The sequence below is a fragment of the Capra hircus genome, chromosome 9 (genome assembly GCF_001704415.2).
Source record: "Capra hircus breed San Clemente chromosome 9, ASM170441v1, whole genome shotgun sequence".
Lineage (NCBI taxonomy): Eukaryota > Metazoa > Chordata > Mammalia > Artiodactyla > Bovidae > Capra > Capra hircus.
In genome coordinates, this window is record NC_030816.1 from 73,691,441 (window position 1) to 73,813,124 (window position 121,684).

Here is a 121,684-nt window from a genome sequence, read left to right on the forward strand (position 1 = left end):
GAAGTCGCTCAGTCGTGTCCGACCCTCAGCGACACCATGAACTGCAGCCTTCCAGGCTCCTCCGTCCATGGGATTTTCCAGGCAAGAGTACTGGAGTGGGGTGCCATTGCCTTCTCCGTCCAGGCAGTATAGTTGCCTGGATATTCTGAACTGTAACACCTCCATTCCCCTCTTGCTACTCTCTGTAAAACATCCATATGCCAGATAAATCAAGATAAGTTATGGCAATCGCACTTTAAGTGAACTGATGAGACTGTAAGACAGTTGGGGGAATTTCCTCAAGACCAAAAATATATGAACAAAATGATAAGTTAACCACCAGCCATGAAAATAGAGCTCTGGGGACTAAGGGCCTCAGGCCACATGATTTTCACATGAAGGGCTCTCCATCAGAGAAGGACTAGGCCGGGGTGGCGGAGGGGGTGGGGGAATCTGCAAGCATCTTCCCAGCTCTGCAAGGATGGAAATGGAGATAGATCATAATAACAGATTTATTTCCCTTGATATTTTGTATACTCTATGTTTTATGGTTCAAAATTACGCTATGTATGCACATGGAAATTGTAAGCCAAGAAATTAAAGTGGCCCTAGGTGACAGCATCACCTGAAGACTAAAAAACAAATGTAAATCTCTAGAGAAAAGCATCCTCAGTTTAGATACCTTCAGTTCAGTTCAGTCACTCAGTCATGTCCGACTCTTTGTGACCCCATGAATCGCAGCACGCCAGGCCTCCCTGTCCATCACCAACTCCTGGAGTTCACTCAGACTCACATCCATCGAGTCAGTGATGCCATCCAGCCATTTCATCCTCTGTTGTCCCCTTCTCCTCCTGCCCCTAATCCTTCCCAGCATCAGAGTCTTTTCCAATGAGTCAACTCTTCACATGAGGTGGCCAAAGTACTGGAGTTTCAGCTTTAGCATCATGCCTTCCAAAGAAATCCCAGGGCTGATCTCCTGCAGAATGGACTGATTGAATCTCCTTGCAGTCAGAGTCCCAAATTACATTAAAAAAAAAAAAATCAGAAACACATAAAAAAGAAGCCACTACATATGTTAGTAGAAAAAAACTAAAGATTCAAATTCTCAAAAAATTTAAATGGGAAGCTATGTAGCAGCAGTTAATTTGTTTTTATGGCCAGTTTTCCAGGTGGCACTGGTGGTTAAGAACCCGCCTGCCAATGCAAGAGATATGAGAGGCAAGTTTTGATCTCTGGGTCAGGAAGTTCCCCTGGAGAAGGAAATGGCAACCCACTCCAGTATTCTTGCCTGGGAAATCCCATGGAAAAAGGAGCTTGGTGGGCTACAGTCCATAGCGCTGCTAAGAATCAAACATGACTGAGGCGACTTAGTATGCACATGCAAGGAAATATCAAAGTTGTGCTTCAGAAAAATGGAAAATGATATTATGTGGAAGATCTGAGATGCAAGAAGAATGGAGGGTAAAAGAAATGATTAACATATGGGTAAATCTAACAGTTACCTGTATAAAAACGGTAATAACAATACAGACTAAATCACAAGCTGAGACCAAAACACGGGAGGATTATAGCACAAAATTAGAAAAGCAGTGATTTTAACTTTAAAGATGTCTAATATCTTCAAAATATCACCTTACATTTTAAGTATGGATGGGAAATTCAAAGGCAATTCCCCAGGACAAAGAAGATGAGGAGGAAGAGGGCAGAATATTTTTTAATGTTTAGAATTAATCCAAAAGAAAATGAAGGGAAAACAAAAACCCAAAAAAGCACGAGATAAGGTGGTAGGAATAAATCCAAATACATTAGCAAATAATCAGGATTAAACTCATCAGTTATAATCAGATTAAACATAATCCATTTTGCTATGTGATTTTTCTGAGACACTAAAACATTAGGATCAAGTAAGACAAAATTAAAAGGGCAGTAAAAAAAATCAGCTAGGTGTACTGCAAGTATCTTCACATAAACTGAAAACATCAATGAAAACAAAACATTTACAGAAAGACAAAGTAACAAAAATGAATAAACTCTGAGAGTAACAGAAAAGCTAAGAATTCTATAATCACTGAAATCTAATCATGTTAAATTTTCTCACTAAAGAAATGCTAAGGTCAATTTTGTAGGCACCCTCTATCCAACATTCAAGGAAGAGCTATTTCAATCTTTCTCTTCTATTTAATAGAAAAAAAGGGAATAGTCACAAACTTACTCTATAATGTGGACATCAAATCCAGTTAAGAATAAAAGAGAAAAGGAAGATTATAGGAAAGTTTTATCACAGTACTAGAAATTTTAGCCAGCAAGCACTATACGAATGTCACTGTCACTTATTGTCCATATAAAAGACCCAAGAAAACCATACAAATTTTAAATACAAGACTTGTAGTAAAATGGCTGGATATTTCAGGGACATTTAATCAAAAATATAACTTCTTTGCTCAAGAAACAAAAAAAATCATTTGTAAGATATCATTTATATTAGAACATAAATGATTAACTAGCAGTAAATCTAACAAAAGATGTTCAAAAGCTTTCTAAAGAAAATTCTAAGAATTAAATGGAGGGGTTTGCTATGTTTGGGCCTCTCAGGTGGTGCAGTGGTAAAGAATCTGCCTGCCAATGCAGGAGATGCCAGAGACTCAGGTTTGATCCCTGGGTTGGGAAGATCCCTGGAAAAGGAAATAGCAACTCACTCCAGTATTCTTGCCTGGGAAGTGGACAGAGGAGCCTGGTGGGATCACAAAGAGCTGGACACAACTGAGCACATGCTTGCATACACACACACACACACACACACACACACATACACACGCAGCCTGTCTGACTAGGAAGATATATGAAGATATTGTTGCCACAAAGTGATTTACTGTTTGAATATAAATACAGTTGAAGTAGCAACAGAATCCTTTGGGAAACCTAACAAGTTGGTTCCAAATATACAGAAAAATTGCCACAGCATTGCTAATGAAACAGATGGCTGGGGGGTGGGCAGCGGGTGTGGGCGGGGAGCGAGGGGGTGTTGCTTAAATATCAAGATTTCTTTAAAGCCATAGAAGTGTAGATATTTGGTTTTCGTGTTGGAATAAACAATAGACCAATGGAACAGAGAGCCCATGAAACAAAACTCACACACAAATCTATAGAAACTTATGACAGATCAATGGGAAATAGATGAACTATTCCTAACAGGTTTTTAAGAAGCATTATTTCTCTCGTGGCTCACTCAGCTGGTAAAGAATGTACCTGCAATGGGGGAGACCCCAGGTTCAATTCCTAGGTTGGGAAGATCCCCTGGAAAAGGGAACAGCTACCCACTCCAGTATTCTGGCCTGGAGAATTCCATGGACTGTATAGTCCATGGGGTCGCAAACAGTCAGACACAACTGAGCGACTTTCACTTCATAATAGATTTTGGACAACTGATTAGAGCCATATGTTGGAGTGAAAAGTGAATTTAAATCCCTATTATCACACCATACACATACACACAAACAATTCAATATGGACTGAAAGTAAAAAACAAAACTTTATACTTTTGGAATATAGCAGAATATCTTTATTAAGGATTTCTTCAACAAAATACAAAAGGCACAAAACATATAGGGAAAGGTTAATAAATTTGACATTAAACTTAAAAATTTGTCTAAAATGCATAACCTAATTTTAATCAAATATCTAGACTTAACTCACAGCTTATAAAAAGTAGAAAGGATGGAGGACACCATGAAGATATCATCAAATAATTTCAGAATGTGGAATATTCTACAAAGCAACTGGCCTGAACTCTTCAATGTCATTAAAAAAAAAAGTGGCTGGAGTGGAAGGATGGCAGGAAAACTCTTAGATCAAGAGAATAAAATGACAACAACAAGCACTACATGAAGCATGGTTGAGCCTGGGTTTAAAAACAAATCAACATCAAAAAATGACATCCCTGGGACAATGGGAGAAATCTGAGTATGTGGTATGTAATATGAGATTGTTGTTTTCAGTGTGACGATACTACCGTGGTTATAGAGGACACTTTGTAGAAAATGCATGGTGAAATACTGAAAGATGAAATATCATGTTTTCAATTTACTTCAAAATTATTCAACCACAAAATGTTACTGTTTAATCTGGATGGAATATATATGGAGGTTTGTTATGTTTATATGTTTCTACACATGAATGAAACCTTTCATATTAAAAAGTTCGGGGGAGAAAGGTGGGGGGAGGCGGAATTTACAACTTGTGCTCTTCCAAAGGCATCAATAGGTAAAAATGTAACCATGAACGGGGAGAATATTTACAACATTTAGCAGTAAAAAAGGACTAGTATCCACAATCTAACTCCTTAAGGAAACATAAAATAAAAAGGCAATAACATAATATAAAATGCACGAAAGACATGAAATAAGCTTTTCACTGAGAGCATTCAGGAAATGAATATACATGAAAAGAAGCTCGCTCAACCTTTCAGCATTTAGGAAATGCACATTCAAACAATGAGACTTCCGCTCTGGCCAAATGGAGTAACAGGGGCAGGATTTCCCTTTTCCATATTAACCAATGCAGCACCTGTACAAAATATATACAACAGACTTTTTCAGACACTGGACAACTGTGCAGGACAGTGACTCCTGAGAGAACAAACAGGGAAAGTCCTACCATTGCCTGAGCTAACTGCAGGGAGAGCCCGGGCGTTCCCCTAGTGGAGCATTCAGGACACCAAGGTAAAATCTGCAGGGCAGAGTACTGGAAATGGCAACCCACTCCAGTATTCTTGCCTGGGAAATCCCATGGACAGAGAAGCCTGGCAGGCCCCAGTCCATGGGGTCACAGAGCTGGACACGACTGAGCGACTCATACATACACTGAGTACTGGAGAGAGGAGGGAGCTACAGAGGGAGAATTCCAGATCTGCAGAGAGTTCCCCTGAGGCTTCAGCTAAACAGTGTACACACTTAAGAAAACTACCCAAAGGTGGGGAAGAACCACCAGAAAGGAGTAAGTGGTAAAATTCAAGTCCATACAGGGCTCAGAATAGTTCTCATTCTCCACAGCCAGAGTGGAGAAAACTCATTACAAACCAGGCAGAAGGAGGATTATTCAGAAGGGTTATTACCTCAGTAATGAGCCAAACTAGCTCTAGATTAACGGTTGTTCTGGTCCTAGATCATCAAGTGTAAAAGCAAGCCATGAAAGGATCAAACTGCTTCTGAGTAACTATCTCCCAGAACAAAGCTCAACATATTTAAAGGAATAAGCTCCAGCACCCAACAATGTAAAATCCAAAAATTATCAGGCATGCAAAGAAGGAAATTACAACCTAATAATGACAGGGAAAAAAATCAGTAGAAACTTTCAAGAAATGGTAGATGATAGAATGGTCAAACCAGTAATTACAAATACATGTCAGATGTCCAAAACAGAAAACAAACAAACAAAAATAGAGGAAAGCAGGAGTCTGGAAGGAGAGACACGGAAGATATAAGAAAGACCCAAATGGAACTTCTGAAGATTAAAAATATAATGTATGAGGTGAAAAATACACTGGATGGGATTAATAAGAAATTAGATACTTCAGGAGAAAAGGCTAATGAACTTGAGGACACAGCGACTGAAACCAATCTGGAAGACAGAGGAAAAAAAAGACAAAAAACAAAACAGAGCACAAGAGTGCTTGCTGCGAGACAGTTGCAAGTGGCCTAACACACAATTCACAGTCCCAGAGGGAAAGAAATGAAGGACAGAGACAAAAAAAATTAATGAAAAAGCCCCCCCAAATTCCAAATTTGGTGAAAACCATAAACCTACAGATAAACAGTCCCAGCAGAAGAAACATGAAGGGGAAAACCAAGAAACAAAAACTGTATCAAGCACATCATAATCAAAGTGCTTAACAGCAGTGATCAAGAGAAACCTTTAAAGCAACCAGAGAAAAAGAATTTAAAAAACGTTTTATATAGAAGAACAAATCTAAGACTAATAGTAGTGTTCTTGCTGGAAACTACAATAATATACCACGTAACAGCCACTGGATTGGCAAAAGTAAAAAGTCTGAAATTAGCAAGTACTAGATGTGATATGATATGAAATATTATCATGTGAAACAAAGGTAATTCAAATAGTGCCTCGGGGTATGAACTGGTACAGCCACTGCAGAATATAATTTGGCATTATCTTATAAATATGAAAACATCCATATCACATGACCAAGCAAATTACTCCTAGATAAAGAATGTTTATAGCAGCACTGTGTACAACAGCGGAAAAAAAAAAAAAAAAAAACCCACCAAAACTCCAAACGTCCATCAACAGAAGAATGGATAAATTACAGACTTGTCATATAATACTGTATAGCAATAAAAATGAATGACTTTTAGAAGACACTAAGTTGAAAAAAGCCAGTCACAGAAGTAAACACACATTATATGATTTATATAAAATTCAAAAAAAATACAAAATTTAGTACTTCATTTAGGGATACTTACGTATGTTGTAAAACTGTAATAAGCAAGAGAACGACAAACACAACATTCAAAATAATAATTTGAGGAGAGGGCACTTTTAAAATGCCAGCAATATTTATTTCCTAAGTTGGCTGATTGGTACATGGACATTTATTATTTTTTATACCTTATATATACATGATTGCGTATTTTTACAGGTATGAAATACTTCATTAAAGATAAAGACTGAAAATATGAAAGACTTTAAAAATGAGAACTACTAATTTATGTATAACAATAAAATTAGTGTAAAAAAGTATACGAAGAAAATGCTCTTTATTGCCTTTCAGCGCCCTACACAATCAATATTAATCTAAAAGGGCCATAATCCTACTATGAAAAAAAATAACCAGCAGAGTCTTTAACTGCTCTGACACAAAATCTGAACATCTGGTACTCCAAGTTATACAAGAGCAAATACGTTAGCACTCATGTCTGATTCTTCGACTTTCATCTGTACTTGGATTTTTCTTTATCTTTGGATTTCCTGGGACTCCTGCTTCGGTCTCTCTTTTTACTCCTTTCTCTTTCATAGGGATCTGCCTGGTATTTGGATTTGTGACTATTACTATAGTGGCCATCCCTTTCTCGAGATCGGCTACGACTTCGGTTCTGAGGTCGGTCCCTTTTTTCACTCTTTTGCTTCTCCCAACAACTTTCTTCTTCTTCATAGTGACCAAAGCCCATTTCCCTGTAGATATCCTATCAAAGAAATAGAGAGAGAGGTATAAGTGAAACGGTAAAATAATCATTTTGTAGGTACTATCAATTCACAAAACTTAAGACATGTCCCCCATTAGCAAGCAGTTTTAACAGGTCAAATTTGAACACTACCACTCTTGCCAAGAATCTTGTAAATTAAAAAAGCAAAAATAACTCAGAAAAAGACTTAACCATTTTCTCATTGATCTCACTGCTTTGTATCTACTATTTCAGCTGAACTGAAAGATCACATCTAAAAACAAGGAACTGAAACAACCCAGTTGAAATAAGTCTTCGGGCAAAATTGCAATACCAAGAATTCTGGTTATACACAGCCATCGTTCCACTCCCCCCTTCCCCACTCCCCCAAAATGTGGTTCCATCACTCATCTACAATGAAACTACTAAAATCCCCATTAAGAATGCTATAAAGAAGACATCATTTAAATCACATATCCAAAAGAGATTTCAGACAGGTCAATCAGTCTAAAGAGGAAACAAAATAGATTCTGAATACTTGGGACTGAGCAATTGTTTTTAAAGAATTTTTTTTTTATAACAGCTCCTCTCTAAATCTTTAAATAAAGTTTCCTGTTTAGACTAAATGTTTATTAAAATCATTATTAACATAGATGATAAATATTTTATTAAAATCATTATTGACACAGTTCTTTAAAAAAGAATTCATTGCCCCAAATATGACAAAGTGGGTACATTTACTTCTATTCTCAATAACTAAATAGCAGTAGTCCACGGAATTCTCCAGGCAAGAATGCTGGAGTGGGTGGCCATCCCCTTCTCCAGCAGATCTTCCTGACCCAGCGTCTGAACCCAAGTCTCCAGGATTGCAGGCGCATTCTTTACTGTCTTTACCACCTGAGCCACCAGAGAAGCCCCTCAAGTAGCTTTTCCATACAGAAAAGGGCTAGTTACAGAACAACAACTCTGTCTCTGCTCATGTCTTATCCTTGATCAAAACGAGTATCTCAGTAAGTGGCTGAAATCTAAAGATATCAGAGCCAATGCTCTTCCAAGAATAATTGATAAAATTCAACTTTCTTAAAAGATTTCCCAAAAGGAAGGGGAAGTTCTGAGGACTGCACTCCCAGGTGCCCAACTCTCTTACCTTAGACATTATTACAGTAGATGCGAATGTCAAGGTTTAAAATCCAAGTGATGAATGCCCATGCTTACGGACTGGATTTTAAGGATATGATTCACAATTCTTCCATATAATGTCTAGATACTATACATCATGCTTATTACAGGGACTGCAGTATGGGAAAACAGACCTAACAAGACTGTTACATGCCAAAGCATTTGTGGAAGACCTCCTATAAACTGGTACATGATTTCCCACAATGCTAATAGTTCCTATCATTCTGTGTGAGTCCCAGAGGTAGAAAGTGAGTAGGTGTTTCAGCTTAAACTTTTACCAATTATTTTTGAGCAAAACGTGACATCCCTAGGAAAAAGACTTTTTTTTGTTCTTCCTGTAACATACACAAAATGTAAATATGTGTGTACTATTCTGACTGTACAGCAAGTGCTGGTTGAGGCAATAAACTTCTTAAATGGAGAGACTGTTTTAACTGATGGATAATCCTATAAAGTCTTCAGCACATTATTATAACAAGAGGCACTTAAATGGTTGGAGTGTTTAAAATAAGAAAGATTAATCAGTATTTAATTCTTTGAAAAAAATTGAGGAAGCTGAAAATCTGAAATGGACTGAAATCTTAAAGCCTCTCCTACTTGGCTTAATTTTCAAAGCTACACAAGCTTTGAAGTCAGGCAGTTCTAGATTCAACTGGTCTTTGCCATTTAGGAAAGGTGTCAAACAAATCCTCCTGAGGTTAGATTTATCAGTGAAGGTTCACAGAGAAGCTAAAAAGGACTTGAGATGAACCTCAAAGGATGAGTGAGTTAGGGCTTGGATTGGCTGCAAGAAGGCTAATGCAAGAAGTGTATGTGAAAACTGAAAGCAAGGAAGACTGAGCGCTGTATGCATGAAGGAAAAAGTTTAGGTGAAGCTTGGTGCTCATGGAGTACAATGTTATCCTCATTCTAAATATAAGGAAACTGAGACTCTAGAGATGCACATACGTTGGGGAAAGTTATTTAACTGATCAGTAACTTTACATATAAAACTGAAAAGGGGGCAGTAATAAAAAAAAAATACCATATCTGACTGAATTTTTAAAAAATGTTAAAGTTTCAGTCCTCCTACTAAACTAAGTCCATGGACTTGTGGGGTCAGGATCTTCGTATCTAAGGTAAGGGAAACAACTGAGATGAGCTCTAAGTTATTTGCAGTATGGATTTTTAGAAATTCTACTCATTTTATAGATTTACGAAATAAGACATGATTAAACAAGCATGCAGCTAAAAAAGAAGAAAGAATACCATAAAATGGCCAGTTTAACGCAATTAACTGAGCCAATGACTTCATATAGAGTAGTCAAAAAATTAAAAAATCAACCTTTGCTGAGGTCTCTGGCAGTAAACTGGAGATTTAGTCAGATCTAAATCACTAAAATAATATTAAATGATTAAAATGACAAAAACAGAGTTCCCGATTGTAAGAATACTGAACACCTATGAAAGCCACAGAGGAGGACAGGCAAGCAATCTGATGTTTCTCAGCCAGGCAACCACGGCTGAGTACTCATTTCCTGTAACCCCAGTAAAACTCAAACATCAAGAACACAATAACCATCTCTGCATTTAAGACACGAGGTGGAAAAATTATAAACAGATTTCAAACTGAACAGTAAGGCTGTCAGTCAATAAAAAACAAAGCACTTGAAGAAATAAAGCATTCTTAGGAAACTAAGCTCACCAAGCAAAAAGACCAAGAAATAGGAAAATTTGAGCTGTACCTGAAAATTACCTAGCACTGAAAATTTCCTTTAATGATTATGTAATACTTTTGAGATTAAACTTGAAAGGATAAAAAGCAGAGTAACAGAAAAAAATTGGGCCCACTGAAATCTTAAATATAGATGCTATTTTATTAGAAGGAAAAGAAAATCAGTGCAGCTATATTATTAAATCAAAGTATAAAACCAAAAACAACTGCTTTAATACACTTTGAGGGGAGAGATAAAGTTGGAATATTACTGCCAAAAGGGAAGGACATTTGCTGCTGTTACTGTAAAGTCTTAAGTAATCAAACACCAAGATAAAGAAAGATTCACAGAAAGGCAGGGGTGCAAACGTGGGAACCACAGACTTGAAATGCAGCCCATCTTCGGATTTTTTTAAGACTGCTGATTATCTCAAACACATCAATGTGTATTTCAGGCCTAAATTCATCACGGATTCCATGTACAAGTGTAAGATGAGGAGCTGTGGCATGATTATAGAGTTTTAGTGGAAAACATGCTAAATATTCATAGAAACGTGATACAGCTACCATTAAAAAAGATGCTGAGGTGATCGGTGGCTAAATTAATGAGTATAAAAATTAATAGGGAGATGTTCCTATTGGATGACAATGGAATATTTTACAACGGGACAAGCTACATTAGAATTCACAATTGGCTTTAGGAAAGAAAACTGCTGGCAGGACCTGTTTGAGGGAAGGAGATTTAGGAAAGAATTTTGACAGGAATACATTCCAGGTAAAAGCAGCAGCAGTAGGGGTCCAGGTCCAGATTTACACTGTGGTTCCACCACTCACTAGCTGCATTAAGACCACTGGCAAGTAGCTTAACCTTTTTATCTTTTACTTTCTTGTGAATAGAGACAATAGCATCCACCCCGCATTACAAGGACGCGAGACACATTACTATCACTGATTCATGTGAGGATTACTGGAGGGACTGACAAGGGTGCAACTTAAAAACAGAGAGCAAGGCATGAATGATGGGAATCTTTAAATAGCAAAAGGGCAACTGAAAGAAGAGAGATCAGATCCTTGCTGGATGACAGCAAGGAGTAGGAGGATATGCTGTCTAGAGAACAGGGTGCTAACACATATAAAACACACATTTGCTGTCATTTTTTAAAACAAAGCAAAAAGCATAAAACACATAAAATGGTTACCTTTGGGGGAAAAAAAAAGGGGGAGAGGACAGGGATAGTAGCTAGGTACCATATGTGTGCCACTTTGTAGACTTCACTTTGGAACAACACAATTTTTCAAACTACAACAGAAAATATTTTAAGCGATTTGTAAACATCAAAAGGAAACAGCTGAAATGTGAATCCAGTTAATGGCCGTACCACAGAGAGAAATGATTCCAAGTGATTTAAAAAATATTGACTGTAAAAATAATAGTTACAGCCAATGTAGAAAATGTTTGCGCACACACTTTTTGTTTCCACTTAACAACGTGCCTGGGAGACAAATATTATCTCAGTCTCACAGAGGAGGAAACCATGGCTCAAGAAAGTTAAATCACGTGATGAGGTCACATTAATGATCAGCAATGTAGGAATCCGGGCTTCCCTTGTGGCTCAGCTGGTAAAGAACCCAAACCTGGCTCTTCTGACAGACAAATCCTTTACTCTGCCAGTCACACTGCATCTTTCCATCTCTGTGTCTCTGCTTGACAAGCCCACTGCCGTGAGACACCCCCAACCTCCCCGCCAACTGAATGCCTCTGCATCTACCAGGCCCAGTTTAAAGGTCCTTGTGTGGTAAAAACCAGAGCAAGGGGTTGTAATGTAATCTGCTTTTCAGAGCCAAACTGCAGGTTGGAAATGATTTCTTTTCTTTATAATTTACTTTCTTTGGGGAATTTTTATTATCATTGTCTTGGAAAATTTACTGTTTAGGAAAGCTTTGGGGATGATCAAGCTAACTATTTATTTAATGTGGCTTTTATTTCATATATACCATATGAAAGTGAAAGTGAAGTCGCTCAGTCGTGTCCGACTCTTTGCGACCCCATGGGCCGTAGCCTACCAAGTTCCTCCGTCCATGGGATTTTCCAGGCAAGAATACTGGAGTGGGTTGCGATTTCCTTCTGGGAGGGCATAAATGTTTTTTTCAGGTTCTAAAACCTCAAGAGCTATAAGTGCTGTACATAACACCTGGTAATAAATTAACATGATAAATTAGAAGGATTTTTTTCTTTTACAATAACCACACTTGTTTTTGATGGGAATGAGTAAGTGTTCATAGGGATGAAAATCACTCCTGCCTCACAATGTGGAACTATATGACATGTTAAGTTATTCTGAAAATAATCTTTTATAATCTGTTATATATATTCTTGAAAATTAAAGTTTCATTACCCGAGTAAAACCGTTCTACATCTTAAGAACGCATCCATCTCTGTTCAGAAGCATACCTTTATTCCTAAATTACATCATTAAGATGTAATTGACAGATGGATGAAACGTCTTTCTCTACAGCTGAGTCTGAATAACAGTACGTACCTGATTGGTATTTTTGATTGGCATGTAGTCCTCATCTTCTTTTTCTTCAGAGCAGTGGCGGGTCTTCTTCTTGTGTTTTTTACTTGTGTGTGAGTGACTTGCCTTTGAGTCTTCTGCCTGCTCATCTAGTACAAGTTCGTATTTGGCACTGGAGCAGCTAGTTAAGGACAAATGTGAGATCTGACACAGATAATACATCAAAACATGAGAATCTGGTCAACAAAGGAGGCCATGAGGCTAAAGACAACTTTTTAAAGCAAAAAGCATCTCAGAGCATAGAATATATTTCTAAAACAAAACTAATTAATATTTTACTTCATTATACAGGCAGGAAAAATGGAAAGAACTCTTGTTTCAAAAAACAGTTTATAATGGGTAAGTGGGCAAAAAATACAGGGGAAAAATTGATTTCATAAATAAAAAATATAAGTAGCATTAAAAAAACAAGGAAACCTATTTGTCAATAATGAAAACATTTAAACTTAGAAAATGAGGCACATATTTAACTTGAAAATATTAAGATATTATAAACCCCAATGCCAGAGAAGCTATGTAAGATGAAAATACACTCATGTGATTCTTCTTTTAAGTGTAATTTCAGTTCTCTAGGAGAAAATTTAGCAAGGCATATCAACAGTTATCATGTTGAAATTCAAATAAGAATTCATGAAAAACTGAAGTGACACTAAGTTAAGTGAATAACGGCACAGCTGTCCCTCACTATCCACAGGGGTTGGTTCCAGGACCTCCTAAGGAGACCAAACGCCACAGATATTCACGTCCCTTATATAAAACAGCATAGTGTCTGCCTATAACCTACACACATACTCCCTTACACTTCAAATCATCTCTAGATTACTTATAAAACCTACCGCAATGTAAATCTGATGTAAATAGATGTAAATACAATGTAAATGATACATAAATACCTAGCTGCCTCCATAGCAAATGGAAGTTTTGCTTTTGGGGACTTTCTGGTATATTTTTGCTGAATATTTTCCATCTGCAGTTGGAGACCCACGGATGCAGAACCTGCAGATGCAGAGGGCCGACTGCATACATAATAGGATTTATCTTAAATAACAGAAACTGAGAATAAGAAGCCTAGTAATAAAGATATACATCACAGTACTGCAACATGGAATTATAAAGGAAGTTATTAACAATGACAAATGAATGCTGTTAAATAACCTGGCATGGTGTCTATGAAAAATATAAGTTAAAATACCTTGAAGCAAAACTTGTATATAATTTTATAAAACTTCATAAAAGATCAAGTTCATAAAAGTTCCTTGAAAGGAACAAGGAAAAATAAAATGTATCATTTGCCTAAATGGTAGAACTATGAGTGAATCTTTTTTAATTTCACATAAATATATTATAAAAATTATAATAATGTATACTTTAATTTAGAAATAAGTGTTTAATAAACTATAATATCTGAGAATGAGAAAAAATGTTCAACTATTAGGACCTCTCTAACAATAATCTTAAACCCTACAACCGGCAAGACTAGAATAGTGGTTTTCAAAAAAAAGATTAGGGGGAAGCCCAAAACACAGAACTATTTTAGTGGCGTGTGGGACTAGAGTAACAGCAAACACACTTCCCTCAGGCCTGGAGTTTCGCGTCTCTCTTCACCAGGCCACGGCTCTATGCCCCCTCAGGGACGTCCTGTGCAGTAGGAAACACTGCACCCTCTGGCTTCTCACAAGGCGGCTGGCGGCAGCTAACCAGCCTGTACCATCCTATCATTACCCCCTCTATCTCCAACTTCTTTCTCCCTTTAGTCCATATAACAGTGTTTCCACGGTACCTTCCAGATAGTCTCCTTTTCCAGATACAAATCCAATAGCCCTTGCCTATGATTTCACCTCAGTGTTTGCTCTACACATGCTGCTCTGTTCAAAGTGCGTCAGAGCTCCTGAGTATTTCTAATTGCTACTCAACAGGGTATAAAATCCATTTAGTGGGTCACTGAAAGCCAGCATTTTAAAATAACATATACCAGAAAACAAACTACATGGAATCTAATAAAAATAGTATTTTATAAGCTTGTCTTTCAATTCTGCGTGTATGTGTATGATTATACTTGGACTGTCCTGGGCTAAGATATAAACTGTATTCCTTAAATAATGGACCAGAGTTAAAGAAAACAGTATCCCTCCTCAGCCCTCATCTACCTCTATTCATTGTAGCTTTAATGTCACTATTTACAGTATCATTTGAGGATCCTCTGACCCCTCACCTCTATTATAAGTCCCATATCTCATGAGAAACGCCAGGCTAGAAGAAGCACAAGCTGGAATCAAGATTGCTGGGAGAAATATCAATAGCCTCAGATATGCAAATGACACCACCCATATGGCAGAACGTGAACAAGAACTAAAGAGCCTCTTGATGAAAGAGGAGCGTGAAAAAGTTGGCTTAAAGCTCAACATTTAGAAAACTAAGATCATGGCATCCGGTCCCATCACTTCATGACAAATAGATGAGGAAACAGTAGCTGACTTTATTTTTCAGTTCAGTTCAGTTCAGCCACTCCGTCATGTCCAACTCTTTGCGACCCCATGAACCGCAGTATGCCAGGCCTCCTTGTCCATCACCAACTCCCAGAGTCCACCCAAACCCATGTCCATTGAGTTGGTGATGCTATCCAACCATCTCATCCTCTGTCGTTCCCTTCTTCTCCTGCCCTCAATCTTTCCCAGCATCAGGGTCTTTTCCAATGAGTCAGCTCTTTGCATCAAGTGGCCAAAGTACTGGAGTTTCAGCTTCAACATCAGTCCTTCCAGTGAACACCCAAGACTGATCTCCTTTAGGATGGACTGGTTGACTTTATTTTGGGGGGCTCCAAAATCACTGCAGATGGTGATTGCAGCCATGAAATTAAAAGACGCTTACTCCTTGGAAGGAAAGCTATGACCAACGTAGACAGAATATTAAAAAGCAGAGACATTACTTTGTCAATAAAGGTCCGTCTAGTCAAGGCTATGGTTTTTCCAGTAGTCATGTATGGATGTGAGAGTTGGACTATAAAGAAAGCTGAGCACCAAAGAATTGATGCTTTTGAACTGTGGTGCTGGAGAAGACTCTTGAGAGTCCCTTGGACTGCAAGGAGATCCAACCAGTCCATCCTAAAGGAGATCAGTCCTGGGTGTTCATTGGAAGGACTGATGTTGAAGCTGAAACTTCAATACTTTGGCCACCTGATGTGAAGAGCTGACTCACTGGAAAAGACCCTGATGCTGGGAAAGATTGAGGCCAGGAGGAGAAGGGGATGACAGAGGATGAGATGGTTGGACGGCATCACTGACTCAATGGACAGGAGTTTGGGTGGACTCCAGGAGATGGTGATGGATAGGGCGGCCTGGCGTGCTGCGGTTCATGGGGTCGCAAAGAGTCAGACACGACTGAGCAACTGAACTGAACTAACTGAACTATCCCCCAGATGCACTTCTTTGCAACATTCTAGACATATTTAATTAATGGTGATTATTTAATATCTGTTCTTCCCCCCAACTCCAAAATACAACACAAGGTCCCCATGGGCAGGGGGCATGTTTCATAGCTAAACTTCTCTGGGCATGTAACGACCAAATAAGTATTGGCTAATTACTTGTAATACTAAGACACTCATTATATCTCTTCTTTCCTAGCTCATCCACTATCTTCTACTCATTACTACCATCAAGACTTTTAGAAGATGTCAAATCTCTCCAAAATCCTATTTTGTGATCCCCCTGACCTCTTTTCTCCAACTACTTCCCAAGGTCTAGTCTAGCAAAGTTAAACTTCCCTCTTCTACCTCTATTTTTGAATCTTATTAATAGTTTTATAGCAATTTCTCTCTCATGATCTATAAAGTACATCCCATGTCTTTCTGACTATCAGTATTTAGATATCAGAATCCCCCTTGTTCACCATAATAATAAAGTAATATATGTGAAAATATATATGAAAACATATGTTCTGTCCCTCTATTACTGTACCTGAGACAGTAAATGTCTTGCTAAAATGAAACCTATCAATTACCAAGAACATAAAGATCATTCCACTAGGTCAAATTCACGAATTCCTTTTTCTTGTTCAATATTCTTTCTCTGAACACGTGGTTTGCACCAGGACATGCCTGTCTTCTGTATCAACATCAAAGGGTTAAAGCAACACTGCTTGATACTAGCTATGGGCAGTGGCTTAGATTTAGATGAATGAGAATCAAACAAGCTATAAAATCCTGTTCCTCATTCCACTTCAGACGCTTGCTAGCCACATGTGGTTAGCAGTCGCACTGGAGAGGGGAGATACAGCATGTCTCCATCACCGCAGGAAGTCTCGTTAGACAGCACTGGGCTGGGTACTGATTCTTTCTTGACTCTTAGCAATCTATCACCTTGAATGTAAAACACTCTTAGACTAGGTGGCCTTCCTTTTCAGCCTGAACACCCATGGGCAGAAGATGCCCCTTCTACTTTACACTCCACGGTGACCTTCTTTTCATTTGTCCTACACACACCCCTCTTTCAACTGCAGTTTCTAGTGATTTGCCTCAATTTAATTTCGAAGATTTGGTGAATAAACCTCAAGTGTATCTATCCATACCTTTTATGAGTCTAAGATTTCAATCACACGCCCTCAAATGTTCATCTTTTCAGACCATTCTTAGTTTACTGTCTGGTTGGTCTACACGTGAAAGCTTCCCTTGTGCTGATTATGTCCGTACACTCCAGACATTCTCCAGCTCTAACACCTTACAACGCTTTGTGTACTGCTGCTGCTGCTGCTGAGTCGCTTCAGTCGTGTCTGACTCTGGCCGGCACTGCAGACAGCCAATACGATAAAAAATAAATACACAGCAGGTCAGTCTGATATTCATCTTTCCTTGATGAATTCCTGGAGAAAAAAATGTTTACACAGTATGGGGAAAGAGTATCCCTAAAACACCAATAGAAACTAGGAAACAATGAAACCATTCACCAGAAAGAACTGCAAAAGAAATAACCACGGTGTGGAGTGATAGGTTTATAAGGGGAGTATCAATGAACAAATTAAAATGACATCATATGAAAAGTATGTTTCATCGCTTCTTACTTTTCTCAACCTAAAACTTGGACAAATCTATAAAGGGTCAAGTCTTTGGATTTCTTTTAATTCTCTAGAAGTCAACTGTTGCACACAGCAGGAGTGCAATAAATATGTGCTGCTAGACCGAGAGTGTATCCTGCAGAAAGGGGGACAGGGCAGCCTGGCACACTGGAGTCCACGGGGTCACAGAGAGGCGGACATGACTCAGTGACTAAACACCACCACCACAAAGGTTTAGCTTAGCTATCATAAAGAAATTTCTGACTGTGAGAAATTTAAAACATTAAGATTATATATATAAAATACAACTCTTACCTGCAGATCTGAAAATAAGTATTAACCTTAACCTAAGTATAGGGAGGTAAAAGAATTAGGCTTAAAATTTCTCAACCCTAACTTTCTCCCCACCACAAAGAATATATTGAAAAAACAAAGTATACATATATAAAATGGTGAAAAGAGATAAACTGATTTCATCACAGAGCATCTGGATTCAGGTACCTTGTTTTCTATACTCTTTTCATAAAATATCACATTGTACTCTCCAGAGCAGAAGGTCAACACATATGGACCAACTAGTTCTTGTGAAGGATACTCCTGTTTGGGCTTTACTTTGTCTTTCAGAACCAAATTAGATGGTTTATCCTGTTCTTTTTCATACTCCTTGAAATCACTCTTGGTGTATTTCCCACCTATTTAAAAAAGAAAAAAGAGCTTAGAAAAATCACCTGATTAATCAAGAGTAACAACTGTAAGAGGTATAATACATAAGAACTAATTTATAAGTGGCATATATATCGAGGTGGGGGCAGCGGGGGAGCGGTGGGGGGCGGGGGGGAGGCCTTCCCTGGTAGTCAGACGGTAAAGTATCCGCCTGCAATGCAGGAGACCCAGGGTTCGACCCCTGGGTTGGGAATATCCTCTGGAGAAAGGAATGGCTTCCCACTCTAGTATTCTTGCCTAGAGAATCCCATGGACAGAGGCGCCTGGTGGGCTACAGTCCATGGGGTCACAGAGAGTCGGACACAAATGAGCAACGAAGCACATATATCAGAGTATATAAAAGGCTGAGAAGAAAACAAAAGAATCATGGTAATTCATTCTTCACCATTATTTTAACTGAAATCAGAAATCCATTTAGTTAGGTAGTGATATGCTGCCCCCTAATGATATATATGAATATTACAACACCAAATTTTCAAATCCCAAATTATACAAAGAATACAACCACTGGAAAATAATGCAGGGTTTAAGTAGAGCCATTAAGTCTGAGAATATTAGGCCCACAGGAAATTGAGGGCTTAGGACTTGTACTTGAGATCCAAGAGGCTTATATGTTTAGAAGTGAGAGTTTAAAGATCTCTGATTTGTCAAGAGACACTGCTCAAAATCTCAACAGAGCACCAAGCAAATAGAGGATAGCAGGAAATGTAGATTTTCACTAAAGAGACGTGAGAGGGAAGGGTTGAAGAGAGCACCAAAGATAAACTGTCTCTGCCTTGAAATTCTTAACAGCGCCGTTACTGTTTTCAAGGACCAAAAATGAAATCAACAGTTCCTTCAGAAAAAGAAGACTGTAGCACGGCATGAAAGGAGGGAGCATTCCATGAAGCCTCTCTACTCTCAAACCTAGTCTCTATCAGATGAGGATCCAGCTCCTGTCTATGTCCTAGACCTGCTGACTAACCTGCCTGACCCATCCCCTCAACCACTGTGAGGAAATGTTTCCAGAGGCGAAGGCCTGCTACAGAAGGGTCCAAGATTGCGTGTGCAAATAAAGCCAACTTGAGGTATGCAGGTGTTTTGATTGAGAAACCTATATACACCTTGACTGTCATGAGGTATTTAAACAAAAGAGAAAAACAGTAAAAAGAGGGGTAAGCATCAAAGACAAGATTAATCTATTTGGCAATTTCAGAGGCTCTGGAAACAGAAATAGCCAGCAGACAATGTTTCAGTTAAATGTGTAACAAACAACCATAAAGAGTTAAAACACTGGTAATTGTAACAAATAGGCATGGTTTCATCCTGAAAAGGTGTCTGCCATGTGCTTGCCATTAGAAGTCTCACTATGGATGAAGTATAGAAGGAGCAACAGATTAAAGTTAGAAGTTCTGGATTCAAATTCTGACTAGTGAGAAGTCGTAAGAAACTTCAATTCTCTGAAACGCTCTTCATTTAGGTACTGAAAATAATATCAACATTTCACAGAGCTGTTGGAATCACCACACAAGGAAAAGTATTTAGCACCGTGAATGGTACAGAGGATGTGTGCTCAGTTGCTCAGTCATATCCAACTCTTTGTGACCCCATGGACTGTACCCTGCCAGGCTCCTCTGTCCATGGGATTCTCCAGACAAGAATACTGGAGTGGGTTGCCATTTCCTCCTCCAGGGGATCTTCCCGACACAGGGATCAAACCCAAGCCTCCTGCAGCTCCTGCAATGGTAGGCATATTCTTTACCACTAAGCCACCTGGGAAGCCCAGGGCATAGGATACCACTCATTTTTTTAATTGTGAAAACATAATACATAAAATTATCTCAACATGAACTGAGATTAACAACAAATTACATGTTTATGATAGCACACAAGAAACTGAAGCAAGTCTCCTATGACACTTTACTGTAAATAAACTACACTGAAACTACTAAGGAAGGCAGTATTATTTCTAAAGTGGGTAGATGGGTTAGGAAGAAAAGAAAATTGAGAGAGAGGAAAAAAAAAACTATTTAGATTCAGGGCTGGTTTAAATCTGGGTAAACCTGACCATGGGTAAATCACTTCACAAGATTCTGTTTCAAGTTCCCTTTCTGTAATGAATAATTATATTTGTTTCATATGTATCCCAAATGACAAAATTAAATTAGCTTTCTAGGAAAAGAGCTCCACAGAAGAGGTACTTGGCAGTACTAAGGGACCAGAACCATAATGCATTAAGTCAGTGTTTGTCTGTATTTCCTGAATGTACTTATTTGATTCTTTTGACCACAAAGCTGCAATTATCACATGTGTGTGTGGGGAGAAAACATTCATAAGAACCATGAGAAATGGAGTGTTATATAGAAAAAGAAAATAATCCTAGAATTCCTAGTAAAATTTAGCATTACATAGTGAATAACTGACAAAGTGTAATCTTTTAAAAACACTGCATCAGTGATCAAAAACCCATATTATTTCAGTATACACAGATTCTACCTAAGTTTTGTATGCTACTACTAGGAGGAATTTGTTTGACATATATATGCATTTGTGGGGAATGTCAATATGTATAGGAAGAGCACACAGTACACAGAAGAATAAGATTAGAAACTTGACTGTGCTTTAACAGGACTGGTTCAATAAATTATGATACATAATTCAATCAAACACTACACAGCCACTGAAAAGAATAAACTGTTACTTTATATACTGATACAAACTATATCTTAGATATATTGTTAAATGAAAAATGCAAGGTACAGAAACACTATGTATAGCCTGCAGCCATTTGCTTTCCTTTTCTAAAGGAGAAAACATAAATATGTGTGTTTTTTAAAGGAGAAAATTATATATACATATACACACATATACACACATATATAATATATGTTATATATATGGGAAAACATGAAATGAAATCCTAAACATCAAATAAGTGGCTCAGATGGTAAAGAATCTGCCTGCAATGCAGGAGACCCAGATTCAGTCCCTGGGTCGGGAAGATCCCCTGCAGAAGGGAATGGCTGCTGCTGCTGCTAAGTCGCATCAGTCGTGTCCGACTGTGCGACCCCATAGACGGCAGCCCACAGGCTCCTCTGTCCCTAGGATTCTCCAGGCAAGAATGGCTACCCATCCAGTATTCCCACCTGGAGAATTCCATGGACAGAGGAGCCTGGCAGGCTATGGTTCACAGGGTAGCAAAGAGTCAGACACAACTGAGTGACTAACAGTTGTGCTTTCTTTTTTTTTACATGTATATATATATATATATATGTATAATTAGATATATTAAAAGAATATATGTGGAAACAGGTAGCTGTGGTTACCTCTGGTAAGGGAAATTGGGTGGATGAAGGCAGGAGTGGAAGAGACTTTGTTCTATCTCCTTTTCACTGATCTTTTCAATTTTGTACCGTGTGTGAGTGTTAATCACTTAGTTGTGTCCAACTCTCTGTGACACCATGGACGGTAGTCCACGAGACTCCTCTGTCCATGGGATTCTATAGGCACGAATACTGGAATGGATTGCCATTTCCTTCTCCAGGGGATCTTCCTGACCCAGGGACCAAACCCAGGTCTCCTGCATTGCAGGCAGATTTTTTTTTTAATATAAATTTATTTAATTGGAGGCTAATTACTTTACAATATTGTATCGGTTTTACCATACATCAACATGAACCTGCCACAGGTGTACATGTGTTCCCCATCCTGAACCCCCCTCCCACCTCCCTCCCCATCTCATCCCTCTGGGTCATCCCAGTGCACCAGCCCCAAGCATCCTGTCTCATGCATCGAACCTGGACTGGCGATTCGTTTCACATATGATATTGTACATGTTTCAATGCCATTCTCCCAAATCATTCCACCCTCTCCCTCTCTCACAGAGTCCAAAAGACTGTTCTATACATCTGTGTCTCTTTTGCTCTCTCACATACAGGATTATTGTTACCATCTTTCTAAATTACATATATATGTTAGTATACTGTATTGGTGTTTTTCTTTCTGGCTTACTTCACTCTGTATAATAGGCTCCAGTTTCATCCACCTCGTTAGAACTGATTCAAATGTGTTCTTTTTAATGGCTGAGTAATACTCCATTGTGTATATGTACCACAGCTTTCTTATCCATTCGTCTGCTGATGGACATCTAGGTTGCTTCCATGTCCTGGCTATTATAAACAGTGCTGTGATGAACATTGGGGTACACGTGTCTCTTTCAATTCTGGTTTGCTCGGTGTGTATGCCCAGCAGTGGGATTGCTGGGTCTATGGCAGTTCTATTTCCAGTTTTTTAAGGAATCTCCATACTGTTCTCCATAGTGGCTGTACTAGTTTTCATTCCCACCAACAGTGTAAGAGGGTTCCCTTTTCTCCACACCCTCTCCAGCATTTATTGCTTGTAGACTTTTGGATCGCAGCCATTCTGACTGGCGTGAAATGGTACCTCATTGTGGTTTTGATTTGCATTTCTCTGATAATGAGTGATGTTGAGCATCTTTTCATGTTTGTTAGCCATCTGTATGTCTTCTTTGGAGAAATGTCTGTTTAGTTTTTTGGCCCATTTTTGGATTGGGTTGTTTATTTTTCTGGAATTGAGCTGCAGGAGTTGCTTGTATATTTTTGAGATTAGTTGTTTGTCAGTTGCTTCATTTGCTATTATTTTCTCCCATTCTGAAGGCTGTCTTTTCACCTTGCTTATAGTTTCCTTTGTTGTGCAGAAGCTTTTAATTTTAGTTAGGTCCCATTTGTTTATTTTTGCTTTTATTTCCAATATTCTGGGAGGTGGGTCATAGAGGATCCTGCCGTGATTTATGTCAGAGAGTGTTTTGCCTATGTTCTCCTCTAAGAGTTTTATAGTTTCTGGTCTTATGTTTAGATCTTTAATCCATTTTGAGTTTATTTTTGTGTATGGTGTTAGAAAGTGTTCTAGTTTCATTCTTTTACAAGTAATTGACCAGTTTTCCCAGCACCACTTGTTAAAGAGATTGTCTTTTCTCCATTGTACATTCTTGCCTCCTTTGTCAAAGATAAGGTGTCCATATGTGTGTGGATTTATCTCTGGGCTTTCTATTTTGTTCCATTGATCTTTATTTCTGTCTTTGTGCCAGTAGCATACTTTCTTGATGACCGTGGCTTAGTACAGCCTGAAGTCAGGCAGGTTGATTCCTCCATTTCCATTCTTCTTTCTCAAGATTGCTTTGGCTATTCAAGGATTTTTGTATTTCCATACAAATTGTGAAATTATTTGTTCTAGCTCTGTGAAAAATACTGTTGGTAGTTTGATAGGGACTGCATTGAATCTATAGATTGCTTTGGGTAGTATACTCATTTTCACTACATTGATTCTTCCGATCCATGAACATGGTATATTTCTCCATCTATTTGTGTCCTCTTTGATTTCTTTTACCAGTGTTTTATAGTTTTCTATATATAGGTCTTTAGTTTCTTTAGGTAGATACATTCCTAAGTATTTTATTCTTTTCATTGCAATGGTGAATGGAATTGTTTCCTTAATTTCTCTTTCTATTTTCTCATTATTAGTGTATAGGAATGCAAGGGATTTCTGTATGTTGATTTTATATCCTGCAGGCAGATTCTTTACCATCTGAGCTATACACATATAACAACTAAAACAAACAAACTTTAGAAGGAAGAATTAAGCCTTTGCATCATGGACTTCCCTGGCAGTACAGTGACTAAGACTCTGCTTCCACTGCAGACGGCACAGGATTAATCCCTGGTCAGGGAACTAAGATCCTGCACACTGCATGGTGTGGCCAAAAGAAAGTTTTGCATCTAGAAGAACCAAGCCACTGATGTCATAATAATTACTTTGGAAACATGTCATGTCTGCAATGGGTAATTATAAGTAATTTATAATACAGTGTAGAAAATATATTCCTCATTAGTTTAAAATAAAAACACCCACACACATCCCCACACCCACCCTAGCCACCCTAGACACTAGAAAGCAGGTACATAAAATCAAACAGGAGGAGTTACATCTCTGACCATTTCTAATTAACAGCACTGTCAAAGGAGATACACACACACACACAAGAATGCAAAGTAGAACAGAAACAAATGAAGATGAACAACAAACCTTTTCCTTTCCATTTAACCTTAGCAACAGACTGGCTAAAGTCCACATGTATTCTTCTGTCATCTATAAGCACATTGTCCATTTTGAAGAATGCTTTCTCACAATCTTCTTCCTGAGAGTAATTATAAAAACTTAAGCATAAATCTTTATGGAAAAGATTTTTGCGGCTAGAATAAACACTGAAAATACAAAAAGTTCCTTGTTACTAAAACTAAAATTTGAATACTTATGCACCAAATGCTTTGCATCTATTACCTCAATTAACTCTGATAACAACCCTATGAGAAAAAAACATTCATAGCAAACTAGCAAACTAAAGGTAGAGAGATCTCCTTTCTGCTGACAGCAATGTACCTTGTAAATATTATTTCTGGTACACTTGACACAGTGTCTAGGTATAATTTGTTACGTGTCTATGTTCCTCAACCCTCCAGTATACATTTTGAACCCCTAGGGCCTATTGCAGTATCTATTGCCTGAAATACAGAAGGCACGTGACAAATACTTTGGAACAATTATAATTCAGGATGAGCTACTATTGGACATACATCAGTCCAAAGTTACAAAAAGAAATAACATAGCCAAGCATAATGGCCCAAAGTAGTAGGAACAGCATCAGACATATCTAAGTTCAAAGAGTAAGTAACAGAGTAAGAGTAAGTAACAGCTTTGGCATTTATTTATCAGATGAAGAAAAGTACAGAGAAGAACTAGAATACAAATATTTCTAGCCACTGTATAAGTCACATTTAAATTTGATGATTTTTTAACAATTACACTAAACGTATGAGTACAATGCTTTCAATCTGAACAATTTTACAAATATGGGTAGTTAATACTTGTAACAAAGAGTGTTAACTGAGTTATTAACTATTTCTTTGAAAATAAAACAGCAGTACAGAAGGCTATGACATTAACTAGGTGCACGATTTTTAAAAAGTCATGCTACCACTGTGTGTCCCAGTTTACTTATTTAGAAAAGGAGGATAGTACCTATCTCAGAGTTATGAGACCTAAATGTGAGCATAAAACTTGCTTAAAGAAAATTACTTGAGTAATAAAAGCTATCGTTCCTATTATAGATCTAGAAAGTACTATCTAATCCAAACCTCAAATTTTATTTATAAGGAAAATAATGCCTAGAAAAAAGAATTCTAAATAAACTGCCAAATATCAAAGAATAGTTGGTCAGTGACAGAGTTCAAATTAGTATCTAGATCATAGTAACACTCAAACTAGTTTTCTTTCTACTACTCAATTATTATACCTACCTAAACAGCACTGAAAGCTTATTTATAGAATGTGAAGGACTTTACCTAAAACTTTAAAAAAGTTTTAGATACATTCACACAGGTTGATCTTGAACCCAAAGTAAGTAAAAGTACATATACTAACATTAACAGATATTAAACTTATTCTCTATTCAAATATAATTAAAGTTATTTTTCTTAGGTGCTAAAGAAAAGGCAAACTAATTTGCTAATCTTACAGACTAGAAAAAGTTCTCTACATTTTTGTACTTTTTAACATCATAGAACAAAAACAACAAAAAATACAAATTTAAGATAGCTATACTATGACTTACTTTTTCAAATTCAATAAAAGCATAACAAAGGGATTCTCCAGTCTTCCAATCTCGGATAACTTCACAACTTGAAATTAAGTGTGGAAAAAGAAAGAAAGAGAGAGCATTCACTCTTACTTCTCAAAAGTAAAAACCAAAATAAGCCAATTATTAAAAGGCAAAGTTAAATTCACAGAATTATATTCTTTCAAATATCTTAAATAATAATTATTTTCTAAAATAATTGACCTGTCTAGTAACCAAGTTTTCCAGATTCTACTATGAATGCCCTATACAGGCCTATAATCCTAAATTCCTAAAACACTGGAGAACAAGATAAAAATATTTAATTTTTCTTTAGCAAAGGGAAATTACTGCTAAAAATTCTTTTAAATCATAATTTACTTTTAGTCAAATACAAATGAATTATAGACTATCTAATGCCACTACAGAATAATGCACACACATTCATATATATATGCATGCTCATTAGTAAACTTATGATTTGGGTTTTTTTAAATTTTAATATAAACAAGGCTCAAATTTAATCCCATAAGTACAGCTAGTACACAGAACCAATCTATCTTAATAACCAAGTGAAACAGCCAGTAAGGTGGAATTTAACGCAATTGGTTTAACCCTTTTTGCTCATATATCTTAAGCCTCGTTTTAAAAACATGATAGGAAACAGGGATATAAAACATTGTGAGAGGAAAAAAAAATTGTGAAAGGAAAAGCAATCACATTACAGCACATGGTTCAGCTGTTGCAATATATAAGTACATATTAAAATGTAAATATTGAACAAAGACTTAACCAAAGTTATGACATAACCAAAGTAGCAGGCAGGGAGAATGAACAGGGTAGGATAGAAACAGAGGTTAATTCTCATCTTCCTTAGCAGGAAATCAGTACATAATGTCAAATTTAAAAATAAGATGTAACAGCATAAGAACTTTCTATAAAGATGATAATCAATGAGTAGAAGAATAAAGTAGTCTTTTAGAAAAAAATTTTTCTTTCAATAGGAATAATAAAGAATGGCTTCACAGAAGAAAAAACATGAAATAAAAGGAAATTCTAAACATAATACTTTTAATCAATTATAAAATACTTCCCTTTCTCAAAGAAATACTAGCTTCAAAACTTTTACATTAATAACACAGGCAAAATTAACCAAAAGGAAAATTTTAGAAAATTTAGATTAAAATTAATTTTGGAATAAGTTGCTGGAAATTCTAGGGAGAATTTAAATGAGATAAACATTTAAAATATTAAAGAAGGTTTTTGAAAATACTATAGAACTACACTTAAACTGTTTCATTCACTTTGTTTTAGAGTTGAAATGTATGTGTTGTAAGAAAATCAATCAATTTATGACACATTCACACACACATATCTACACATACGCATACATATGTGTTTTTCTTCCCTACTATCCAACATACTCTTAGTATAAATTTCCTCTATAGTTCACAGACTCCTCAAAAATGTCATTAGAAAACCACCAATACCTAGTTTCTCTAAATCTTTCACTAATTCTAGAGATTACCTTCTTATTGGCCCAAATCTTGAGAATATTATCTCCAGATCTTCATCTGTGGTCACTGGATTCAATTTACAAACAAACAGCACATTTTCTGGAGGTTTAATGTCTGCATCAGGTAGGTCTCCCACCTAAATGATAAATAAACAAGAATATAAATCAACTCCTTTATTTAATTTCCATCATAAATACCATGAAGTTAGCCCACATTGCTGATTCCCTAAAATATCTAAATTTACATTATTAACTGTGGGCTCTGGGAAAGAAATCTAAACAGATTTCAAAATTCAAAACTCCATTCTTCCTGGCAGTAACAGTAACAAGCATAGTATTCACACAAAGTGAACATTTACCAAGTCTACTGGCTTTAGAGTCCCAGTTTTATCTCTATTTTTTCTTTTTTCAAGTACTTGATCTATTTTTTAAAGAATTTACAAAAAGTATATCTAAATTAAGTAGCATGAAAATAAAAAGACCCCATGGTGCCAACCAGCCTAAGAACTACCAGTAAAATGTTCCCTGATTCCATTATCGTTCTTCTTCTCTCACCACAAACGAGCCTTCGGTTTTCCTTCTTGGCCATTCCCTTACAGATTTAGTTTTACCACATGGGTATATATCCCTAACAGAGTGTTTAATTTTGCTTGTTTTTAAATTTTTGAAATACTATTACATTGAATCTAGCCTTTTACGTAAGTAATACTAAATTCTTTTCCATATTATTGTGCAGTATGGAACACCAATTCCTGGATACAGTTTTGAGCTTTTTGACCTCATATATCATCTTCTACTTCAGGCAAACCAAAGTCAACTTCATAGTCAACTACCACAATGAACCAAGCAAACCACCTTCTACTGAAGAACTCAAGAGGGTGACAGTGAGATAAAACCATGATTTAAAGATGTTGTTATTTTCATTGTGAGAAAAGTATATTTACCATGAGCCTTTAGATGGGGAAACAATATTCCTTCATACATATATTAAAAAATTCTCAGAGATGATTTCAGGCAAGATTATGATGTGAAGTGTCTCCTCTTGGATAAACACATTTTTAAAAAGGTGGGGGGGGGGGCTTCCCTCGTGGTCCAGTAGCTAAGACTCTGTGCTCCCAACACAGTGGGTAAACACTTGACCCTGGTCAAAGAAAACACTTGCCATGTTCAGCTCAGTTCAGTCACTCAGTCGTGCCTGACTCTTAATGACCCCATGGACTACAGCATGAGAGGCTTCCCTGTCCTTCACCAACTCCTGGAGCTTGCTCAAACTCAAGTCCATTGAGCTGGTGATGCCAGCCAACCAACTCATCCTCTGTCATCCCCTTCTCATCTTGCCTTCAATCTTTCCCAGCATTAGGGTCTTTTCCAATGAGTCAGTTCTTCAGTTTGGGTGGCCAAACTATTGTAGCTTCAGCATTAGTCCTTCCAATTCAGGACTGATTTCCTTTAGGATTGACTGGTTTGATCTCCTTGCAACCCAAGGGACTCTCAAGAGTCTTCTCCAACACCACAGTTCAAAAGCATCAATTCTTCAGCACTCAGCTTTCTTTATGGTCCAGCTCTCACATCCATACATGACTACTGGAAAAACCATAGCTTTGACTAGATGGACCTCTGTTGGCAAAGTAATGTCTGCTTTTTTAATACGCTATCTAGGTTTGTCATAGATTTTCTTCCAAGGAGCAAGCATCTTTTAATTTCATGGCTACAGTCACCAACTACAGTGATTTTGGAGCCCAAGAAAATAAAGTCTCTCACTGTTTTCATTGTTTCTCCATCTATTTGCCATGAAGTGATGGGACTAGATGCCATAATCTTAGTTTTTTGAATGTTGAGTTTTAAGCCAGCCTTTTCACTTTCCTCTTTCACTCCCATAAGGGTGGTGTCATCTGCGTATCTGAGGTTATTGATATTTCTCCCAGCAATCTTGATTGCAGCTTGTGCTTCATCCAGTCTGGCATTTCACATGACATACTCTAAATGTAAATAAGCAAGGTGACAATAGACATCCTTGACGAACTCCTTTATCCATTTGGAACCAGTCCATTGTTCCATGTCCAGTACTAACTGTTGCTTCTTGACCTACATACAGATTTCTCAGGAGGCAGGTCAGGTGGTCTCGTATTTCTATCTCTTGAAGAATTTTCCACAGTTTATTGTGATCCACATAGTCAAAGGCTTTAGCATAATCAATGAAGCAGATGTTTTTCTGGAACTCTCTTGCTTCTCGATGATCCAACAGATGTTGGCAATTTGATCTCTGGTTACTCTGCCTTTTCTAATTCAGCGTGAACATCTAGAAGTTCTCAGTTCACATGCTGTTGAAGCCTAGCTTGAAGAATTTTGAGCATTACTCTGCTAGCGTGTGAGATGAGTGCAATTGTGTGGTAGTTTGAACATTCTTGGCATTGGTTTTCTTTGGGACTGGAATGAAAACAGATCTTTTCCAGTCCAGGGGCCACTGCTGAGTTTTCCAAATTTGCTGGCATATTGAGTGTAACACTTTCACAACATCATCTTTCAGGATTTGAAATAGCTCAACTGGAATTCCATCATCTCCACTAGCTTTGTTCATAGTGATGCTTCCAAAGGCCCACTTGACTTTGCATTCCAGGATGTCTGGCTCTAGGTGAATGATCACACAATCGTGATTATCTGGGTCATAAACATCTTTTCTGTATAGTTCTTCTGTATATTCTTGCTACCTCTTAATATCTTCTGCTTCTGTCAGGTCCATGCTATTTCTGTCTTATATCGAGCTCATCTTTGCATGAAATGTTTTCTTGGTATCTCTATTTTCTTGAAGAGATCTCTAGTCTTTCCCATTCTACTGTTTTCTTCTATCTCTTTGCATGGATCACTGAGGAAAGCTTTCTTATTTCTCCTTGGTATTCTTTGGAACTCTGCCTTCAATTAGATATATCTTTCCTTTTCACTTTGCCTTTCACTTCTCTTTTCTCAGTTATTTGTAAGGCCTCCCCAGACAATTTAAGTCTGAATTTGGCAATAAGGAGTTTATGATCTGAGCCACAGTCAGTTCCCAGTCTTGTTTTTGCTGACTGTATAGAGTTTCTCCATCTTTGGCTGCAAAGAAACAATCAAACTGATTTCAGTATTGACCATCTAGTGATGTCCATGTGCAGAGTTGTCTCCTGTGTTGTTGGAAGAGGGTGTTTGCTATGACCAGTGCGTTCTCTTGGCAAAACTCTGTTGGCCTTTGATCTGCTTCATGTTTTACTCCAAGGTCAAACTTGCCTGTTTTCCAGGTATCTCTTGACTTTCTACTTTTGCATTCCAGTCCCCTATGATGACAAGGACATCTTTTTTTGATGTTAGTTGTAGAAAGTCTTGTAGGTCTTCATAGAACTGTTCAACTTCAGCTTCTTCAGCATTAGTGGTTGGGGCACAGACTTGGATTACTGTGAAAATGGTTTGCCTTGGAAACAAACAAGAGATCATTCTGTCATTTTTGAGACTGCACCCAAGTACTGCATTTTGCACTTTTTTGTTGAATATGACAGCTACTCTATTTCTTCTAAGGGATTCTTGCTCACAGTAGTAGATACAATAGTCACCTGAATTGAATTCACCCATTCCTGTCCATTTTAGTTCACTAATCTCTAAAATATCAATGTTCATTCTTGCCATCCTGTTTGACCACTTTCAATTTACCTTGATTCATAGACCTAACATTCCAAATTCCTAAGCAATATTGTTCTTTACAGCATTTGACTTGACTTCCTATCATCAGTCACATCCACAGCTTGGCACTGTTTTTGCTTTGGCTCAGGCTCTTCATTCTGGAGCTATTTTTATGCTCTTCTCCAGAAGCATACTGGGTACCTACTGACCTGAGGAGTTCATCTTTCAGTGTTATATCTTTTTTCCTTTTCATACTGTTCATGGGGTTCTCAAGGTAAGAATACTTGAGTGGTTTGCCATTCCCTTCTCCACTGGATCATGTTTTGTCAGAACTCTCCACCATGACCTGTCCATTTTGGCGGGCCCTACATGGCATGGCTCATAGTTTCACTTGCTGTGTGGTGTGGCCAAAAAAAAAGAAAAAAAGGATGAACCTGGGTAAAAGGTACATAGAAGTTCTCTGCATTTTTTTTTTCCTGTAAATTTGAAATTCTCTGAAAATAAACAGTTTACGGAATATGTTAAACCCTTTTATTCTGGCATAAACTTTCCATTTTTTGTTGTTGAAAACTCTAATGATAATCTAATGTTCTTTCCCTTGTAAGTCACTTACTCTTGCTGCCAGGTGTTCAAAAGATTTTTCTTTTAAGTCCATAATTTTCTTAGAGTTTGTCTTGGTGTTGACTGTTCTGGGTCAGAATTCTTAGGTAACACAGATCATTAACAGTTCATTAAACTGTATTTTTAACTTTTTAATTTAGTAAAGTTTTATTGAATTATAGTCTTTAATATTTGTTCCTTCAGACTAGTGATGCTAACACAGATTTTAAAACAGATAATGAAACTGAAAAGCTCTACTACATAAAATGATGTTAGTGATAAAAACTTAATTATTAGCTATCCATTCCATTCTGAAGGAGATCAGCCCTGGGATTTCTTTGGAAGGAAGGATGCTAAAGCTGAAACTCCAGTACTTTGGCCACCTCATGCGAAGAGTTGACTCACTGGAAAAGACTTTGATGCTGGGAGGGATTGGGGTCAGGAGGAGAAGGGGACGACAGAGAATGAGACGGCTGGATGGCATCACTGACTCGATGGACTGAGTCTGAGTGAACTCCGGGAGTTGGTGATGGACAGGGAGGCCTGGCGTGCTGCGATTCATGGGGTCGCAAAGAGTTGGACACGACTGAGTGACTGAACTGAACTGAACTGATCCATTCCAAAACTGATGATCTACTACATGAAAGGTATACCTATTCCACAAAAATAAGAAATGGGAATAAAAGCCTAGTAGGTGAAATAATCATGTACTGAATAACTGTTTCCCAAATGATTTCATATTGCTAGTAAAAGAGAAAAGGAGTACATTTTAGAGTGTTCAATTTCTGCCCAGGTTTATTTTATCCTATAATTACTATTCTATTATTTAATCTCAATACTAGAGATATACAAAGCATTATTCTCTATTATACTTAAAATTCAGGCCAAGAAACTCTTTAAAACTGAGATAAGTATAAGCAACTGAAATCCAATTAATATTTATAAACTAGATACCCATTTCCCATTTGTTTAAAATGCATTTGACACTACACTGACAGTAGAACCAAAGTGTTTACTTTCATATGTTATGATGTCATATAAAATTTCACCCAGAAAAGAACTCGGAGCTAAATTTTTAATATTTTAATACTATCAAAAAGTCAGGAATAAACTCACAATGAGTATGTATTGAACACACTGCTGAACAACTATTTGAACAAAGAAATCACTTTACCATTTCTAGTAGAATAGCTTGAGTTTTGGCCTCTTTTTCAGCCTTTATTTCTTCTACTTCTTCAGCTGATCTCCCTTTGAAATCATCAATTTCTTCATCTGCTCCAATTCGACCACTCTGTAAGGCAGAAGTTACTCATATATATATATATACAAATAAAAAAATCTAAGAAATATAAGACATTATGTTTTATTCTTAGTTCCATCAACTTTGTTAAAACATTTGTTTCACAAATGTGAAACAAACTTATAAACCTCTGAAAACTGATTTAAGCTAATTCGTTAATATGGGCTAAACTAGGCTTCTAATTTATTTTTAAATTAAAATAGACATTTATATAAGAACTATCTGGTATCCAAGTAAGTGCTGAACACAGAAGATAAATGATCTTAGAAATTAAGGATTAAATCCTAACTATAGAGATAAATTCAGCTTTGAGAAAGTCTCATTAAGCAGAAATTTACACCTTAAAAGATCTGAGGGGAAGTCTCCACTATGCCACAGAAATTTCTGCATTCCAGCCTGGCTCAAAAGTGTCCCCAGTTGAAAAGTTCCCTCACAAGCTGACAATGTAATTTAGTCTTAAAGCTATACTCCTATCTAGAGTTAAGAGGTAAGAGAAACATTTTCCCAAGGTATTTGTATCCAGAGCCAAGACTGTTCTGGTGGAACAGAAACTAAAGAAAGAACATTAGGGAAAAGATAGGTAGAAAAATGAGTGTCTACATGGAAGAGAAAAAGAACTGCAAACTTTGCTTAGTATTACTGATCAAGCAAGACAATCATTCTGGAGAAATAAGTTTTAAAAAGGTAAAAACCAAAATCTGTGTAAAACATTAATACGCATGTACATGCAATCATAAGAAGACTTGACTCACATCTAGTTGTTCCCTTGTAGGTTCTGGTGATCGATCAGGAATTAATAAATCAGGAGGATCATCAAATGGATCATCTAAAATCACTGTATGATTTATCCTTACAAAATAAATCCAAGTCAAATGTTACATTCATATTATTTCAGAATCCATGCTTCACTTTTTATAAAAATTATAACAAATATCTTAAGTATCCCTAATGCCAAAAAAAACACAAAAATCGATAAGCTCTTAAATTTTATTGCACAAGGGTATTGCTAGGATATACTTTGACAGTTAGTGTTATTGCTTTTGATTGCTTGATATTATATATTAATTCTCTGCATTATGCTAACATGTAATATGAATAGCTATATCTTAGTAATCTTGTCACCTCTCTCAATAAATCTGAATTTTTTTTAAAAACCTAAAGAATTAGTACTTCCTCCTAACATAAGCAATTATAATTAGTACAGTAATGGTCTTCTCTATTATAAAGATTATTATTGTCTCCAATTAATTCACATTTTAGAATTATCCAAAATCCAGGCCTATGTATGCCATCCCCATTATCTGGCACACATCACATATTAAAACACTGTAGTACATTCTAATAATAAATAGTAACCATACCTGATATCTTGATATGGTACAAAGTCCTTATCAACAAAAGTCTCATTAATTTTCTTAATTATGTCCATGCCTTCTGTCACCTCACCAAACACTGTATGAACGCCATCAAGGTAATCCAGATTCTCTCCTGTTGTAATAAGAAACTATATAAAAAGACATTTAATAAATGCAAATATATATATAAAATTCAAACTGCTGTTAGTTACAAGAGATTCTACATTAACTGCATTCAGTACTTGTTACAGGTGTTTCTCACCCACCTGTTACTAGTACTAAGTGAAAGGCACCAAGTTTAAACACGAAATATCAATAAATACACAGATGCTTAATTGTTTAAAATACTTGAACAAACCAAATCTCAATTTTTTTCACATGTAAACTCTGAGGAAAAAAACCATCTACTCCAATGGGAATGTTGTGACAGTGAATGGTATGTGCTCAACATGACCTGTTTTGAAAGAAGTAATAAATACTGCAAGGACAGGCCTTTCTGTCTCTGAACAGTGATGATCTATGAACTGTGAGATTATAGGTAATGTTATTTTCTTCTTTGTACTTTCCCGTATTTTCTAAATTCCTCCCAAAGGATATGCCTTACATTCAAAAGAACAAAATAATAAGGATTTTTTTAACATAGGAGAATTTTTTAATTTTTAGAATTGAGAATTTTTTAATTCTAACAAATATCTTTGGTTGAAATTCTCTCCTTACTAGACAGTTCAAAAAGATAATCTCATGGGTGCCCTCCAGCAAAACTCATCTCCTCACGCATTTCCTAACCTGAGATCCATGCTGATCACTGCCATTGTTCACCATGGACACAGTGCCTTTCTTCTTGTGCTTAATTCTTGGCACTTTTTCAGCCTCGAAAAAGCTTGCTTGATCACCATACAGTTGACTAAAAATACATATAATAAGGTTATAAAATATAAGTACACTCAACATGAAATACAGACATACCAGGATTATATATATAGGGCACTAGAGTTAGCATATAAGGTTACCATTTCTTTATAGAAATGGCACCATTATTAAAAATATTTCTTTTTTTGCTATAGACATTTATGGAACTTGGGAAAAATCTATATTTGAACCATATTTTTAAATGCAGATTAAAATAAACTACTTAACATTTTAAAGAAGAATTTCTATTTTTTATCCATTTGAAAGTAAAGAAACTTACCCAAAAACTGATTCTCCTCCACGTCCAGTCCCTGTAGGATCACCAGTCTGTATGATAAAATCCCTCTGTAATATATAGGAGACTTTGTTAATTCAGAGTTTGTTAGATGGTTCCAATAACAAAGAACATGACTAATATCTACCAACTCACCTGGACATTGTGAATAAGGCAATAATTATAATATTTTATTTTGCACAACTTCAGGAAATTCAAGCAAGCTGAAAAAAAGTAAATACTAAATTTACCACAGCAATTCACAGATACATTTTCAATCATGTAAAGGCACAGTTAGTGTAATTTAATTTCTAAGCTACCATATAAAAATCTGCCCAAACAGTCAAATGTCCAAAGCCATTTTAAAAGTATAAGTAAGCTTCCCTCATAGCTTAGTCAGTAAAGAATCTGCCTGCAATGCAGGAGACTGGGGTTTGACTCCTGGGTCAGGAAGATTCCCTTGGAAAGGAAATGGCAACCCATTCCCATATTCTTGCCTGGAGTATCCCATGGACAGAGGAGGCTGGCAGACTACAGTCCATGAGGTCGCAAGAGTCAGACATGACTTAGCAACTAAACCACCACCAAGCCTAGAAAAATGCAATATATTTTAAGTTATCTTTTATTCTCTTTTTCTTTGGATTTTTTGGGCATCTGAGCTACACAGGAAACTAAAACTTATCTGCAATCATCTATTTTTTTTTCTATTTTGTAATTTATTAAAAAAAATTGCTTTACAATGTTATGTTGGTTTCTGCCATTTATCAGCATGAATCAGCCATAGGTGTACATATATATCCCCTCCCTCTTGAAACTCCCTCTTACCTCCCATCCCAACCCACCCCTCTAGGTTGTCACAGAGCACCAGTTTGAGCTCCCTGAGTCAGCAATCATCTATTGATGAACTGATTTTGTTAAGAGAAAAAAGAAAAACTAAAGAGGACATTGTAATGGGAAAGGATCTAGCAGAGCATCTGAAAATGGGTGCAGCTTATTTACATTAGAGAAAACAAAGTATCCGGGATCAGTTGTTTTTACAATGATTAAACAGCCCTTCAGGAAAATCCATACACTCACCATGTACCTCTGGAGAAGGGAATTGTTACCCTACACCAGGGGATCTTCGCAACCCTGGATTGAATCCAGGTCTCCCGTACTGCAGGCATATTCTTTACCATCGGAGCCACCAGGGAAGCCCCAAGAATACTGGAGGGGATAACGATTCCCTTCACAAATATCCATGCACTAAACATGTACCACCTTTTTAAAATAAATTCACTCATTTATCCAATAAACACTGAGTATCCTCTAGGCACTTGGCACTGCTAGGTCAAATGCCAGTAAATCTCTGCTGTTAACAAGTTCATAGTCTAGGTGTAGAGAAACATTCTAGCAAGTTCTCAAGGCACTAAGCTAGAAAACAGACAGAAAGATACATGAGGGATCCCTATCCCTCAAGGAGCTTACACTAAATGAGGGTCCTTACACCTGAACTCAGTTATAATACTGAGCATACCTGATAATACCATTGGTGCACTTAAATAGTATGGTTTTGTTAATAAATATGCCACAAGAGTTGAAAAGAGAGATTGTTTCTGGCTGAGGAAAAGAGAAGACCTCTTGGAGGCTGAAAATGAACATTAAAAGAACTGGACTGGCAGAGAGTAGAGAGGGGCCATTTCAAGGTGGGAAGACATTGTGAAACAGCCTACCCTCCTCCAGAGGACCTTCCAGACCCAGAAACTGAACCTGTGTCTCTTGAGTCCCATGCATTGCAGGCAGATTCTTTACCACTATGCCACCTGGGAAGCCCCATTTAAGAGCTGAATCAACCAATACAATACATGGTCTTTGTTTGGATCCCATTTCAAATGATGAAATATTCTTTTAAATGTTTATGAGACAACAGATAAACATGAATGTTACTACGGAATTATTGGGGCTCCCCTGGTGGCTCAGTGGTAAAGAATCTGCCTGCAAATGTAGGAGACACAGGTTCAGTCTCTGGATTGGGAGGATCCCCTGGAGAAGGAAATGGCAACCCACTCCATGCCTGGTAAATCCCATGGACAGAGGAGCTTGGCAGGCTTACAGTGCATTGGGTCACAAAAGAGTCAGACAGGACTGAGCAACTAAATAACAAAGAGGAATTATTGCTTATTTCTCTAGATGTGACCATGGCTTGTGGTTATGTTATCTCTTTAAAAAAATATCTTTTGTTGTTCAGTCATCGTGTTCGACTTTGTGACCCCATGGACTGCAGCAGGCCAGGCTTCCCTGTCCTTCACCATCTCCCAGAACTTGCTCAAACTCATGTCTTGCTCAAACTCATGTCTACTGAGTCAGTGATGCCATCCAACCATCTCATCCTCTGTCGTTCCCTTCTCCTCCCGCCTTCAATGTTTCCCAGCATCAGGGTCGGCTCTTCGCATCAGGTGGCCAAAGTATTGGAGCTTCAGCTTCAGCATCAGTCCTTCCAATGAGTATACAAAGTTGATTTCCTTTAGGGATGGACTGGTTGGATCTCCTTGTAGTCCAAGAGACTCTCAAGAGTCTTCTCCAACACTATAGTTCAAAAGGATCAATTCTTCATGGTTCAGCCTTCTTTATGGTCCAACTCTCACAGCAATACGTGACTACTGGAAAAACCATAGTTTTGACTATACAGACCTTTGTCAGCAAAGTATTGTCTCTGCTTTTCAATATGCTGCCTAGATTTGTCATAGCTTTTCTTCCAAGGAGCAAGCATCTTTTAATTAATTACAGATTAAATAAATGTCATGTGTTAGTCACTCAGTCATGTCCGACTCTTTGCCACCCTGTGGACTGTAGCCTGCCAGGTTCCTCTGTCCATAGAATTTCTCCAGGCAAGAATACTGGAGTGGGTTGCCATTTCCTTTTTCAAGGGCTCTTCCTAACCCAGGGATCGAACCCAGGTCTCCAGCATTGAAGGTGGATTCTTTACCATCTGAGCCACCAGCGAAGCCCTTTAATGTCATGTAAAGGAATTCCCTGTCAGTGGTCAGGACTCAGCACTTTCACTGCCACGGCCTCGGGTTCAATCCTCGGTCAGAGAACTAAGATCCCACAGGCTGCACAGCACAGCCAAAAACAAACAAAAAATTCAGCAGATGTGGCAATATAAATGAAACATATATTAACAACTGTTAAATGAAGCTGATCATGAGAGTTCATTTACATGATTCTACTTTTGTATATGGTTAAAGTTTTCTATAATAAAGTTTTTATAAAAAGGAAAAGGGAGAAAGGGAGTGAGGAAAAAAGAAAAATAAGTCTGGATATATTTATTATAGACTGATAAGTAGTTACATATATAAGTAGATATCCAATCACAACTACTTACACATTACAAATATATACAAAGAATGTGGATTTATGTTTTAAGTGTTCCAAGCTATCATTGCAGAAACACTACAAAATCACACAAAAAAACATTCTGTGTTAATTAGGTGGGATAATCCTACCTCCCTTTCAGCTTCTCATAATTCTAGGGAAAAAGGCCCATTCCTTGCCAAATGCTGCTCCACATGGAACATGTCAAACTCAAACAAAACTGAAAGATGAAAAATACAATTCCCTATAAGACTCTGTGAACCCCTGGATCCTGTCATCCTTAAAGCTTACCCCAGTGAAAGTGAAAGTGAAAGTCACTCAGTCCTGTCCAACTCTAGGACCCCCATGGACTATACATGTCCATGGAATTCTCCAGCCCAGAATACTGGAGTGGGTTGCCTTTCCTTTCTCCAGGGGATCTTCCCAACCCAGGGATCGAACCCAGGTCTCCTGCATTGCGGGCAGATTCTTTACCAGCTGAGCCACAAGAGAAGCCCAAGAATACTGGAGTGGGTAGCCTATCCCTTCTCCAGTGAATCTTCCCGACCCAGGAATTGAACCAGGGTCTCCTGCACTGCAGGTGGATTCTTTACCAACTGAACTACCAGGGAAGCCCAAAGCTTACACCAGTAACATAAGGCAATCCATTATTTTCTTTAAGGCAGTTTCAGTTGAGTTTCTATCACTTGAACAAAGAGTCTGAATACAACACATATCATCCATTACTTCGGTGTGCACCTTCAAAGTGTCAGGAACTGCACTAGGTGCTCAAGATACAGAGATAATCAAGGAATAGTCCCTGCTCTCTTAAAGATTACATCTTGAGAGGAGACCAAGACTTGAAAATAATTCCAGGCCAACAGGAAAATGTATAATACGTACTATGTGATTTAAAGAAGACCTGAGACAGAGCAAAAGAAACCAATCTAACTCTGCTCAGGGACACAGGGAGCTTCACAGAAGAGACCATGCTTGACCTGAGAACTGATTAATAAACAGGAAGTCTGCCAAAAGGACAACAAAGGGGAGAAATGTGGGGCACAGGCATCAGTATAAGAAAGGAACAGATGTATGCTGAGAGTTGCTGGGGAGGGGGTGATAACTCAGTGTGGGATAAAGCGCAGCACCTCAGCAGGCACTCATGGTACCATATCGTATAGCTTGTTTCATCTTCTTTGACAAACTGCATTCCTTGGGTGCAGGACCCTGATTGTAACTAAACTCTCCTGTTTAGTTACAGTTTCTCCAGTTTCTCCCCACTCTGAAACATTCTCCATATTGCTGCTTATTATCGTCCTAAAACAAGTTTGTTAACGCCTCTCTCAATCCTGCTTTCAAACCCTTCAGAGATTGTGGTTTTCAGTAGGGCACACAAGGCTATTCATACCCAACCTAACCTAAAAAACGTATATGACCAGACTCACGGTCTGCCATTTCACTGTCAAGCCACGCCGATCTACTCGCCGTTTCCAGAAAATTCCAACCAAACAAGAACACTCTCACTCCCACTCATTTTTAAAAGAGCGAGTTCAAGTGCTCTGCATTCTTCCTTAGCTCGGCTTCTCCCCACCCCCAGCCAGGAAGAATTACTCCCTCCTCTGGTTTCCATGGCAACTTACACATTCTTCCACTACATCGCTTAAGAAATTAAATGGGTTGCGGCGCCTATTTCCCCCAGTGGAAAATTAAACCTTCGAGGGCAAGACGCCCATCCCACGGCTTGGCACAAAGTCTCGCGTAGTGGGCGATCAACGAATGTTTGCTAAGACTGGGTGCACACCTCCGGACAGCCCTCCCTCTACCCAGAAGGGATGCCCACACTCACTGCTCCAAGCCCTTCGTCCCTGCTTTCATCAAGATTTACTGATTACACACCAAGGAATACTCGGTATGTTCTTGACTAGTAAAAACCAGTAAAGCCACAAGAGCTATGGGCACTGAATATGCAGCCTGCACTACACACACACAGGGATTTAACAACCACAAGCACCTGCCACCCGACTGGCCAGCACCAGAGGCGGAGAAAGGTTGCTCCTCAGAAACAAACTTTTCAACCAGGGCCCGCTGATAAACTGCGCGGTCGCGGCACCATCAGCCCAGAAGCTCCAGCCAGTCCACGCCGGGGACTGGGCAGAAAAGGCAAAGCGCCGGGGGGGGAAAGAGCGCGGCCCGCCGAGAGGTGAGCAGGGCCGGGGCCTCACCGCGCGGCCGCTCTTCTGTGTACAGGTCGATGACGACGTCGCCTAAAGTGGTCTCCAGCAGAACCGCCATGGCGCCCGCTCCTCCTCGCAACAAGCCCCGGGGGTGACAGGCGCAGCCCTGCGTCATCTACGCCACGCGTCACCCTCACCGCGACGCCTTTTTACGTCATCCCTCCGGCGACACCACCCCCTCTGGGAGGTGCTTTGGGCGGGTCTGGTCCGTGGCAAGCCAAACCTGTGGGTTCCCGGCCCTTTTGAAAAAATCTTCCAAAGGCCCTGGGGACTGGCGCGGAAGGTTGACACTCAGAGTGGCTTCTGTGAAGGGTTTATGCTCCATTTTGTGTCCATCTCAAAAATGACGCGGACCTTTCTTTAATGCTCCGTAGGCCCTCTGTTTCGTCGCTTGAAGGCGAGTGTGGGGCGCCACCTTCCCCGGCCCTGTTGGGACAACTACGCCAAGTTTCCTAGTCGGTCACTTCTTATCGCCCCGAATCAGAAATTTTAGCCTTTAAAGGTAGGATTTGCTACTCAGAAAGATGGTTAACAAAAAAAAAAGAAAGAAAGAAAGAAAGAAAGATGGTTAACAGGGAGTTCTTTCCTGGCTAATTGTGTCAAGTAAAGCGAAGTAAGTCACTCAGGCGTGTTCGACTTTTTGCGACCCCATGGACTACACAGTTCATGGAATTCTCCAGGCCAGAGTACTGGAGTGGGTAGCCTTTCCCTTCTCCAGGGCATCTTCCCAACCCAAGGATCGAACCTAGCGGGCGGATGCCTTACCAGCTGAGCCACAAGGGAAGGCCAGTTGTGTCAAGGGCTGTACCTTTTACAGCAGCTGATGGTGGGTGCGTCCTTAGTGCAAGTAGCTAAATATCGTAGGTTTCAGCTCGTATCTCTACTGGTTTTATCAATACTTAAGAGGACAATTTAAGCTTAAAAAGTTTTCTCTGCTCTTCGGCCTCCTCCCTTCCCTCTAGTGTGCATTGTGCATTACCCAGACCTCCTCCCCAGTGGCAGAAATACCTGCTCAAATCCTAAAGATCAGTTTTTCTCTTTCTGGTGACAGCCATGTAACTCCTTAGAAGATAACATTGCTTTCTCAGTCCTGTAAGAGGTCCCCTTAAGGTGTGCAAACATCTTTGGTGAACTTTTATGAACAATGCAAGTGTATCATTTCCATCAGAGTTAATTTTTGGTACAGAACAGACTGGTAAGATGACCTGGGGAGATACTGGGTTGCATCCAAAGGAAGCTCTTAGCTTAAGTGCTTACCTCAGACCAGATTTCCCTCGGGGCTCAGACGGTAAAGCTTCTGTCTACAATGCCGGAGACCCTGTTTCGATCCCTGGGTCAGGAAGATCCCCTGGGGAAGGAAATGGCAGCCCACTCCAGTACTATTGCCTGGAAAATCCCATGGACAGAGGAGCCTGGTAGGCTACAGTCCATGGGGTCACAAAGAGTCGGACATGACTGAGCGACTCCACTTTCCACTTTAAGACTATATTAATGTGACTAGCTGTATTACTTGTATTCTGCTTATTTTATAAGATTATTGCGCCATCAATAAAAATGATGATGACTAGTCAACTTGAAGTGATTGACCAAATATATAGTGCTATAAGATCAATGATTATAATGGAGTAACTCTAGCTATGAGAAGCAGCAACAAGAGGGAACCATTTCCTGAACCATAACAGACTAGTAAGACTAGGCAGTCTAGAGATTTGAGCTACTAGACCAAAAGTCACACTAGACTTTTGCTGTTCTTTAAACACTACTTGTGGAGGAAGGGTTCTGCCCCAGGGCCATCCTATGTTGTCGGAACACTTCTTTTCCAGTTATCACATGATTCTCTTTCATCTCCTTTAGGTCTCTTCCTCATAGTCACCTCTCAGTGAGACCTTCCCTGACCACTACAGTTAAAGTTAACCCCACATGCATACACTTCTATTTTCCTTCGTAGTACTTCTTACAATCTAACATGCGATTTAGGAAATTTGTATGTTGTTTCCAGAATGTCAGTTCCAGAGGGAAAGCCAGTTTTGTCTGTTCTGTTTACTGCTGTATCCCTAGTGCCCGACAGCCTGCCGCATAATAAGTGAATACTTATTTGTTGAATGAATGAATATTGGCAATTAATTAAAGAAATGCAAATTAAAATGACAATGAAATTGTTAATGGGAAAGTAAAATAATACAGTCACTTTGGAAGATAGATTGGCAGTTTCTTACTTGTACAAAGCTAAATATAATCTTACCTTGATATCAAGATATCACACAGTTAGATATTTACCTAAAGAAGCTGAGACCGATCCAGATAAAAACCAGCATACAAGGGACTTCTCTGGTGGTCCGGTGGCTAAGACAGCATTCCCAATGCAGAGGGCCTGGGTTTGATCCCTGGTCAGGAAACTAAGGATCCCTGTGCAACTAAGACCTGGCACATCCAACAAATAAATAAATCTTTTAAAACAAAAACCTGTGCACAAATGTTTATAGCAGCTTAATTCATATTTGCCAAAATTGAGAAGCAACTGTCACCCTGCTTATTTAACTTATATGCAGAGTACATCATGAGAAACGCTGGACTGGAAGAAACAAAGGCTGGAATCAAGATTGCCGGGAGAAATGCCAATAACCTCAGATATGCAGATGACACCACCCTTATGGCAGAAAGCGAAGAACTGAAGAGCCTCTTGATGAAAGTGAAAGAGGAGAGTGAAAAAGCTGGCTTAAAGCTCAACATTCAGAAAACGAAGATCATGGCATCCAGTCCCATCACTTCATGGGAAATAGATGGGGAAACAGTGGAAACAGTGTCAGACTTCATTTTGGGGGGCTCCAAAATCACTGCAGATGGTGATTGCAGCCATGAAATTCAAAGACGCTTACTCCTTGGAAGAAAAGTTATGACCAACCTAGGCAGCATATTAAAAAGCAGAGACGTTACTTTGCCGACTAAGGCCCATCTAGTCAAGGCTATGGTTTTTCCAGTAGTCATGTATGGATGTGAGAGTTGGACTAAGAAGAAAGCTGAGCGCCGAAGAATTGATGCTTTTGAACTGTGGTGTTGGAGAAGACTCTTGAGAGTCCCTTGGACTGCAAGGAGATCCAACCAGTCCATTCTGAAGGAGATCAGCCCTGGGATTTCTTTGGAGGGAATGATGCTAAAGCTGAAACTCCAGTACTTTGGCCACCTCATGCAAAGAATTGACTCACTGGAAAAGACTTTGATGCTGGGAGGGATTGGGGGCAGGAGGAGAAGGGGACGACAGAGGATGAGATGGCTGGATGGCATCACTGACTCGATGGACGTGAGTCTGAGTGAACTCTGGGAGTTGGTGATGGACAGGGAGGCCTGGCGTGCTGCGATTCATGGGGTCACAAAGAGTCGGACATGACTGAGCGACTGAACTGAACTGAACTGAACTGAGGTGTTTTAAGTAGGTGAATGAATATATAAACTGGTTTAACAAACTGGGATAAACATCCATATAATGAAATATTATTTAAAGATCAAGAGAAATGAGCTAGCCAGCCATGAAAAGATATGACAGACCTTAAACACATATAGGTAAGTGAAAGGAGCCAGACTGAAAAGGCTACACATACTGTGTAATTTCAACCATATAACTTTTTGATAAAGGGAAATTATGTAGATAGTAGGAAGATCGGTAGTTGCCAATTTTCTGGCACATTGAGGGAGAAGTGAATAGTTGAAACACAGGGATTTTTAGGGCAGAGAAACTACGTTGTATGAGTGAGAGTGAAAGTAGCTCAGTCGTGTCTGACTCTTTGTGACCGCATAGACTATACAGTCCACAGAATTCTCCAGCCTGAATACTGGAGTGAGTAGCCATTTCCTTCTCCAGCGGTTCTTCCCAATCCAGGAATCAAACCAGGGTCTCCTGCATTGCAGGCAAATTCTTTCCTAATTGAACTATCAGGGAAGCCCCTATGGTTATGTTTACTACCACGTATGGGGCTTCTGTTCTCACTGTGTCTGCTCTAAACAACTACCATCCACAATACAAGTACCAGTAGGGGCATGGCTGACATTTGAACCTGTGAGAGCTGACCATGGAGCTCATACAATTACCCGCTGCATTACAGCTGGTGGGGCAAGCGAAAATAAAAGTCACTCAGTCATGTCCAACTCTTTGCGGCCCCATGGACTATACAGTCAATGGAATTCTCCAGGCCAGAATACTGAAGTGGGTACCCTTTCCCTTCTCCGGGGATCTTCACAACCCAGGGATCAAACCCAGGTCTCCCACATTGCAGACAGATTCTTTACCAGGTGAGCCACAAGCGAAGCCTCCTAAAATTGCCCTGTGTCACATCTTGTGAAAGTAAATTTGTTAGTCGCTCAGCCATATCCGATTCTTTGTTAACCCATGGACTGTAGCCCACCAGGTTCCTCTGTCCATGGAATTCTCCAGGCAAGGATACTGGAGTGGGTTGCATTCCCTTCTCCAGGGGATCTTCCTGACCCAGGGATTGAACCTGGGTCTCCTGCATTGCAGGCAGATTCTTTACCATCTGAGCCACCAGGGAAGCCCCAGAGAACACTGGGAGTGGATTGCCATGCCCCTATCCAGGTCCTGACCCAGGAATCAAACCCATGTCTCTTATGCCTCATCATAGTATGATGCTATCTGTATTGGTGGGTTCCCAGGTGGCAGTAGTGGTAAAGAACCCGCCTGCCAATGCAAGAGACTTAAGAGGTGCAGGTTTGATTCCTGAATCAGGAAGATCCCCTGAAGGAAGACTTGGCAACCCACTCCAGTATTCTTGCCTGGAGGAGCCTGGTGGGCTGTGGTCCCTAGGGTCCCAAAGACTCGGAACGACTGAATCAACTTAACAGCAGCATATTAGTGGATACATGACATTATGTATCAATATTTGCAGAACTCTGAAAAACTAGGACACAAAAAGTGAACCCTAACATAAACTGAACTTTAGTTAATAGTAGTGTACCAATATTGGTTCATCACTTGTAATAAATGCACCAGACTAATTCAACATGTTAATAATAGGGGAAACTGGGAGAGGCTGGAGAGATCCCAACCTCTGGGATCTCATGTCTGGTGCTCTGAGGTGCAGCTGATATAGTAATAATAGAAATAAAATGCACAGAAAAGGTAATGCGTTTGAATCACCCCGAAACCATCCCACACCCCTTGGGTCCATGGAAAAATTTTCTTCCACAAAACCTGTCCCTAGTGCCAAAAAGGTTGGGGACCCCTGGTATATAGTAACTCCTTGTACTTTCCATTCAACTTAACTTTAAACCTTAAACTACTCTAAAAAAGTGTGTATACAGAAACAAGATTTACAGTTTTTCATCTTTTACCTTAAGTGATTCAGAAGATAAACAGTCCTAAATATGAAACCTTACATATATAGCACTTAACATAGTCAATGGCTTTATGGTTATATTTTCCATAATTACCTCTAAATATGGAGTCCCCTGAGTTAGTAACCTTCCACTCCTCTCCAACCTCACTCACATAAAAATCTTAACCTTAGTGTAGCAGAATCTTTAAAATAAAAGAGGTTTCATTTATTTTTTTCTTTCCAAAAATCTAGTGCTTTGCTACATTATACCAAATGATGTTTTGCCAAAAATATCTGTGATGGTTAATTTTATGTCCACTTGACTGGGCTAAAGGATACCCAGATAGTTAGTAAGGCATTGTTTTTGATATGTCTGTGAAGCTATTTTTGGAAGAGACTTGGCATTTTAACCAACATACTGAGTAAAGAAGATTACAATCACCATTTTATTGGGGCATCATCGAATTCCTTAAGGACTAGAATAGAACAGGCAGAAAAGGGGCACATTTGATCTCTCTGCTTGACCTAGGATATTCATCTTCTGCCCATGGACCATCAGCACAGCTGTTTCTTTGGCTTTCAGACTCAGACCAAGACTTAAGACATCATTGGCCTTCTGGTTCTCAGGGCTTCAGATTTGGATTAAATTACTCCAGAGGCTTTCTTGGTTCCCACAGACAGAAGATCACAAGACTTCTTAGCTTCTATAACGACACGAGACAACTCCTATAATATCTATACTTATGCATGCATGCTAAGTCACTTCAGTCATGTCCAGCTCTTGCAACGCTATGGACTGTAGCCCACCAGGCTCCTCTGTCCATGGGACTCTCCAGGCAAGAATACTGGAGTGGGGGTTGCCATGCCCTCCTCCAAGGGATCTTCCCAACCCAGGGATTGAACCTGTATCTCTTACATCTCCTGCATTGACAGGCAGGTTCTTTACCACTAGCACTACCTGGGAAGCTCATCTGTACCTAGTCAGTTCAGTTCAGTCGCTCAGTTGTGTCCGACTCTTTGCAACCCCATGAATCGCAGCACGCCAGGCCTCCCTGTCCATCACCAACTCCCGGAGTTCACTCAGACTCACATCCATCGAGTCAGTGATGCCATCCAGCCATCTCATCCTCTGTTGTCCCCTTTTCCTCCTGTCCCCAATCCCTCCCAGCATCAGAGTCTTTTCCAATGAGTCAACTCTTCTCATGAGGTGGCCAAAGTACTGGAGTTTCAGCTTTAGCATCATTCCTTCCAAAGAAATCTCAGGGCTGATCTCCTTCAGAATGGACTGGTTGGATCTCCAATACCACAGTTCAAAAGCATCAATTCTTCAGCACTCAGCTTTCTTTATAGTCCAACTCTCACATCTATACATGACTACTGGACAAACCATAACCTTGACTAGATGGACCTTTATTGACAAAGTAATGTCTCTACTTTTTAATATGCTGTCTAGTTTGGTCACTACCAGGCTTTTAGGGCTTCCCTGATGGCTCAGTGGTAACAAATCCACCTGCAATGCAAGGGACATGGGTTTGATCACTGGATCGGGAAGATCCTCTGGAAGAGGAAATGGCAACCCACTCCAGTATTCTTGCCCGGGGAAGTCCCATAGACAGAGAAGCCTGGCAGGCTACAGTCCATGGTGTTACAAAATAGTTGGACATGACTTAGTGACTAAACAACAATATCAGGCTTTTACTAAACTCCAACAGGCAGTATTTCTCTGCCCTAATCATCCTAGGGCAGGCACCAGACAACTAGAGATAGCCTCTGTACTGCAGAGCCCACTGAAATTATTCAAAGCAGCCAATGCTAGACCTACTTGTGTCTCACCCATCTCCATAGAAACCACAGTAAAGACTTCTGCCCGAGGACTTCCTTAGGGGTCCAGTGATTAAGAATCCATCTTGCAATGAAGGGGACTTGGGTTCAATTCTTGGTGGGGGGACTAAGATCCTGCATGCTGCAGAGCCACTAACATAAGACTGTTCCACATTTAGCGTCTCTGCACAGCAAAGAAAGATCCCATATGACCCTGTGTGCCACAATTAAGATGGGATGCAACCAAATAATAGATATGATGCTTTTGAACCGTGGTGTTGAATAAGACTCTTGAGAGTCCCTTGGACTGCAAGGAGATCCAACCAGTCCATCCTAAGGAAGATCAGTCCTGGGTGTTCATTGGAAGGACTGATGTTGAAGCTGAAACTCCAATACTTTGGCCACCTGATGTGAAGAGCTGACTCATTTGAAAAGACCCTGATGCTGGGAAAGATTAAGGGCAGGAGGAGAAGGGAATGACAGAGGATGAGATGGCTGGATGGCATCACCAACTTAACGGACATGAGTTTGAGTAAACTCCTGGAGTTGGTGATGGACAGGGAGGCTTGGCGTGCTGCAGTTCATGGGGTTGCAGAGTCAGGCATGACTGAGTGACTGAACTGAACTGAACTGAAGAGGTGATTTGTACAGACTCTGGATTGGTTGGTTTACACATGAAAGGCAGGCTCACAGAGGAGAAGTTTACTAACTCTAGAAATTAGCTCAAAGCTTCCCTGGTGGCTCAATGGTAAAGAGTCAGACGGGAACTAAATAATAACAGCAACACAAATTAGCTCAGCCCTGGGAGTCTCTCTAGGGTCAGCCAGGCCCCAGACAACAGAACATATAGAAAATGAGAAAATACAGTTAATACATAGAGATTATGAAGTTGCCCATCATTTTGGCATCAAATGAGGTAGAGGATGAGAAAGTGAGGCTGTGTTCTAGTGAATCAAATAAAGTAAAGCTTGACTGAAAAGAAGAAAACCCACTCCCAAATACTGGAAGCCCAATGAAGGCAGAGCAAAGAAATTCTACAATCTGGCTTCTGCTTCCGCATGGAGGCCCCTTCGTTTCCTAAAAAATAGTTTTAAACGGTCAATAAGACAAATAAAAATGGGGCCTTACAGTAAAACAGTACCCACTTATCTGTGTTACAAAATGTGAAATCATCCCTAAATATACTCAAAAAGATTTCTACCTCCACCGTTGAATTTTTCTTGCAATATTTGTCACAGATGTCCTAGTTTCAAAATTGGATAGTATTTTTAAATGTTTTGGATGTCTTTTTAATCTTTTATTTCCAAACTTTTTGTCAGAGTACCAATCAAACACTCATTTACATTTCATTTAACATCGTTGGACACAGATGTCTCTGCATGTGTTCAGGTTGCTGGAATCAGTTAGCTTGGGGAGCAGACAGCAAAGCCAGTCTCTTGATTCTGGGGCCCCTCTGACTATAGTTGTGGTGGAGAAGGAGGCAAAGATCTCCCACACTTTCCTGTTTTTTCATTTCTCTTAACCGAGCTCATGTTCTTAGAAAGTCGGTTGAACAGAACATTTTGTAATCATCTCTATAAACATACAAAAACAAGTTAAAGTATGACTTTGTTTAAAATATTTTATGACCCAATAGAATGTATTCTACTCTGTTTCCCCTGGAGAAGGAAATGGCAACTCATTTCAATATTCTGGCCTGGAGAATTCCATGGACTGTATAGTCCATGGGGTAGCAGAGTCGGACATGACTGAGCTACTTTCACTTCATTTCACTTCAGAATGTATTAATTCAGTACATCAAGGTTAAAAACCACAGCTCCACCACTTACTATCCTGTGCATTCATGCTAAGTCACTTCAGTCTGACTCTTTGCAACCCTATGGACTGTGTAGCCTACCAGGCTCCTCTGTCCATGGGATTATTCAGGCAAGAATACTGGAGTGGGTTGCCATGCCCTACATCAAAGGATCTTCCCGATCCAGGGATCAAACCTAGGTTGCCTGCATTTTCTGCATTGGCAGGCAGATTCTTTACCACTATGCCATCTGGGAAGCCCTTATTATCCTGTAACTCATGGCAAAAAGCTTCACCTCTATACACAGAAAAGGATGATACTGTAAAAGCAGTTTTAAAACATCTTAGGGGAAAAATAAGGTAAAATATGTAAATGGTTTTGGAGATGTAAAAGGAATATCTTTCTTTCTTTCTTTTTTATCATCTCCTGGGGGTCTACAGGAAGTTCCAAAATATGTAGTTGTGTAACTCTGGAAAATAATGGAGTGGAACTGTGTTGCAGCAGAAATGTAGTGACTCACTCTCTCCCAGAAATTGGAAACACACATAGATTATGTTCCAGACTTCCCTTTGCTTTTGGATTACAGAAAAAGTGGAATTCAAGTTCTGGTTGGGAGAAAAATAAAAATAATGGGATCAGTCATTGGAAAAGAAAACTTATTAAAGTTTGGAGTCAAAGAGTACTATCTTGCATGAGAATAAAGATGTATTTTTTCATACCTCATATATACTTTGTTTTCTATGTATTAAATTTTTTATTTACTTGGCTGCTTGGGTCTTAGTTGTGACATGCGGGATCTTTAGGTGCAACATGTGAAGTCTTAGTTGAGTTGAGACACGGAAACTCTTATTTGCCATATGCGAACTCTTGTTAGTTGCAACATGTGGGGTCTAGTTCCCTGGCCAGAGATTGAACCCTCTCCCCCTATATTGGGAGGGCAGAGTCGTAGCCACTGGGTCACCAGGGAGGTCCCTGTATTAAATTTTTTCAAGACTATCTTCTGCTGTATAAAAGATTGTCTTCAAGGAACATAAAGTGTCTAACGTGCACAGAAATACAATGGTTTTCTATAGGAAAATTTAACTCTTTTGGAGACAAACAAGTGAAAGAATAATGTCTGGTTAGGAAATGGGGTGGGCTCTATTGGGAAATACAGACTATGTTGCTCACCTTCCCCAACTACTTTTTCTTTCAAGTGTATTTTGGAAACTCATATGACTAATTCAAATTACACAAATCTACATATATCCTGACCTTCAACGAGGAACAGCGGCGGTAAGGAGATACCCCTCATCCAAGGTAAGGAGCAGTGGCTGTGCTTTGCTGGAGCAGTCGTGAAGAGATACCCCATGTCCAAGGTAAGAGAAACCCAAGTAAGATGGTAGGTGTTGCAAGAGGGCATCAGAGGGCAGACACACTGAAACCATACTCACAGAAAACTAGTCATTATAATCACACTAGGACCACAGCCTTGTCTAACTCAATGAAACCAAGCCATACCTGCGGGGCAACCCAAGATGGGCGGGTCATGGTGGAGAGGTCTGACAGAGCGTGGTCCACTGGAGAAGGGAATGGCAAGCCACTTCAGTATCCTTGCCTTGAGAACCCCATGAACAGTATGAAAAGGCAAAATGATAGGATACCAAAAGAGAAACTCCCCAGGTCGGTAGATGCCCAATATCTTACTGGAGATGAGTGGAGAAATAACTCCAGAAAGAATGAAGGGATGGAGCCAAAGCAAAAACAATACCCAGTTGTGGATGTGACTGGTGATAGAACAAGATCCCATGCTGTAAAGAGCAATATTGCATAGGAACCTGGAATGTCAGGTCCGTGAATCAAGGCAAATTGGAAGTGGTCAAACGAGATGGCAAGGGTGAACGTCGACATTCTAGGAATCAGCGAACTAAAATGGACTTGAATGGGTGAATTTAACTCAGATGACCATTATATCTACAACTGCGGGCAGGAATCCCTCAGAAGAAATGGAATAGCCATCATGGTCAACAAAAGAGTCTGAAACGCAGTACTTGGATGCAATCTCAAAAATGACAGAATGATCTCTGTTCGTTTCCAAGGCAAACCATTCAATATCACAGTTATCCAAGTCTATGCCCCAACCAGCAACGCTGAAGAAGCTGAAGTTGAACGGTTTTATGAAGACCTACAAGAATTTTTAGAACGAACACCCAAAAAAGATGTCCTTTTCATTATAGGGGACTGGAATGCAAAAGTAGGAAGTCAAGAAACACCTGGAGTAACAGGAAAATTTGGCCTTGGAATGCAGAATGAAGCAGGGCAAAGACTAATAGAGTTTTGCCAAGAAAATGCACTGGTCATAGCAAACACCTTCTTCCAACAACACAAGAGAAGACTCTACACATGGACATCACCAGATGGTCAACAACGAAATCAGATTGATTATATTCTTTGCAGCCAAAGATGGAGAAGCTCTATACAGTCAGCAAAAACAAGACTGGGAGCTGACTGTGGCTCAGATCATGAACTCCTTATTGCTAAATTCAGACTTAAGTTGAAGAAAGTAGGGAAAACCACTAGATTCAGGTATGACCTAAATCAAATCCCTTATGATTATACAGTGGAAGTGACAAATAGATTCAAGGAATTAGATCTGATAGACAGAGTGCCTGAAGAACTATGGATGGAGATTCGTGACACTGTACAGGAGGCTGGGATCAAGAACATCCCCAAGAAAAAGAAATGCAAAAAGGCAAAATGGTTGTCTGAGAAGGGCTTACAAATAGCTGTGAAAAGAAGAGAGGCGAAAGGCAAAGGAGAAAAGGAAAGATATATCTATTTGAATGCAGAGTTCCAAAGAATAGCAAAGAGATAAGAAAAGCCTTCCTCAGTGATCAGTGCAAAGAAACAGAGGAGAACAATAGAATGGGAAAGACTAGAGATCTCAAGAAAATCAGAGAAACCAAGGGAACATTTCATGCAAAGGTGAGCACAATAAAGAACAGAAATGGTCCTAACAGAAGCACAAGATATTAAGAAGAGGTGGCAAGAATACACAGAAGAACTATACAAGAAAGATCTTCATGACCCAGATAACCACGATTGTGTGATCACTCACCTAGAGCCAGACATACTGGAATGTGAGGTCAAGTGGGCCTTAGAAAGCATTCACTACAAACAAAGCTTAGAGGAGGTGATAGAATTCCAGTTGAGTTATTTCAAATCCTAAAAGATGATGTTGTGAAAGTGCTGCACTCAATATGCCAGCAAATCTGGAAAACTCAGCAGGGGCCACAGGACTGGAAAAGGTCAGTTTTCATGCCAATCCCAAAGAAAGGCAATGCCAAAGAATGCTCAAACTACCGCACAATTGCACTCATCTTACACCCCAGTAAAGTAATGCTCAAAATTCTCCTAGCCAGGCTTCAGCAGTATGTGAACTGTGAACTTCCAGATGTTTTTACGCTGGATTTAGAAAATGCTTTAGAGGAACCAGAGATCAAATTGTCAACATCTGTTGGATCATCAAAAGAGCAAGAGAGTTCCAGAAAAACATCTACTTTTGCTTTATTGACTACGCCAAAGCCTTTGACTGTGTGGATCACAACAAACTGTGGAAAATCCTTCAAGAGATGGGAATACCAGACCACCTGACCTCCCTTCTGAGAAATCTGTATGTGGGTCAAGAAGCAACAGTTAGAACTGGACATGGAACAATAGACTGGTTCCAAATCAGGAAAGGAGTACATCAAAGCTGTATATTGTCACCCTGCTTATTTAACTTATATGCAGAGTACATCATGAGAAATGCTGGGCTCAGTGAAGCACAGGCTGGAATCAAGATTGCCAGGAGAAATATCAATAACCTCAGCTATGCACATGACACCACCCTTATGGCAGAAAGCAAAGAACTGAAGAGACTCTTGATGAAAGTTAAAGAGGAGAGTGAAAAAGTTGGCTTAAAACTCAACATTCAGAAAACAAAGATCATGGCATCTGGTCCCATCACTTCATGGCTAATAGATGGGGAAACAATAGAAACAGTGACAGACTATTGTTTGGGGCTCCAAAGGTCACTGCAGATGGTGACTGCAGCCATGAAATTAAAAGACACTTACTCCTTGGAAGAAAAGCTATGACAAACCTAGATAGCATATTTAAAGCAGAGATATTACTTTGCTGGCAAAAGTCTGTCTAGTCAAAACTATGATTTTCCAGCAGTCATGTATGAATGTGAGAGTAGGACCATAAAGAAAGCTGAGTGCTGAAGAATTGATGGTTTTAAACTGTGGTGTTGGAGAAGACCTAAGAGCCCCTTGGACAGCAAGGAGATCAAACTGGTCAATCCTAAAGGAAATCAGTCTGGAATATTCACTGGAAGGACTGATGCTGAAGCTGCAATAGTTTGGCCACCTGATGTGGAGAAAAGATATTAAGAAGAGATATTCTGTTCCTTGGAAAAGACCTTGATGCTGGGAAAGATTGAAGGGGGGAGGAGAGGGGGATGACAGAGGATGAGATGGTTGGATGGCATGACTGATTTGATGGACATGAGTTTGAGTAAGCTCTAGGAGTTGATGATGGACAGGGAAGCCTGGTGTGCTGCAGTCCAGGGGGTCACAAAGAGTTGGACACCACTGAGCGACTGAAATGAACTGAACTGAACTGAACTGAAACTAGGTTAAGCTGGAGACCAAAGGAGAAGGACATACTTTTATAGAAAAAAGGGGATTATTGGGAGTGTCGGTTTTGAGTCGAAATCCATTGGAAGAGAAGTGTGAAAGTGTTCGTCACTGAGTCCTGTCCGACTCTTTGCAACTCCATGGACTGTAGCCTATCAGGCTCCACTGTCCATGAAATTCTCCAGGCAAGAATACAGCAGTGGGTTGCCATTCCCTTCTCCAGGGGATTCAGGGACTGAACCTGAATTTCCTGTATTGCAGGCAGACTCTTTACCATCTGAGTCACCAGGAACCTCTGGGGAGAGAGCAGGAGTTCAAACTTATTGACCGAATGTGGTGGTTTCTCACTGGCAGGCTATTGCTGGCTAAGGAGAAATCTTCCTTATGCTGGAGCAGTACACAGTAAGCCTCTTCCTTTGAGAAATGCATGGTACCTCTCTCTTCTTGTTTTGGGGTTCTACAGCACAGGGAATGATAAGGTGTGAGAGCTCCCCCTTTGGGGCTTCCGGACATCCATCATTTTATTTTTTTAAGTTTTTTTTTGTTTGTTTGTTATGTTTTTGGTTGTTCTGGGTGGCATGCGGGATCATAGTTCCCGACCATGATGAACTCCGAGCCCCCTGCAATGGAAGCTTGGAGTCTTAACTACTGGGCTGCTGGAGACATCCCTATTTTTTAACTTATTTGCTTTTTAAAAGCTTTTATCATTTTTTCTTCCAGTTTTATTGAGATATAATTGATATATGTTTATGTATATGTTTAATGTATACAGAGCTTCCCTTGTGGCTCAGCTGGTAAAGAATCAGCCCGCAATGCCGGAGACCTGGGTTTGATCCCTGGGTTGAAAAGATCCTCTGGAGAAGGGAGAGGCTACCCACTCCAGTATTCTGGCCTGAAGAGTTCCATGGACTGTATAGCACATGGGGTCGCAAAGAGTTGGACATGACTGAGCAACTTTTACTTCAGTTTACTTTAAGGTATACAACATAATGAAGTTATTATCACAATAAGTTTAGTGAATATCCATCATCTCATATGTATACGAAATTAACAAAATAGAAGAAAAATTTTCTTGTGATGAGAACTTTTAGGATTTACTTTCTTACCAACTTTCATATATTACATAATATAACATACATCAGTGTTGCTTATATTTATTGTGTTTTACGTTACATCCTAGTATTTATCTTATAACTGGATGTTTGTACCTTTCAACTGCCTTCATCCACTTCCCCCATGCCACTGCCTCCCGGACTTTATTTTAAATGGGGTTTCTTTAATTTATTTTCACATTTGCTTTAGAGGGTTTCACCAAAAGTTTTTTTAACCTGAAGTGGGGAAGAAAAATCTGTCATTGTCAATTTATAGGTTAAGAAACTGACTAGAAAAGCCCTGAGCACCCAGGTGACCTGGCTTCCAGCAGAGTGCTGCTCTCTGCCTCTCCAGTGATCAGATGAATGTTGAACTTAATGCGCGGTTGTTCCTTGACCTTGGCACAATAAATCCCTGCTGCTAAGTCGCTTCAGTCGTGTCAGACTCTGTGCGACCCCATAGGCGGCAGCCCACCAGGCTCCCCCGTCCCTGTGATTCTCCAGGCAAGAACGCTGGAGTGGGTTGCCATTTCCTTCTCCAATGCATGAAAGTGAAAAGTGAAAGTGAAGTCGCTCAGTCAAGTCTGACTCTTAGCGACCCCATGGACTGCAGCCTACCAGGCTCCTCCGTCCATGGGATTTTCCAGGCAAGAGTAATGGAGTGGGTTGCCATTGTCTTCTCCAATAAAGCCCTGGGGAACTTTAAAAACTATCAATACCCAAGCTGCTGCCTAGACTTATTAAATCAGAAACTCAGGTTCCCCGGAAGACCCCAGAAACAGCAGTTTGTAAAAGTGCTCAGACAATTCCCAAGTGCAAACCAAGGTGAGAAGTACCGATTTAATCAATCCCTTCTCCAAACGTGAGGGCTTCCCCAGGTGGCGGGCGCATGTGGTAAAGAACTCGCCTGCCAGTGCCGGAGACAGAAGAGACAGGGGTTGGATCCCTCAGCTGAGAAGATCCCCTGGAGGAGGGCATGGCAACCCACTCCAGTATTCTTGCCTGGAGAACCCCCATGGAGGAAGGATCCTGGCGGGCTACATACAGGCCATAGGGTCGCAGAGAGTCAGACAGGAGTGAAGCGACCTAGCAGGGCACGCTAAGTGATATACTCCAAACGTGATATTCAGTTCAGTCGCTCAGTCGTGTCCGACTCTTTGCGACCCCATGGATTGCAGCACGCCAGGCCTCCCTGTCCATCACCAACTCCCAGAGCTTACTCAAACTCATGCCCATCCAATCGGTGATGCCATCCAATCATCTCAGCCTCTGTCGTCCCCTTCTCCTCCCGCCTTCAATCTTTCCCAGCATCAGGGTCTTTTCCAATGAGCCAGTTCTTCGCATCAGGTGGTCAAAGTATTGGAGTTTCAGCTTCAACATCAGTCCTTCCAATGAATATTCAGGATTGATTTCCTTTAGGATTGATTATCCAAATGTGATACGTTCAACAGTGTTCTGATACATTACCCTTATTTTCACTTTGTAGATATATGTAAATATATACACATAAAGACATACTGACGTACACAAACAGTATATACTAAATCAAAAACAAAGGCAATGAGAATGTTTACACTCATTCAGGTGAGGAAATTCTCCTCAAATCAGAGAGCCGGTCTAATGACGAAATCGGACCTTCTGTGACTTGACCCCGCCCCCGAATGTTGTGCGGCGGCCCAAAGCCAAAGACCCCCGCTGCTCTCGGGGACTTCCGGGTCTCGCCCCGCCCTCGCCCCGCCCCGCCCGGCCCCGACAAAGGCCCCCGCCCCACGAAAGGCCCCGCCCCTCAGGCCCGCTAGGCCCCGGCCTCCCCTCCCGCAGGCCCAGGCCCGCCCGCCCCCGGCCTGTCCAAGATGGAGGGCGCTCCGCGGGCGCCCCTCGCTCTCCGGCTGCTCTTCTTCGCGGCCCTGCCGGCCACCGGGTGGCTCACGACCGTCACCCTTGAGCCGCCGCTCCTGCCGCCAGCCCCGAAGGTAGGGCTAGGCGGGCGCGACTCTGCCGGGATCCTGGGGGAGAAGCCCGGGCCGGAGACTTGGGACTGCAGCGTCTGCATTGACGCCTTCCACCTCCCTGCGGGCAGGCCGTGGACTGGGGGTCGGGCTCCCAAAGGGCTGGGAGTGGTGGGGAGAAGCTCCCAAGGAAACGGGGGCGGCAGGGGACGAGGGAGGCGAGAGTGAAAGGGAATCTTTGACGTGTGGTTAAGCCCGGCGCAGCGAAACTGCTTGTTGCCGTAGTCTCGGCTGTTGCCGTCCTGACGGGCGTTTGCCGTCGAAACTCGCCGATCACAGCCTTTTGTCATGGCGCCTTTTTGGGGTAGAGCCGGGCTCTGGGGCGAGGCAGTGTTTATGTGCTAGGGAAACGTGGAAGTTGCTCAACGAGAGAGCGAGGGCGTTTCCAGGCCACCTGTCTGCTCCGGCGGGCGGCGGGAAGGAATGCCTGCCCCTGGCGCGCGGGGCTCGAGGTGCGCGCAAGCCGGGTGCCTGGGGGCCTCAGAGGCAGAGGACGGAAGACCCAGCGCTGACCCTGCCGGCCTGCCTTTAGCGGGCGGTGTTAGAGGAGCCGGTCTCTAAGCGCGCTGGGGCCAGGCGCGCCAGCATCCGCTGGGAACCTGGTAGAAACGCTCCAATCAAAAGCACCAGGGTGAGGACCCAGCAGAGCGTTCCAGCAAGCTCTCCATCCAGGTGACCCCGAGGTGGGCTGAAGTTTGCGCATCACCGCGTGCTTGTACTGAAGGATGACTGACTGGTTCTTACTGCTTTTGCCCGGGTAGGGGGGACTCTCACTGCCCTTAACCAGTATTTGCCACTCAGCCCTTGAATGTGTGATAGGGGGAAAGTCTGAAGACTTCACAATGCGATTTTCCCAGAATGAAGATAAACGACGTAGGTGCACCTTTTCTTACTAATCAAGACCTGGACACCCAGCACTCAGGGGTGACTGACACCATAAATGCCACTGTTGTACTTTAACTGTTTTAAGAGTTTCAGCGTTACCTTCCTGGCTACGAAAATAATAGCGTACCTCGGTTTCGGTTCTCTTGGGACATTCCAAGAAGCCACACCATCCCAAGCTCTAAGAACCACTTATATCCGAAGTGGACCACAGTTGCAGCTGTTCAAAAATATGAATATGAGATTGAGACCAAGTTAAAATGAAGTAATTCCTAGAGTCCTGGAAATAGAGTCATTGGTTACCCCTTTTCCAGACTTTAGAGATTTATCATAGTTATTTATGAATTCCAAAGACCTTTGAGTCTATTCCTGTTATATGCTTGCCTTTAGACTGCAGGCTGATAGTACACCATACTGTGGGTTCTTAGTTGTTCATTTCAGTTCTCCTTATGACTTCTGTCTGCTTTTGGAAAGTCCAGATCTACACTCATTTCATTGGTTGAATGAATGCTCTGCAACTGGGAGGAGAATCTCATTCCTTGCAAGGTGTATGTGGGAAGCTGAGGCTCTGAATCTAAACATTTTTCAAAGTTGTATTGTGAAAATTTTCAAAGGTACAGAATATTTGAAAGAGTTTTAGAGTGGTCGTGCATATATGATAGGAGTTTTTCTGTTGACTTTTGTGCAGCAATGGTGTGTTTGAACTCTCCGCATCACGGTAACTACTGGACTACTGTGGTTATTGAGTATTTGAAATGTCGCCAGTGTGATTGAGGAACTGAGTTTTTAACATGTTGTTTAGTTTTGATTAAATGTAAATAGTCACATTGTGGTTAGTGGATACCATATTGAATAATGCCAACTCAGCTGACCATTTGTATTAAGTGTCTGTCTACAATGCGGGAGACCCGGGTTCGATCCCTGGGTCAGGAAGATCCCCTGGAGAAGGAAATGGCAATCTACTCCAGTACTATTGCCTGGAAAATCCCATGGACAGAGGAGCCTGGTAGGCTACAGTCCATGGGGTTGCAAAGAGTCGGACACGACTGAGCAACTTCACTTATCACACATGTTTTCATTTGTTTATCTTCGTATCCCGCCTGACCTAAATGTAAGAAAATTGGTTGAAATCAGGAAAATTCTCTGTGTATGTCTTCAGTCACTCAGATTTATTGGATTGTAAGCATTTCTGTTTTGTTTACATATTTAAGTTGTCAGATGTTGAGGTTACACAGATTGTGAAGTAATAAAAATTTTTTTACAGTTCATTCTTCTGATAATGAAATGACTTGGTCACCAAAGAGAGGGAGGCGGCCAGAGGATGCTTCTTTTCTTATATGTGTAAATATTTATTTCTTATATGTGTAAATATTTATTTCATTTATTCCCCTTAGACTTACTTTAAACCAGGTATCTATTACTTTTGTTCTTAGGAAGCCATTTTGTCCCAGGTGGGCGATTGTGAGTGACGGAATCAGAGGAGAATTGAAAATGAGTGGGGAGAGACTTCAGTTCTGCCACCCTTTTCTAAGTGTACACTGCCCTGGCTGACGAGCCTGTACTTCCAGTTCCATCAGAGGCTCTTGGAAAGAACAAGAAATATGACCTGGCTCTGAACTTTGGGTTAGGAGGCAGGAAGGCATGAGAGTCTCTCCTGATGTGAAATCATTCAAGAAGATCCAGAAGCATGTAATTGGAGGTGGCCCTCTGGAAAATGCAGTCTGCTCGTGCCTGCTCATTGTCTTTCCCAAAGACAGTGGGCCCAGTTCTACTGAGCAAGTGATGTATGTACGTGCAGTAAATGGCTCACAATATAGGGTATGCTCTGTACTGAAAGGCAGAAGCTTTAAAAAGGTTTCTCAGAAGAGCATCACTGGAGGCTTATCTCCAGACTGTTAGAAGAACAGTACTCTACAGTTTTCAAATAGATTGTCTAGTTTGGAAAGAATGAATTATTGACTGAAATTTGGGCATAAAACAATACAGCCAGCAACTTGATGGTTTATTGAATGTTAGTTTGTTCTAAGAGATGAGTTCACTTGTTCTAACCCACACTTAATTCTAGATAAGGATGGGCCAGGAGGAAACTGGGCTGGAGCTAAGGAATCAGTAGTCCTAAAGCTTCCTGGGCTCCTCTGGGAGTTGGGAAGTAGACCAAAGTCATCCTGAATAGATGGTATGGACTTACATGTTAGTATCCTCTTTATCAAGTTGTCCCAGGAATCAATAAACTCAGCCCATAAAAGCACTGTCTTAGTCTCTCATTTGTTAGAAATATATACAGTATTGGGGTTGCTCATGGTGCCAAGAAATACACTGGTATGTTAGTTTGATGTTTATGAATAATTTTTCTCTTTGAAAATTAAGAATACTCCCTCAAGGTATTCAAGAAGAGTCTTCTTTTTATTCTAGGATAACAACGTCTGTGAATACACTTAGGAGAGAATTTCGTTTACAGATAACAAATTATAGTTCCTGTGACCCTGAATACTTAAAATAGTGCTTTCTTCTGTGTAGTAAGCATCTCATGAATAAACTTAAATATTTGAGTAGACTGTCTTTGAGCATACCATGAGAGGCACTGAAACTGTGCACCCCAAGTCCTTGTCCATGGGTATTAGAAGACACCTTTAAGAAGGATAAGAGCAAGTTTGTATGTGAAAACAATAAAGTTGGAAACATTTGATGTCCGCTCTTATGGAACAAATAAATAAATTGATGGTATATTACACAATGCTGTTAAAAAAAAAAGTGTCTGTGTCTGCCCACATAACTGTTTTAAATGAAAGAAGTTCCAAAAGAATACATGCAATATTATTCCCTTATAAACTTCAGGAACACATAAGACTAAACAGTAGGTTGTTTAGAGAAAGAGAACATAGGGAGTTAAACCGTAAAGGAAAGCAAGGAGTGTTAACATGGAAGACAGTATAGGGATTCCTTCTGAGGGGCAGTGGGAAATGTGACAGAAAGGATCATGCAGGGGACTTAGAAGATATGAATGACATTTTAGTTTTGCCCCTAGGTATGAGATACATGGGAGAAGGCAATGGCACCCCACTCCAGTACTCTTGCCTGGAAAATCCCATGGGCGGAGGAGCCTGGTAGGCTGCAGTCCATGGGGTCGCTAAGAGTTGGACATGACTGAGCAACTTGATTTTCACTTTTCACTTTCATGCATTGGAGAAGGAAATGGCACCCCACTCCAGTGTTCTTGCCTGGAGAATCCCAGGGACGGGGGAGCCTGGTGGGCTGCTGTCTATGGGGTCGCACAGAGTTGGACATGACTGAAGCAACTTAGCAGCAGCAGGAGATACATGAGTGTTTATCTTTTCTTTTAAACTTTATATTTGCATATTACATGCTCAGATACATGATATATTTCATATTAATGGATAAGTGTATAGATTATGAAAAACTGAAATTGTGAATAATGGCATTTAAAAGGCTGTAGAGGGAATTCCCTGGTGGTCTAGCAGTTAAGATTCAATGTTTTCACTGCTGGGGTCCTGGGTTCCATCCCTGGTTTGGGAACTAAGATCCTGAAAGCCACCCCCTACACACACACAAAAGAGCTGTAAAAATGAAACTGATGAATTGTGTTTTTTCTTTTTTTTTGTTTTTCCTGATGAGTTTTTTAACAGGGTTCTTTAAATGTAGTCATATGCGATCATACAGTAAGTACAACTGAGGGAGAAGAGAATGAACTGAGTTACTCGCAGTTCAGCAGATGCATACCTACCTGATCTATGTATTTATTTTGCAGGACAGCCTCAGAATTAATGTAACCACCCTGGAGGATGGGGAGATGTCTAAAGAACAGGTGTGTCTTTGTTATGCTTTCATTATATCATTTAGCTAAGTATCATGCAGACTATTTTATTTTTTATCTATATACCTCATTTAGTTAGATAAAGTATTTTTGACATGAAGTTTGTCATCATTTGTAAACCATTGGAATTAATGTATATGCTGCTTTATTTTAAGGTTGTTCTTAACCTAACCTATGAGAGTGGACAGGTATATGTAAATGACTTCCCTGTAAATAGTGGTGTAACCCGAATAAGCTGTCAGACTTTGATAGGTAAGTACTGCTAAATTATTTCCATAATTGTTCTGTGTTTTTAATAACACCAAATAAGTGAAACACAATTCTTTGATGTTATTTATTTCCATTTTAAATTAATAATATACATCATTACTAGAGTATATGATAACACTAATGGATTTAAAACTCTTTTCCTACTTAATATTGGTTATTTCTGGCATTTTCACATATTCTCTATCATGGCATTGATATTGCTCGGAACTGCATGTCTGGTAAGTTAATAACAATGTAAGAATGTGCCTAGAGGTAGTAAATAGGGATTTACAAGCAAGGCAAAATCTCTTCACATTTGTAAAAAGCAAAGAGAAGAGTGAATTGTCTTTCTGATTCTTCTATCTTTATGTCTGTTTTACATTTTCCTTTTTAATCTTTTAAAATCTTGAGTTGTTTAAAGACAAGCAAACATGTTACATTGGAATATACCCATTGTTTAAATGAGATAAAGAATATGAGAAATTTGTATAGTATTCGTTACCTATTTTAATATACAGATTTAAGGCAGTAAATATTTCTCTGAGCACTTGTGTCCTATACTTAATTCATTATGTGTCTTTATTATCATTCCATTCATGTTTTCCAGTTATTTATTGTGATATTTCCTTGTCCTAGGAGTCATTTTGAAGTATATTGCTTAATTTTCAAACACTGAGGAATTTTTTTTCTTTTTTACTGATTCCATCTCTATCATCAGAGATGTAGCTGTATAATTTTAACCCTTTGAATTTAGAGACTTGCTGTATAGCTTAACATATGGCCAGTTTTAATAAATGTTGCTTCCTATTTGTATTTGAAAAGAAAGTTAATCATGTAATTAGTTGGATATGATGTTCTATATCTCTCAGTCTTCTATGGATTTACTGATTTTTGTTTGTTTGCTTGCCCTATGAATTACTGAGAATGGTATGTTAAAATCTGTACTATGAACATTTGTCTTTTCTTTCATTTTTGTCAGTTTTTGCTTTGTGTATTTTGACATACAGTATTACTAAATCCATGCAGATTTAGAGCTGTTATGTCTTCTGGTGAATCCACTCTTTTGTCATTATAATATGTCCTTATTTAGCTCTAGTGATATTCTTGCCTTAAAATCAGCTTTATCTAAATATATTATTTTACCAGTAACTGCTTTTTGGCTGGGCATGGAGGAGGGTGGTGGATTGTTTAGTGGTGTGTTTCCATTTTTTTTCAGTCTTCCTGGGTCCTTATAATTAAGGTGAATGTCTTACAAGCAGCATATACTTGTGGTTTCTTTCTTTTTTTTAAATTCAGGCTATCATTCTGTCTTTAATTGGAATTTTAATTTACTTACATTAATGTAATAAGTGATATATTTAGATTTAGTCTATATTAATTGTTTTCTATCTGTGTCTTATCTGTTCTGTTTCTTTTTTTCTTCTGGGTTATTTACTTTTTGTTTCATTGTCCCCCTCTATCTTGTTGGTTTTTATATTATGTTACTGTTTTAATGGTTACCCTTGAGATACTTTTATCATTTCCCAAGCACTGCAGGAATCTGAGAACACTGAAACTCCATTTATTCTCTTTCTGCTTTAAAAATTTTTTAATCAATTTAATTTTTATTTTTTTAGCCTTGTGCCTTGAGAGATCTTAGTTCCCTGACCAGGGGTTGAATCTGGGCCATGGCAGTGAAAGCCCCGGGTCCTAACCACCAGACCACCAGGGAATTCCTCCCCCCGCTGCTTTTGTGTTGCTATTTTCATGAATTTTAGCTCTTTGGGTTCCTAAACCCTGAGCACCGTAAGTTGTTCCTAGTGTTCTCCTGGAGGCCAGTGTTCTTTTGTGCTAACCCTCACAGTTACTCTTTCTATTCTTTTTCATTCCTTCCTGAATATCTGTGTTCCGCTCTGGAGTTCTTTTCCCTCTACCTGAAGAATTCTGCTTCGTATTTTTTCAGTGCAGATTTCAGTGTCTATGTGTGCGTTCACGTTTTTGCATGTTTTCTGTAGTTCTCAGTGAGAGAGTTGGTGTACTGTAAGTTAATCCGTCATAGCGAGGAAAAGAAGTGCCATTACTGGCTTGAAGAACATTCCACTGATGTTGTATGTATTAGGAATTTGATGTGGGGCGCAGTCTGCCTGCTTTATTTCTTACAGTCATCTTTCTAATCATCCCAGTTGCATTGAGTTTATTTCCTTGAAAGCTGAAGTAAAAGCCTGTCTTATCATTTTATAGGAATCTTTAAAACATTGAATGCAACTACAGCAAGGGTCTTCTATCCTTAATTCTTACAAAAAAAATTCTTCTTTGTAGATGTATTAGTTATATTGCTGTTTAACAGTTTAATCCAAATGTCGTAGCCTGTGACACTACTGTCTCCTAGTTCCTGTGCGTCATAAATTTGAGCTTGGCTTAGCTGGGTCCTCTGACTCTGGCTCAGCTGGGAAAGATCTGCTTCCTAGCACCTGCGGTTCTTGACAGGATTCATTTCCTTGTGAATTGTTCCTCACAGGATGTTAGCTGGAGTCCATCCTTCATGTTCTTGCCACGGGGGCCTCTCTGTAGAGCATTTCACAACATGGCAGCTGGCTTTATCAGAGAACAAGAGAGACTGTCAGGGAGAGAGCACACTAACAAGACACCAGTCACATTCTTTATAATCTAATCACACAAGTGACATTCCAGCACGTTCGCTGTGTTCTCTTTGTTAGAAACAAGTGTCTAGGTCCAGCTCACACTCCTTGGAAGGCAGTTACAAAGAGGCAGGAAGGCTGGAGGGGCAAGAGTCCTTGAGAGCCATTTTGGAAAGTGGTCTCCCTCAGTAGAGAAAGTCAAGCATATAGAGGGCTCTTGTTGTTACTAGTTTTATTCTGTAGCAGCCATTACAGATTTGGAGGAAGAGTCATATGCATCAGTACTCTCTGATGTATTGACATGACTGCCTTTTCTCATCTATTGAGTCTCTGTTCTAGTGACTGGCCTTTGGGCATATGAGTAGGCTGACGAGCAGCCTACCTTTCCCTGAGGGAGACCACTGGGTAAACAGGGAAAGCACTGAAATGGACCACGAGAGAGGGGAAGCTTTCCAGATGGAAGCTCAGAGGATGTGAGGGAGGTTAGGCAGATGAGAGAGAGGGCACTGTAATGAGCCTGAAAAAGAAGGACCAGGCAGAGAACCACCAGCAAGGTCATGGGGTGCCCCTGAAGGCGTCTAGCAAGGACACTGTGTAATGAAAACCATGTGATGGTGAGATTAATCTGGCACCATCCTGTGAATGGTTGAAGAGGGAGGATTACAGAAGGGGAGAATCAGTTCAGTTCAGTTCAGTTGCTCAGTCATGTCCGACTCTTTGCGACCCCATGAATCGCAGCATGCCAGGCCTCCCTGTCCATCACCAACTCCTGGAGTTCACTCAGACTCATGTCCATCGAATCGGTGACACCATCCAGCCATCTCATCCTCTGTTGTCCCCTTCTCCTCCTGTCCCCAATCCCTCCCAGCATCAGAGTCTTTTCCAGTGAGTCAACTCTTCGCATGAGTTGGCCAAAGTACTGCAGTTTCAGCTTTAGCATCATTCCCTCCAAAGAAATCCCAGGGCTGATCTCCTTCAGAGTGGACTGGTTGGATCTCCTTGCAGTCCAAGGGACTCTCAAGAGTCTTCTCCAGCACCACAGTTCAAAAGCATCAATTCTTCGGTGCTTAGCTTTCTTCACAGTCCAACTCTCACATCCATACATGACTACTGGAAAAACCATAGCCTTGACTAGACGGATCTTTGTTGGCAAAGTAATGTCTCTGCTTTTGAATATGCTATCTAGTTTGGTCATAATTTTCCTTACAAGGAGTAAGCGTCTTTTAATTTCATGGCTGCAATCACCATCTGCAGTGATTTTGGAGCCTAAAAAAATGAAGGCTGACACTGTTTCCACTGTTTCCCCATCTATTTCCCATGAAGTGATGGGATCAGATGCCATGATCTTTGTTTTCTGAATTTTGAGCATTAAGCCAACTTTTTCACTCTCCACTTTCACTTTCATCAAGAGGCTTTTTAGTTCCTCTTCACTTTCTGCCATAAGGGTGGTGTCATCTGCATATCTGAGGTGATTGATATTTCTCCCGGCAATCTTGATTCCAGCTTGTGCTTCCTCCAGCCCAGCATTTCTCATGATGTACCCTGCATAGAAGTTAAATAGGCAGGGTGACAATATACAGCCTTGATGGACTTTTTTTCCTATTTGGAACCAGTCTGTTGTTCCATGTCCAGTTCTAACTGTTGCTTCCTGACCTGCATATAGGTTTCTCAAGAGGCAGGTCAGGTGGTCTGGTATTCCCATCTCTTGAAGAATTTTCCACAGTTTATTGTGATCCACACAGTCAAAGGCTTTGGCCTAGTCAATAAAGCAGAAATAGATGTTTTTCTGGAGCTCTCTTGCTTTTTCCATGATCCAGCGGATGTTGGCAATTTGATCTCTGGTTCCTCTGCCTTTTCTAACACCAACTTAAACATCTGGAAGTTCACGGTTCACGTTTTGCTGAAGCCTGGCTAGGAGAATTTTGAGCATTACTTTACTAGGATGTGAGATGAGTGCTATCGTGCAGTAGTTTGAGCATTCTTTGGCATTGCCTTTCTTTGGGATTGGCATGAAAACTGACCTTTTCCAGTCCTGTGGCCATTGCTGAGTTTTTCAAATTTGCTGGCATATTGAGTGCAGCACTTTCACAGCATCATCTTTCAGGGTTTGAAATAGCTCAACTGGAATTCCATCACCTCCTCTAGCTTTGTTTGTAGTGAATGCTTTCTAAGGCCCACTTGAGTTCACATTACAGGATGTCTGGCTCTAGGTGAGTGATCACACACCATTGTGATTATCTTGGTCATGAAGCTGTTTTTTGTACAGTTTTTCTGTGTATTCTTGCCACCTCTTCTTAATATCTTCTGCTTCCGTTGAGTCCATACCATTTCTGTCCTTTATCGAGCCCATCTTTGCATGAAATGTTCCCTTGGTATCTCTAATTTTCTTTAAGAGATCTCTAGTGTTTCCCATTCTATTGTTTTCCTCTGTTTCTCTGCATTGATCGCTGAGGAAGGCTTTCTTATCTCTCCTTGCTATTCTTTGGAACTCTGCATTCAGATGCTTATATCTTTCCTTTTCTCCTTTGCTTTTCACTTTTCTTCTTTTCACAGCTATTTGTAAGGCCTCCCCAGACAGTTATTTTGCTTTTTTGCATTTCTTTTCCATGGGGATGGTCTTGATCCCTGTCTCCTGTACAATGTCACAAACTTCCGTCCATAGTTCATCAGGCACTCTATCTATCAGATCTAGGCCCTTAAATCTGTTTCTCACTTCTACTGTATAATCATAAGGGATTTGATTTAGGTCATACGTGAATGGTCTGGTGGTTTTTCCTACTTTCTTCAGTTTAAGTCTGAATTTGGCAATAAGGAGTTCATGATCTGAGCCACAGTCAGGTCCTGGTCTTGTTTTTGTTGACTGTATAGAGCTTCTCCATCTTTGGCTGCAAGGAATATAATCAGTCTGATTTCAGTGTTGACCACTGGTGATGTCCATGTGTAGAGTCTTTTCTTGTGTTGTTGGAAGAGAGTGTTTGCTATGACCAGTGCGTTCTCTTGGCAGATCTCTATTAGTCTTTGCCCTGCTTCATTCCATGTTTCTAGGCCAAATTTGCCTATTACTCCAAGTGTTTCTTGACTTCCTACTTTTGCATTCCAGTTCCATATAAAGAAAAAGACATCTCTTTTGGGTGTCAGTTCTAAAAGGTCTTGTAGGTCTTCATAGAACCATTCAACTTCAGATTCTTCAGCATTACTGGTTGGGGCATAGGCTTGGATTACTTTGATATTGAATGGTTTGCCTTGGAAATGAACAGAGATCATTCTATGGTTTTTGAGATTGCATCCAAGTACTGAATTTCGGACTCTTTTGTTGACCATGATGGCTACTCCATTTCTTCTGAGGGATTCATGCCCACAGTAGTAGATATAATGATCATCTGAATTAAATTCACCCATTCAAGTCCATTTTAGTTTGCTGATTCCTAGAATGTCGACGTTCACTCTTGCCATCTCCTGTTTGACCACTTCCAATTTGCCTTGATTCATGGACCTGATATTCCAGGTTCCTATGCAATATTGCTCTTTACCGCATCGTACCTTGCTTCTATCACCAGTCACATCCACAGCTGGGTGTTGTTTTTGCTTTGGCTCCATCCCTTCATTCTTTCTGGAGTTATTTCTCCAGTGATCTCCAGTAAGATATTGGGCACCCACTGACCTGGGGAGTTCCTCTTTCAGTATCCTATCATTTTGCCTTTTCATGCTGTTCATGGGGTTCTCAAGGCAAGAATACTGAAGTGGTTTGCCATTCCCTTCTCCAGTGGACCATGTTCTGTCAGACCTCTCCACCATGACCCGCCCATCTTGGTGGCCCCATGTGGCATGGCTTAGTTTCATTGAGATAGACAAGGCTGGGGTCCGTGTGATTAGTTTTCTGCCTGTGTGATTATGGTTTCAGTGTGTCTGCCCTCTGATGCCCTCTGGCAACACCTACCATCTTACTTGGGTTTCTCTTACCTTGGACATGGGGTATCTCTTCACAGCTGCTCTAGCAAAGCGCAGCCACTGCTCCTTACTTTGGAGGAGGGGTATCTCTTCACGGCCGCCCCTCTTGACCTTGAACGTAGAGTAGCTCCTCTCGGCCCTCCCCACGCAGCCACTACTCCTTGGTTGTGGGGTTGCTCCTCTCAGCTGCCGCCCCTAACCTTGGGCATGGGGTAGCTCCTCTCCACCACGCTTCTGCACAGTCCGTGGCAGCCAGCGCGCTTCGCTGCTTAAGGGGAGAATAGTTAGGTAAACACGTCAAGAGTAAGTAGCTAATGAACTAGGTGTTGGGTGGGGAGGTAGTGGAGCTGGAAAGGACACATAGGAGAGGTACTTTGGATCTGGAATGGTCAGCTGACTGGCTAGAGGATGAGAGTGAAGAAGGCAATGGTAGCCTAGTCATTCTCGCCCTTGGTAGTTTGGAAAAGGGGCAGGGGTTTATTAACAGAAACACAGAAGTCAAGGAGGAACAAGTTTGTGAACTTAGATTGAGACCAGGGATTAGGCCACTTTTTTCTTTATAAAAATGTATGTACCTGTTTAAAAATTACAAATGCTAGTCTGTACCCCCTGAGATTTTAAGACTAGAGTGAAGCTTTCGCATCTATACTGTTCCCAGTTGATTCTGATACATAGTTAGGGTACAGAACCACTAGACCAGGTATTTGTCTTAAATTATGCATTTATAATTCTGAGTGGAATCACTACTTCTCATAGGCTATAGAATAAGAGAGTTGGACTGTGAAGAAGGCTGAGCGCTGAAGAATTGATGCTTTTGAACTGTGGTGTTGGAGAAGACTCTTGAGAGTCCCTTGGACTGCAAGGAGATCCAACCAGTCCATTCTAAAGGAGATCAACCCTGGGATTTCCTTGGAAGGAATGATGCTAAAGCTGAAGGTCCAGTACTTTGGCCACCTCATACGAAGAGTTGACTCATTGGAAAAGACTCTGATGCTGGGAGGGATTGGGGGCAGGAGGAGAAGGGGACGACAGAGGATGAGATGGCTGGATGGCATCACGGACTCAATGGACATGAGTCTGAGTGAACTCCGGGAGATGGTGTTGGACGGGGAGGCCTGGCGTGCTGCGATTCATGGGGTCGCAAAGAATTGGACACAACTGAGCGACTGAACTGAACTGAACTGATAGAATAAGAACGTAATGCGTCCTCTCAAGGAACTCGGCCCAGTTGAGACAGGTTTATAAACTAAGAACTACACTGTTAGTGCTTTAAATTTTTTTATAAAAAGGCATGAACTCAGTATTGTAAGGATATGGTATCTAGAACCATCAAGTAGGAGTTTATTAAAGATGTATGGGAGGGGACTTCTCTGGAGATCCAGTTGTTAAGACTTTGCCTTCCAATAAAGGGGGTACAGGTTCAGTCTAGTGGGGGGCTGAGACACCCCATGCCTCACGGTTGAAAACCAAAACACAAAACAGAGGCAATAGTGTAACAAATTCAATAAAGACTTTGAAAATGGTCCGCATCAAAAAATAATAAAATTTAAAAACCTAAGGGAGGAGAGTGAGTAACGGAGAGCATGCTGGATCAAGGGAACAGCTCTGTAAAGGCACAGCGTCGGCTTAAACAGCTGAGCCTGCATGCACGATAGCCATCTGGGTTCCTTTTTGGCGGATTATTCTCAGCCAATAACATTGGAGGAACAGAAACAAAATGCTGCTTTTGCCTCAGTTTTACTGGTTTCTAGTATCTTTTTCTATAGCACTCCTTAGCTTTATAAACCAGTTGCAACTGCCACCCTCCATTGCTGCTGGGGTGGGGGTGGGATTTCTCAGCCAGAAGGAACAGGGCCAATAGCGGATCCCACTCCATCGTTTGTCCACTTCAGTTCAGTTCAGTGGCTCAGTCGCGTCCGACTCTTTGTGACCCCATGAATCGTAGCACGTCAGGCCTACTGTCCATCCCCAACTCCTGGAGTTCACTCAGACTCACGTCCATCGAGTCAGTGATGCCATCCAGCCATCTTATCCTCTGTCGTCCCCTTCTCCTCCTGCCCCCAATCCCTCCCAGCATCAAAGTCTTTTCCAATGAGTCAACTCTTTGCATGAAGTGGCCAAAGTACTGGAGTTTCAGCTTTAGCATCATTCCTTCCAAGGAAATCCCAGGGTTGATCTCCTTCAGAATGGACTGGTTGGATCTCCTTGCAGTCCAAGGGACTCTCAAGAGTCTTCTCCAACACCACAGTTAGTGGGGAGTAATTACGGGGCTTTCCCTCCCTCATCTTCATTCCCGCCCTCCCCAGCGATTAACATTCCCAGCGATTAACAAGTTGCTAACTGGGAAAAGGATTGACAAAAACCCTCAAGTGTCCTTACTGCTAGAGTCCTTTCTATCACTGAATTTTGTGAATGAATGAATGGACGGATGAATGAATGTGCTCACCTCTCTAACACTTGAGATCGTCTGTGTCTTCCACCCTGTTGTGTAAACAATTACACCTTACTGGTTCCTCGTAGCCAATCTATGTAAAAGAATAGGAAAGGTGTGGCAAGTTTGAAGTTCCATACAAAATCTGGAAGTCATCAGGCATTTTTCCCTTTAAATGAGTACAAGAATTGTAGAGGTTTGTCAAGTTGTCTTTGTTTTCATAGATCTGAAACATCAATGGGGTCAGAAATAAAGAAAGGCAAAGATAATGGTGTACAACTGTCTTGTTCCATGTAAATGTCAACAAAATGATCAAATTCAGTTACTGATTTGGTGGCATTTTTTGTTCAAAGCTATCACTTTTTTTTTTTTTTTAAACAGTGAAGAATGAAAATCTGGAAAACTTGGAGGAAAAAGAATATTTTGGAATTGTCAGTGTAAGGATTTTAGTTCATGAGTGGCCTATGACGTCTGGTTCCAGTTTGCAGCTGATTGTCATTCAAGAAGAGGTAGTAGAGATAGATGGAAAACAGGTAAGATAGTGCGCTTGCCGTCTGGGGATTAATTGTAAAGGTTTGTGTTCAGTGTTACACACACGTTCAGTTATTTATTTCTGACTTGATAAGGAAAGAAGCTACACTAATGTTGCCTGTATCCAATCATTTAGAATTGTCTTACTTGTTTTAGCATTTACCTGCTTAGAATTTGAAGCCTTAATTTGAAAAAAGATCATATCATACATGTTTATATCCCTTAAAATTGTGATCATTATTAAGTAGAGCAAGTAAGTGAAGAGACTGAATTTGGTTCGTAGCTCTGCTGCCATCTTCTGGCCAGGTCTCTCTTAAGGCAATGGAACGAAACAGAGCAAACCTCTAATAGTGTGTGCTAAAGCGCACTGTGTGTGATTAAAGATGCAAATTATCTTAAAGAGGAATGCTGTAAATAGGACAAGTTTGTTAGTTTCAGAAATCAGGGAAGAAAATTCAGTTTTAGATTCTTACCAGGTTGTGTCACTATTCAAAATAACAGTTCAGTTCAGTTCAGTCGCTCAGTCATGACCGACTCTTTGCGACCCCATGAATCGCAGCACGCCAGGCCTCCCTGTCCATCACCAACTCCCGGAGTTCACTCAGACTCACGTCCATCGAGTCAGTGATGCCATCCAGCCATCTCATCCTCTGTCCTCCCCTTCTCCTCCTGCCCCCAATCCCTCCCAGCATCAGAGTCTTTTCCAGAGAGTAAGCTCTTCACATGAGGTGGCCAAAGTACTGGAGTTTCAGCTTTAGCATCATTCCCTCCAAAGAAATCCCAGGGCTGATCTCCTTCAGAATGGACTGGTTGGATCTCCTTGCAGTCCAAGGGACTCTCAAGAGTCTTCTCCAACACCACAGTTCAAAAGCATCAATTCTTCGGCGCTCAGCTTTCTTCACAGTCCAACTCTCACATCCATACATGACTAATGGAAAAACCATAGCCTTGACTAGACAGACCTTTGTTGGCAAAGTAATGTCTCTGCTTTTGAATATGCTATCTAGTTTGGTCATAATTTTCCTTACAAGGAGTAAGCGTCTTTTAATTTCATGGCTGCAATCACCATCTGCAGTGATTCTGAAGCCCCCAAAAATAAAGTCTGACACTGGTTCCACTGTTTCCCCATCTATTTCCCATGAAGTGATGGGAGCGGATGCCATGATCTTCGTTTTCTGAATGTTGAGCTTTAAGCCAACTTTTTCACTCTCCACTTTCACTTTCATCAAGAGGCTTTTTAGTTCCTCTTCACTTTCTGCCATAAGGGTGGTGTCATCTGCATATCTGAGGTTACTGATATTTCTCCCGGCAATCTTGATTCCAGCTTGTGCTTCTTCCAGTCCAGCGTTTCTCATGATGTACTCTGCATAGAAGTTAAATAAGCAGGGTGACAATATACAGCCTTGATATACTCCTTTTCCTATTTGGAACCAGTCTGTTGTTCCATGTCCAGTTCTAACTGTTGCTTCCTGACCTGCATATAGGTTTCTCAAGAGGCAGGTCAGGTGGTCTGGTATTTCCACCTCTTTCACAATTTTCCAGTTTATTGTGATCCACACAGTATAAAGAGTAATTGCTTCTATTTTTTCATAGGCTCAACAAAAGGACATTACTGAAATTGATATTTTAGTTAAGAATCAGGGAATAGTCAGACGTTCAAACTACACCCTGCCTTTAGAAGAAAGCATGCTCTACTCGATTTCCCGAGACAGTGACATTCTATTCACCCTTCCCAACCTCTCCAAAAAAGGTACTTTCAAAGACCATTATTTAAAGTATTAAGGAAATGATTTCTTTAATTGGTAACTTTTTCATCATAGTTAATATGTTTGGAAGTAAGCTTCTTTTAAAAATGCTTTATAACATGTATTGCTTTATGTATCCATTTTGTAAAATGTGGTCCGTGCTGATGACAGAGGGACATTTTGCTGAAATCATCTAAAAATACATAATAAGAATTTCATTCACTTAAATTCGTTTAGAAGAGGAAATATCATTTCTTCCACTGAAACACAGAACTTAAAAAATTTGACTTTCTATGTGACAGAATCGTAACTGCTGTAGCTCCCTTCTTACTGTCTTAATTTGAGGTTCCTTTCTGGCATTTAAATCTAAACAATCAAATGTTTCTTTTTCTCCTACGAAAAAAGCAAATGTTCCCACCATCTTAAATGTTACTGGTGTAGAATCCTAGAACTAGTGGGAGAGTCACCAGCACGTTCTTAGCATTTTGGTAACTTGGCTCTTTCTTCTCAGGAGAAGGTGTTAGTTCATTGCAGACCACCAGCCAGTATCTTATCAGGAATGTGGAAACTACTGTAAATGAAGCTCTACCTGGCAAATTACCTGAAACTCCTCTCAGGGCTGAGCCTCCATCTTCATATAAGGTAAATCAGGTATTTGGGATTATCTTTATGTGTTACAAGCATTTATGGTTATGGTAAAGCAAGTAAGTGCTAGCGTTTAAAATGAGGTGGAAACCATGAGAATTGGATCCATGGGACATTGTCAATAATGAACTCATCACTGTTTTAATGTGACATTTTTAGGTATTCCCGTTTTCCTTCTTAGTAATGGATTCAGATGATGATGGTTAAGGCATTAGATTTCAGTTTGTTTGGGGGTCTTTCTCATATCCCCATCGGTCTGTTTATTCTGTGACTTCATGCGTGCACACATGTACACACACGCACAGTCCCCTCAAGACTTTGTACAGTGAGTTAGCACACTTGGTTGATGATTCTTTGAAGAGGTTTTTGCTGAAGGTTAGGTTAGGATTGCTTGCTTTGGGTTACTGGAGAAACCTGGGTCACTTTTTGAATGCCTGAACTCTGGTGCCCTTACTAATCCTACTCCATCTCTCTCAGAGCAAGGAAGAACAGACTCTTCAGTCCTTGCCATCAAAGCATGCCCAAGTTTCCTCTATCACTGTTGAAGTGCGCAGTGAACTCCCCATCACCAATGGGCATTACCGACTTGATGGACATGAGTTTGAGCAAGCTCCACGAGTTGCTGATGGACAGGGAAGCCTGGCTTACTGCAGTCCATGGGGTCGTAAAGAGTCGGACATGACTGAGCAACTGAACTGAACTCCCCGTAGGGTTCCAAAAGCTACAGGTGTCTGTGACTCTTTCCTTCTGTTGTCTTCCAAACACTGGAAACACGTAGCTGACAGGTCCATTCTGTATAAGTGGACTAGCCTTCTTGTCATGCATGCTCAGATACTTAGTCATGTCTGACTCTTTGGGACCCCAGGGACTGTAGCCCGCCAGTCCGGCAAGAATAGTGGAGTGGGTTGCCATTTCCTCTACAGGGGATCTTCCTGACCTAGGGATCAAACCCATGTCTCTTCAATCTCCTGCACTGGCATGTGGATCCTTTACCACTAGTGCCACCTGGGAAGCCCTTTCTAGTTAGACAACATGTGTAAATAATTGTAAAGGAGAGTAACATGTAACAAACATTTATGCCTCTTTTGCTAGAAAATAGTTTTTTAAATTGTAAATAACTTTGAGGTACATTAAAAAAATAAGATGGACCCATTTAAAATGTACAGTTCAATTAAGTTTTGACAAGTGTAGACACCCATGTTACCACCATTACAGTCAAGCAAGATGTATAAATGTTTATTTCAGTTTAGTCACTCAGTCGTGTCTGACTCTTTGCAACCCCATGAATTACAGAACGCCAGGCCTCCCTGTCCATCACCAGCTCCCGGAGTTCACTCAGACTCCCTTTCCAGCAATAAAGTCTTTTCAATGAGTCAACTCTTTGCATGAGGTGGCCAAAGTACTGCAGTTTCAGCTTTAGCATAACTCCTTCCAAAGAAATCCCAGGGCTGATCTCCATCAGAATGGACTAAAGGATCTCCTTGCAGTCCAACGGACTCTCAAGAGTCTTCTCCAACACCATAGTTCAAACGCATCAATTCTTCGGTGCTCAGCTTTCTTCACAGTCCAACTCACATCCATACATGACAAATGGAAAAACCATAGCCTTGACTAGACAGACCTTTGTTGGCAAAGTAATGTCTCTGCTTTTTAATATGTTATCTAGGTTGGTCATAATTTTCCTTACAAGGAGTAAGCGTCTTTTAATTTCATGGCTGCAGTCACCCTCTGCAGTGATTTTGGAGCCCCCCAAAATAAAGTCTGACACTGTTTCCACTGTTTCCCCATCTATTTCCCATGAAGTGATGGGACGAGGTGCCATGATCTTCGTTTTCTGAATGTTGAGCATTAAGCCAACTTTTTCACTCTCCACTTTCACTTTCATCAAGAGGCTTTTTAGTTCCTCTTCACTTTCTGCCATAAGGGTGGTGTCATCTGCATATCTGAGGTGATTGATATTTCTCCCGGCAATCTTGATTCCAGCTTGTGCTTCTTCCAGTCCAGCGTTTCTCATGATGTATCTGCATAGAAGTTAAATAAGCAGTGTGACACGATACAGCCTTGATGGACTCCTTTTCCTATTTGGAACCAGTCTGTTGTTCCATGTCCAGTTCTAACTGTTGCTTCCTGACCTGCATACAGATTTCTCAAGATTCAGGTCAGGTGGTCTGGTATTCCCATCTCTTGAAGAATTTTCCACAGTTTATTGTGATCCACACAGTCAAAGGCTTTGGCATAGTCAATAAAGCAGAAATAGATGTTTTTCTGGAACTCTCTTGCTTTTTCGATGATCCAGCGGATGTTGGCAATTTGATTTCTGGTTCCTCTGCCTTTTCTAACACCAACTTAAACATCAGGAAGTTCACGGTTCACGTTATGCTGAAGCCTGGCTAGGAGAATTTTGAGCATTACTTTACTAGCATGTGAGATGAGTACAATTGTGCGGTAGTTTGAGCATTCTTTGGCATTGCCTTTCCTTGGGATTGGTGTGAAAACTGACCTTTTCCAGTCCTGTGGCCACTGCTGAGTTTTCCAAATTTGCTGGCATATTCAGTGCAACACTTTCACAGCATCATCTTTCGGGATTTGAAATAGCTCAACTGGAATTCCATCACCTCCACTAGCTTTGTTCGTAGTGATGCTTTCTAAGGCCCACTTGACTTCACCTTCCAGGATGTCTGGCTCTAGATGAGTGATCACACCATCGTGATTATCTGGGTGGTGAAGATCTTTTTTGCACAGTTCTTCCGTGTATTCTTGCCACCTCTTCTTAATATCTTCTGCTTCTGTTAGGTCCATACCATTTCTGTCCTTTATTGAGCCCATCTTTGCATGAAATGTTCCCGTGGTATCTCTGATTTTCTTGAAGAGATCTCTAGTCTTTCCCATTCTGTTGTTTTCCTGTTTCTTTGCATTGATCGCTGAAGGCGGCTTTCTTACCTCTTCTTGCTATTCTTTGGAACTCTGCATTCAGATGCTTATATCTTTCCTTTTCTCCTTTGCTTTTCACTTTTCTTCTTTTCACAGCTATTTGTAAGGCCTCCCCAGACAGCCATTTTGCTTTTTTGCATTTCTTTTCCATGGGGATGGTCTTGATCCCTGTCTCCTGTACAGTGTCACGAACCTCATTCCATAGTTCATCAGGTGCTCTATCTATCAGATCTAGGCCCTTAAATCTATTTCTCACTTCCACTGTATAATCACAAGGGATTTGATTTAGGTCATACGTGAATGGTCTAGCGGTTTTTCCTACTTTCTTCAATTATGTCTAAATTTGGCAATAAGGAGTTCATGATCTGAGCCACAGTCAGCTCCTGGTCTTGTTTTTGTTGACTGTATAGAGCTTCTCCATCTTGGCTTCAAAGAATATAATCAATCTGATTTCAGTGTTGACCATCTGGTGATGTCCATGTGTAGAGTCTTTTCTTGTGTTGTTGGAAGAGGGTGTTTGCTATGACCAGTGCGTTCTCTTGGCAAAACTCTCTTAATCTTTACCCTGCTTCATTCTGTATTCCAAGGCCAAATTTTCCTGTTACTCCAGGTGTTTCTTGACTTCCTACTTTTGCATTCCAGTCCCCTATAATGAAAAGGACATTTTTGGGGGGGTGTTAGTTCTAAAAGGTCTTGTAAGTCTTCATAGAACCATTCAACTTCAGCTTCTTCAGCATTACTGGTTGGGGCATAGACTTGGATTACTGTGATATTGAATGGTTTGCCTTGGAAATGAACAGAGATCATTCTATGGTTTTTGAGATTGCATCCAAGTACTGCATTTCGGACTCGTTGTTGACCATGATGGCTACTCCGTTTCTTCTAAGGGATTCCTGCCTGCAGTAGTAGATATAATGGTCATCTGAGTCAAATTCACCCATTCAAGTCCATTTTAGTTTGCTGATTCCTAGAATGTTGACGTTCACTCTTGCCATCTTCTGTTTGACCACTTCCAATTTGCCTTGATTCATGGACCTGATATTCCAGGTTCCTATGCAATATTGCTCTTCATAGCATCAGACCTTGTTTCTATCACGAGTCACATCCACAGCTGGGTGTTGTTTTTGCTTTGGCTCCATCCCTTCATTCTTTCTGGAGTTATATCTCCACTGATCTCCAGTAGCATATTGGGCACCTACTGACTTGGGGAGTTCCTCTTTCACTATCCTATCATTTTGCCTCTTTATACTGTTCATGGGGTTCTCAAGGCAAGAATACTGAAGTGGTTTGCCATTCCCTTCTCCAGTGGACCACATTCTGTCAGACTCTCCACCATCACCCGCCCATCTTGGGTTAGTATTAATGTTACCATCACCTAAAACTAGAACATAAGTTTTAAAGTTTCTTAGAGCTCAAATGAAACTTGCACATCTAATAAAAACTTTTCTTTTTTTAGGTGATGTGTCAGTGGATGGAAAAGTTCAGAAAAGATCTGTGCAGGTTTTGGAGCAGTATTTTCCCAATATTCTTTATGTTTTTGAACGTCATGGTGGTTGGAATTATAGGAGCAGTTATAGTAATAACCATCTTAAAGGTGCTTTTCCCAGTTTGTGAATACAAGTAAGTATTTCTCATTTTTGATCAACTTTAGTATTCTTAATGATTAACAAGTAGTTGTATTTACTATAGAGTAGAAAATAGAAAAATTAGGAAGAGTAAGACAAGTGGGGGAAAAAGATAATATATCTCTTTTTTTCTAGCCCATCTTTCAGCTTTAGCAAAATTAACAGACTTTTATTGGATACGTATATAGTCCAGACACCTGTCTTGGGAATTCACATGTGGCTAGGACAGACTGCTGTTTAAGAACATAGTGTACTGGAGAGAAAGGGAACAAGTGTCTATAACGGAAAATGCATTGTGTATAATAAGAAAGAAATGAAACAAGAGGGCTTCACTATGTATTTTCAACCACAAAGTATCAATTTAAAATGCAGTAAATTTTTGAAGACTAGCAAGGTATTTTAATAACAGGAGAAAGTGAAAGAAAGTAAAAGTGAAGGTCACTCAGTCGTGTCCAATTCTTTGGGATCCCATGGACTGTATAGAATTCTCCAGGCCAGAATACTGCAGTGGGTAGCCTTTCCCTTCGCTAGGGGATCTTCCCAACCCAGGGATCGAACCCAGGTCTCCTGCATTGCAGGTGAATTCTTTACCAGCTGAGCCACAAGGGAAGCCCAAGAATACTGGAGTGGGTAGCGTATCCCTTCTCCAGCGAATCTTTCAGGTGGATTCTTTACCAGCTGAGCTATGAGTAACAGGAGAAATGCTGTCTAAAGACCTGTGGTTGCATGCCAGTGGAGTACGGATTAGAAAGCTGCTTGGGCCTAGTCCTCTTGTCCACTTTGTGCAAATCTAGGACTGTGTATGCCATGGAGATCTATAATTTACCTTGTCATCTCCTACAGTACCAGCTAAGGATCTTCCTCTTACTCCTCCAAACCAATTAGTTTGGTTAAAGTGAACTAACCATCATAAATAAAATGAAGCAAAAATACCTAATCCCAGGTATAGATTTAATTATCATCTCAAAGTAGCCCTGTCTTACTTTAGTTTTAATTTTTATATTTCAGAGGAATTCTTCAGTTGGATAAAGTGAATATTATACCTCTGACAGCCGTCAACTTATATCCAGATGGACCTGAGAAAACAGCAGAAAACCCTGGAGATAAAATGTGTGTTTAGAACACCATCTCAAATCTTAGACTCTGAATTAGCCTAATGGTTCAAATTTGCCACTCAAATATAATTTTCTTTAAGCCATTAAGATTTGGTTTGTACACTAGAGAAATTGCTAAACTCCTAAAGCTGTCTAAAACATGATCTTTAAAGTGACAGTTAAAGTTCACCTTATTCTATAATAGGGCTGCCTGTTCCAGTGGTGAATTATTAAAGAAAATTTAAATGCAATGGAAGAGAAGACGTGTGAAGAAAGTTTGAAACTACCAAGAAAAAAAGGGGCAAGACAAAATGCCATGTGCCAATCCTTTTCAAAGTGCCTTTGTTAAGGAAATTATATACACGTAATTACTATAATATATAAGACTTTTGAAAAGCACTTTATGAAATTCTAATTTAAAAGCTCAAGAACTTAACACTTATTTTTTTATTCAGTATATGTGCCTTAATATTAAGTATATGACTCAGTATAAAAATCACTGAAGTGTGTATCATGATTTGATTGTATCCTGTACCAAGACTACTTAGCTTGAATGAACCAGGATTTTAAAATAGTGACATGTTCTCACTCTAAAAATAAACCTTTTTTTTTGAAGATAAAAGTACAGTATTTTTGGAATAAAATCTTTGCCCATGTGAGTTACTTATAATAGCTCCTTTCACGTAACACTGGCTGAAACCAAGGATCACATCAGTTAATAAGTCTATCAATGTCAAATTAGAATGTGCCTTTGCTCTTGTGGTTCTAAGTATAATCCTGTTTACCCTACGATAATGTTTGGTCTTTTTTTAACCATCACCCATATTGACATATATTTTACAATATGATCTAGAACATATAATTCTTACCTTTACTCCATGTGATATTTTCTGTTCTATTAAAATTCTTTTTTTTAAAGTATTTTTTTAAAATTGTAACCCATTATTTAAATGGCTTCTTCGGTGGCTCAGTGGTATGGGATCCACCTGCAATGCAGGAGTCGCAGGAAACATGGGTTCAATCCCTGGGTTGGAAAGATCCCATGGAGAAGGGAATGGCAACCCACTGCAGTATTCCTGCTTGGAGAATTCCATGGACAGAGGGGCCTGGCAGGCTACAGTCCATAGGGTTGCAAAGAGTTGGACACGACTGAAGCAGGCATCATTTAAAACACTTTAGAAGGAAATGGCTTGATTTTAAAACCACCTTCAATTTTGGCTATAAATAGGTATGTGTAGTGGAAGGATGACAGGTAGTAAAGGAGTCATTTATTCTGCCTAGCTGTTTTTAATAAGGAATAACAGCCCTGTGTAATGTACTATGTCCATCTGCTGGACAAATAATATACAGTTTACAATTTGATCCTAAAGTCACCCAGCAATTAACAGTTTATTTTTTTATGTCCTTCTTCACTCTCTAAGTTGCTAGAAATCACCAGTTCTAACTCTCAACAATGACAGGGTCTTAGTTCATCCTTTAAGCATAAGCTGGTAGCCTCCTGTGAGGAGAACGGAGGAGGCTTTCACTGGAGGGCGCAGGTGCTGCAGTCAGCAGTTCCCAGCCTGCCTTCTCTCCTTACCCGTGATACCCGAGACCATCGCGAACCACGCGGGCTTCCTGAGGCTCTGTTTTCTACGGTTGGGGTGATACAGAAAGTATTACTTTACAAGGAATTATAAATAGAAATCTTACCTAAAGTTTTATACCATTACTCTTTATTTCATAGTTTATACTTGTATTGTTTATTATTTTAATTACACTTTGCATCCATGAGTAGCGGGTTAGTGACTTTAAGAGCACAGTGAGCAGCACAAACATCAAGGTAGCAGTGCAGCCTTTTACATGTGGGCAGAATAAAAGGCAGGCAGGCAAGACTATACAGGTGTGTGTGTGTGTGTGTATATATATATGTTTTTTTTTTCTTTTAAATTGCACAGCAAAATGAAGGGGCCTTTAAAGCTCTCTCAGAATGAGGAGGGAAACTGGCCATAACACCAGGCAGGAAGGAAAGTACACTGGGTGTGGTCCGGGCGTCACTCAGTTGGCTACTTGTGTAAAAATGTTCAGGGATTTTCAGTTATTGTCTGCCACCTACAGAGCTAGAGCCGGTCTCATTCTTCAGAAGCAACAGCAACCACAGGCAGTGGAAGAGGACACTTGCAAGTGCGCATAAAGACAGTTTTGCAAGCTAAGTAACAGCACTTGTGCTACACTTGTCAGTGAAAGAGAAAGAGTAATGCTAAAGTAAAACAAGTTTGCTTGTAACGTGAAAAAATTGCCTTTATTCAGAATCATACTTTTTTTTTCACTCTTACCATAACGAAAGTTTAAAAAAATATATCGCTTGGTGCAATGAAATACTACATTTAATTATTCAAACACTTAATGCAAGGTTGCTCACAGTTTACATGTGAGAATTTAGCATGATCCAAACTCAAATATCCATTTCTCATATCTTTCAATGTCTGCAGCAGATACTGACTTTGAAACCTTTTTTAAAGCCATTTCAAAATCCTCCATAGTTGTAGGCATATGCATTTCTTCTCTTGAAAGATTTCTGATTTCTTCTGGGGTCAAACCTTCAATACGCCTTCTCATCGCCATCAAGGATGCATCCCTAGGTTTTAAATTAAAAAGACAAAATCCATAAAGTGATGTGTTAGTCAAACAAAAAACTGTGAACAGAAGATTTTTTTCAGTGCACGTGTTATTCTGTTATTACTTTATTGTCTATACATAAGTAGTACTGCACAGAATCTAGTATTGGACAACAAGGCCTGTTTTTGAGCTCTCTTGTTAGCAGTTAAATCTGAGCAAAAAGCCCAAGAAGTAGTAGAAGGATATAAATGAGGGCAACTGAATTTTAATAAAAGTGTACCATAAAGAATAAGCATCACAGGGACAGGAGAGAAGTTGTTGGCTGGAAAATTAAATGTTTTCTACTGCATGTGTAGGAAAAGCTAAACAATCAAGTGGTCTCTCCTTTCCCCTCCTCTGTATTAGTGCTATTTTTTTCTTTAAGGAGAAACTTCAGATTCAACTAACTCCTTGCTTTCACCTAGTTTGATCCTTAACAGCAGCCACCATGTGTGCAAAGCGACAGCTACAAAGGGTTTCATACATGCATTATTGCTAATCCTCACATCAGCCCTGCATGGAATGCTTACTTTGGAGGTGAGTAAACCAGTGCAGTCAAGTACCTTCCTAATAAATGTCCAAGCTAATACCAAGATTAGGACCAAAGCTACTTCAAACACATTTTGAAGTAGAGACCATCTTTTCTTGTTACTGCTATTCCTATCACATTTATGACACTTCACTGAAAATGGGACTGTACCCCCCTCTGATGTGCCAAATCAATCTACATTGGATGACGTCTGCTATGGAACAATATGCTGAATGAATGCGCCAACGTTAATTTTTCTAACCCAGGCACCTGGCAGCAGTCATCGTGCAGACTGGACTCTGCTCAGCCATGCCTTGCTCTGCTTCCTCTGCAACCATGTCTGACACACCGATATGGCTGAGATTATAAAATTTGCTAAGTCAAAATTGAAGACGGAAACAAATGGAAGAGGAAAATCCACTGCTTTCGAAAGAAATGACTGAACAGAAGTAAGCAGGCAAGTTTTAATAAGGCGTGTGCCACCAATAAGCATCGTACATTCCACAAGCTCTGCCTTCTTTTACTTCTTTCAGCTGTTTTAACCTTGTAAGATGTAGAATGTGGATCAAATTTAAATGACTGTGCTACCCTTTTCACATCAAAGAAAGGAGAACTACTGACAGGAGGGCTGAAGGCCATTCCTGCCTCTCCCATCTGCCTGTCTGGCTGCTGGGGAAGAAAACCAGTTTACATGTTGAAGGAGGAAGCTGGGAGGGGTGGCAATGAAATCCAGAGTAAAAAGCAAACGGGTCCAAGGTGTCCCAGGGGCTGTTAAAGTGCAGTGTGATCAGAGTGACATTTTCTTTTGTTCAAATGGTTTTAATTACTAGAATGCACACTTTTTAAAGTATGCAAATAAAAAGTTTTAAAACCTAAAACTTTTTTTTCTAATCCAAGACAATGACTGGTTTTCTATCTTATATCAGTTGTTTTAACACTACTTTCTTGAACGTGTAGCTTTTAAATGAACCAGTCTTCAGTGACCTACAAGACAGCCACATGACTTACTAGCACCAGCTAACACTAGCTTAATACCAAAACGTGTGTCTCTGACTAGGTTATATAATGTGGGTCTTTATTCTTCATCTATCTTAATTTAGCCTTAAAACTTCATAACAGAAGTTTACACTGACAAAAATCTATGCTTCCTAAAAACAAAACCAGAACCAGAAACAAAAACCTGTACTTCCAAAGTAATTCATACCTGCACACATTGGTAATGTCCGCACCTGAATAGCCCTCCATGTTTTCTGCTATACTCGCAAGGTCAACATCATCAGCCAATTCCAGCTCACGGAGACTTATTCGTAATAGCTCCTCCCTGCCTTTTGCTATTGGGAGAAACAAAATATAAATATATATAAACATAGCATATATAAAAATATATAAACATATATAGAAATACAAACGAATATAAACATAAACATCAACATAAACAATGTTTTATTTTTCTCCAGTCTACTTTAAGAAGTTGTTTTTCAATTCTTAGAGCTCACTTGCTTAAAAAATTTAAGAGCTATTCCTCATTGAATTTATTTTTAAATTTAACTTTTTAATTGAAAAAAATTTTTTTAATTGAAAAATTTTTAGTTTTTAATTGAACTGGTTTGTCTTTCAAAGTAAAGTTAATTAATTAATACTAAACTTCAAAATTTAGCAAAACTACTGAAGAGTCAACATGAGGGACTTTCCTGCTGGTCCAGTGGCTAAGACTCTGGCTCCCAATTCAAGCAGCCTGGGTTCAATCCTTGGTCAGGAAACTAGATCCCACATGACTGCAACTAACAGTTCACATGCTACAACTAAGACCTGGTTCAGCCAGGTAAATAAATTAAAAATATATATATATAAAAAAGTTAACATGAGCTTCCCAATTCAAATGAAGATACCTGATGGTAATGGAATATAGATTCTTTTCTCAAGACGTCGTCTTAAAGCCTCATCAATATCCCAGGGAAAATTAGTAGCTGCCAGAACCATAACCATTTTGGAAGGGTCATCATTTTCAGAAGCACCTCCAACACCTCGAGGAAGGGTAAGAACATAGTAAAAAAAAAAAAGAAAAGAAAAGCTCAAATATTTAAGATCCTCAAATATTTAGCACAACGTTAAAAGCAATGTAATCATCAAGCCTCTTTAAGACTTACAAAACAAACTGGTTACATGTGTGAGTTTGCAGTTCAAGAAAAATGAGTTTTTGTAACATGCAGAAAATATGACTCAAAAACAGATTTAATAAAAAGACTAGTTCAGCAAAACTATGTAACAATTTTAAAAATTCTTCAAAACCATACATATCCCCCTCTAAGGCCAATTTATCTGTATTTGTTTCAGTTCATGGCTAAGAATGAGATCAGTGTGTATGACAAAAGGTGTTCAGTGAAGGAACAGCTGTTATTTCTGGTGTGTCCCCACTGTCAGCATCCCCAGTTCACTGCTGTCGATCTCCAGGACCTGGGCACTGGAGCTGGGGGTTAGCACTGTGAGTGGAGCTTAGCTCATGCTTATACACACGCATACCATCCATCTGAACCAGCAGCTCGGCCTTCACCCTTCTGCTTGCCTCGTGCTCTTCAGAAGTCCCTCTGCGGCTGCAAATGGAGTCTATCTCATCAATAAATATAGTAGCTGGAGAGTAAAATCGAGCCTGCAGGAAGAAACCAGGCAACACCAGGTTTTTAATTCCATTTAAAAGTAATCTACAGTTAAGCAATTAGAAGAGTGGAGGAGCCTCCCACACTGTGCAGCTCTCCCTCTTGTCCTAATACTGAGGAGGAGAAAATTGGAAGAGCTAAAATACAGCTTCTAATACAGACTTATTGTATACTTAAATATTATATGGCAATTTCTATACTGTTCAATACTCTGATTGGCTATATGTCATATAAAATACAGGATTATCCTGTACATTACAATGATATGGATAACAAAAGTGGGAAGACATTTATAGATACTGATAAGCATTCTAAAATTGCAGAAAAAATTTTGTTAAAAAGAACCATTACCTTCTGTCTTAATAATATCACATAGATTTTTATAAATAATTAAAAATATATTTAAATTTTAATATTTTATTTATATGTAAATTTATTTTAATGTAAATATATACAATATTATATATAATGTATAAATATATTTAAATTTAAATTTTTATAAATATAAATTCTCTCTAAGGAATTCTAATTAAATTACCATTTTTATTTGACTAATACAAGTACAGCTGACCCCTGAAAAATTCAGGTATGAACTGCATGGGTCTACTTACATGTAGATATTTTTCAGTAATAAATACTATACTACTACCTAGGTTGGTTGAATCTGAGGGTGTAGAGGAATTGTGGATACAGAGGGCTAACTGTAAGTTACATGCAGATTAATCTTCACATTGTTCAACGGTCAATTAGAAGAGTCAATTAAAATGGCCTTTTTTTTCCTAAGATAAAATTCATATAACAAAAAATTCACCATTTAAACCATTTTAAAGTATACAATTCAGGAATCAGCATATTAATACTATTATGCAACCATCATCACTGTAAATTCCAGAACATTTCAGTGCCTCCCCCACCCAATAACCCCCACTTCTCTTCCCCCAGCCCCTGGTGATCACTGATCTATTTTCTGTCCCTATGCATCTGCCTGTTCTGAACATTTTAAATTAATGAGATCATACAATATGTGGCCTTTGTGTCTGCTTTCTTCTACTCAGCATGTTTTCAACGTTTATTTACATTATAGCATGTACAGTACTTCATTCTCTTTAATGGCTGAATAATATCCCCCAAGTTTATTTTTGTACCTTAAATGCATTTCTTCTTCCTCAAATCAAAGGACAGGGAAGACTGATCCACTGGTCAGGTATTAACCTAATAAACAGCTGTGTAAGATTCAGCAGTATCACCCTTTTCTTAAGGAGACAGAAGCAGCATTTTATCTATTTTTGTGGGTTTTTTTGGTTTTTAGTAGACTTTATTTTTTTTATTGGAGTATAGTTGATAAGCTTATTATTACAGTAATTAATACTTATTGTTAATCATTTTAAAAATGAAATTTCCACACTTACAGAATCACCACACAAGAAAGCTTGAAATTAAACGATGGCAAGGATTTCTCAAAACAGAGCTTAAGTGAACCAACAGCATTTTAAAAACAGAAGTCCACAATGGCAAATGAATACAACAGACTGGAACATGCAATTGTACTGGGTCCATCAATTCTTCTGACCATGAGGTTACAATCCAGGACCCTCTAAAAGGTACTGTGCTGAAAGACTGCCTCCAAAGTACAGATTCACTTTTAGTCTGTTCACTTGGAAAATCCTAATATTAAAATCTCAGTTTCTTTTCTAGTTAAAAACTTGAATTTTAAGTCATCTATTTGCTCCCAAAGGATAATACCATTTTAAATTAAGGTATCTTTTTACTTGGATTTTAGGCACTATGTACAAACACTTTGGTACTTTCTTTTCAAGAAACCGAGGGGGAAGATAAGCTGGATGGAAGGAAAGAACAAAGCAAACATGCAAGAAAATTTATAATTGAAATTCTAGCTAGCAACCATCAGAACCAAGGACAAAAATCAAATTTCAAGCAAAAACTACTAGCTTTGAGTTTTTCCCCATACTAAGGGTACATAGAAAGGTCTAAATTAAATCAGAGGCTATGTGGCACATTTAAAATTGGGTTTGGATGACCTGGGAAAGTATCATAGAGAGATGTGGAAGAGGACACCAACTGTTTCTGCCTGCACAGCACCCCTTCTTCTGATAAGAGAAGCTCTCCTTTTCATTTGTACATAAATCATCTCTTTCTCATTCTTACTCCACTACTTCAAGTGAGGCCAACCTCTGCTGGAGTCCTAGGAGAGTCTAGGCACAAGCGTATGACTCAAGCAAAGCCAAACATTAATCTCCGGAGTTTTGCTGGAACAACCGAGAAATGAGGACTAGTTCTCAGGGATTACCATTAGGAAACCAAAAATAAGATTTAAACCTCTAATGGCGATCTTAGTCACCATATGGATCTGTCAATGTCAAAGTCAACCCAGAGGTAAAAAGAACCAAATGTTTAGACAAAAATAATTCCCAAGGACATCTGAATTGCTAGACCCTGTTAGACCTAAAAATCTAAAACGTAACCTGGTAATTCCCAGTTATGTCACCCAACATACTATTCTTATTGTTTAAACTGATTTGATTACTATTTTCCCCCTTTATCAGCTGCACCTGCAGCATGTGGGCTCACAGTTCCCTGACCAGGGATGGAACCCACGATCCCTGCATTGGAAGTGCAGAATCTTAACCACTGGATTACCCGGGATTAGATTTCTGACACTTGAAAATGAAAGTTCTTGACAATGTAACAAAAAAATATACAGTTAAGTTTTTAAATGTCTGTACCAACTCATATGAAAAACCCTGGACAGATTTTAATAATATTTAAGTGGACTACCCTAGTGCTACAGTGGATAAGAATCTGCCTGTGAGAATCTATAGGGGACAGTGGTTCGATCCCTGGTCTAGGAAGATTCCATATGGTCATGGAGCAACTAAGCCCACTGAGTCACAGCTACTGAGCCTCAGAGCCTGTGCTCCGCAGCAAAGCCACTGAAACCAGAAGCCTGCACAACGTAACTAGAGAGTAGCCCTCTCATAGCACCCAGAGAAAGCCTGGAACAGCAAAAAAGACCCAGTGCAACTGAAAATAAATAATTTAAAAAACAGTGTTTGTCCATGTATGGCAGAAATCAACACAATACTGTAACGCAATCATCCTTCAGTTAAAAATAATTAAAAATAGTAATGATAATATTTAAGTGGGCTTATTCAAAATATAGGCCTTAAGCCATGCTCACTTTGAGACATTCTGGTGGGGCAGGGCACTTAAGAGAGAGGCAGTCATCTGCAGAGCAATCAAAACCAAGACATAAGAGGCAGTACAATTTTACTCCTCGAGAGAGTCCACCTGATGAAAAGGAGAAAATCAAGCTGGTTTTAAGGGAGCCATAAACAAAATTGAGAGAGGCAGGAGCTCCAAACTGCAGGCACTGGTTTGTGATTGAACCTCTGATCAAGTGAGCAGCTCAAGGTAGCACCCTCCGGATAAGATTTAAAAGACGGTTAAGATTTTCCTAGACAATACCAGGGAAGCCAGTAAAAAACAAGTTGTTTGATATATTTTATAAACTACACTATAAAAAAAATACTACAAATTAGCACTTTGTAAGAGGCTTTCCCTCATAGAAGAAAACAGTCCTTTTTCCTCAATACAAAACCCTACCTTATATACCTATGGCTGATTCATGCGGATATATGGCAGAGGTCAACACAGTATTATAAAGTAATTATCCTCCAATTTAAAACAATAAATTAAAAAAATACAGTAAAAAAAACCAACTCCCTAAATTTAAAAAATAATCATATAATTCTTAAAACAGTAATAGTAAATATTTATGAGTTATGAGCCAAGCTCTATATTAAGCAGTCGAAGTGCACTGGCTGATTTCACCCTCAAAACATTAGAGGTCAGTTCAGTTTAGTCGCTCAGTTGTGTCTGACTCTTTGCGACTCCATGGACTGCAGCACACCAGGCTTCCCTGTCCATCTTGAACTCCCAGAGCATGCTCAAACTCATGTCTGTGGAGTCGGTGATGCCATCCAACCATCTCATCCTCTGTCGTCCCCTTCTCCTCCTGCCTTCAATCTTTCCCAGCATAAGGGCTTTTCCAGTAAGTCATTTCTTCACATCAGGTGGCCAAAGTATTGGAGTTTCAGCTTTAGCATCAGTCCTTCCAATGAATATTCAGGGTTAATTTCCTTTAGGACTGATTGGTTTGATCTCCTTGCTGTCCAAGGGACTCTCAAGAGTCTTCTCCAACATCACAGTTTAAAATCACAGCATCAATTCTTCAGCACTCAGCTTTCTTTATAGTCCAACTCTCACATCCATAGATGACTACTAGAAAAACCGTAACTTTGACAAGATGGACCTCTGTTGGCCAAGTCATGTCTCTGCTTTTTAATATGCTGTCTAGGTTGGTCATAGCTTTTCTTCCAAGGAGTAAGTGTCTTTTAATTTCATGGCTGCAGTCACCATCTGCAGTGAGTTTGGGGCCCAAGAAAATCAAGTCTGTCCCTGTTCCCATTGTTTCCCCATCTATTTGCCACAAAATGATGGGACCAGATGCCATGATCTTAGTTTTTTAATGTTGAGCTTTAAGCCAGCTTTTTCACTCTCCTCTTTCACTTTCATCAAGAGGCTCTTTAGTTCCTCTTTGCTTTCTGCCATAAGGGTGGTGTTATGTGCCTATCTGAGGTTATTGTTATTTCTCACTGCAATCTTTATTCCAGCTTGAGCATAAACATTAGAGGTAGGTCCTAAATTACTGTCCCCTTCTTATAGATAAAGCAACTGAGCAACAGGACAGGAATTCTCCCACAGGTAGCTAGCTGGGAAAGTGACGGAAGTGGGATCTAAACCAGGCCATCTGACTCTAATGATACTCATACTTAGCCATTCATTCTACTGAGCTTACATTTGTAAAACATCAAGTTATTCTGGAATACTGGTAATTTTTTCCCCTGAAGAGAATTTTTCAAAATGATTTAAGAGGTTCTCTATCAGACACCTACTGTGGGATGGACTATTAATAATCCATATGAACCTGTCAGAATTTACATCCTGCCTTATGAATTATCGCAGTTGAAGGAGAAAAAAAATGGGAACTGAAACAGGAAGAAGCCTTTACAGAAAATGGATAACATTAAATTGTAAGGGTTTTTGTTCTGTCTTACTCTGAGACTAAGAAGGAAGATGTGGTATAATGTTAGCACGATCATCTAAGATTTTGGCCACCATGACTAAGAATATAAATCTTTGTCACTATTTATATGATAAATACAACTCTGTGTTCATGCATGTAACTAAACAATTTCTTAAATGAGGTAAGACGGAAACAGTTAAGTGAAACTTAAAGTCCAAAGTCTAAAAGTTATTGAATTCAACCCACTCAATCAGAACTTGTTGAATTATATTTCGTCTACTGATACTCAGATGAGTGGCAGTGGAAGAAAGAAAAAGAAACTCAAAGTAAGAAGCAAAGAACTGAATTCAAAGATTATGTCATTAAACTCCAGGTATTTGATAACAGTGAATAGATCTGAGGTAATCTCAGTTTCATATTTACTTGTGATTTTCACCTTTCTCCATTATTTACCAATACTGAATTTACTATATTATAACAAAGCCTGGCTTAAAAAACATAATAATTTCACATTCCTATAGCAGCAGATCAGTAACACGGATCCCACAGCATAAGCATGTCCATAAGCTAACAGACAGTCATTCCTCCAGAGAACAGGAGTCAAAGAGAAATATAAGTAATTCATGTTAGTAAAAAGTTTCTAAGGATGGAAGAGCCTGGCAGGCTACAGTCCATGGGGTCACAAAGAGTCGGACACGACTGGGCAACTTCACTTTTTCTTTTTCACTTTCTTTCAAGGGCACAGGAACCATACCCTGGGCACAAGCGTATCCTGCCTGGCGATTCTACACCATGGAGTTAGTTACAATTCATTTTCTTCCCTTCTAGAAGTAAAGAATCATTAGAGTTGTCTCAAGCATTCACCATTTCGAACAGAAGACGAACAAGCTTCTCAGACTCTCCTCTGTATTTGGAAGTCAGAGTTGATGAAGAGACATTGAAGAATGTTGTCTTACATTCCGTTGCTACTGCCTTAGCAAGGAGGGTCTTTCCTGTGCCAGGTGGGCCCACCATTAACACTCCCTGTTGGGAATATAACAGTGTCAGCAAAGGGTTTATCTGCTGTTGTTCTAATTCACAAGAATTCCATTACTAAGAATCAGTCTTCAACTAACTTACACATAACACTGAGATAAGTAAAAGGCAAAGATAAACAGAAGGATATTTTATCACAAATTTACTTTTTGCATTACAAAAGTAAGGTAATTACACATTATTAAAAATTTGGAACTAAGAGATGAGAAAAAATATAATCCATATTATAGTACTGATATCACACCCTAACACAGGTACCGTTAGGATCTAGATATATTTCCTGCTAGTCCTTGTGCTCAAATAAATTAGTTGATTTTTTTTTTTAACATGGTTGTACTCAAGGTAAGTCTAGAATTTTGTATCTTGCTTATCACTTAACATTTCAAGAATTCCAAAAGACAAGTACAGAGTGAGCCATTAGCACATTTCCCAAATCCAAGAGTTTTTTTGGATACTTTTCTGATCAGCACGTGACTTTTACAAAGCACTCATTAGGGATTCCCTGGTGGTTCAGTTGTAAAGAATCCACCTCCCAATGCAGGGGCCACGGGTTCAATCCCTGCTCTGGAAAGATCCCACATGCTGCAGGACAGCTAAGCCCATGCACCACAACTGCCAAGCCTGTGCCCCAGAGCCTGGGAGTTGCAACAACTGAGCCTGAGGGCTGCAGCTACTGAAGCCTAAGCACCTTCCTAGAGCCCGTGCTCTGCAACAAGAGAAATCACTGGAATGAGAAGCCCGTGCACCACAACTAGAGAGCAGCCCCCTACTTGCTTCACCTAGAGAAAGCCCACGTGCAGAAATGAAGACCCAGTGAAACCATATAGAAATAAACTTTTTAAAAAGGAGTACTCATTAGATGCAGATATGTCTTATTAATTTCTTAGGAACAATTCCAAGAAATACAGATACAAGTTCTGCAACACAACATGTAAAATGGAGTGTTTTTGTATTTAGGCAACTTGTTCATATTTGCAAATATAAGTTCATTATAAATTTGCTATGTGTATATCTTTTCCAAGATCACACTGCATCTGTTTCCTATTCTGGAAACCTTGCAATAGTTTTTCGTCTGAATAACACAACATATTTAAATTTTTCTGTACCTGCTCTACATTCTACTCCCCCTTCCCTCAACACAGGTAAATATTGGTTCTCTACACAACACATTTGCCGTTTGCTTTGACAATGCTGTTACAGTAAGAAACTTACTTTCCATGGTCTCCTAATGCCTTTAAAGAATTCTGGCATCCACATTGGTAACACCACAGCTTCCTTAAGCAACTTTTTAGCTTCTACTAAATCAGCAATATCATCCCTGAAAGAGAAGATATTTGATTAAAACCTTAGCTCACATATTTGATTCAGTGTAGTCATTCTTGAGAGTCACTGAAAGCACATGTTTTTATGTTGTTGACAGAATGTGAAGTTTCTTCCTAGGCATGCGTGAACTAACACATTGTGACAAGGTTTCTGCCACACCAGCCAGTATATAGAAAGCGCACAATCTGAATCTTCAAATCTTGGCAGTAATGATTTTCAGCTTGGTGAATGAGAGCACAGGTCTATAGGCCTACTCTTTATTATTATGCCATCTTATTTTAAATTTCTGTTCTTAAAATGCTCATTCCATAAATTCCATAGTTTAGAAATAATGAGCCCACTAAAAAACACAAACATAAGAATAAACATGGCACAAAGCTATGTAATTCAGCTGCTTCGCCCCCTACTCTACCAAGAGGTGGACAGCAAGGTTAATAGAGATTGCCACGAAATCATCACCAACAACGAGACCACCACCACTACTACAACTACCAGTACACATGGCATGATAATATATTATGATATATGACATGATATTTTAAAATATCCCCCAAACTATAAGTTTTAACAAAAAAAATATAACTGAATGTGCCTAACTTTGTGGGAAATGGAACTTTAGAACTTGTGATAAATTATAGTTCTTTGATTAGATATAATATTTATTTTTTAATAATTCATTGAAGTATAGCTGATTTACAATGTTATATTAGTTTCAGGTATACAGAAGGGTGATCCGTTAAACATACATAGAGTATCTTCTTCTTTTTTTTTTTAAAGATTCTTTCCCCTTATAGATTAGTACAAAATATTAAGTATGGTTCCCTGTGCTATATAGTAGGTCCTTGTTGGTTATGTATTTTATATATATCAGTGCGTAATATGTTAATCCCAAACTTCTAATTTTATAATATTAATAAAGTTGAGAACCACTGCTCTAAGTAATAGGATATAGGAGCAATATGTATTTTATAAACCTAAAGATAACCAGCAATACATATGCATAAGAATGACTGCCATTTTACCTTTAAAGACTGTCCCAAAAAGAGGATGAAAATTTTGTGATCTTGTTCACATTCTGAACACAGGATTTTTGAATTTAATAAAATATTTATTATTATTTATTTCATTAAATTTAAAATGTTTAAACAAAAACTGGTACAGCCTGAATCAAAGTGAAGTCTTTCATTATGTGTCTTCCGGTTCTATCCTCAAAGACTGATCTTCAGCGCATGCCCAATTCTGTTCCAAAAAAGCAACATCCAATCGTTTTGCTGTGCTATAACTTACCATCGAACATTGGGATTCTGAGAAATTATATCCCTTTCCAAAGCTTCTACTAAGTCCTTATCATACCCAGTACTATCAAATTTATTTGTCTCTGGTTCTGTAGCTGCAGCAGGTGATTTGTTCTACACAAATAGAGGAAAAAAAACATGAGCTTATGATGACCTCAAACACTGTATTTCATTTCTATGAATCAGAAACAAAGATTGGACTCAAGTGACATTTGTATAAAACTTAATGTAACAGTACAAGTAATAAGGACAGAATCAAAGACTGTTAACTCATCATTCTACATCAACATCAGAGTTTCATACTGAATTTTTATTTTTATGTAAAAAGTATGACAATGGTGTTAAACAAAAATATTATGCATATGAACTGACAACAGAAAAAATTAATATTGAGATAAATGGTGGTCACTAGTGAATATTAGATATGTATATTTATGTCAAAGCTTTAGAAGAGATAAGGTTAAAGAGAGATGGTTTCTTTAGGTAAGATAATAGGTCAATCTTTAACACCTACTCAGTTCCTACTGATGCTCCAAAAACACCTTTTGATTATTCCCATATTCCCCCAAGAGACACCTCAGCCCTTACAAGAGATTTCCTCCCATCCTCTGTGATGTCAGTCATTAGGGCCACAAGGCTGCATGCTAAAGCACTCCAAGGCACAATGGCAAACTCACAGGACACTGCAGGATATCTCAAACTTTTGAGAGAAACACAAAAACATCTATTTGAACACTGGGTGGACTGCCAGCTCAATGAAACCTAATAGAGAGCCCATAAACAGACCCACACAAATATTCCCCCCAAATTTTTGAGAATGGTATAAAAACTTTATTGACATATATATTATTTATAATATATTAACTTCTGCTGCACAGAGTAGTGACTCAGTTATATATATATATATATTCTTTTTCATATTCTTTTCCATTATAATTTATCACAGGATACTGAATATAGTTCCCTGAGCTATAATAAATCCTTTTCAACAAATGGTGTTGGAGCAACTGAATATGTATGGGCAAAAAATGAACTTTGACCTAAGCCTCACACTTTACATAAAAATCAACTCAAAACAGATCATGGAGTTACATGTAAAACATAAAATTATAAAAATTTAAGGAAAAAATTTTTAAAAATTGGGATCTGGGGATAGGCAAAGAGTTAAGAACTTGACAGCAAGAATACAGTCTATAAAAGGAAATACTGGACTTTACCAAAATTAAAATCATTTGTCTTGTGAAAGATCCTGCTAAAACAACGAAAAGACAAACTACACACTTAAAAAAAAATCTGCAAAATGCAAATCTGACAAAGAACTAATCTCTAGAATATATAAAGAACTCTTAAAGCTCAACAGTAACCAAAAAAAGTCATTTGTATAATGGGCAACAGACCTGCCCATTATAGAAGAGACATTTCTCTGAAGAGACTTGGTTCTGTGCTCTTACTTCCTTTTCCTAAGTCAGCTTGCACAGCGACTGTTTAGAAGAGCAGACTACCTCAGCACAGACTGTTGGACTGCTGAGAAGGGCAGCCCTGGGGACTGCACATTTGCTATAACCCAGTTTTTACTTTGCCCAGGTGGTGTGGAGGGGCCTTTTGGTACAATGAGCCAAACAAATGATCGGTGCTTTACCATTTCATAGACTAGGTATGTGCCTCGGTCAAGGGAGTGGGGAGGTGGAAGAGAGAGGACCGAAACTGAATTCTTAGAGTCCTATCTGCTTCTTACTGCAAGGGAGCGTAAGCACTCAAATAATATTAACTAGCACTGAAATCTCGGTTTATAAAGCTCATTCCTCACTAACAAGAACCAGGGAACTAACAGGAACCTTGTTTCCTGAAGAAACAAGGGTAAAGACAGGAGGAGCCTGGAACACTCTATTTTGTAAGAGAATGGTGAGTACATGTTAAAAAGACTTAAGATCCAGCTTCAAGGGTCTCCTGCTTCTCAAATCTTGGACAATTTAAGCATCAGAAAGATAGTAACAAATTTTAATTCACTGAATAAAATAAGAATCCATGAGTCCATACAGATAAAATTAAATTAAGGGGAAGAGATAGAGCTTTTTCGTACAATTCAAAGTCAATTAATTGAAGAAGAGAAAATAGCATTAGAAAATGATTTTTCAATTGTCAGAGGTATAACTAATTCAGGCAGGAACTCCTGGATGCTGAAACAAATAAAATTTTGATGAGAAACAGGATATTTATATAATCTCAAAAGTATCTCCCCACAGATGACTATAAAGGGAAAAAGAGTAACTTTATAGTGGAGAGACTTGGCAGACGCCACCCTAACCAAGTGATCCAATTTATCACAAGTAACAGAGTAATAAACATCCTGTGTGCCTCCTTATACGATACGCTGAGGAGAACAAAACTTCACTTCAGTGGCACCCCTGCCAAGAATGCACAGCCTTAATCTAATCACAAGGAAACATGAGGTGAACCCAAGCCGAGGAACATTCTACAAAATAACTCTTTAAAAAGGCCAAAAAAGATAAAGGCTGAGGAAATGTTCACATTAAAAGAGGCTAGAGAAACGTGACAACCAAATGCAACATATGCTTCCATATTGGGTCCTGGCACAGGGCAGTTGGGGGGAAAAGCTATAAATGACATTATTAGAGTAACTGGCAAAATTTTATAAAAGTCTGTGGATTAGATAACAGTACTGTATCAATGCAAAATTAATGATATTTGGTCACTGCTTTGTGTTTGTGTGAAAAAAATGTCCCAGCATTTAGAAAACTGACACTAAAATATTTAAGGGTAAAAGGGCATGATTTCTACAATTTACCTACCCTCAATGCTTCAGGAAAAATCAAGTATACAGAGAGTAAATGATAAAGCAAAAAGGGTAAAATGTTAGTAACTGGTAAAAATGGGTAAAGAATATGTTTCTTTATTACCAAGATAGAAAGTTACAAAAAGCAACCAAAAATATTTGTTGAATACTGAGTAGGAAAAATCCTATCCCAGGTGCAGTGTGACTATGGTTTTATTATAGTAGCAGATTTAATTCCTAAAAATTATTAAAATTTGTACAGTCTTCATTTGTAAGGTAAATAAATAACTTTTTAACTTATAAAAATCAGTACCATTTACCTTTTCTTCTCTTCCTTTATTCTGTTCTTTCTTTTCCCGACTACGAACAGCTTTCCCTCTGTCATTGTGAAGATTGTGTGTGGATGGACGGTGAACTCTGACAGCAGTACTTGGACGGTTACCCTGTGGTTTAGGGTCGCTGTACTGAGAAGACTGGCGTTTTCTAGGTCCTGGTGATGGTCTAATCAAAGACGAGATAATGAAAGTCATAATCAACTCTTGCAGTTGGTACAAATATAGATGAACACACACAGTGTGTAACTCAATCTATGACGTGAAGCAATGGCAATAACTGAACACAAGATAGAACTGTAGGTCACTGGAATCTAAGATCTAGCTCTGAAACCGGACATAACTCTCTGTGGTGCAGTATGGTTATACGGCAGAAATAACAGAAGGCAAGTGATCATCACCTCTCTTTTGAAATGAAACACCTGTTCTATATCAAGGATAAATGAAAAAATAGCCTGATTCTTGAAAACTGAAAACAGAGAGCAAAATAATCAAAGAAGGGAGTTTTATCAAAAGAGAAAGAACAAAGCAAGGTGTAGAAATCACATTTATGTACTAACATACACACAGCTTGGTACCATTTTATTTAGAATATATCATAGTTCTCATGTTTTAATTAATAAATTTAATCATTTTTCCATTAAAAAGAACTGATACAAGCACTGGCTATGGATAGTTACAAGAAGTCATGTATGGTGCTTTGCCTTTATGTAGGTCACTTCACCTTTATTTTTGTGGCAGAACTGAGATCTCTTAAATATTTATTAGGCTCCTACTATTATGCTTCTAGACTTGGTTGGGGTAAGATAAGCAATAAAAACGGTAGGGGAGTCCTGTGCTCAAATACCTCAAGTAGAGTTAAGAAAGAAGATACACAAGACTAAGCAAATATACCAGAAAATGTGAAAGAGACCTAGTGCTGTGGCAATGGGAATGGCCTCTTGAAGACAGAAAGCAAACGGGATCTGGAAACATCCTTCCCATTTAGGAGCTGACCTAAATAAATAAGATGGTACAACTGCAGGTAAGAAAATGCATGAGGAAAAGCAAGATGAGCTTAACCTACATAAAGGTCATAAGGACACAAACTGTAAAGATACAATGATAAACACTAAAGGATGATACTGGAGCGTCCCTGGTGGTCCAGTGGTTAAGAATCTGCCTGCCAATGCAGGGACACAGGCTCAGTTCCTGGTCCAAGAAGATTCCACATGACACGGAGCAACTAAGCCTGTGCCCTGCAACAAGAGAAGCCACCGCGAAGAGAAGCCCACACACCCCAGGGAGGAGCAGCCCCCACCTGCCCCAGCTAGAGAAAGCCCGTGCACAGCAGCGAAGACTCAGTGCAGCCAAAAACATACATCTTTTTTGAAAGGTGAAAAATGAACTAAAAACTAACTAAAAAAGATGATACTGAACAGATAAGCTGGTTCAGTAAGTAGATCTAAATATCACCAGTTCAAGAGGCTTGCCTGTTAGCTGACTGTCACTGATAAGGTTTTAGAAAGACCAGTCTCATAATGAATAAGATATACTGATGAAAGAATCACAAAAAGCAGGGAGGCGTTATCAAGGCATAAGATGAGAGCCTAGCTTACAAAGTGATGATAAAAGTATAAAAGACACACTGTGAAAAAAGATACCCCTAGATATCTTTCATACTGAGAAATGAGAATTTGGGAGGATGATAAAGCCAATCCAATGTAATGATTTTTGTGAAAGGAATGATGGGGGTTCAATTTTGAATTCAGAAACCTGGGTAGCCAAGTAGGGATACTGTTTTAAAATATATATTTTTCCCCTTAAAAAAAAATAGACACTGAAATATATTTCAGTAATAAAGAATTTGAAAAAGTCACCTCTGTGTGTGTGTGTGTGTGTGTGTGTGTGTGTGTATGTTAGTCACTTAGTTGTGTCCAACTCTTTGCGATCCCGTGGACTAGAGCCCGCCAGGATCCTCTGTCCATGGGGATTCTCCAGGCGAGAATATTGGAGTGGACTGCCATTCCCTTCTCCAGAGGAACTTCCCAACCCAGGGTTAGAACCCTGGTCTCTGCATTGCAGGCAGATTCTTTACCGTTTGAGTAGCTCAAATGGTAAAAGTCACCTGTATCCCCACTATCCAGAGTTAACCACTTAACAGTTTATTTTCTTATGGTTGCCTTTCATTTAAATAAAACTGGAACCGTTATACATAAATATTCCCTAGAGGAGGAAATGGCAACCCACTCCAGTATTCTTGCCTGAGAATCCCATGGACAGAGGAGCCTGGAGGGCTACAGCCCATGGGGCCACAAAGAGTCAGACACGACTAAGTGGCTAACACACACATACATACATATGCTCATATTTTTCTCTACTCATTATATCATGAAGCATTTTTAGTATCCTTTCCTGTATCATTACCTCATACATGACTTTTAATGGCTAGATGGCAGTCAGTCACATAAAATGTACCACACTTAATCTACTTTTTGGGGGGGCCAAACCTCGTGGCTTGCAGAATCTTAATTCCCTGACCAGGGATAAAACCTGTGCCACCTAGAGTGGAAGCAGAGTCCAAATCACTGGCACACCAGAAAAGTCCCTTTTATCCACTTCTTACTGCTATTCATTCATTTGAGAAATAATTTACTGAATTATTACTACTGACAGGCACTACTTTGAATTCAAGATAAAAATAAAAAAAAAACTTTAATAAAAGCCTTTACTCTCACAAGTTTACACATCAGTGTGTATGGGGGGCAGATGGGGTTTCAATGAAGAAATAAATAGTCCATCAGATGATGCTAAGCGCCATCTAAGAAAATATAATAAAGAAGGGTAGAGGATATGGAATGATACAGGCAGGCTGATCAGAGAAGGCCTTTCTGAGGCAACATTTAAGTTGAGACTTAAAAGAAATGCGAGAACAAGCCATCACACATCTGAGCTGAAGGAAAGCTGAGTGCAGAGAACTGAAGTGCTTGCATCTGACTTGCTCAAGAAGGCAGAACTGCAAGCACTGAGGCCACAAAGGTGGTGGGAGCAGGGTCTCCCTGGGTGGCACTGAGGGACATGCTGAAAACCCTGGGTTTTATTCAGTGAGATGAGAAGATGTTTGAGGGACTTCAGCTGACTTTTAAAAGAATTATACCTAATGGCTTTATGCTATTTTTAATCATTCCTCTGAAAGCCTTCAATGAACCTCCTTGTACAAACATGTTTGTGCACAGCACTAGAAGAGAATGCAGGATCGACTGACTCTGTTCCTAAAATGGGATTAAAATTTAGGCGATGTCACGGTTACAATCCCCAACAGAGTTGAAAGAATAAGCTCTCTTAAGCATGAGTACTGATTAAGACTAACAGAAAAATAAAGTTTTGAGGGATATTCAGCTGAGGAAGTCAAGTTAAATAAATTACAGGAAAAAACAGATGTAGCAAATAAAGTCAAAGAGGAGGACTTTGTAGCTAATAGCTATCCAGGGCATTTAAAATCAGAGACCAAACAAAATATGGAAGAAAGCCAGAAGCAATAAAGAGGGACCCTACAGCTCATCATTATAGACTTTTCAAGATGAAAAGCTCATTTAACAACTTTCTACTACCCCAAAGAGAGAAACCTTCTGCCTCCTCTTGTTAAGATTGTGGCAATCAAACAGTTCACTAAATCTGAAATCACCTGAATAATCACTGGGCACATCTATTCACTGGAAAGTTCTTATCAGTAACTGAGAAAGGAGTTATGGTGCTGTTACAGACTGAATTTTGTATTCCTCCAAAACTCATGCTGAATTCCTAAACCCCAGTGTGATCATTTAGAGTAAGGAAGTAACTCAAGTTAAATAAGGTCATAAGGGTGAGGTCCTGATCTAAGAATTAGTGTCCTTATTAAGAGACACCAGAGAGCTTGCTGTTCCCTCTGCCATGTGAGAATGCAGAGAGGAGGTCAGCTACTCAAGAAGACTCCTCACCAGAAACCAAACTGGCTCGCACCTTAAGCTTGGACTTTCTATAGCTTTAGAACTGTGAGAAATAAGTTTCTGTTGTTTAAGTCACCCTGTCTGTGGCATTTTTTTACGGCAGCCAGAGTGACTAATAAAAGGGCCAAATGATGATTCTCCAGAAGGAGGGATAAAAAGAAAGTTAAGCAGGAGTAAAACATATTTATAGGCAAGATTAAATAAAAACACAACTTCACTCATCTTTTATTAGTTCTACTTTGGAAATTAAGAAAAAGTAAACATAGATGTGGAAAAATTTTCAATTTATAATAAGAAAAAAGGGGTTAACTATTGTAGGTTATATCCCTTAAAAGTACAGCACACAACCCTTTAAAAACAGCAAAGAATAGGGTCTAAGATGGCTTATAAATTCCCTATGTTTAGGGAACTATAAAGAGCAAGTTACTTTACCTATCTAAGCTTAAGTTTCCTCATCAGAAATTGGGGCTAACAGTTTAGTACCTAGCTTCTAAGTCTGTTTTGAGGATTAAATAATATATGTAAAGCAACTGCCACTGTACTCGGCAACACAGTAAACGTACAGCAATTGTTTACTGCTGCTGCTAAGTCACATCAGTCGTGTCTGACTCTTAGCGACCCCATGGACTGCAGCCTACCAGGCTCCTCCATCCATGGGAGTTTCCAGGCAAGAGTACCGGAGAGGGGTGCCATTGCCTTCTCCGCAATCGTCTACTATTAGGATTAAAAAAAAATGATACAAAGTTATATATTATGGGTATAGCACAACTACAACTATGAGAATAAACAGTGTATAAAGGGCTAGAAGTTGCACTAGGATGACTGTATGATTTCACCTCTACTTTTATGAATTTTCCTGTTTTTCTTTAATGAGCCTACTGTTGTAGTTTTGAAGGTTTTTCTTTTTTTAGTGAATTCTAAAATAAAACAGAATACACACACACACATATATAAAAGTACTTAAGAGTAAGGGTAAAATGTAGTAAATATTCAGAAGGTATCAACGTCAATAACAGAATATTAGTACTTTTATCTGGAGCTGAAGAAAATGAAAGTGGCTAAAAACAATCAATGCCCAATTAGTCAGTCCTAAACTGGAGGAGAAACACTTCAGTACGGTACTTCTTAAAGTGTTATCCACCAACCACTTGGATTAGAATTGCCTGCAGATTCCTGGGCTCCCCTGCTATTATACCAGACTCTCTGGGAGTGAAATCCCAGAATCCACATTCCGAATGAGTTCCCCAAGAGATCTTTATGTATGCTAGAGTGTGAGAATGACCAATATGGCAGCGAGTGCCAGCTTTTTAACCACACACATCGGGTTCAAATCTTAACTCCGCCAGGTACTAGTTTTTTGATAATGGGGAAAAGTTACCTAACTTCACTGTATCTCAACTATCTTAGCTGAAACACACGGAAAATATAATTAATTATTTGGAAGGCTTATTGTGAAAAATAAATAAAATAACATGTGTATTCTGTATTAGTGCTCAGAACCACATGAGTACTCAATATCTGCACTTGTCATAAAATATAGTCAAGGAATAACAGTTGCAATGATAGAATCTTAAACATCTAAAAACCACCTGAGCAATGTTTTAATGCAAGGCTCTCAAACTGGTTAAGGGGCAAAGAAACTGAAAGTCACTGTTCTTTGTAGAATGCTATTTATACACTGCTGCTGCTGCTGCTAAGTCGCTTCAGTTGTGTCCGACTCTGTGTGACCCCACGGACTGCAGCCCACCAGGCTCCTCCATCCCTGGGATTTTCCAGGCAAGAGTACTGGAGAGGGTGCCATTGCCTTCTCCACTATTATACACTAATATATTTAAACACACTATACAAACTAGGAAATCTATTGTGTGAGTAAAACAGATAAACGATATCCACTTGCACTCCTGTCAGTTAAAAAAATATGCAGTGGATCTAAGCATAATTGCTCTTTTGAGCATTTCAGTAAATATAAACTTTCACTAATCATTCACTTGCTGGCACCAGGTAATAGGAATCAGGAAATAAAAATGTCAGAATAAAACCTACAATTGAGAATATTTTATCTTTTTTTCCTGTTAACTAAAAAGCCCACTTTTCAATTTTAGCAGCAGTGTAGCCTGATAAACAGCAGTGTTCTGTGATAGCTTTTTGAGAACTACTGTTTCAGTCTAATTTCCTCAGTTTACGTAACAAAATCTGAGGTATAGAATGGTTTTATGCTTTTCCCAAAGCTACAGACAGTGGCAAAGATAGAGTTACAGTTCAGATATTTCAATCTCCATCCCCATGTTCCTTCCAAAAGGTATATCTCTACTACTTTGAGCTCATTCACAAAAGAATATGTCTACCTAAATTTCATTTACTGAAATGGGTCACAGAATCACAAAATACACAATTTAAGTTACAAACGGTATTTAAAAAAACAAACCCTCTCCCATTCCCGTCTCTCAGCCCCTCAGTTCTCCTCCTAGACATGACCAATGTAGTCAGTTCTCTGTGTCGGTTTGCTTCTTAAAGAGCCTCCACTTACCTTCGTTCGGCAGGTACGGGCAAGGACCAGACTTCTCCCTCAGACGCTGGAAGCTCGTGTTGTGCGGCTTTTAATGGAGTGCTGTCTAGTTTAAAGCTCTCTAGTGTTTTCATGATATCCTTAACATGTTTCGCTTCCACATTTATTTCCTGCCAAACCTAATTTCAAAGGAGAATATGGTTCTTTAAATTTCTATAACTAATAAATCACTGCCAAATTAAGTTGGGCCATTTATTAAGAATGCTGCTGTTGCTGCTGCTAAGTCATATCAGTCGTGTCCGACTCTGTGCAACCCCACACACGGCAGCCCACCAGGCTCCCCCGTCCCTGGGATTTTCCAGGCAAGAACACTGGAGTGGGTTGCCATTTCCTTCTCCAATGCATGAAAGTGAAAAGTGAAAGTGAAGTCCCTTAGTTGTGTCCGACTCAGCGACCCCATGGACTGAAGCCTACCAGGCTCCTCTGTCCATGGGATTTTCCAGTGGGTACTGGAGTGGGTTGCCATTGTCTTCTCCGATTAAGAATGCTAGAAGCCTCCATTTTGACATCAGATATCCAGGAAACCATACCAAAATGTTTTGTTGAAATTTTAATAATGGTTCATAAATTCTTTATTTTTAATTATAAAATTAATTCTGATAAAATGAATTAAGTGTTCTGGCTAATTAGGCCATTGTTACTGACTTATAACGATGTGCATTATAAATCAAAGTGCATAACAAATTTAAAAGTTAGCTGTACCTTTAAAGTTTGGTAAAAATATTACTTCTGCAAGTTGTGCTTTGATGGTTCTTATGCTACTTAACTGACTTTAAAAACGCTCATTAGAATTGACTAATTTCACAATTCACTAATGGAATGCATCCCACAGGTTGAAAAAAAAAGCTTCAGAAAATAAATGGCTCAATTTACATACAACCTATATATATATATATTTTTAAAGCTGCCTTGACAACTTTAAAATGATATCTATTTCATATATACATACACACATATATATATGAAAGAAATGAAGCTAGCAATGTTTGGTTTTAAAACTAAATGATTTAAATATCCTTTCTTTCTCTCTGCTTTGTTTTTTAAACACATTTAATCTTGGCATTTCCCTGGTGGTCCAGTGGTTAAGACTTCCCTTTCCAACGCAGGGGGTACAGGAGTGCAGGTTCAGTCCCTGGCTGGGGAGTTAAGATCCTACATGCTTTGGGGCCAAAGAATCAAAACATAAAACAGAAGCAGTGTTGTAACAAATTCAATAAAGATTTTAAAAAATACACTCAATCTTTTATTTATATTTATTTTTGGCCATAGCACGTACCTTGCAGGTTCCCACAGCAGGGATTGAACTTGTGTCCCCTACAGCGGAAATGTGGAATATTAACTACTGGATAGCTAGGGAATTTCCAATTTAAATATTCTTATAAAAAACTTTAGACTTCTTAAGTAAAAGTTGCTGGCCTAAGAACAAAAGGTCTTAAAAGTCTTTCAGTGGCAAATTTACGAAATATTTTCCCCTTCTTATGTAAAATATGAAGAGGCAGATTTAAGGAAAGAGGTTAAGTTCAAAGAGGTAGACTATTTTTCTGTTAAAGAAATTAAGGACAAATATGGAATATTATTTAAAAGGCAGTTTAGTAGAACTTGAGGGTAATATTCTATGTAGAAGATCAGCTCAAAAAGACTATTAATTTCTATAACATTTCTCTCCTGGGACATTGCTGAATCTTATTATAAATGACACATCCAATTGGACATGTAAGTTCTATAGTTTCTACCTATAAATTTCTTCCCTCATGGTTCAGTGATAAAGAATCCACCTGCAATGTAGGAGCCGCAGGAGACTTGGGTTCCATCCCTAGGTCGGGAAGATCCCCTGGAGGAGGGCATGGCGACCCACTCCAGTATTCCTGCCTGGAGAATTCCATGGACTGAGAAGCCTGGTGAGCTATAGTTCATGGGGTCGCAAAGAGTCAGACATGACTGAAGCAACTTAGCAAGCCCATAAATTTCTACTGCTCCTCAGCGGCTAAAATTCCTCACATGGTATTCAAGTATGGTCTGATTCATGATGTTCTACAGGGAATTCGGTACATGTGAGATTCAGGTGTCATCTGCAGTTTCAACAATGGCTTAATAAAGTCAATTCTAATTTTACCAGGTCAAAATGTGATCTAGAAAAAAATTTCAAAACCATTCCTATTAGATTCCAAAAATTAGAATAACTAAGTAGAACTCATCATACTGATAATGGTGAATATGACACATTGTTTTAAGTAACATTATATACAAATCCATATAATAAGTTATACAGTCTTAATGCATAGCTGCAAAAGCACTATCTATTTAAATCTGAATATTCTAAACCACTGAAACAAACAGCAGTCACGAATCTTACCTGTTGCCATTTCTGCTGGAGGTATGTATCTTTGACTGAGTACAGATACTTGTTCATTTGGTCAAGAACTCCCTGATAATAGACCATTGCAGAGTCGTAATTTCCCAGCAATGCATATTCACGGGCCAACTTTACATTCTCACTAATCATAAGAAGACTCATGCTCAATTACAAGCTAAAAAAGAAAGAAACATTTCATATTAAGTCTTTTAAAAATAAGTACTACAAAGAGTTTTTTAAAAACATACTTTCCAAGGATCCCTGAAGAAGCTTGCTTTCACACACATTACATTTTCTATCTCTGTACATTTGCTTATGATAATTTCCACTCCTTCAGAGAAATTTCTTTTAGTTCCCACAGTCCAACCCTACCTATGTGTCAAAGTCCCACTCAGATCAGTAGCAATTTTCCCAGTATGTCTACCTTCCAAATTTGTCAGTTCAGAATAAGCCCTCCCTCTTCTAAAGTCTCCCGGTATTTGACTAGGGGCCTTCATCTCAAGGCACTTGTCCACCTTGAATCTCTGAGAGCAGGAAAAGATCAAAGTTGGTAACTTCTGTGCATGAAATACAAGTCTTATGGAATATCTGCAGAACAAATGCAGAATGTTAGACGCTTTTCTTGGAAGGCAGTGTGAAACAGAGAAAACACATGTTTTGATGTTAGGGGAATCTTGGTAGAACTGTAATCCTGCCACCTTTGTCAAGCCCTTTATCTTTTCTGAGCCTTAGTTTTTAAATCTGTAAATTGGGATTGTTACTACTTCTTTTTTGTTCTTAACCACACCACACAACTTGCGTGCGGTCCAACAGGGATTGAACCTAGGCTCTCAGCGGTGAAAATATGGAGTCTTAACCACTGGACTACCAGGGACTTCCTGAGTAACCATACTTCCAAGAGTTGCACTATGAGGAATACATGACTATTTAAAGTAGCCAGCACACTACTTGGCAAAGAGTAGGTCTTCAATAAATGCTAACTGTACCTTCCCTGAAACTTTCCAGATGCAAAAACCAAGCATAGTCTTTGTACTTAGTAACATGTGGATATATGCATATGGGGTTTTCATAGGTGGGTTTTTACTTACCCTTCAGACAGTAGATAATTTCAATGACATAAAAATTGGTCCAGAAAATAAGGGGAAACTGATCAACTTTTTATGAGGTAGAAAGTGAAAGTGTTAGTCTCTCAGTTGTGCCCGACTCTTTGTGACCCCATGGACTGACGCCAGCCAGGCTCCTCCGTTCATGGAATTCTCCAGGCAAGAATACTGGAGTGGGTTGCCATTCACTTCTTCAGAGGATCTTCTTGATCTAGGGATCGAACCCACATCTCCTGCGCCTCCCGCATTCAAGGTGGTTTCTTTACCGGCAGAGCCGCCAGGAAGCCACCACCTCAATTTTGAAAACTAATTAAGAACAATACAAAGCCTATTTCACTTAAGACCATGATGTGGTAATCTTAAATAAAACATTAGCTAATTAACAATGTATCAACAAGGACACGCATGCACGTGCACAACACACACACATACACTCCACAATCAAGAAGGATTATCCCAGGAATGCAAGGATAATCTAAGATCAGCAAATCCACCTTATAACGCCTCACACCAACGGACAAAAGAACTTCATACAAAAAAACGAACAGCACATAAACTGCAATTTATGAAGGGGAAACCCAAATGGTTAACAAGTACAGATACTAGTAATAGAGGAATGCAAATAAAGTGTGAGAGATCTCTTTTACATTTACTAGATTAAAAAAAAATTAGTACTGGCAAGAATTTGGGGAAAAAGACATCCCCTCACATACAGTTTGTGGGCAAAAACTCCTACAATCATTTCGGAGAGCGATCTGGTAGTACTTAAGAGAAATTATGTACGCAGCTATCCTATGATGCTGCCACCCTACTTTTCTATAAATATTCCAGGCGAAGTTTCACACAGACCCACCAACGAACTTGTTTTCGGATGTTAATGACAAAACTGTTTGAGATATCCAGTAGTTGGAGGTAATCTATTTCCTGCTAGGGAAAAGATAAGGAAGCATGTTGCATGCACTAACAAATACTATGTAGCAGCTGGGAAGCAATGAAGAAAATGCACAAACAGCCTCACAGATATAGCATCGAAATACAGGGTTAAGGGACTTTCCTGGCAGTCCAGTGGCTAGGACTTGACACTTCCTGCCGAGGGCCTAGGGATTCAGTCCCTAGTCAGGGCACTAGGATCCCACAAGCTGCTCGGCCAAAAAACAAACAAAAAGCACAGGATTGGGTGAAAACAACAACAACAACAACTTAGACACAGAACAAGGTCTAAATCCCCAATACCATTTTATAAACTTAAAAGTATGCTATGTTTATATGTGGTATATAAAACACTTTTTCAAAGGATACATACACATCCAAGAAAATAAATATATTACAGTGCCTATGGAGGGTAACATAGGGAAATATGAGTGGATAAAGAGCGTGAAGGGTAGAGTTAGGGTTAAATAACTACAACAAAAGAAGTGCCTTATGCCCATCAGTAATCACAGACAGCCTGTAAGATGGCTCTCAATGACCTCTGCCTCCAGGTGCCCATACCCCTGTGTAATCATCTCCCCCTGAACGTGAGCCTGTTATAAACAGAATACACAAAAATAACGAAGTGTCATTTCTGAGATTACACTGTGACTTCTGCCTCGCTCACCGTCTTCTGTTCTCTGGCTGGACCACTCCAAAGGAAGCCCAGCTACCATGCTGTGAGTTGACCATACACAGCCTCATGAGGCAAAGATCTGACGGAAGCCCAAGGGCAACAGAGGAACTGAGGCCCTCAGTCCAATGGTCCAGAGACACTGAATCCTGCCAACGATGCCGTGAGGGAGCGGGGAAGTGGATCTTTCCTCAGCCGACCCTTGAGGTAACTGCAGCCTTGACTGGTACCTTGACTACAGCCTGTGAAAGACTCTGAAGCAGAAGCACCCAGCTAAGTTATACCCAGAGCCTAAAGAAACTGTGAGATGATAAATGCTTGCTGCTTTAAACCATTTAGTTTTGGGGTAATTTGTTATGAAGCAATACAGCTATGAACTGACTCTATAAGTAATTCAAGACTGATCATCTGCGGTCCAAAAGAAAAGGAAAAAAAAAAATCCCATGACTTTCTGGAGTCATGACCACAGATAATATTTCACCTGAATAAAAGCTCCCGGTCAGGGACATGGCTGTTATTTTATGCATATATCCCCAGCACCACGCGGCCTCCCACACAGTAGACACTGGGAAGTCTTGGAATGAATGAGTGCTGCCAGGTTCTGTCTCACTACTAAGACGTCTCACCTTTGTCCAGTTTCATAGCCTCAGCACGCTCACACTCCCTGATCCCCAACCCATCCCCACCACAACTGTGGGACTGCTTGGCCCTGAAGCTACATGTGCCCCAGAGTGACACCCAGCATAGCACAGCAGGGGGGCCTGTTAGAAGCTGTTAGAAAACATCCTGTGGGCATGGACAGCAAACTGACTCTGGCTCTTTCATCCTCCCCATCCCACTCCACCCCCCACTTAAAAAAAAAGTCTTAATTATTGCCCTTTTGTTTTTCTGAGGGCCAGGGTTCATTGTCCCAAAACTCAGAGAAGTCACTCCAGGCCTTCTTTGAAGGTTCTGTGTTATGGATACTTCTATCTTCTCAGATAAAATTCCTAAGGAGTTAATGAATGGGCATTTCCTAACAAATAAATGTCAAGTCAACCCAAGGCCACATTAAAAATGACCTAAAAATTCTTGGTTATCAAAGAAACGATGGGCTTACTGAAAATGTATCAAAATACCACTGAAAATTTAAATGTCAGACAAAGAATAAATTTTCCAATTCTTTTAGCATCTCTAAGCCTCAGACACTCTTCTCAAATGAATGTCAACACTGTAAGTTTACAGGAATCTTAAATTTCCAAATATATATCCTTAGTTAGTGCCTGCATTCTCAGTCATGTCCGACCCCACAGTGGCAGGCCAATTCTTTACCACCTGGGAAGCCCTGGTGGCTCAGTGGTAAAGAATCCTATCCACCTGTCAATGCTGGAGATGCAAGTTCCATCCCTGGGTCAAAAAGATCCCCAGGAGGAGGAAATGACAACCCACACCAGCATTCTTGCCTGGAAAATCCCATGGACAGAGGAGCCTAGCGGGCTATAGTCCACGGGGTCACAAAGAGTCGAATATGACTTAGCCAATAAACAACAATATATCCTTATCACTGCCAAAATTACACTTCAGGAGGACAGAATTTGGGTCTACCTGACAGTATCTGGCAATACTTGAAGAAATGAACATATATGAAGAAAAAGCCCTTAGGCCAAATTTTAACCACAATGAACTGAAAACACTACCTATTGATTCAATTAATAGAAAATGAGATTGTAAAATCATAAAAATGAGATTGTCCAAAAACACACTGCTGGTTTTTAAAGAGTGATTATTAAGAAGAGAAATAACTGTAAGTATAGGTTATGCGTACTTTACCTGGATAAAAAATATAAGTTTTTCCTTTATATGATCCTTTCTGTCAGAACCACCCTTTTGCTTAAATGTCCTGAGTATTTTAGTTTATGACGAAATTCATTCATTTAACCTAAGTAAGATGCAACATGAAATTTTAATTCAAGTAACAGAGCCTCCTGATGAGGGTGAAAGAGGAGAGTGAAAAAGCTAGCTTTAATTCAACATTCAAAAAACTAAGATCATGGCATCTGGTCCCATTCACTTCATGGCAAATAGATGGGAAAAGTAGAAACAGTGACAGATTTTATTTTCTTGGGCTCCAGTATCACTGCAGACTGTGACTGAAGCCACAAAGTTAAAAACACTTGAAAGAAAAAACTCCTTGGAAGAAAAGCCATGACAAACCTAGACAGCATATGAAAAAGCGAAGTCATCAGTTTGCCGTAGTCTGCATAGTCAAAGCTATGGGTTTTCCAGTCTTCCTGTATGGATGTGAGAGTTGGATCATAAAGAAGGCTAAGTCCTGAAGAATTGAGGCTTTTGAACTGTGGTGTTGGAGAAGACTCTTGACAGTCCCTAGATAGCATGGAGATCAAACCAGTTAATCCTAAAGGAAATCACTTGGAAGGAGAGATGCTGAAGCTGAAACTCCAATACTTTGGCCACCTCGTGCAAAGAACCGACTCCCTGGAAAAGACCCTGATGCTGGGAAAGACTGAAGGTGGGAGAAGGGGACGACAGAGGATGAGATGGCTGGATGGCATCACCGATGCAATGGACATGAGTTTGGGTAGGATCCCGGGGTTGGTGATGGACTGCAGTCCACAAGGTCGCAAAGAGTCAGACATGACTGAGTGACTGAAGTGAACTGATCTGAGGAGAAGGGTCAACAGAGGATTAGATGATTGGATGGCATCATCGACTTAACAGACATGAGTCTGAGCAAACTCCGGGAGATAGTTAAGGAATGGGAACCCTGATGTGCTGTAGTACATGGGGTCACAAAGAGTCAGACACAACTTAGCAACTGAACAGAGTCAAATTATTTTAAATACTAAAACCTCAGTATTACAACAAAATTTCTAGCAAACTTGATGTGATGCTGTGTAGTATTTCTGCTGCTGCTAAGCTGCTTCAGTCATGTCGGACTCTGTGTGATCCCATGGACAGCAGCCCACCAGGCTCCTCTGTCCATGGGATTCTCCAGGAAAGAATACTGGAGTGGGTTGCCATTTCCTTCTCCGTAGTATCTCTATAAAAAGACAAAGTATCTTTACTTCTCCAGGATTAGGGAAAGAAGCATTCAAAGAGACAGGGAAAGAAGCATCCAAAGAGACTGAAAAAGGTTACAGATACAAATATCTGAGCTCTAAGATTTCTGTTCTCTGTCCAGAACAAATACCGGACCTTCCCAATTTCACACCTAAACAAGATACCATGCCCACTTAATTTTTAAAGGAATCTTAGACAGGGTTCCACTCTCACTACAGTTTTTACTGCAATGTGCAAAGGTCATTCACTCAAGAAATATTACAGAACACACACTTGAGGTACAAGGAATTGCACTGAATACAAAAATAAGACAGACCTTGAAATATGTGAAGTTTAGTGGGATGTCATTTTATTTAGCCTCAGTGTTTTTTTCTTTGCTAAGTAGGAGGAAACAAGACCTGAACATTACTAAGCACAGGCTAAAAAATCAGTATCAATGTTAAAAAATATTTACCTGCAAAACTAATGTCCTAAATTAAAAACAGATGAGGCTCAATTATGCATTTTCCTGCACACATTTCAGTAAGCTGAGTGTGTTTAACTTCAGCAGTGACAATACACTGTGAAGCAATTTTCAGAATGTTCATCACTGGAATATGAAAGCAACCATAATGCTAATTTACAATCAGTCACTGATGATTACAAATAAGCACAATAAATAGTGACCAATGACCAATTATAGCATGGCATACATTCATACCTTTATAATCATCATATGATAAATACTCAAGAAGCACAAAAAAGTTATCATTGCAAAAAAAGCACCAAGAGAGACCTGGTCAAGAAAACAAAAACATATACATGTATTTGGTAAACTTTCAGTTTACCTTGAACAAAACAAATCAGTGAATATAACAATTAAAATGTAACTTAAAAGCCATATTCAAGCCATATCAATTAACACCACAGGCAGAATCTATTTAGCATGTTATCAATATCGACCATACTGATTTGACACACTATCTTTTAAACCAGTCAAGGAGCTAAAAAGCAAACAAGCCCAAACTATTGCTGTAAACCAAAATTCAACATTGTTGTTAACACAGTAAATTCTAGAAGATTCTCTAGCCCTTAGTATTTGTCAGAACTGTGATACCAGTTTCAAAATAAGACGCAGAATCCATTGCAGACTATGGACCTAGCACTGAATCTTTAAAATGTAAAAGCTACTTGAATAACTAATGCCATAAAGGACCTTTATATAGGTTTTCATAGTCTAAGAATGTTGGAAAGTTAACTGGCATTGAAAGAAAAATAAGTAAAGGAAAACATGAATAAAAAAACACGTTGATTGGCACTACCTCTTTATTTTTTTTTTTAAGGCATGAAACAAGTCACAAGTTAATACTTGTATTAATAATGCAAGACAAAGAGTTTTGCCACTGTTTCTTTGTGTGAAAACTCACTGACTACAAAAACCATCTCCTTTGGAAAAGAAAAGAGGACTGCACACTGAGATACTTTGGCCTGCATGAACATCACAAGACTCTTTCTTGATACCTTGGTGTTCTAGCATTGTGACTATGTGGCAAAGGTATATCGCACACATTCTAAAATATTAAGAACGTCCTCAGCAGTACCTAAGGATCTGATTTCAAAGAGGAAGACACACATGAGTGCTTTCAAAAGAGAGAGGTGCAGCAGTGTGTTATCAGAAGTTAGTAACTGATATAAAAATGGCACTTGGCACTTAAAAGAGAAAATTATTTTTGAGTAAATGAGGGCTTGAGTCTATCCCCCACAAGGCATTAAGGATCCACGTCCATCTCTAACTTAATCAGCACGTAATACACAATATGAAACAAAGTTTCGAGCCATACTTTTTCTAAAAGGTACCAACTTGAAACAAAGAGTCGTTAGCCTCCTGTAGGATGCCCAGCTCCAAAATAAGTACGAAATAACATCCTTAACAATATCACAGCTACCTAACAAAATGTAATCCCCAAAGTCAAGGTTTTTGCTTCCCTGCGCCCCCCCCCCCCACAAGGGAGAGGGTTTCGGGCGGGGAACGTGTCAAAAAAGGCGAAGAAATAAAAACAGGTTCGTCGACCGGAGACGTCTCTAACGACACAGGCCTAGAATGGGATCGTCAGGGGCCCCCCAGTCTCCGGCCAGACAGGATTCCTCAGGTAGGAGGGCCGCCACCAGAGCCACAGGTGTCAGCGACAACAGCGAGGACCTAGAACCTCGGCGCAGGCACCGGCACGCTCACAAGCAGAATGCGCAGCGGGATCGCATCACAGGCTCCCGAGTCCCTTCGAGCCCTGATCACGGGGGTCTGGGATCCCCGCGACACTCACCTGCGGCGCAGAGGCTCTCGGGAAACCGCCCACTGCCGGGCGTAGCGGGGGAGAGCCGAGCGGGGTTCTGGGCAGCGAGGAAGGAGGGCCCTGCCCTGTTCTGCCCCAGCCACCCTGCTGTCTGCTCACGGACCTAGCGCTGTCTGGTCCAACCGTCACGAGCCCCAGATGCTGCTTCAAGTAGCCCAGACTTTGAAGGCAGACCCGCCAGGGTCACTTCCGGTGCCAAGACTGGCCTCGGTGACTCCAGCGCACGCGGGGCAACGCCCCGGGAGCGAGGACGCCAGGCGGCGTGCGCGCGCCGGGCGCCGGCTTGGCGGGGCGGACGGAGGTGGGCGGGGCCGACGGGCGCGCCTGCGCAGTCCCGGGCACCGTGTCCCCTGCGGACAGGTCACGCCGATAGATGGTAATAAGTCAAGTAAGTACTAGTTACTTATAAAACGCTTCCAGTTCCCCGATGTTTTCTGAAATGCTTTGCTCACTTTTCCTCCCACTTGATTTTCATCACGCTGCTCAGAGGTTAGGAGATTAGAGTTTCCATTTTACTGGTGAATGTCAAGGGTCATACAGTTCGTTTATGACAAATCCGGTTTTAGAACCAAACACTCAGAATTTGGCTGCGGCGCTTCTAGCGGTATTACATGAATACTGTAAAATAGAGAATGAGTGACCAAAGATATTCGGACACAATGCTAGTGAAATTTTATTTTCTTTTTTTGGTCAATGTTTTAATGCAACCAAACTACAAACACAGTTATGATGTTCCACGATGTATAGAAATACACGTAATGGACAGTTAGTACTTGTGGACAGGCTTCCTCCAGCCTTAATCTCCAGGCTTTTCCTTCACTAAGGTGAAATAGACGCACTTAAGACGCAGTTTCCTCTAGAAGAGCTTGGTAATTAAAATTCTGATTTTAAAGCATCCCTGCTTTTAAAAATATTTAACATACTAATTTTACATCCCCTAATTTAACACAGACTTATATAAAGGCAATTCAAGGGAAATACATCCATTCAGTCCACAGATGTTTATTAATCGAGTACTTATGTGCCAGGCGGCACTGTAGGCATTGAGTTTATACATGGTCAACAAAATAGGATGTTTCATGAAGCTTAAAGTCTTGTAAAATTCTCAACTAAGTAGAAAAAAAGTTTTGCTATGATGCATGTAAACTGTATTGTAATGTTAAAGTATAATTAGTATAAGAAGATACAGTGTATCTTTTTGAAATGAAGAAATAATTCAATGAGGTACAGATTAATTGCCTTAGACTGAATTAAACTTCATTTTTTTCTGAGTGAAAAGGTATGTTGAAAACTTCTCAGAGGGCATGAAATGAATACATATTACATTATTTCATTTATGTACAATTCAAGAACAGGCAAAACTAGCCTATATTAACAGAAAGAGGCTGGATTGGGGGCTGGGAGAAATGAGGGGAAAGATTAGACTACCAGAAGGCATGAGGAAGTGTTTTTCAGGTGATGGAAATGTTCTGTATCTCAATTAGTACAGTGGCTAAGGAGGTGTGTATGTTCATTAAAACTCATTGAACAGTACACATAAAATGGGTACATTTTACTGTACATAATTTATACCTCAATGAAGTTAATTTAAAAATCCCATCCAACTAGTGGCTTACACTACTGTTTCTTACTGGTTGTACTAATCTGGGGAGACTAGGGTATTCTGTTGTTTTAGTCATTAAAGAGTATTCTGTAGTAACCTCTACATTGAAGAGGTTTCAAACACCAGGAAATTTTTTCTTCTCATTTCCTCTGTATGTTCATGTAGAGTGGAGGCAGGCACTGGGGACATTGAACAGTTGAAAACAGAAAACGAGATAATTTGTCTAACTTCTGCCTGGGTATGAGATGTGCCAACTCTGCCCACATTTCACTGGCCAGAGCAAGTCATGTGGCCAAGGCTGACTTCAAAGTGATGGGACATTGAGAAACATATTTGTGTTCCGCCTTCATGACTACTACACTAGTCATTTCTTCTTTTACAGTGTGGTTTCTACAACCTCCACCCCTCTAAAATGATCGTATCCAAACTGGGACTCAGAGCAACTAGAGATGAGTTTTTCCTGGTGTATGGTGACATTGATTCAGTAGGATCATAAGATACATACAAGAAAGTTAACAAAAATTAGGTTAAAAAGGTAAGCGCTTACAGTAAAGAGTTCAAATTTTATTCAGTAGGTGTCAAGGAACCATTCAAAGTTCAAATGAATGCATAATATATAAAGGAATAGAAAGATTAATTTGATAACTATGAGTTGAAAGGTTTGGAGGGGAGAGAGAATTACACAGAAGGGAACAACATGAAGACTACTTCTCGACATTATGTATTTGCTGTCTCTTTGCCCTCTTTTGGGCTTCCCTGATAGCTCAGCTGGTTAAGAATCTGCCTGCAATACAGGAGATCCTGATTCAATTAACGGGTTGGGAAGATCCCCTGGAGAAGGGATAGGGCACTCACTCCAGCATTCTGGCCTAGGGAATTCCATGAACTGTATAGTCCATGGGGTCATAAAAGAGTCGGATGCTACTGAGTGACTTTCACTTTGCCCAGTAGGTAAATAATATAAAGTTACATACTTCCTCCATTTGGCTAGGGCAATGTCTGGCTTATAGTAGATGATTAAGAATCTCCAAAAAAAAAAAAGAGTTCCTTGGTACCCTAGTGGTTAGGATTCTGGATTCAGTCCCTGGTAGGGGACCTGAGATCCCACAAGCCACACAGTACAGACACACACACACACACACACACACACACACACAAATCTGCTGAATTTTTATTAACAGATTATGTCACAGTATTTGCAGGAACAAACTGAGATAGATCCTCAGTGCTATCTCACTGAGAATAGTGATAAGAATGTTCTTCCTAAATAATAGCTTCCATTCTTCCTAAGTAGTATTCTTCCTAAATAATAGCTTCTTCCTTCCTAAATAATAGCTTCTATCACAGACTGGCTGCTCCCAGATTGCTGAATGCCATAGGGAAAAAAAAAAATCACACCACCTTGAAGACTGATGCACAATTACGGATCTCCCCACCTGACACATATTTTTCTGCATGTCCCACTTCAGTTCTCTTACTCTTCATGTTAGTTATTTCAGACTTGCACCACTGTCCTCAAGCCAGCCACATACCCCTTTCTGACCTTTCAGCCAATCACTTTATCTCCACCTTCAGAGAAACTTGTTTTCAGTTGCTAAGTCCTGTCTGACTCTTTGTGACCCCATGGACTGCGTGCAGCACACCAGTCAACTCTGTCCTTCACTATCTCCCAGTTTGTTCGAACTCATATCCATTGAGTCAGTGATGCTATTCTACCATCTCATCCTCTGTTGTCCCCTTCTGCTGTTGCCCTCAATCTTTACCAGCATCAGGGTCTTTTCTAGTGAGTTGGCTTTTTGCATCACATGGCCAAAGTATTGCAGCTTCAACTTCAGTAACAGTCCTTCTAATGAATATTCAGGATTGATTTCCCTTAGGATTGACTGGCTTGGTCTAGCAGTTCAAGGGACTCTCAAGAGTCTTCTCCAGCACACAATTTGAAAACATCAATTCTTTGGCACTCAGCCTTCATGGTCCAGCTTTCATATCTGTATATGACACTGGAAAAATCATAGCTTTGACTATATGGACTTTTGTTGGCAAAGTGATGTCCACATTTGTTGGAGAAAATAGGAGCTATCCGGTTGAAATTCCCTCAACTTGCTCACTGAGACAGAGGCTACCATCTGCCCACCAAGTCCTCATTTTGCTAATATCAAAGTCTTCCTTGATTAAGTTGGGCTTCTTGGAATAAGGGCTGCATTTTCCAAGACTCTCATGCAGCTAGGTGGGCCATGGATCTAACTTCTGGCCAGCAGAAGTGTCATATAGAACTTTTAGGAAGGTACCTTACAGGGAGAGGCCCTGAAAATCCCCCTTCCAGTCACACCATCCCCTCTTTTCAGGTTAGAACATTATCTCTGACCATAAATGACCTTTAGGATATAAGCCGTGTGAAGATAGCAGAATTGTACAGATGAAGTATGGACTGAGGCCGTGGAGCTGCTATACCAGGTGTTGACTGCCAACTCTAGTCAGTCTAAGCAGTTGTTTTTTGGATTTTATGCGTGTGTGCATGCTCAGTTGTGTTTGAGTCTTTGTGACCCCCTGGACTGTAGCCTGCCAGGCCCCTCTGTCCATGGAATTTAGAAGGCAAGAATACTGGAGTGGGTTGTCATTTCCTACTCCAGGGGATCTTCCTGGAATCAAACCAGATATCATGTGTCTAAACAGTCTTTGTTTGGGTTTCTTATGCCACATAACCTAATCCTAATACTTTGACCACGCAAACGTCTCTACTCACTTTCACAGCTCTTTTGTTTCGCCTGTCTCATTAACAGTGCATCTTGCTTAGTCTAAGCCCAGTTCCATCACTTGGACTTAAAGATTTTATTTTTTGAATATTAATCATTTTTGACTGTGCGGTCTTCGTTGCTGTGCAGGCTTTTCTCTAGCTGCAGCAAGCGAGGGCTACTCTCTAGTTGTAGTGTGCAGGCTTCTCATTGTGGTGGCTTCTCTTAGTGCAGAGCATGGGCTCTAGGGTATGTGGCCTTCAGCAGTTGCAGCTTGAAGACTCTAGAGCACAGGCTCAATAGTTGTGCTGTCCCTGTCATGTGGGATCTTCCTGGATCAGGGATTGAACCCATGTCTCCTGCACTGGCAGGCAGATTCTTTACCACTGAGCCACCAGGAAATCCCCAAGATTTTATTTTTTATTTCCATTTTATGTATTTATATTTGGATAGGCAAAGCATTCACATAGTTCAAATTCAAATGATATAGAAGCTTATATAGTGGGAAGCCACCTGACACGAAGAGCCGACTCACTGGAAAAGACCTTGATGCTGGGAAAGATTGAAGGCAAAAGAGGGCGGCAGAGGATGAGATGGTTGGATAGCATCACCAGCTCAATGGACATGAATCTGAGCAAACTCTGTGAGAAAGTGAAAGACAGGGAAACCTGGCATGCTGCCTGGGGTTGCAAGGAGTTGGACATGACTTAGCGACTGAACAAGAGCCAGGCAGTTAACTTGGTTTGATTCTGTTGGGCAGCATCTCAAATTAGTTTAGTTTTTAGATAGGATGCCTTCCACCCAGAATCTGCCTGTTCTTTGTTCCACTTCAGTATCCTTAGGTAGATTTTTATTTCGCCCCCTAGTTTGTAGTTGTGTGATAGTCAATCCATCAGGAGCTTACTTGGTCATACTAGTAGAATCTAGAACTATCTTTCAAGTATGTCATTTGGTTGACAGTTGGATAATAAACTTAAAGGACCTGAATGAAGTTAAAAGACTCATTAGAAAGTTCTTACAATAATTCAGGCGAGTTGATGGGGGTCTCAACCAAATCAGTTTAACCAAACAAGGGGTGAAGATGATGAATCAGAAAATGTACTAGTTAAATAACTGAATTTCATGAGTCATTACATGGGAAATAGTCAAAGTATAAAATGGCCTGCTTAAATTATTTTGGAAATCAGATTATACACTAACATTAAGTGTACATTAAATTTAGTTAGGGTATGATTTCAGCAACAGGAAGGAGTGAGCGGCAGGCTAGCAATATTAATTTCAAGGGTATGAAGTAGAACTGCATATATCCCACTGGTCAAAACCTTAGTCACATGGCACAACTAATTACAAGGGAACATGAGAAATACGTGCGCTAGTGGCACAGTTGAAACATGAACAGGGGTCGTGGCCGGGGCGGGAGAGGGGTGGGGGCTGTGTTAGTAAAAGGAAAACAGAATGGAAGCTGGAGAACAAGAGCAGCCTGTGTCAGCCCCTCTGGAAGCTAGGTACCCTCAAGAATCCCCCTCTCCTCAACAGAATAAATTTAACCCTTCTCCAGGGAATGCAACTCAAAGCCCCACCCAGATTCTGAATCCACCAAGATTCCAGGATCTCTGGGTGACTTTACAGAAGGGAGAAGACTGGCTACTTGGGAGAACAATAACTGCCTGTGTTTCAAACATAAACTTGATATCCTCCCTTTAGCCTTCATACACGTAAATGGATATACTGTCTGTGTATTTGCATTTGGCATAGCAATGGTCACAATTTAAGCACGCCAAACATGGATCCAAAATGTATTAAAATGACAAAGCTAATGAACTAGCCAGGAGGGTTCCACAATGGCACCGGCCAGCTCCACGGTTCACGTGGCAGAAGAGCTCCCAAGAAGGGCTGCCACCAGTGTCTGTGGCTGAAGCTGCCCCCCACCTCAACGGGAGATGCTCCAAGACCAGCAGTGCATGTCTCCCATTCAGCTGTCAGCAAGAAGATGGTGTAGGAGTCAGGGGAAATAAGCTTGGGCAAAGAGAAATTCAGCTGTGATGCAGGTCTGCTGAAACCACAGCCAGCCTGGCGGAGAGCTCTTGGATGACGATGGTGATGACATATGAAGGCAAACACACTGCATACAAGAATTAACACAATTAAAAGGGAAAATGGGTTGGTTGCATAGAGTCCTTATCACCTCTCACCCACCAAAAATATGCTAGGTAACTAAA

General features: G+C 39.8%; 3 protein-coding genes across 5 annotated transcripts; 1 reads left to right on the plus strand and 2 right to left on the minus strand.

Annotated features, from left to right (window-relative positions):
• Window positions 3,516–41,355, minus strand: PPIL4 (peptidylprolyl isomerase like 4). The gene is made up of 13 exons (XM_005684899.2): window positions 41,201–41,355; window positions 35,802–35,869; window positions 35,652–35,716; window positions 35,249–35,366; window positions 34,469–34,611; window positions 33,860–33,956; window positions 32,982–33,098; window positions 27,575–27,699; window positions 26,044–26,110; window positions 24,459–24,570; window positions 18,250–18,346; window positions 12,570–12,717; window positions 3,516–7,178 (listed from the first exon to the last, which is right to left on the minus strand). The coding sequence occupies exons 1-13, from the start codon at window positions 41,325–41,327 to the stop codon at window positions 6,927–6,929; spliced, it is 1,536 nt and encodes a 511-aa protein (XP_005684956.1). The 5' UTR covers window positions 41,328–41,355; the 3' UTR covers window positions 3,516–6,926.
• On the plus strand, window positions 57,685–81,147 carry GINM1 (glycoprotein integral membrane 1). Of its 3 annotated transcripts, XM_018053333.1 has the most exons (10): window positions 57,765–57,877; window positions 60,060–60,136; window positions 60,229–60,579; window positions 62,562–62,618; window positions 62,783–62,879; window positions 72,255–72,406; window positions 73,998–74,154; window positions 74,661–74,791; window positions 79,182–79,345; window positions 80,359–81,147. In XM_018053333.1, the coding sequence occupies exons 4-10, from the start codon at window positions 62,604–62,606 to the stop codon at window positions 80,468–80,470; spliced, it is 828 nt and encodes a 275-aa protein (XP_017908822.1). In that variant the 5' UTR covers window positions 57,765–57,877; window positions 60,060–60,136; window positions 60,229–60,579; window positions 62,562–62,603; the 3' UTR covers window positions 80,471–81,147. The 3 variants fall into 3 exon arrangements, with proteins under 3 accessions (XP_017908821.1, XP_017908822.1, XP_017908823.1); XM_018053334.1 differs by lacking the exon at window positions 60,060–60,136 and having other exon boundaries at window positions 57,768–57,877; XM_018053332.1 differs by lacking the exons at window positions 60,060–60,136; window positions 60,229–60,579 and having other exon boundaries at window positions 57,685–57,877.
• KATNA1 (katanin catalytic subunit A1) lies at window positions 82,707–115,394 on the minus strand. Its single transcript, XM_005684900.3, has 11 exons — window positions 115,101–115,394; window positions 107,035–107,209; window positions 104,643–104,800; window positions 98,139–98,319; window positions 95,017–95,138; window positions 93,619–93,724; window positions 92,236–92,394; window positions 86,131–86,257; window positions 85,500–85,634; window positions 84,815–84,941; window positions 82,707–83,061 (listed from the first exon to the last, which is right to left on the minus strand). The coding sequence occupies exons 2-11, from the start codon at window positions 107,194–107,196 to the stop codon at window positions 82,863–82,865; spliced, it is 1,476 nt and encodes a 491-aa protein (XP_005684957.2). The 5' UTR covers window positions 107,197–107,209; window positions 115,101–115,394; the 3' UTR covers window positions 82,707–82,862.

Excerpts from the sequence above, each read along its gene's own strand:
- PPIL4 (XM_005684899.2), bottom strand. The coding sequence starts at position 41,327 with ATGACGCAGGGCTGCGCCTGTCACCCCCGGGGCTTGTTGCGAGGAGGA. Across the intron at positions 24,571-26,043 it reads CTTTTATTGAATTTGAAAAA|GAAGAAGATTGTGAGAAAGC; the intron begins GTAAGTCATAGT and ends AATTACTCTCAG. Across the intron at positions 7,179-12,569 it reads CAATCAAAAATACCAATCAG|GATATCTACAGGGAAATGGG; the intron begins GTACGTACTGTT and ends TTTCTTTGATAG.
- GINM1 (XM_018053332.1), top strand. The coding sequence starts at position 57,758 with ATGGAGGGCGCTCCGCGGGCGCCCCTCGCTCTCCGGCTGCTCTTCTTC. Across the intron at positions 62,619-62,782 it reads GGGAGATGTCTAAAGAACAG|GTTGTTCTTAACCTAACCTA; the intron begins GTGTGTCTTTGT and ends CTTTATTTTAAG. Across the intron at positions 74,155-74,660 it reads TCCCAACCTCTCCAAAAAAG|GAGAAGGTGTTAGTTCATTG; the intron begins GTACTTTCAAAG and ends CTTTCTTCTCAG.
- KATNA1 (XM_005684900.3), bottom strand. The coding sequence starts at position 107,196 with ATGAGTCTTCTTATGATTAGTGAGAATGTAAAGTTGGCCCGTGAATAT. Across the intron at positions 95,139-98,138 it reads ATAAAGGAAGAGAAGAAAAG|AACAAATCACCTGCTGCAGC; the intron begins GTAAATGGTACT and ends CTATTTGTGTAG. Across the intron at positions 83,062-84,814 it reads GACATTACCAATGTGTGCAG|GGATGCATCCTTGATGGCGA; the intron begins GTATGAATTACT and ends TTTAAAACCTAG.